Source organism: Ochotona curzoniae, unplaced genomic scaffold, assembly GCF_017591425.1.
Source record: "Ochotona curzoniae isolate NIBS_2020 unplaced genomic scaffold, NIBS_Ocur_1.0 scaffold_3208, whole genome shotgun sequence".
Lineage (NCBI taxonomy): Eukaryota > Metazoa > Chordata > Mammalia > Lagomorpha > Ochotonidae > Ochotona > Ochotona curzoniae.
The window spans coordinates 10139595-10283146 of record NW_024467106.1 but is presented as its reverse complement, the minus strand read 5'-3'; the positions used below and the strand labels follow the sequence as shown (position 1 = coordinate 10283146).

At 45.1% G+C, this 143552-nt stretch overlaps 3 protein-coding genes across 9 annotated transcripts; all 3 read right to left on the bottom strand.

Annotated features, from left to right (window-relative positions):
* Positions 1-24326: 24326 nt before the first annotated feature.
* LOC121144544 (N-acetyllactosaminide alpha-1,3-galactosyltransferase-like 1) lies at positions 24327-34418 on the bottom strand. The gene is made up of 5 exons (XM_040962813.1): positions 34396-34418; positions 33162-33197; positions 29918-29965; positions 26628-26765; positions 24327-25185 (listed from the first exon to the last, which is right to left on the bottom strand). Exons 1-5 carry the CDS (start codon positions 34416-34418, stop codon positions 24513-24515), a joined length of 918 nt encoding a protein of 305 aa, XP_040818747.1. The 3' UTR covers positions 24327-24512.
* A 15749-nt stretch (positions 34419-50167) lies between these two features.
* On the bottom strand, positions 50168-68952 carry LOC121144647 (N-acetyllactosaminide alpha-1,3-galactosyltransferase-like). 4 transcript variants are annotated; one of them, XM_040962995.1, is made up of 5 exons: positions 68882-68952; positions 66573-66605; positions 63508-63558; positions 57205-57339; positions 50168-51386 (listed from the first exon to the last, which is right to left on the bottom strand). In XM_040962995.1, the coding sequence occupies exons 1-5, from the start codon at positions 68926-68928 to the stop codon at positions 50693-50695; spliced, it is 960 nt and encodes a 319-aa protein (XP_040818929.1). In that variant the 5' UTR covers positions 68929-68952; the 3' UTR covers positions 50168-50692. The 4 variants fall into 4 exon arrangements, with proteins under 4 accessions (XP_040818929.1, XP_040818928.1, XP_040818927.1 ...); XM_040962994.1 differs by lacking the exon at positions 68882-68952 and adding an exon at positions 67358-67434; XM_040962993.1 differs by lacking the exons at positions 66573-66605; positions 68882-68952 and having other exon boundaries at positions 63508-64016.
* Positions 62152-142619, bottom strand: GGTA1 (glycoprotein alpha-galactosyltransferase 1 (inactive)). 4 transcript variants are annotated; one of them, XR_005881904.1, is made up of 12 exons: positions 121855-122020; positions 107118-107232; positions 97981-98069; positions 92595-92630; positions 90985-91050; positions 90047-90163; positions 85877-86014; positions 78838-80727; positions 68882-69109; positions 67358-67440; positions 66573-66605; positions 62152-63558 (listed from the first exon to the last, which is right to left on the bottom strand). XR_005881904.1 is itself a non-coding variant. In XM_040962991.1 (9 exons), the coding sequence occupies exons 4-9, from the start codon at positions 98058-98060 to the stop codon at positions 80034-80036; spliced, it is 1131 nt and encodes a 376-aa protein (XP_040818925.1). In that variant the 5' UTR covers positions 98061-98069; positions 107118-107232; positions 121855-121941; positions 142453-142525; the 3' UTR covers positions 78287-80033. The 4 variants fall into 4 exon arrangements, 3 of the variants coding, with proteins under 3 accessions (XP_040818925.1, XP_040818923.1, XP_040818926.1); XM_040962991.1 differs by lacking the exons at positions 62152-63558; positions 66573-66605; positions 67358-67440; positions 68882-69109 and adding an exon at positions 142453-142525 and having other exon boundaries at positions 78287-80727; positions 121855-121941; XM_040962989.1 differs by lacking the exons at positions 62152-63558; positions 66573-66605; positions 67358-67440; positions 68882-69109; positions 121855-122020 and adding an exon at positions 142453-142532 and having other exon boundaries at positions 78287-80727.
* Positions 142620-143552: the final 933 nt, after the last annotated feature.

Below are 143552 nucleotides of genomic sequence, written 5' to 3'. Positions count from 1 at the left end.
CCTCCAGCTGTTACTTAAAGGATATGGTTTGTTGGGCCAGTACAGTAACCTTTTGGTTAAAGTCCTTGCCTTTCATACACTGGGACCCTACATGCACACCAATTCGTGTCCTGGCTGCTCCACTTCCCTTCCAGTTCTCTGCTCATGGCCTGGAAAAACAGTCGAGGATGGCCCAAAGCCTTGGGACCCTGCACTCGTGTGGCAGAGGGAAGTTCCTGGCTCTGGGCTTTGTATCAGCACAGCTCCAGCCATTGTGGCCACTTGGGGGAGTGAACCAGTAGACTAAAGATCTTTCTCCGTTTCTCCTCTCTGTAAATCTGCCTTTCCAATAATCAATCAATAAATAAATAAATAAATTTTGGGCCTGGCGCGATGGCCTAGCGGCTAAAGTCCTCGCCTTGCATGTGCCAAGATCAGCATAGCACTGGCTGTTGCAGTCACTTGGGAAGTGAATCATCAAATGGAAGATCTTCCTCTCTGTCTCTCCTCCTCTCTATATATATCTGACTTTGCAATAAAAATAAATAAATCTTTAAAAAAAATAAGTAGGGCCCGGCGGCGGTGGCGCAAGTGGTTAAAGGTCCTCGCCTTGCACGCCCGGGATCCCATATGGGCGCCGGTTCTAATCCCGGCAGCCCCGCTTCCCTTCCAGCTCTCTGCTTGTGGCCTGGGAAAGCAGTCGAGGACGGCCCAAAGCTTTGGGAACCTGCACCCGCGTGGGAGACCCGAAAGAGGCTCCTAGCTTCGGATTGGCGTAGTATCGACCCGTTGCGCTCACTTGGGGAGTGAGTCATCGGATGGAAGATCTTCCTCTCTGTCTCTCCTCTCTGTATATCCGCCTTTCCAATAACAAAATAATAAAAATAAATCTTTAAAAAAAAAAAAAAGTAAATTTTAGAAGGATATGTTTAGTTAAAATAATAGTATATGTTCTATATAAAGACACTTTTTAAAGTTTGTATGTGTATTAGGAAAATATATGTTATGAAAAAATATTACATGGATTCTTTTATCTTTCCACAAGTTCTTTGGAATATCTCAATCTTTATGTTTTATTTTGTTATTTGGCTAGCACATTTAGGCTACCAAATTATGTGTGACATTAAGACATGGAGATCTGGTTGAAGACAGATATGCATCATGAATCCAAAATTGAATGAATCAGAGGGTAAATTTAGTTAGTGTTCTGCTGAGCCCACAACAGATGCTTTGATAAGCACAACAGGAAAGACCTTAGTTTTTTTTTTTTTCCTTTAGATTGTTAACTCAGATTCTTTTCAATGCCATCAGTGAAGCCAGCGAAATCTTTCGCAGGAACAGCCGTGTCAGCAACTTGCACCTGTTTATGAGATTTTCCCCAGAGTTGGTGCCAATAAATTTGGCCTGTTTCTTCATATAAGATTAATATATCTTACTTCACAGTAAATTTTTATCTTTCTATCTCTTCTTCAGGGAATTACTCCAGGATTTGAATCATCACAAGATTCTTACCAAAACAGTGTGACAGCAGATCAATACTCCATAGCACTTGGTAAGACAGTGGGAATCTAGTTCCTTAGGTCTTATGAGAACGGAAAGCTTTCCTGTTGAAGAAGAATCTGGATGAGCTGATCGTTTATTAGTTTGCGTAGCTAATATCTATTGAACACGTACGTGCCCACCATTGTTCTAGGTTTTAGGGACACCTTGGCGAATACAAAGAGCAAAAAAAAAAATCTGTCCTCCTGGATCTTCTTGTGTTCTTTTCCACATGTATTGGTTTGCTAAGGTTTCCATAGCAAAGACAATAGCAGGTTCTATCAACACTGGTACTTTCTGGATGAGTCTCTGTAACTATAGCACTGTATGAATAAACTTTTCCTCACTACAGCTGAAATGTCTCCAGGGAGCTTGTTAGGAAGGAAGATTTATTTTGGCTTGTAGTTCTGGAGGTTCACAGTCCAAGAGCAATGGCTGTTTTACTTGACATTTGATGAAGGCAGTGGATGGTGAATGTGAAGGGAGGATCACATGTTGAGCCAGGAAGCAGAAGGACACAGTGGTGCAGTTGGGACAGGAGGATGCTACAGGGAGCCCTTTGCTAAGGAGTTCTTCAATAGCGCATGTACAGGTGAATCAGAGACATGCCGACTTGTGATTGTAATACTGTTGTATCCCTGGGCCGCTGTGTTTTGAGAAAATGTACTGTGTGTTACCAAGAACAGAAAATGACAAAGAGTCTTTTTTAGGCGAAGGGAAACTTAAGAGACAAAGTGATGTGCAGAGTTTAAAAAGCAGAGAAGTGATGGCAGGTGCTCAGATTGAAAGAGAAATTCCAACTGTTAGTTGACCCCTTGGGGCACTTAGTGACAGGTCTTAGCAAAGGAAACTGACTGGCAGATGTCAACATTGGCTGAATGGTTGAAAACTAGCTTTTTGATCTACAAATAAGACACATTTCTTCATTTATTCAACTCTTCTGCTCCTTAATGACATGTAATTTGTGATGGTTAACACTGAGATACAATCAAAGACGAAAGTTTATTCCCAATAAAACCATATTCTGTGGAAAGTTAAAATGGTCTAAATATAAGAATTCTTCTAATTTATTAAGGATGTCAGAGTTATGAATGGTGAAAGTTAGTCAAACCTCATATGTAAATTAAATGTGGACTTTCTCAAGGATGATTTAGAAAGGAGGGATCATTAAATTATGGTACTTCCTTCCTTATCGTCTCCAAGAGGCTAATAAACAGAGGGACTGCACAAGTTATACACTACGCCCTGGAATATAAACACTGTTTTCTATGCAAATATACCATTAGAAGTCAACCTATGAGCTCTGAATCAGGCTTTTGTTATACACTAGAACCTCTGCTTTAAAGCGAAGATCATCCTAAGGTCTCTCTGTATGTTAAGATTTATTTTTTTAAAAAAAGATTTTTTTTGAAAGGCAGATTTACAGATGAAAAAAAAGGAAGATCTTCTATCTGCTGGTTCTCTCCCCTGAATGGCTGCAACAGTGGGAGCTGAGCGGATCCAAAGCTAGGAGCCACGGCCTTCTTCCAGCTATCCTACATGGATACAGGGGCCCAAGGACTTGAGCTATCTTCTGCTGATTCCCAGTCATACGCAGGGAGCTGAGTCAGAAAGCAGCTGGGACTAGAATGCTGCCAATAGGGGATGCCCATATGGGATGCCAGTGTTTGCAAGTAGATGATTAGTTTGCAGTACCACTGTACCATCCCTTACCCCAAGATTTCTCTTATATTGATTGAGTATACTCCAGTTTGCATCCAGATATTCCTGAGCAGCATAAGGTATTGGGTGTTACACAACCGGACGTTGAGCAGTGAGAGGAAGTAGAAGTGCACCTTAGGAGCGAGAACTTTGTAGCAAGGGAAGCGCTCTGTGTTCTGTGCCGATTGCATTAATTTATGGGAATGACTGCTTTTTGCTTTCACTTTTATCTTTCTTGTTACAATGTATTTTTCCTACACCCTGGTTTCTTGATGCAGAAAAACATTATTTTTTGCATGTTAGAAAAGATGTTGAAGATTATTGTGGTTTGTTCTGGTGTGATTACTTATTGGCCAAACATCTCTCAACTGAAAGGAAAATAAAAATACAAGCGTAATGGTCTAAAATAGTTTGTAATCTGCATTCCATAAAATCAAGCAGTGGTTTTGTCATACATTTCTTCAAAAAGTTAAAAACAACTTTAATATGCTTAGTATTCATCAGAATAAAATTCAGTATAGTGTAGTATAATATTGAAGTTATGGTTTTGTTATTTTTGTTTTTTTTTTTTAAGATTTATTTTGTTTTTATTGGAAAGGCAGATATACAGAGAGGAAGATGTTCCATCCAATGATTCACTCCCCAGGTGAGTGCAACGGCCGATGCTATGCCGATCCAAAGCCAGGAGCTTCTTCCAGGTCTCCCACGCGGGTGCAGGGTCCCAAAGCTTTGGGCCGTCCTCGACTGCTTTCCCAGGCCACAAGCAGGGAGCTGGATGGGAAGCGGGCCGCCGGGATCAGAACCGGCGCCCATATGGGATCCCGGGCGTGCAAGGCGAGGACCTTGACCACTGTGCCATTGCGCCGGGCCCTGAAGTTATGGTTTTGTAGAGTAGCTATACAGTAATTAGTAGAAAGCCTTTTAATTACATTGGCAATTTTTCTTCCTATAGGTGAAGCTTAAAAATACATTTTTTGCTGTATATGTAGTCATTGGGTCATTCTTATTCTATGCTAAGCAAATTATTCACCAGAGTTGTTTTTTTGTTTGTTTGTTTGTTTGTTTAGAAGTATAATTCTTTCAAGTAGCAGGGGAAAAAATTGAACTGTTATCTCACCAGTACCAGGACAAGCACTGGTTTCCACTCTTGTGACTGTATGAAAAGCAAGCAGGTCGCTGGTGGTACTAATTAGAGTTCATGTTCAAAAGAAATCTCTGAGAAGCACTTCTGTGATCCTTAATTTAAAAATAGGTTAGGGCCCGGCGCAGTGGCGCAAGTGGTTAAGGTCCTCGCCTTGCACGCCCGGGATCCCATATGGGCGCCGGTTCTATCCCGGCAGCCCGCTTCCCTTCCAGCTCCCTGCCTGTGGCCTGGGAAAGCAGTCGAGGATGGCCCAAAGCTTTGGGACCCTGCACCCGCGTGGGAGACCCGGAAGAGTCTCCTGGCTTTGGATCGGCATAGTATCGGTCGTTGCGCTCACTTAGGGAGTGAATCATCGGACGGAAGATCTTCCTCTCTGTCTCTCCTCTCTGTATATCTGTCTTTCCAATAAAAAAAATAAATAAATAAAAATAAATCTTTAAAAAAAATAGGTTAAACACAATACTTACTTGAAGTGCAGAAACTAGAGCAGAAGATGTTTTCTCTGTTTTGAAGTGGTCCTATGCAGTTTTAAAACTAAAAGGTACATTTTATCCTTGACATCCTGCTTTTCTTCTACCTTATAGTGCTTGGTGCTACTTACCTTAATTATCACATTGTCTCAGTCTATCCTAGTTCGTCAAAGCCATCCTTGCTGGGTCGGTGCACATCCCACGTTAGAGTGATCTGGGTGTGACGCCTCCTTCTGACTCCTGACCCTGCCTTCCTGCTAACACATACCCTTGGAAGCAGTGGTAGTGGCCCAAGTAATGAGATTCCTGCCACCCAGATGGGAGATCTGGATCAAGTTCCTGGCCTCAACCCCAGCTGGCATTTGGGGAGAGAAAAGATGAATGGAAGGTCTTCTCTCCTCCGCTCCACTCCCTTCCCCTCTCCTCTCCCCTCCCCTTCTCTCTCCTCTCCTCTCCTCTGCTCTGTTTTACTCTCTCTCCCCTTCCTTCCCTCCCTCTCTGCCTTTCAAATAAATAAATACTTTTTAAAAAGTATATAAAAATGAACAACATGCTTTTTTTTTTAAAGATTTATTTTTATTATTTTTTATTGGAAAGACAGATATACAGAGAGGAGAGACAGAGAGGAAGATCTTCCGTCCGATGATTCACTCCCCAAGTGAGCGCAACGGGCCGATACTATGCCATGCCGATCCAAAGCCAGGATCCAGGAACTTCTTCAGGTCTCCCACGCGGGTGCAGGTTCCCAAAGCTTTGGGCCGTCCTCGACTGCTTTCCCGGGCCACAGGCAGGGAGCTGGAAGGGAAGCGGGGCTGCCGGGATTAGAACCGGCGCCCATATGGGATCCCGGGCGTGCAAGGCAAGGACCTTAACCACTTGCGCCACCGCGCTGGGCCCACAACATGTTTTTTTTAAAAGTTCTTTTGGTTCTGTAATTATCCACATTCCTTCTATAGTCAATCTGTGATTGTAGGGGAAAAAAAAAAATTCATTCAATTATTTTTCTGCAATGAGTACATGATTAATAATCAACCTCTTAGCATTTCCAAAATTTTAAAAATAATACCTAATACTACCTAAGTAACTTAAATTTGGAAGAATTTCTCTCATTATTAGGAAGTTTAAAAACGAAAGCAGTTTTAAGGGAAGGTTTTTTTTTTTTTTTGGATAGGAGTGAAAATGTGGTTAACTTTTGGAAGATCACTTCTGTACTCAACAATTTAAGATGTTGGAGCTTTTTCATAGATTTGCTTTCCTATGCAGGTAAGTCTCTGTCTCTCTCATACTTAAAAAGATTGACTTATTTATTTGAGAGGCACAGTTCACAAAGAGAAGGGAGTGGAAAGACTGAGAGGCAGAGCTTTTCCAACTTCTGCTTCTTTATCAGGAGCCTTAGCAGGAAGCTGGATCAGAAGTAGAGCAGCCAGGACTTGAACCCTTATGGGATGCCAGCATCACATGCAGCAATTTTATGTGTTACACCACAATACCAACCCTGTGTCTATATATTCTTTCAGTCTCAGGTTTTTTTCTCCTTTGATGATGTGTCCTTCGATGATGCTAATCGTCTGTTAATTTCATTTCATGAGTTGTTCAAAAGACAGGTCTTCTATCCTGTTGGTACTAGATATCTCTGTTAACAGGCATAGTTGAGGAGGAAAAACAGATAAAGAAATTTATATTTAAATTTATATTTAAGCATAAATATAAATTTAGTAAGAACTATCGTAGAAACAACTGCTTAGAGGAATTGCTATTGACTTTTTAATCAATTCAGTAAAACATTAATGAGATGCCTACATATGAGCCTGGTATTTCTTAAATGCTGGGGATTTAGTGTTAATGAGGAACTTTTAGTCTGGTGTTTCTAAGAGAGTGGATTGCAGGCAACACATCCTTTGGGAGGAATAGTTATTATATACAAATGAGGAAAAGGATGGAGATTTCATATTATGTGATGAGAAAGCAGCATCCATACCATGAAATGGCAAAATAACTACTCAAGTTGCCTTGTACTGTCATATGGGATCACGTAGCCACTGAGAAGGAAGCTCTGGGGAACGAGCTGTTGCCATAGGCCAATTTAAAAGGGGAACAGCAGTGAGTGAAATCAACGCTCCTGATGTCTTTAATGACAAGGAATAATGTAAAACAAGCAAATCACACTCTGATTGTAAAGCTGCTACGGTAAGTGATGGAAAACCTTTATGGAAAATTAGCATTGTGGTGCAGGCATCCCATCCTGGAACTCCTTTTAAAAGCCTGGCTGTGCTACTTCCCATCCAGCTTGCTGTTGATGCACCTGGGAAGAGGGAGCAAGCACTTAGGCCCTTGGGAGACCTGGGCGAAGTTCCTGGTGCCTGGCTTCTGCCTAATGCAGCAGCAGCCATTGCATTCATGGGCGGGGGAGGCGGGTGAACCAGCAAATGAAGGATCTCTTCCTCTCTGTATTACTCTGCAAACAAAACTAAGCAAAACAAAACTCTTAAAAATTTTTTTTAAATTAAAAATTTTTTAAAAATTAAAAAAAAACTCTTTATGGAACAGTGTTTTTTTTTTGTTTGTTTGTTTTTTTTAAAGATTTATTTTTATTATTTTTTCATTGGAAAGGCGGATATACAGAGAGGAGAGACAGAGAGGAAGATCTTCCATCCGATGATTCACTCCCCAAGTGAGCGCAACGGGCCGATACTATGCCGATCCGAAGCCAGGAGCCTCTTCCGGGTCTCCCACACGGGTGCAGGTTCCCAAAGCTTTGGTCTGTCCTCGACTGCTTTCCCAGGCCACAGGCAGGGAGCTGGAAGGGAAGCGGGGCTGCCGGGATTAGAACCGGCGCCCATATGGGATCCCGGGCGTGCAAGGCGAGGACCTTTAACCACTTGCGCCACCGCGCCGGGCCCTATGGAACAGTGTTTTAAAGAAAATTATGACTGAGATAACAAAACCAAATACACAAACTGATTTTGTGTACAAATGTATGAATTTGCAAATTCTGATTTTTATATGAGTATTAGATTCAGATAGTTTGGGAAGAATGGGGTCTTGACAAATGGGAAAGAGAAATCAAGGTTTGGAAAAACCAAAACTCTTAGATTCATCTAAAGTAGAGTTTTAAGCTGTGACACTAATAACATTTTGTCTAGGATAATTTTTGTGTTGTAGAAATTGTCCTGTGTATTGTAAGCTGTTTAGCAACATCCTTGGCCTCTACGTACGGGATGGCAGTAACATCTCACTGTAAATCATGACAGTAAAAAACTTGCCCAGATATGGCCAAGTGATACTCCAGATGGGGAAATGGGGAAATTCCCCTGTGGTTTGGGAAACACCAGTTTTAAGTAATTTTCTATTGTGTAAACCTTGCTTGACAAAACTCTGGTTCATTGTGAGTGCAAGTAGGAGGCTCTCTCATGCCCCTTCTTTCATTGTTGCGTATCTGGGAAGTCGGATACCAACTTAACATGTTACTCAAAGTGTAAGATCAAAGGAGGGGAAGTGAAATGTTATATAGAACATATATAAGGGAAGCTAAATGTTATATAGAAAATATATAGGCGAAGTTAAATGTTATTTATACAGAAGAAATGTTAGAATTCGTTAATTTATGCTGCAAAATATGGGAATATTTCTAGAATGAATCAGAGAATGTTTGACTCTTAAAATGGAAATGTTATTGGGCCCAGCATGGTAGCCTATTGGATAAAGTCCTCGCCTTACACACCCGGAATCCCATATGGGTGCTGATTTGTATCCCGGGTGCTCCACTCCCCTTCCAGCTTCTTGCTTATGGCCTGGGAAAGCAGTTGAGGACGGCCCAAAGCCTTGGGACTCTGCACCCACATGGGAGAGCTGGGAGAAGCTCTTGGCTCCTGACTTCACATTGTGTCATCTCTGGCTGCTGTAGCCACTGTGGAATGAATCAATGGATGGTAGAATATTCTCTCTCTCTCTCTCTTGCTCTCTCTCCTCCTCTCTATGAATCTGTTTTTCCAATAAAAATAAATAAATCTTTAAAAAAATCTTTTCATATTCCATAGTTTAGAATCAAGTCACTAGTCTTACCCACACTCAAGGGTTGGAATATATATATATATTTACAATTGTATTAATTTATTTGAGAAGGGGATACATAGGGATAAAAAGAAAGAGAAAGAAGAAAAGGAAAGAAAAAGAAAAGAAGGAAGGCAGAAAGGAGGGAATGATCCAAAAAAAGAGAGGTGGTTTTGTTGATGGTTCACTTCTGAATAGTTGCAATGGCCAGGGATGGGCCAGGCTGAAGGCAGGAACTGATAACTCAATCCAGAGCCCCACACAGGTGTTTAATATCTTCATACAGACAAGAAGAGAGATTTGGATGCGTTCTGTGGCCTTGTGCGTTAAGCCTCTGCCTGTGGTGCCAGCATCCCACATGGGCACTGGTTTTAGTCCTGGCTGCTCTACTTCTGATCCGCTCCCTATTCATGTGCCTGGAAATTCATTGAAAGATGGCCCAGGTCCTTGGATCCCTATAAACATGTGGGAGATGTGGAAGAAGCGCCTGGCTCCTGGCTTTCCATTGGGCTAGCTCCAAACATTATGGACATTTGGGAAATAAACTAACAGATGGATCTTTCTTTGTCTCTCTTCTGTAATTCTGCCTTTCAAATGAAATAAATCTTTTTAAAAAATTTTTTTTAATTTATTTTTATTTCAAAGTCAGATATATAGAGAGAGGAGAACAGACAGAGAGGAAGATCTTCTGTCCAATGATTCACTCCCCAAGTGACTGTGACAGTCGGAGCTGCGCCGATCCAAAGCTAGGAGTCAGGAGCTCTTCTGGGTCTTCCACGCGGGTGCAAGGTCCCAAAGCTTTGGACTGTCCTCAACTGCTTTCCTAGGCCACGAGCAGGGAGCTGGATGGAAAGTGGAACAGCCAGGACACAAACCAGCATCCATATGTGACCCTGGCACATGCAAGGTGAGGACTTTAGATGATAGGCCACTGCTCCAGGCCCTCAAATAAAAATAAATCTTAAAGAGAAAGAGAGACTGATAATCTCATTAATTAATGTATTCATCTCCAGTTCCAAATCTGCTGTAAATCCCCGTTCCTATAAAATACACATGTAACTTTTTCTTTAAAAAATATGAATTATGTATTTATTTATTTATTTCGAAAATCAGAGAGAGAGGGAGACACACACACACACACATACACACACACGGAAAGAGAGAGAATTATCTAGCTGCTGGTTCACTTCCTAGCTGGCTGCAAAGGCCAGCACTATGCCAGACTAAAGCCAGTTGCTTCATCCAGCTCTCCCGTGGAGATGGCGGGGGCTGTTTTTCTGAGGCCATTGGCAGGAGCTAGATAGAAGTACAACAGCTGATACATAGCCAGCACCCATATGGGATGGCAGTGTCAAATGTGGCAACTTCATTTACTGTGTCACAATCCTGTTCCCAAGATGTGATGTTTAATGGTCTGGTGCTGCTATATGAAATCAAGGCATCCTCACCAGGCTCCAAAGATTAAAGGGAAAGGGAAAGAGAATAAAGCAGAAGTCATAACTGCAGTTCTGGTTTCTGTAAAAAGAAAAAAAAGGTTGAGCACAGTTGATTTTTATCACTTCCTTTTTCTTCCATGTTTCCTTTGTTTTAGCTAGAAATTTAAAAATAATTTTTATTAGTTGTTTACAATCTTTACATAGTTAATACAATCTTTACATTATAGTTAATCTTTACATAGTTAATTACATAGTAAAAAGGGTCAAGGGCTATAGGAAAGTGGGTAAGACTATTGTTTCCATATTGTCTCCTTCATGTATCTGAGGTAAAGGGGGATATTGAGGGGATACTGCCCCACCCAGTTTCCCACCCACCCCAGGTCCCAGATATGGGGCATGCTCTGTGTTTTTAACTAGAAATTTGACTAGGTTATTTACTATGAAGGTTGTATTGGCTATGAGAGCAACAGAGGCACATTTCACATTTAATCAGATAATTTAATATGAGGAATTGATTTAAAAGTTTTGGGGAGTAGAAAAAGCAAGAAAAGGGGATACTGAATTAACATAATGATAATAACTACTCCTAGGATTAGGAAAGCCAAAGAAAACCTGAAGGGAAAGCACCTTGGGCTTTCCAGGGCAAGGGCACTGCCTAACTGTGGCTGACTTCTTTGCTTATACATGATGAGCTAATCCTAGAAGCAGCCCCCCAAAGCTAGTTGTTACAATAGATATCTGATTGTCAGAAAGAGAATATATCCCTTCTTTCTCCTTCTACTTTCAAGAACTTAATAGGTCAACTGGCAACATGACAATCTAACTCTCTAAGTCAGCCCTTCCCATCACAAAGAATGACTGAAAGACCATGGCTGAATAACTGAATAAACACATTACTTTACCTGCTACATGGCTATATACAACTTTCACTATATATCTGAAATTATCATATGGTAACATCAGACTTCTTCAACAAGCTGAAATTATCCTTTGTAAAAATTGACACTCTTATCCGTCCCCCCCAAAATCCCACATGTCATAGTAATGTCTAGACTGTGTTAATTACTCCTCAAGTCAGTTAAAGTCTGTCCCCATGAATATTCTATAACTCAAAAATTAAATTGTAGTTAGCCATTATCATTAATTATTAAAATTGTGAAGGAGAAGAAAAACTGGCTAATATGCACAAAACTACATAAACACACACATGTACACGTGTACATTAGGCAAGGAAGAAAGTGAAGCTTAGCAGTTAGTTTGTTTTTCTGTCTGTTATTAGCTTGTGGTTGGTATTTGTAACATTCTTGTTCCCTTAATCATTTCATGTTTCCTTGCCAAACCATTGTTCTTGAAGGGTCTGAATTTTTAGATTCCTGAAATGTCTGAATTTTTCTTGGCTATTATTAGTTTTCCATTAACTTTTACTATCAGTAGTAGGATTGCTAAGAGGTACCCCACAGCATTCCCCTAAATAGTTTTCTCTGCCTGGTGGTATAACAGCAACCCAATTTGTTTAGTTATCAAGATCATTTGTGCACCCCTCAATAGCTCACCTGGTAAATTAGGGGACTGCAGAATGGGCGGGAATCAGGATAAACTACCCTACCAGCACAGTAAGTCCTACTTGCTCGTTGGTTTGGTTGCATAAGCAGTCCTAAAGGGCCACATAACTATTGGAAATTCAAGGGAAGCATCCCTCCCTTGGGACTTCAGATCTCTAAACCAGGCAGAAATTCTGTGAGTAGGTATAATAATGAGACAAACCACTTTCTCTTCCACTCCCTGACTATAAACCTATGTATTCTGGCTAAGGGCAAAATGATACTGTTTATTGGTTATTGGTTGCTGTTTTTTGGCTAATGCTAGAAGTCAGTTCAGGAGACCATCCTGTTGTTGTTGCTGTTGCTATTGTTTAGGATTTATTTTACATGAAAAGAAAATCTAGAGAGAGAGGGAAGGAGGACGGGAGAGGAAGAGAGAGAGAGCAAGCAAGCAAAAGAGAGGGAGAGTGCTTCTATTTGCTGGATCACTCCCCAAATGACCGTAATGGCCAGGGCTGTGCCAAGCCGAAGCCAGGAGCCACCAGGAATACCATCTGGACCTCCCACATGGGTACAATTACTTGGGTGTCTTCCTCTGTGTTCTCAGGAAGCATTAGCAGAGAGCTGGAAGTGGAGCAAATAAGACTTACACCTGTGCCCATATTGGATGCTGCTGTTCAACATGTAACCTGCTTTATCAAAACACTGATCCCTATACCTGTGTTTTATCAGTCCAGCTGCTTCCAGATGATGGCATATGTGGTAGGGATAATAATTTGTATGATTTGTACACCTTAGTAACAGTTCTCTTGTAAGATGTGTTTATGATCCCATAACTGTAAGGAATTATGTGGTGCTGACAGAAACACAATGAACAGAAAAGGTCACCTGAGCCAGAATAGGCATCTGTTCCAGTGTAGATCAGTGAACTGCCATGAAGAATGGATGCAGTATAGTCAAACTACCAACTGAGACCAGCAGAACACTCCAAAGAAACTTTGTCTTAGGTGGTCCCAAGACCTAACTTTTGTATGTGCTTGTTAGTATGGAGTCTGGCTCAGTCCACCTACCTCAGCCTATGCACACAGGGGTGGTTGCAGTTACTGGGTCAATACTGTTCCCAGTCCCATCTCTTACACAAACTAATGGCTGCTGTGGCCCAGCCCTACCCTGCCCACCACACACTCAGACCTCATGTATACCAGCAGGAAGTGCAACCTAGTTGGAGCAAACCCCAATAGCTTCCACCAGGCATGCCCCCAGCCCTGGTTATTGTGCATACCAATAAGCGCAATGGATTGGTCCAGTCTGTTCCCCATCCCATTCAGCTTTTGTACACACCAATAGGTGCTACAGCCTAACTCAACCCAACCAACCCCACTTTCCAGCCCACATTCATGCTGACAGATACTATTGCCCATCTAGCCAGACCCACCCCCAGCCCTGGTTCTCATACACATCAGTGGGAGCTACAGCCCGTCAGAGAGGTCCCACAGTTTCTCTATTAGGCCCACTTGCAGTCCCAGATCTTGCATTTTCCAGCTGGCTCTTTAGTCTAGCTTGACAGGACTTGTCCCCAGCCCAAGAACTTGCCAGCTGATGCTGCAGCAAAGCCCAACCAGCCTGTACTTATTCTGGATCATGCATGTATCAGTAGATATAGTCAGTTAGCTCATTCTGGCTTTTCCCCTAAATCTGCTCATATGTAGGCCAACAGGTGTTGTAGCCCTGCCTAACCTAGTCTGCCCCTGTACCAGTTCTCATGCTTACTAGTGGGAGCAGTGGCCCAGTAGGGGAGTCCTAACTGCCCCTTATTGGGCTCGTTCCCCCCACCTGGTCTCATGTGTGCTGGTGGACACTACGGCCCAGTCTGGCATGGCCCCCCTCACCTTGGCATTTGTCAGCTGGTGTTATAGCCCTGTCTGCCCCCAGTTCCATCTTATGCTAATGGGTGATACAGCCTAGCCCAGCCTGGACTGTCCCCAGTCCCAACCATAATGTAAACTGGCTGGTGTTGGGGCCCATCCTGGCTTGTCTTGCACCCTGTCCTGGTTTTCAGATGTGCCAGTGGGTGATATGAACTAGCCCAGTTTGGCCTGCCCAAGACCTGACCCACATGTATGCTGGTGGCTAATTAAACATGGCCTGGCCTGGGCTGCTCTTAACCTTGGTTCTTGCATTCATGAACAGGGACTGTGTCCTAACAGAGGAGTTCCCCAAGCTCCTCTATCAGTTCTCCTACCTGTGGCAGATCTCGTGTCTACTGGTGGATCCTTGGCCCAAACTGATTTGATTTACCTCCTGTCCTGGCAGAAATAGTGGCCTTGCCCAATAGGCCCACACCCATTCCACTTCTTGCCTGGTCCCCATACAGACACAACTCTCGTATGGTTCAATGGGTGCCAAGACCTAGCCAAGCCCATCCTACACCCACCCTGGCTGCTATGAACACTAATGCGAGCTGAAGTCTAGTCCAGTCTTGCACACCCCAGACCCCATCCACACCTATGCCAAGGGATACTGCCATCTTGGCCAGTCCAGATCACTGTCCCCATTCTGACTCTTGTGCTCACCAGTGGGAGCCATAACCTGTCTGGGATGTCCCCTTAGCTCCCCAACCAGGCCTGTTCCCAGATGCAGATTTCATGTACATCAGTGGTTGCTCTGACCCAGGTTGGCATAGCAAACCCCTGTCTTGACAGTTGCCATTGGATGCTGCAGCCTAACCTGTCCCTGCCCGTTCCCAGTCCCATCTCTCGCTGGTAGGTGCTGGAGCCTAACCCTGCTCAGTCTGCTCCCGTCCCTGGCTCACGCAAATCAGTAGGTGTGATATCCTAGCTCAGCATGGCCTGTACTCCATCCTGACTCCTGCACCTGCTAGTGTGATCAGGTTTGTCCTGGTCCTTCCGGTCTGCCTCGCCCCTCCCATCTTCTCCAGAACCAACCCACACACTTGCCAACAAGTAGAGCTGCCTTGCCTGGCCTGACCAACCCAGGCCTGAATCACATGCTCACCAGTGGGAGCTAGGGCCTACCAGGGGAGTTTCCAAACTTCCCCCACCATTCCTACTCCCAGACCCATGTCTCACATGTGCCAACAGGTGCTAGGTCATCGCCCGACATCATCTTTCCCCTGCCTCAGCCTTTGTATAAGCTGGTGAATATTGAGGCCTGGTCCACCGCACATCCTATTCTTGGGTGTACCTGTGGGTGTTGCAGCCTGGACTAGCCTGGCCTATTCCCAACCCCAGTACCCATGAGTGTTGGAGAATTCCATGGTCATGTAGAAGTCAGCCCATCACTACCCCCAGCTCTTGTGCAAACCAGCAGAAATTGCAGTTCCACAGGGGTGAGACCACATATCCCCCACAGAATCTGGCCCCAGACCTAGTTCTCATACAGATTCTTTCATACTGTGTGTTCATTTTGGAAACCTTATCAGTCATCCTTCTTATCAGTCTATGCTTCTTTTCGAGTTCCTGACAAACTGATCAAAGCACTATTCATGTCCATGAGTGAATGTATGCCGATAACACTATCTAAGAGTAAGTATGTATATGCACCTTTCTTTCCTGGCCAAGGAACAGAAAGATATTCTATCCTCTGGGGTGATTTCTTTTTGCCATTCCCCTTTGATTGTGAATATACCAGGACTAACATAATGTGGAGACCCTTCTGTGCAAGAGCTCCAAGTTTTTCTTCCCTCTTCAAAAAATCATATTGCACTCTGATGAAACTGCTAAGTGTGGGTTAAGGAGACCACAGGCAGCAGGAGTAGGAATTGTGGAGATGGAAGGGGAGAGCTGAGCTACCTGCTTGTGCCTTCTGAACTTGGTTTAGTCTGACCTTATATAAACAGTTACAGGCCCTGGATAATGGCTTGTTGCAGAACATATCCAACCTTAAGATTAGGCAGTTCAATAACTTCGCTCATAATTAACAGCTGTTAGAATCCCATGTTTTTAAAAAAAGATTTATTTATTTTTATTGCAAAGTCAGATATACAGAGAGGAGGAGAGATAGAGAGGAAGATCTTCCATCTGATGATTCACTCCCATAGTGAGCGCAATGGCCATCCTCAACTGTTTTCCTAGGTCACAAGCAAGGAGCTGGATGGGAAGTGGGGCTGCTGGGATTAGAACTGGTACCCGCATGGGCTCCTAGTGCATTCAAGGCAAGGACCTTAGCCTCTAGGCCACTGCACTGGGCCCTAGAATCCCATCTTAAACTTTCCTTTTCTACCAGGGCATGGGTGGCAAACTCTAAACTACTTATCTAAAGGCAAAAAAATATCAGCAGATTTCCATATTGTAATTTTTCTGTTGAAACTCGGTGAAGGAGCTGCACAGCATTCTTTTCACTGACACTTTGAATACTGTTTGATAGACTGATATGACAATGTGGCTTGAACCACTGCCTGGACTTGCTGCCGAGCCTTCTGCTTTAGGCATCTCCTAAAAACAGCAGCCTTACAATTTATGTGGTATAAGTGGGCCAGAACAGTGCATGTAAATGTGGTTTGTGTTACCTACTAAATTTATGGTGGTCCAGAGCTGCCACATGGTTGAAGCTGAGCTTGGAAAATAAGGACTGAGGAATATCACCTATTGATATGATGGCCATATGTGACTCTGATCATTTTCTCCTCATATAAGGTAGAACATGAAGGTAGAAAAAGATAAAGTTTTCTTTTTATTTCCTTCTTTCTGTCTTCCCTTCTTTTATTCCTTTATTTATTTATTTTTGTCTACATAATATGCTCTGGGGAAACTTAATTTGGATGCTTGGGATGACCGTAGGAATTACCAGATAGAGGGAACATTCTAAAACATGAGAGCTGCAAAGGCAAAGGCCTAAACAGGCATGGTGGATTTGGGGTGCAGCAGTGAGTTCAGTATGAATGGAAAGTAGCCCCTGGGAGTGAAGAGAAAAGAGAGTCAAGTGGTAGAAGATAAAATTGGAAAGACTGGGTAAGATTCTATGTGAGGAGTTTTATGTACTATATTGAATATGTCAATTAATCCTTCGTTTTAAAGGAAACCAGTGATGAATTTTCCTTTTGGAAGAGCTTGTGATATGATCCAATCAGTATGAATGTTGTTCTGTGCCAATGAGAAGGGAGAATTGGAGGTGGGCAATATTGGGGGTAAGACTATATTTTATAATGCTGGCATATAATGATGAGACTTCATCTAAGTAAGATGGTGAAAATATAAAGAAGAAAATGAATTCAACCAGTTCATAAGAGATAGAATTACAGATTTGGTGAATGGCCACATGTGGAGAGGGAGGTAAGAATAAGAGTTTATATTTGTGAGCACACTCTAGCACTCTCTGAGTGGGATTCAGACAGATGCAGACCTATTGTTGACCAACCAACTGTCTGGTTTGTCCCAGAGCAAGAGATTTCTTGGAACATGAGACTTTCAGCTCTAAAAATGGGAAAGGCTGCAATATACCAGGACAAGTTGATCATTCTAGCCTAATATGAAATGGCAGATAGATTAGTGATAGCACTTGGCAGCCTGAGCATAGATATGCCTCCTACGGTTGCATGACTCAGTAAGAGCCTTCAGTGGTACAAGAAAATAGTGTATGGTTGCTGCAGTTCAAATCCACGACTTCACTGACTCCAATGTGGAGTTCCAGAGATAGAGATTAGAAGAAATACATGAAAGAACTGTTTTGTTAATGTGTCTCACCTCTATCAGTACAACATAGAGGAGATTTATTTCTCACATGGACCACTCCACAACTTTGGGGACTTGAGGACTTCAGTGCACTGACAAATTCAGTTAGGAAGCTGGGGCAATTACAAAGGGTGGAGAGGGTGGGAAAGAGGGAGAAAGAGGAACTTGAGGAGCTGACTGGCCACACAGAGGAATGGACATAATTAGCAGAGCAGAATAGATCTATGTAGCTTGGGCATAAATCAATAATATTTACTCTAAAATGATTGTTGATTCGGTTTAAATCTTAAAATTCCCATTAAAAAAAAATAGATATGACAGACTGGTTACAGCAAGGGTGATATCAGCAGACCTTCCTTGAAACAATTGTCAGGAAGCAGTGTGTTGATTGAGATTACTTTCTTTGTTATATTGTGCCATCTAGTGTTAAATCTTGTGTACTACTTAGAGTTTTAAGAAGGCAGATGAATAAAGAAGTTGAAGACTGTTTCAAAAGTTGTCATTAATTTTTTTGACAAATATTAAGTCTGAATTTGAGTACCACGTATATACCAATGACTTTTCTAGGTGCTGGGGTTACAATTGTGAGCCTAATGGCCAAATTTCTGAACTCACGGAAAGGTGCATTGATGAGAGAAGAGCACATTTCCACTTTTTCTGTATTTACTAAAAAAAATTTTTTTTAGATACCTTTTTGGTAAAGATTCGTTTGAAAGGCAGAGAGAGAGATCATCCATCCACTGGTTCACTCCCCAAATGGCCACAATAGCTGGAGCTAGATTGAACCAAAGCCAGGAGTCATCGTTTGGGTCCTCTATATAGGTGCAGGAGCCCAGTTACTTTTGGACCATCTTCCTAGGTGCATCAGCAGGGCGCGCTATTGGAAGCAGGGCAACCAGGACTTGAACCAGTATCTATAAGAGATGCTGGTGCTACTGGCAGTGGCTTTATGCAATACACCACAGCACTTGGCTCCCTAAGATATCTTGTTTTCTTTGGAACTCTGTAGTTCTATAATTTTCTTCTTTCTTTCTTTCTTTCTTTCTTTCTTTCTTTCTTTCTTTCTTTCTTTCTTTCTTTCTTTCTTTCTTTCTTTCCTTCCTTCCTTCCTTCCTTCCTTCCTTCTTTCCTTCCTTCCTCCTTTCGAAGGAGGGACAGAGCAAAACAGCTTTCATCCACTGATTTATTCCTCAAGTTGCAGTAGCAGTGGAGCTGAGCTGAGCCAATCAGAAACCAGGAGCCAGGAGCTTCTTCCTACACCCACACAGGTGCAGCATCCCAAGGCATTGGCTCATCCTCTATAGCTTTCCCTGGTCACAAGCAGGGTTCTGGATGGGAAGTGGAGCAGCCAGGACAGCAACCAGCTTCATATGGGAACCCGACATGTACAAGGCGAGAATTTAGCCACTGAGCATCATGCTGGGCCCTCAGTCTTCTTTAGCATCTCTCAATAAATATTTTGATAGATTTATAGGTACCTGATTTTTTTAAATGCTATAATAAAAGGCATCTTAAAAATTATTTTCTTACACTTTTTCACTGGTGTCTGGAAATTCTGCTGGTTGCTGGTAATCCTAATGTCTGTCTTTTAAAAAACCTACACAACATATCATCTGCAGATAATTATACCTTTTGTTTGTTTTTCTTACCCCTCATGTGCCAGCTAGAATCCCTAGTTCAACATAGAGTACATGTGGTAATATCAGGCATCTTTAATTATTCCTGGAGAAAGCATTCTATATAAAGCATATTATGAGTCAATGTTTCACAAGTACAACAAAATATATAAAACAAGCTACTTATGAAGGAAGTAAGTTTATTTTGGCTCATGGTTTTACAGATTCACAGTCTGATCCCACCAGCCTCTGGTTTGGCATCTATGGAAACTTTCCTGTTGGCGGAATCTTGAGGTAACGTGTGGAGGAAAAACCACAGGAAGATCCGGGAAGCAGAGGGTGGTGAGGTCCTCTTTAAGAAATACCTTCTGAGGACATGTCCCAATAGCCTAAAGACTTCCAACTGGGCTTACCTCCCAGACCCCATAACCGAATGAAGTGTCCATACTCTTATTACTATTCACTCACAACTTTTGGGGATCAAACATTTGCATGGTTTGGGAAACCAAATTGTATTGAAACCATATAGTCATGAATATTCTTCAGCTTTCTATAGATACGTCTATCAAATGAAGGAACTTACATTCCATTAATTTATTGAAAAAGAAATTATGCAATGTGGCTGAGGTTCTGTCTCTGCCTTCGGTGTCCTACATCGGTGCCAGTTTGAGACCACACTGGTTCACTTCCAGTCCAGTTCCCTGCTAATGGGCACAAGATTGTTCAAGTGCTTGTGCCGCTATACTTACATAGGAGATCCAAAAGAAGCTCCAGATTCCTCGATTTGGCCTGGCCCATCCCTAGACCTTGTGATTTGGGGAGTGAACCACTGGACAGAAAATCACTCTCCTCCCTCTCTTTCTTTGTATGTCTCTTCTTCCTCTCTGTAACAGTCTTTCAAATAAAGAAACCTTTTTTAAAAAGTAAAAAGGAGCTGGTGCATTGGCTCAACTGGCTAATCCTCCACCACCATGCAACAATATCCCACATGGGCACTGGTTCATGTCCCAGCTGCTCAGCTTCCCATCCAGCTTCCAGCTTCCTGCTTATGGCCTGAAAAAGCAATAGAGGATGGCCCAAGTCCATGGGACACTAAAGCTGCATGGAAGATCCAGAAGAAGCTCCTGGCTTGATATCAGCTCAGCTCCGACTGTTGCAGCTATTTAAGGAGTGAGGCAGCAGGTGGAAGAGTTTTCTGTCTCTTTTTCTCTCTGTAAATCTACCTTTCCAATAAAAAGAAACAAATCTTTTTTTAAGTATGTGAAAAAACATGAATGGATGTTAAATTTTATCAAATGCACTCAAAATTTTACATCTACCTAGAAATACCAGAATTTTCCTTCTTTAATCTTTAAATGAGGTAAGTTTCACCTGCTCTTGAATCAGCTTACATTCCTAGGAAAAATGCAACTGGATCATGATTAATTCTCCAGCATTCTAGATGTAGAGCTTGATACTTTTAGTATTTTTGGTATTCATGTTTATGAGATTTTCATATAGTTTTCTTTTCTTTTTCAAGTATAAGTATCAGGGTTTGCTTGTCTCCAAAACTAAACCAAATCTTTTTCTATTAGCCTCCAAGTTTATATAATTTTGACATTATTTATCCTTTGAATTTACTTATTTTTAAAGATTTATTTATTTGAGGCACAGAGTTACAGAGGCAGATCTTCCATCTACCACTGGTTCACTGCCCAAGTTTCTGCAATGACCAGAGCTAGGCTGATTGAAGCCAGGAGCCTGGATCTTATTCCGGGTCTCTGATGCATGTGTAGTGAGTGTCCCATGGATTTGGATCATTCTCCACTGCTTTCCAGGGCATTAGCAGGTAACTAGCTTGAAAATGGAGCAACCGGACTCAAACTAGTTCTCATATAGGATGCTGGCATCACAAAGGTTTGACCTTAAATGCTACCCCAATCTCTTTATTGAGGTCATTCTATAAATGTATTTGTCATATAGTTAGACTCTTGTGAGAATCTATGTTTTATCTTTTTTTTTTAATTGCCAAATTTATTTAAAAGATGAGGAACTCACAGAAACATGTTTAGAGGTGGAGTGGGAAGACAGGGGAAAGGTGGGAGAGTATTTCTATATTTACCTTGTATCCTCCGGGGAAGAGAGGAAACCTGCCTTGCGTATCTTCTCATGATCCTGGGAAGGGGAGTGGTTACATGATACCATCCTCCAGTCCCAGGTGAGGTAGAGCAGAAGCTGGGGAAGGGGGCAGTTGATTGACAAGTAAGCAGATTGTACTATGTAGGGCTGCATTACATAGGGCGAGTCTAAGCTTCCTGTCCCATGTTATCCCCTCCTGAGATTTCCAACCCCTATTCTTGAGGGGTTTGTTGAAGGATATAGTTTAATCTCATCTTCTGTAGCTACTTCCTGCTCATTAGGGGTGCAGGCCTTACATGTGCCAGGTTCAATCTCTTCCTATCTCATCTAATGGCTGAGTCTCATGAGCCATAGAAAGAGTAGCTGGTGTCATTGGCTGTGTCCCCCACATTGTCGTTGCCACTCTGAGAAATCACTGGACTTGTTCTGTCTTTTGAAATGGTATCCAGGGGTCTCAACTGGCTTCCAAGAACAGGTTGACTCATCCTGCTTGTGCCCTTGGGTATGATCCTCTCCCCTGCACAGGAGTCAACATAGGAGGTGGCACAACATGAATAATGTGTTTCGATGACAGGATATGTAATCTGTTCTCTGATCCCTGAGACTGAAGATCCTGTTACATCTTGGAGAGACAGCATATGAAAGCCCTGGTATTTTGGTGATTCAAAGGTCAGTGGTGGGTGCCCCCAACCCTTAGGCCCTATCCTCAGACCCCTGGCCTAGCATAGATGGGACTATCTAGAGCCCACCAGGTCCCTGCCCTGCTTTTCCCATTAGCCACCTCTCTTGCCAAAGGCCCTCAGTGCCTCCCAACCCCAAGGATCCCACTCAAGGTCTTGGCCAAACTCCATAATACACTGCTGGTACAGCCTGCTCCCAGTCTATCCACTCCCAGACCAGCACTTTGGTGTGCCGAAGGTGTGGCTGGCCCAGGACCTGGGGGGCCCTGACCTACCTGTTCACTCCATGCTGGTACTCATTTCTGCAATTTTAAAAATGCTTTATTCATTTATTTTATTTGAAAGACAGTTTTACAGGGAGGAGAGACAGAGAAAGATCTGGTTTACTCCCCAAATGTTTGCAATGACTGTAGCTAAGCCAATCTGAAACCAGGAGCATGGAGCTTCTGGATCTCCCACTTGGTTGTTGAGTCCCAAGGGTTCAGACCAGGCTCTGTTGCCTTCCCAGACCTTAACCAAGGAGCTGGATCAGAAGTTGAGCAACTAGGACACGAACCGGCACCTATATGGGATGCCAACATTTGTACGGGCAGGATTATCCTATTGAACCACCGCGTCAATCCCACCAGTCCTTTGTAAAGAAACATTTATGAAGAATTTTTAAAGATAGATTTGTTTGTTTGTTGGAAAGTCAGATTTACAGAAGGAAGGAGAAAAAGAAAAATCTTCCATCTACTGGCTCACTTCCCAAGTAGCTGCTAGAGCCAGAGTTGAGCTTATCCAAAACCAAGAACCAGGAGCTTCCTCTGGCCTCCCACAGGGGTGCATGGTCCCAAGGCCCTGGGCCACTCTTGACTGCTTTCCCAGGCTGCAGGCAAGGAGCTGGATGGGAAATGGAGCATCTGGGACACAAACTGGTGCCAATGTGGGATCCTGGTGCTTGCAAGCAAGAATTTAGCCACTGAGCCATTGCTCTAGGCCAAAGAATCTACTTTTCTTCCTACACTGTATAAGGACCAATTACATTTTTAATATTTTATTGCTGAGTGACTGCATCCTGAAGAATATACTTACCATGAAGTTCAATAAATATATTTGTTTAAAAAATATTTCTGTTGCATTTAAAATTATGAACTCAACAACCTACCTTGTAACAATAAAAGTAAAATACAAAGGAACTTCAAAAAGTTCATGAAAAATGTATATTGTGACAAAAGTATGCTTGAATTTTTTAAAAATTACATCAAAACAATCACCTATAATTCTACTTTTCCATGAGCTTCTTGAAGTACCTACATATTTGGAAGGGTGCCTTTATTGACCGTAAATTCAATCAGATGCTAGACAGATTGAAAATTGACAACATCAGTCAGAAACAATATCTATCTCAACACTGAAAATCATAGTTTCATGATTTAGATACACTTGGAGTGTGTCCCTAAGGGTTCATGTGTTGGAAGTGTGGTTCCAGTGTGGTGATGTGAGAGGTGGAACCTCTAAGAGGTGGAGGCTAGTGGGAGGTTATGGTTAATAAACACACTGCAGTCAGAAAGGCTTCATGTAGTTCCAGTGTGACCTGCAACAATTGTTTTTAAAAAAAGCAAGATGGGCCTCTGTCCTCTCTCTGGCTTCCTATATGGACATGTAATCATCTCTTTACATTGCCACCTGCTGTGAGTTCCTTACCAGAACTGAACCAATGCCAGCACATGTCCTTGAACTTTCTTATATGTAAAAATTTATCTGTTCTTATTGCCAAGTCAGAAATACAGAGAGGAGGAGAGTCAGAGAGGAAGATCTGTCCGATGATTCACTCCCCCAAATGACCGCAATGGCTGGAACTGAGCCAATCCAAAGACAGGAGCCAGGAGCTTCTTCTGGGTCTCCCACGTGGGTGCAGGGTCCCAAGGCTTTGGGCTATCCGCGACTGCTTTGCCAGACCACAAGCAAGGAGTTGGATGGGAAATGGGGGCTGCTGGGATTAGAACCGGTATCCTTATGGGAGCCCAGGTTGTTCAAGGCAAGGACATTAGCTGCTAGGCCACCACGCCTATTGAACTTTTATTTAAACCTTTCTTGTTTATAAAGTGCCTATCTTCAAGTATTTCATTATAGTAACAGAAAATTGACAAGTACACATGATAAATATCTAATAAGTGAATTGATGAATATTTTTTCCTTACATATATTTATTTGATATTGTGTATACGTGTGTTTGCTCATATAAATTTTTTTCTAAACTTAAGTCTGGATATGTTTCTTAACAAAAAATCATTTCTGTGACTCCAAAATCACTTCTGAATTATGCATAATACATATAAAATATGTTATTTATAATACATAATATAACATCACAAAAAGTTATCATCCATTTATTCTTTATCCAGTGTGAGTAGAAGTAAATGATTCAGAATTGCAAGAAAAATGTTACGCTTTAGAAAATTGTACACTTTTATAAGTTTCTAAGTATTTGAAAAATTTCATGAGTTTTACATCTGGGGTATTATTGTGATTCATTTGTTAATCAGCAAACCTAATTGTATAATGATTAACTGTTTTCTGGTTGCCATGCTATCTTAACTTGCTTAATTTGTGGAGGGGTTTTAAAAGCTGGATCCCAATTGTATTCTGGTGATAGTAGCTTAGTAGGTTTATTTTCAAAAAAATATTTGTTTAGGTATTTTTCATACTCACTATTAAGTTTAGAACTGTTGTCAAGATAAAATCCTCTTTGATATTCTTTAGTGAAGTTTAAAACCTCATGGGGTGTGCCACCCCAAATTGCACTATGGTAATAGAAATCTCCCTCTCCGTAGGGGATGAAAGATGCTGCGTTCTTTCTTCTCTCATAAGGGAAATGTTTAGTATTTTGAAAATACCACCATGAGTGAAGTTGAGCTATGGATCTTCCCAGGGTTTCTACTCCAAAGTCACTCTTGAAGATCTGATTTACAGCCATAATAAAGACATAATTTACTTCAAACTGGATGGCATCTATAACATATGCATTTAAGTTACTCATGAGTGTAAAATGATCAATATCCATTTCCTTTTCCTTGTAAATATTACATGCTTTAAATGTTCGAAGGGGACCTAACTTTAAAGAAAGTGATTGGGTGTTTATTTTATCATCAATTAGAAGGTAAAAAATAACATGATAGCCAACCATAAAGTGCTTTTCAGCAGATTGTAGGAACTGTTTCAGGTATCGATTTGCAAGTCTGTGAAAAAATAAATAAAAGCAGAAGAAAATTACTTTGCTGAAAATTGTCAAGAGAAAACATGCTATTTAAACATGCTGTCTCATACAGCTAGCAATGAGGAGAGTGAAGATGGAATAGGGGATAGGCTGCTGGCCTAACGGTTACGGTGTCCACATCTCCTACAGGAAAACCCAAGTGCCTTTCCAACTCCATTCCTGCTTCTAGCTTTCTGCTAACGTGCAGGTCATGGGAGTCAACAAGTGATGACTCAGGTGACTGATTCCCTGCCACCCAAAATGAAAATCTAGATTGAGTCCTTGGCTCCAGGCTTCAGCTTTGCCGAGTTAGTACCCTTGTGGGCATTTGGAGAGTGATCCAGTACATGAGAGCTCTGTCTTAATTAAAACAAAGAAGAAGACAAGGATAGAGAAACTGGATCTACAGCTGTCATTATATTGACTGGTGAAATAGGCCACAGAAAATTGTAGACCTGGGAATATCATTAAAGTTTCTTGTGGAGAAAGGAAAAGAAAACTTAAGGGATGCTAATGAAGAGAATTTCAACAAGTGTTAAGGACTCAGCAAGGATGGGCAAAAAAAGCCACTATAAATAATTACACAGGACAGCTATAAATGATTAGGGTTAGTTTTAGCAGTTCTACAGATGTAGAAAATCTATAGAGAATCAAACTTTTTTTTTTCCAAAATAAAATAAGCACCAGTGTGTGCGTAGGCTGATGTGGGTGATGGACTGAGCTGGACGCCATACTGCTAAGCACACACAAGAGTCAGGTCTGTGATCGCCTCAGATGAGGTTTCTTTAGGTATTTCCCCAACTGAACTGCTGGACTCAGAACTAGAATCATCAGGAAAATCACAGAATCAGTCGTCTGACTGCGGAGGGCATGTGTCAGAACTGGACCGCCTCGGTGGCTAAGATGGAGCAGTGGACGGCATACCCAGATGCACGTGGGAAATATGGCAGTCCATTGGGTCCTGCAGAGGACATCTAGTTCTATAACAGGAAGGAGGGCAGAACAAACTGAACAACTCTCCCAGCTAAGTGTTGACAGCAAATATCTGGGTGAATGGAGACTCAAGGTTGACTTTGTCAACCAATGGACCTTGGAAAGATTTCCTCATCCTTGGAGCAAATCCACTGCATTTCAGAACTGTCAAAACCACTTCAGCAGTACCCTCAGAGCATGCTCCACATTGGAGACCCTGGGATGACATTGGGTGGCTGTTCCCCATCCCCGGTTACTGATGCAGTTAGGAGGCTGTGTGTGGCTTTTCCCCTTCTCTCCCCTCTTCCCCCGGATACAGGAAACAATTGGTCTCATCCACTTTCCCCTAACACTCAACCTTTTCTATGCTGGTCAACTGTGTAAACATCATCAAAGATAGAAAATAAAATTAAACAAACAAAAACCAAAATGAACGATATTATTAGCACTTACTTTGCAGGAGCATATACAACCAACCCTATGGTAATGTTCAGCCTCTTATAATATTTTTCCAGAATCTGTCTTTTGTAAGTTCCTTCCCATATGATTGTAGCATCCCATTCTGTTGTTGTTATAACATCAGGACGTTTTCTGTTGAATAATTAGAAATAAAGTTAATATTTCTTTATTCTGATTGCAGAGGTTGTTGACCAACTGATAACAGTTAAGTGATTGCTGAGTACTTACTATGGGACAGGCACTGCTTTTGATTACATGACTGCAGTAAACCTTGCAATATTCTATAAAGTATTATTGTTATGACTTATTTATTTGTAAGTAAAAATTACAAAAAGAGAGAGAGAAAAGCTCTTCCATCTTCTGGTTCACTTTCCAAATGACCACAATGGCCAGGGCTAGAACAGGCTGAAGCCAGGAGCCAGAAGCATCAATCTGGGTCTCCCACATGGTTTCAGGAGCTCAGGCATTTGGACGGACCATCTTCTGTTGCTTTACCAAGGACATTAACAAGGAGCTGGATTAGATCCAAATACACATTTTCCTTTTTTTTTTTTTCATTCATTTGAAAGGCAGATTTACAGAGAGAAGGGACGACAGATAAAGAGATGTCTTCCATCCACTGGTTCATTCCCCAAATGGCTGCAATAGCCAGAACTGAGCTACTCTGAAGCCAGGAACCAGGAGCCTCTTGCAGGCCTCCCACATGGGTGCAGAGGCCCAAGGACTTAGACCATCTTCCATTGCTTTCCAGGCCATTAAGCAGAGAGCTGGATCAGAAGTGTAGAAGCAGGGACATGAACTGATGCCCATTTGGGACACTGGTGCCACAGAGGATTAGGGCACCACTACCAGGTCTATATCCAAAGAAAATGAGATAAAGCTGTTGAAGCGACTACACTTTATGTTCATTGTAGCACCAATCATAATAACCAAGAAATAGAGACAATCTAAATTTCCATAAATGATGGATGGTAAAGCAAATGTGATACTTACACATAGTGGAATACTATTCAATCATAACAGTATGCAGCATTTCTGTTTGAGACAATATGACTGGACCTGGAGATTATTGTGTCAAGCAAGATAAGCCAGGTACAGAAAAATAAGTACTACATAATCTCATTTATAGGTGGAATTTAAAAACTAGTTGACATTACAGAAATTGAGAGTAGAATGGTAGTTTCCTGAGGTGGGGAGGGGAAGAAGAGGGAGATGGGAAAGGCTCACTAATGGTTCACTAATGGTACTAAGTTTCACTAAAGGTTCACTAATGGGTTCACTAATGGTGCTAAGTTTCACTAAAGGTTCACTAATGGGTACATCATAGCTAGATGGCTATGATGTTAAGTTACGGTCTTAAGTTGCACCGTAGAATGTCTATAGGTAATAAGGTACTGTGAACATATATTTCAAATTCATAGAAAGGGCTTTGAGCATTTTCAACATAAAGAAATGATAAGTATTTGAAGAGATAGGTATATTTACCCTGCATTTGAACATTATAAAATGTACATGTGTACTGGAACATTACATGTTACCTACAAATAGATATAATTTTTGTATCAGTTGGAAACAAAAAATGTGGCCTGGTACGATGACTCAGGGGTTAAATCCTTGCCTTGCATGCACCAGGATCCCATATGGGAACCATTTCATGTCGTGGTTGCTTCACTTCCCATCCAGCTTCCTGCTTGTGGCCTGGGAAAGCAGTAGCGGATGGCGCAAAACCTTTGGATTCTGCACCCATGTGGGAGAGCCGGAAGAAGCTCTTGGCTCCAAACTCCAGATCCACTCAGCTTTGACCATTCCAGCAACTTGGGGTTGAACTGGTAGATGGAAGATCATTCTCTGTCTCACCTTCTCTCTGTAAATCTGCCTTTCTAACAAAAATAAGTAAATCTTAAAAAGAAGTTTAAAAAGGAAAAATAAATTCAAATTCTATAAGAAATGCAAAGTGAATTGAGATATTGCAACTACTTTACCAATAATAAAATGTTTGGTATTTCTAAGTTAATGTAGAATGAATAAATAAAATATGTAAATATTACTAACATTTTACCTATTATAGTTTAGAAAATAAATAGTGGGCCCGGCATGACAGCGTAATGGTTAAAGTTCTCGCCTTGAATGCACCAGGATCCCATATGGACCCCGGTTCTAATCCCAGCAGCTCCATTTCCCATCCAGCTCTCTGCTTGTGATCTGGGAAAGCAGTGGAGGACGGCCCAAAGCCTTGGGACCCTGCACCCGCGTGGGAGACCTGGAAGAAGCTCATGGCTCCTGTCTTTGGATTGGCTCAGTTCCAGCCATTGTGATCACTTGGGGAGTGAATCATCAGACGGAAGATCTTCCTCTCTGACTCTCCTCCTCTCTGTACATCTGCCTTTCCAATAAAATAAATAAATCTTAAAAACAAAAGAAAATAAATAGTATAATTGTTAAAGGGCAGTTCAGCAGCTTGAATCAATTTAAAGCCTATATCATTGTAACTGATGATTCCACACTAAGGATTTATTCGACAGATACATTCACCTAATGATGTATACATTGAAACCTTTACAATAACCCACAAATTATAAACAAAAGCAACAGGGAATTTGTTTCAAACAAATTGATACATAATGATAAAGAGAATGTCATAAAACCATTGGAAAGAATGAAGTTCTCCCCTGAGTTTTAGTGCTATAATCAAGAGGGGTCACTAGGGGCTAACACTATGGCATAGCATGTAACGCTGCTGCCTGCAAAGCCAGCGGAATTGATTCCTGTCCTGGCTGCTCCACTTTCAATGCAGTTCCCTGCTATTGGCCTGGGAAAAGCAGGGAAGGTGGCCCAAGTTCTTGGATCCCTGCCACCCATGTGGGAGACCTGGAAATGAGAGGCCTGCCCCATTCCTGGCCATTGTGACCATCTGCGGAGTAGATCAGCAGGTGGAAGACCACTGTCTCTCTCTCTCTCTGTAACTCTTTCAAATTAATTTTTTTTAAAGAAAGGTGTTATTAAGAGCATTTTCAGATTGCTTCTCAAGATGTTTTTTTTTTTCTTAACCTGTGATAATACTAGAAATGTTAAACCAGAGTGCTATAGTTATACAACCCTTGGTGCATGGCTCTTGATAAAATAGATAAAATAGACAATGTAACAACCTTAAGTACTAGAAATAGCCCTGAGATGTCTATATTTTGATGATGGAAAAACTTTTGATGATACAAGAACCAAAGATAAGCCTTCAAACTGAGCTTTATTACTGTTATTATTTTGTAAGTAGCATGTTTTATTCTTACTGGGAGTCAAACCAGGTAGAGGGGTGAGGTTCTTTCACTTGATCATTCCTAGATACAAAGAGAAAAATCAAGTTAAAAATAATCTGCTCACTTGACAAGTATCTGTTAAATCCCTGTGGCTATAATATGATGAGCAAAGTTTGCTGCTTGTTCTTGACAAAGGAACATTTAGATTTAGCCCCTGCCTTCTTCTAGGAAGCTTACACACTGTCGGGAAAAACAGTGTTAACTAGACAGCTGCAGTACCAAGTAATAAGTATTGATGGGGAAAGCAAAACTCCCTGGGAGCACATGAGTGTGGGCAGCCAACATACATTTGAGTTTAAGGGAAAAACTCTTGGTGGAGAAACTTGTGAATTGGATTAGAAGACGAAGTGATAGTGCAGGGAATTAATGTATGGTACAGAGGTCATAACCAAAGATAGGAAAGGCAAGAGAAGTACAGTTTTTGGAAGGAGGAAGGTGTATATTTTTTAAAAGCTAATAGAACAGGAAGAAAAAAGACAGAAATACAGATTTAAACAATTTATTTGCCAATCATTGGTATTCTGTGAATAGTGGGTTGGAGTAAGAGTCCAAATATTTTGTCTTCGATTTTCATTGAAAGATAAGATCCCAGCTCAGGGTTTTGTTTTGTTTTTAGTAACCTTAAGCTAATTATTCAACTAAAAATGTTATGAGGCAGCTTTTCCTTCACCAACTTGGGATATTTGGCAAAATGAGAAGAATAACTTCAAACAAGTTGTGCTCTGGAATGATGGAGTAGTCTTAATTTTTCCTGTTTCTTCCACTAAATACAGCTATAAATCCTGGATGTTATATGTTAAAAATACAAGACTCTTATTGGTAAATGGAAGATGATGAGTTAGGGACGTAGTGACCTAAAAGTTGACATCATGGTGCATATCCTGGGTTATTCTTCTGCCATATGTGTTTCAACAAAGGTGTTAAAGAAGCCAGCAATTGGAAATGCCAGTGCCAGAACAGCCCCAAGAAAACCTTGTTCTATATAAAGAGCCAAGAAAAGCACAGCAGAGAAAGATGGGAAAACTAGATGCGAACCGGTCTACACAGCCAGACGCCACAGAAAAACAGTGATCTCTACATCTCCCCCCAGCAGAGGTGAAGTAGAGTCTCAACTTTGACCCCTGCCCTCCTGTAAAAAGTCCCCTCCCCTCTCCATTGATGCGGAGTCAGAGAGAAGAGGTGACTTTGAATTTTAATCACTACTCAGCAATTAAGGCCAGCTCCTAGAGGTGCCAGCAGAGACCGCATAGAGCACCTGAATTCCTGTCTCCACTTATTGATAACAAGGTGTCCTCAGCTTTCAAACCCCCTACTCTTAATATCAGTGGGGCAATGTGGAGAAACAAAGTTGGCCACCTATTGACAGTAGTGAGGCAGTATTATCCCATTTCCCAGCTGAAGCAGCACCAGAGGACACATGAGAAATTTAACTAAGATCTAAAATTTTATCATATGATACCTAAAATATCCAGGATTCAATTTTTAAAAATTTAAAAATCACTAATCATACCAAGAATGCAGGAATACATCATTTGAATGAAAAAAGACAATCTACAGATGCTAATTATAGCACAGATGTTAGAATTGTAGTGAGGCATTTTAAAGCAATTTAAAAATGTTTCAGTTGAGCAATTATGAACACAATTAAAAGTGTGAAAGTCACATCAAAGACATAGAAAACTTACCAAAGGTATAGAAGTACCAAAAGGAAACTTTAAAAGTTAAAAATGCAGTAACTGAAACTAAAACCTTAATACATAGTCTCAACAGAAGATTGGAAAGGACAGAGGAAAGAATTAGTGAGCTTGAAATAGAATAATAGAAATCACTTGATAGAAATGAGAGAGAGAAAAAAAAAAAAAACTACACAAAAACTCCAGAAGGAACACTCTCAGGAGCACGTGGGACTGTAATAAAAGATACAAAACTCATGTGATTGGAGTCAAACAAGAAGAGAAAGAGGGTGGGGCTGGAAAAGTATTTTCAAAAATCATTGCTTGAAAATTTCCCAAACTTGGCAAAAGACAGATTTAAGAAGTTGAGTAGACCTCAGACAAGACTTCTGTGATGGGATAGTTCTTTTCTGTATCTCAGTGACTGTGGAGATTCCACAATCTACAAAGATGACACAATGACATAAGTATGTCCTTTGTGTCCTTTGTCTCAGTGTCAGTTTCCTGAGTTTGATTAATGCCACTATAGTTATGAAAGATGTGACACATAAGGGAAATTGAATGGAGGGCATATATGACCTCTATATGCAACTTCCTACAAATCTGTAATTATTTCAAAATGAAACATAAGGAAAGCCTTTAAGGGTGCCTCCCTCTGTAATGGTTTCATTGGTGTCTTTAACCAAAGGCATTTGTTATAGAATTCTCCTGGATCAATGCTCTTACACAATCCAAATTTCTCAATGCTTAAATTTGCTGAAAATATATTTCAAAGCTGTTCATTCTTTTGAGTTAGTTTCACTAATTTTTGGATCCTACATAATGGTCAAGGGTGAAAAATATAATCGACAATGGGATGCCAGCATGATCTAGAGAAAAACGTTTTCCTTGGTATAAGTATTTGAACTATAGCCAATGTCCAAATCTTATCGAAGGACCTGAATTGCAGGGCATTGGGTTAATTGGTCCCGTGTCTGATGCTGGCATCCCGTATGGAGTACCCGTTCAAGTCCCAGCTGTTTCTCTTCTGATCCAGCTTCCTCCTCATGCCCCTGGGAAGACAGCAGAAGGCAGCCCAAGTTTTTGGAGCACCGCCCCCCCCCCCCCCCCCCGTGAGAAGCAGGGATGCAGATACTGGTTCCTGGTCCCAACCTAGTCCACTTGTGGCTGATATGCTTGTTTGGAGAGTGAACCAGTGCCTGGAAGAGCCCAGTCCCTCCTTCTCTCCTTTTCTTTCTCTGTCATTCTGCTTTTTAAATAAATAAGTACATATTTTTTAAAAAACTTGTCAAGTGTGAGTATGAAATGCATTTAGTGAGTAATATTTGGAGATGTACACATCCGCACATCCATAAAAACTGACACACACACATATATATGCAGGTGCACGTAGTAGTTCTGAACTGATACACAGTAGATTTATCATTGGTTGCCTCCAGGGAACTCGGGCTTATTTTGTATATATATATTTTATCACCATGAGAACCCTTCTGGCTCCAACTGGTGTGGCCTCAACTGTTTGTATTTATAGGACAGATTCTTACCAGCAAATGTGTATCTTCTCTAGGTGATCCTTTATTCTTCAGATAAATGAAAAAAGACATTTTAGTTTCAGATTTGAGCAAAAGTTGATTTCATTTAGAATAACAAAAAATCTAAAATTCAAATTCATTTGTTGACCATATGCTTTTTAAATGCTTACTATATATGCCAAGCCACTGTTTTGGAATACAGAACGAATCCAGGCTTGCCTTTATCTTGTGGTCTCTATCTTCATTTTTGGTTAAGATTGGTCTCAATTACCTTCAAAAAGATGATATTAATACCCTTACAAGTGGTTATAAATGTTTTTCATTAAGGTACAATATAGCCTGGAAGACCAATGATGTGTAGAACTTGATACCAAAATGATAGGGTTAATTTTAAAAGACATTAACTCACATAAAATAGATGATTTTCAACTTATATTCAGTAACGTTTCATTGGTCATAAAGACCATGGAGGTGTAGAAGAAATAAGGTCTTCGTTTTTTTTTTTTTTGTAAGTTCGTACATTTGCTCCACAGGGTAGCCATGTTTCTGTAACAGGTTGCTTTTAGCTTTGTTTGCATTAGATGAATCTTTGATGCAGTTTAAATTTTATGATAAAACTATCCTTTTAATCTTAGCTTATCTCATCATCGTCTGTTCTCTCAACTTAGAATATAAAACTGTGAAAGAACAACAACTCTGGGCCACAACGGTTCTTTCAGCTCCTACAGCAGAGCCTGGCACCAGTAAGTGTTGACTGGAGGTTAATAAAAATGGAATGTTTGGAGCTGACATTGTGGCATAGTGAATTAAGCTGCCACCTGCAATGCCAACATCCAATACAGGTGGCAGTAATATTCTGGGTGTTCCACTTCCTATTCACCTCCCTGTTAACATGCTAAGAAAGCAGTGGATGATAGTCCAAGTGCTTGAACCCCTTCCACCCAAGTGCCTGTTGTGAAAGAAACTCCTGACAACAGCCTGCCCCAGCCCTGGCTGTTGTAGCCATTTGGGTAGTAAACCAGTGGATGGGAAATTTATGTCTCTTCCCTCTCTTGCTGTAACTCTACCTTTCAAATAAATGAATAAATCTTTTAAAATGAAATTATTAATATATCTGTTCTCCCAAAGAAGAGAGGATTTCTGATTAACGTAGGGAGTGCTATTGCTATTCTGTGGCTAAAGCTTAGCATCTCAGATTAAATCTGCCAACCATTAAAAGTAATGATTCATCAATGTTTTATATTACCTGAAATGTCGTTCCATCTGCATCAGGGTTAGAGCAAATAAAATCAGTAATAGGAATTTTCTCTTAGTATGCATTCTCTCCTAGAAAATGAGACGAGAAAGGTTTTTTTTAAGCTAAAAGCTATTTCCTTGCTATTTTAAAACAGCAAATTAATTTGTGAGATTGTGACATCAATCCAAGAATTTGATTCCAGATCACTAAACCTTAGAAAGAAGACACACTTGGGTCAGGGAAGCTGCCTTGAACTGTTTGCAGTGTCTGAAAATCTCCCTTAGGTGTAAAATACCTATGATGTTTCTTTGTATTGCTTTATCAAAATCCACCCTGATTGTATAAAGGAAACTCAATAAAACTCTCCTTCTACTTCACTTCTGTTTTTATGAAAAAAAAATGAGGCAATTCTGAAGATATCTGAATGTGCTGCCTGAAAGTTGATTCACACACACACACACACACACACACACACACACACACATCATTACCGAGATGTTAAGACTAATACTTTACTCAAAAACTGTAAGACTAACAATCTAAAGAATTAGGAGTTCTGCTAAAGGTATATTATTGTAAACAGGGACTGAAAGTATGAATTTAAATCATTAAGTCCTAAAATGAATACGTTGACTCCAGCCAGCACGTTGAGTTGTACTGAAGATGCTAATTATCTGTTTGTTTGTGGGTAAATGTCACGCAAGAGCAGATTTTACCTTCGAATTATGTATTTGATTAAAACAAGGATCTCTGACATTTTTTCTTTTTACATTTTTAATTAATTTATTTATTTATTAATTTATGATACAGTTCCATAGGTCTGGGATTTCCTCTCCCACCCCCATTGATTTTCCTATGTTGTTACAATAGTATGGTCCTTCATAAACAGTCATAAATCCATCATTCTGTTATTTAAGAGTGTCCTGACATTGTAGGTATGGACAATGGTAAAGAGACCAGCTTCCTATCGTCAAGATATATTTGATAGTTTCATTGGGAGTCCATCTTTGATTCGGAAGTAGAGATGCATACTGCATTGTATCCTCACATCTAGATATAATAGTCTCTATTACACAATCATTATACATCCCCTTAAATGAAAAGCCATAAAACAAAATTAACTATAAGAAGGAAAATAGAGAGTTTACAACAACAAGAAGTTAAGTAACATGTTACTGAATGACCAATGTGTCACTGAAGAAATGAAAATCAAAAACCTTCTTGAAGAAATTGATGCTACTGTATGACCTGTGTGTCACTGAAGACTAATAAGAAAAAGACTTTTTTGAAGAAATGAAAATAAAAACAAAACTATCAGGTGTCTGACATTTAATTTTTGAATATTTATCTAATTTGTTTTAAACCTGTCCTTTCCAATATGATGATTATGTGAAACACTGCTAAACAGTGAATTTTGAGGAGTTATTATGAAAAAAAAAGAATTTAAGATTTCTCATTAATCATTTTTTCTATCTATACTACCTCTTGCAATTTCAGATATAGTGTATTAAATAATTTAAAGATTTATTTATGTGAAACGCATCAGAGAGAAAGAGATAGGAAAATAGAGAAAAATAAAGAGCTCTTGCTTCCACTGGTTTACTCCCCAACTGCCTACAACAGCCAACGTGAGCCAGGCTAATGCCAGGCGCCCAGAACTCACCCCATCCAGACCTCTCATGTGGGTGACAGGGGCCCAGGCAGCTGAGCCATCGCTGCCTCCCAGCCATGTTTTCAGGAAGTGGGCTCAGCAGCACAGAACACTTAGGACTCATGCCAGGCCCTGCTATGCAGTTTCACCCACTGTGCCACAATGTCCACCACACACACACACACACACACACACACACACATGCACATCTACTTAATTCCATGGAATTTTTTTTTTACAATGTGACTATAACACTATTTTATAATGATTAATGTGATTTGCATAATGTGCCAATTAAAACGTTCTACAAAGAATACCATCCTGAGAGGGCTGAGACTATTTTCCAGCTAGGCACAATTTTAGTGACCAACAATGTGTTAAATTCAAGATCACTTGACAGACCACATAAATAAGCCTTGATCCTTCAGCCAGATTATTTTCTGACAGTGATATTCTTAAAAGCCAGTAATGCATTAGTGTGTCAGTTATGACTATACTATTTGAGTAATACTGTTATTACTTAAAAGTACATATACTTTTAAGGCCAAGTTGTAGGGATAATCCTTACCTAATGATTTTGCTGTGATCATCCCAACCCCGTTTTAAGAGCTACTTTACCTTTAGATTTGGTGATGTGAAAAACAGTGTTGGAACAAATGTTCCCCAACAATTATACTTCAGGATCTTTGAAAAGAAATCAAATCAAATATTATATGCTACTCTTCTGCTGCTTGACTGTTCTGTTGCTGATGATGTCACTGAACTCTTGGTGATGAAAGCATTAGAAAGTCACTGTCATAATGCATCATTTGGTAGCAAGTTGTTCTCATTGCTACACAGAACTTTATCCCTCGAACAATTGAGGATTTCAAAAAAGGTTCTGCTTATTTTTTTGGTACACTTCCTCATTTCCGATAACTACTTTAAAAAATCTATTAAAATATGTATGAAAATATTAACATATATAAAAATAAGAGAGGTCTTCAAAAAACCCATGGGAAAATGGAATTGAAAAATGACATATGTCTTGCTTGTACCTTTGGGTGACCTTTGGTGTATTTCAAGTGGTGGCTGTGGTTTGTGTGTGTCTATGCAGGACAGAAAAAAACTGGCATCTTTTTCATCTTTTTAGATATATAATTATTCCAGGCAGAGTTAATCCCTTTCTATTCCTTCCGAAAATGTTTCTGAAGTACTTATTTTCATGATTATAGAAATAACAGAGTTTCACATTATGAAATTTGTCAAGTGCCTAAAAGCACAGAGAAGAAAAAAGGTAATCAAATGTAATCACGCTGTCCTAAGATAATCAGTTAATTTCAGATTATAACATGCATCTCTAGTTTTTCTTCCTTTTAAAAAATAACTTTCCTTTTTTCTTATTTAAAAAGTAAGTTGCATACACACACACACACACACACACATGCACAAGATAAAAAAATGCTAATGTAGAAAAGCTGATATCATGCACATGAAGTCTTCTACTTGAGTGCCTGACTTACTAATCCCCAGTAGCAGCCACTCTTTCTTAGTTTCTTGGGTTGTATTCTATAACCGTTCTATGCCGATAGAGGCATATACGTTTTAAAGTCTGTATTTCTCCATTTCAGGCAGCAGTAAGATACGAAACCCAGTATTTTTTCCTTCAATGTCTTATCCATCCAAATGTTTTGAGGTTGATTCCTTCAAGCCTCATACAAATTTGGCTTTTTACCTTTTTATTTCAGAATAGTTTTAAATTTACAAAACAAAAATTGTAGCCTGGTACGAAGAATTTCCGTATATCCTTATCCTGCTTTCCCTGTTAACATCTTAATATATTAGTTACCATTCACAGATCACACCCAGCTTCTCCACAGTTTTTTAATCCAAACTCCTTTTATAGTTTCCAATCTTTAGTAATCAACATTCCATGTGCCTATTGAGTTGTGGTTTTTTTTTTTTTTTAGCTGTGATATACAAGACGTATTTGTCTTCTGAGTTTGACTTGTTTCACTTAACATGATGTTTCATAGTTCAATTTGCTGAAAATTACAGGGCTGTATCCTTTTTTAACGGATGAATAGTTGGATTCATAGTTCACTTACATACATGTCACATTTTGTTTATTCATTCCTCTGATGAGGGACACCTCGGTTGATCACACATCTTAGTTATTTTGAGTAGTGCTGCAATAAACATGACGGAACAGATATCTGTTTGAAACAGGGTTTTTATCTTCTGGATCTTCTGGATTGTTAGGACCGAATGGTACTACTGCTTCTAGTTTCCAAAGAATTCTCCATACAGTTTTTCACAGTGACTGTACTAATTTACATTCCCGCCAACAGCGTGCAAGAATTCCTCTTTCTCCACATCTTTGGCAATATTTCTTACTTTTTGTGTTTTTATGATAGATATTCTAATGAGGGGATATAATTGTGCTTTTGATATACATTTCTCTAATTGCTAATGATAATTGAGCACTTTTCCTTTTAAGGTTTTATTTATTTTTATTTGACAGGCAGATTTTTTTTAAAGATTTGCTTTTATTGGGGCTTGGCACGATAGCGTAGTGGCTAAAATCCTCACCTTGAACGCCAGGGATCCCATATGGTCGCCGGTTCTAATCCCAGCAGCCCTACTTCCCATCCAGCTCCCTGCTTGTGGCCTAGGAAAGCAGTTGAGGAAGGTCCAAAGCCTTGGGACCCTGTACCCGTGTGGCAGACCCGGAAGAGCTCCAGGCTCCTGTCTTTGGATTGGCTCAGCTCCAGCTGTTGTTGCAGCTTGGGCAGTGAACCGTCGAACAGAAGATCTTCCTCTCTGTCTCTCCGCCTCTCTGTGTATCTGCCTTTCAATAAAAATAAATTTAAACATTTTTTTAAATAAAAGATTTATTTGTATTGGAGAGGCAGATTTACAGAGACAAGGAGGGACAGAGAAAGACCTTCCATCCACTGGTTCATTCCCCAAGTAGCCCCAACAATTGGAACTGAGTGGGATATAATGCCAGGAGCCAGAAGCTACTTCGAAGTCTCTCACATGGGGTGCAGGGTCCTAGGGCTTTGGGCTGTCCTCATCTGCTTTCCCAGGCCACAAGCAGGGAGCTAGATGGGAAGTGGAACAGCCGGGACATGAACCGGCGTCCATATAGAATCACAGCACGTGCAAGGGCAGGATTTTAGCCGCTAGGCTACTGCCCCAGGCCCATTGAAAGGCAGAATTTACAGAGAGAGAAGGAGAAAAACACAGAGAGAGGTCTTCCACCTCCTGATTCACTCCCCTAAATGGCCAAAATGGCCGAAGCTGGGCCTATCTAAAGCCAGGAGCTTCTTCTGGATCTCCCACATGGGTACAGGGGCCCAAGAACTTGGGCCATCCTCCACTGCTTTCCCAGGCCACAAGCAGGGAGCTGGATCAGAAGCAGAGCAGATGAGACATGAATCTGTTTCTATATGAGATGCCATCACTTGCAGGCAGAGGGTTACCTTGCTATGCCACCAGACCAGCCCCTGTGGTTCTTTTTTTTTTTTTCTGTTAAGAGCTGTCTATTCAGTTCCTTTGCCTGTTTGTCTATTTGTTGACTGGGTTGGTTGCATTTATTAGTTCTTGATGTAGTATAGATATTAACCTTTGTGACAGAAGTAGCTTGCAAATAGTTTCTCCCATTCTTTTTAAAGATCTTTTTAATTTTTAAAATTATTGTTATCATTTTATGATACAGTTCCATAGGCCATTTCCCCTCCCCCTCCCCAAGTTCTCCCAAAACATTGCAACAACATAGTTTTGCTTCAACAGTCATAAGTCCGTTATTGCGGACATGGACAATGACAGAGTCCAGCATCCAATTGTCAAGACACATCCAGCAGTTACACTGGAAGTCCATGCTCATTCTGGAAGTGGAGATGCACACTGCACCGTATCCTCACATCTGGACGTGTCAGTCTCCACTACACAGTCACTATACATCCCCCCAAGTGAAAAGCCACAAAACAAAATCAACAACAGGAAGAAAACCAGAAATTTATAATACCATGAAGTTAAACAACATGCCACTGGATATGATAGACTCCATGACACAGTCATTATACATCCCCTCAAATAAGAAGCCACAAAACGAAATCAATAACAGGAAGAAAAAATAGAAACTTACGATGCCGTGAAGTTAAACGAGATGATAGTGAATAACTAATGTATCACTGAAGAAATGGAAAAGGAAATCAAGAACCTTCTTGAAGAAAATGATGCTACTGTATGATCTATGAGTCATTGAAGAATTTAATGAGAAAAAAAGTGTCTTGACGAAATGAAACTAAAAACAACAACAAAAAGAAATCCATGAGTTATAGTTTCCACTGATCTTTGTTGGCGAGATGTAACTCCTGTAGGTAACAAATAGATGGATTTTGTGTTTTTAATCCAGTCTACTAATCTGTGATTTTTGGTTGATGAGCAAGCCATCCACATTCAGGGTTAATATAAATAGGTGGTAATTTGTTCCTGCCATTCAGCGATGAGCTGTTCATTGATTTAGCCTCCTATTGTTATTTTACTGGGATAGTCTTCACATTTGCCTTTGGTTTTGGTGGATGCTATTCCTTTTCCTTCAAAAGAACATCTCTAACTATCATTTGTAGGGCAGGCTTGGAAGAGGCGTATTCTCTTAGCATGTTTTTGTTTGTTGGAAAGTAGATATACAGAGAGGAGGAGAGATCGAAAGAAAGATCTTCCATCCACTGGTTCACTCCCCAAGCTGCTGCAAAGGCCAGAGCTGTGTTGATCTGAAGCCAGGAGCCAGGAGCCTCTTCCAGGTCTCCCACGTGGGTGTAGGGTCCCAAGGCTTTGGGCCATCCTCCACTGCTTTTCCAGGCCACGAGCAGGGAGCTGGATAGGAAGTGGGGCTGCTGGGATTAGAACCGGTGCCCATATGGGCTCCTGTTGTGTGCAAGGTGAGGACTTTAGCCACTAGGCTACCATGCCAGGCCCTTCCCAAGTCTTAAAACAGATATGGACATACAGATATAGGAAGCTCGATAGACTTCAACCAAACTCAACCAAAACAGATTTTTTCCAAAGCATATTATGGCCAGATTGTCGAAAACTGAAAAACAAGAAGAGAATTGTAAAAAAAATGAGAGAAAAATGTCAAGTTACATATAAAGGAAAATCATCAGACTGACCACAGACTTCTCAGCAGAAATCTTGCAGATCGGGACAGTGGAATGATATATACAAGGTCTTGAAAGAAAAAGACTCCCGACAAAAGAATATTATATCAGTGAAATTTCCTTATTTATGAGAAAGGCAGAAATGAAGAATTTTCCAAATAAGCAAACCAGAATTCAATACAGTATGGAAATTCCTCAGAATTCAAACAATATGAAGATCCCTGTCTCTTAGAAAATGAAAAATAGATCTGTCATATGACCCAACTATCCCACTCCTGGGAATATAACTGAAGGAAAGGAAATCAGTATTTGAGAGAGGAATCTGCTGCCATGTTTATACAACAGATAAGATATAGAACCACCTAATTATCCATCAGCTGATGACTGGATAAAGAAAATGTGCTATATATACATGATGGGATACTAATTGCTGTAAAAAATTGAAATCCTGACATTCTCAATAAAATGGAGGCAATTGGAGAACATCATGGTAAATGAAATAAAACCCAAAATGACAAATATTACATGTTTTCCTTGTGATAGCTAAAATGGAGTATAAGAATTATATGAATATTATATCATTTAGCATAGTTATAAATAATGCTTCACTGAGTCATACCATATAAATGATAATATACCCTTATTTCATATGCTAAGGCAAAGAAATTGGAGGTGGCATATTAAGCTAATCCTCTGTGTGCAGTGCCGCAATCCCATGTGGGTGCCTGTTCATGTCCTTGTTGCTCCACTTCTGATTCAGCTCCTTGCTCTTGGCCTGGGAAAGCAGTGAGGATGGCCCAAGCCCTTGAGCCCCAGCACCCACAAACCAACCTAGAAGCTCCTGGCTCCCAGCTTCAGACCAGCCCATTCCTGGCTATTGGTGCCATTTGGGAAGTGAACCAGCATATGGAAAATCTTTTTCTTTAACTCTGACTTCCAAATAAAATAATTTTTACTTAAAAATTTATTTTTAATATTGTTTGCATAGTTTTAAGAGGGATGCACACCCATGTAGGCCTCCAGTCAGGGTAGGGGCATGGAGAAAGGTAAGTGGGACAGATGTTTTAGGTTTTTATTATTTTTTTTCTTTGTATTTGCTGTGGGGGGAGCAAGGGGAAGCCACTCCTGTTAAAGGAGCACCTAGGGATGCAGAAGGGTCCTTTGATGATGCCTTGAAGATCCCAATGTAGGGAAGAATGTTTCAATGGTGTCACTTGGATGTTTTGATAGTTCTGAAATATTACCAGCTTTGTTGCACCAGGGTTGAGAAAAATTTTCCAAGGTCTGTTGGCTGACCAAGTCCACTTTAGTGTATCCACAGACCCAGACATTTGCGAAGCTTGGTCAGGAGAGTTGTCCAACCTGTTCTGCTTTCCATACTCTGATGAGGCATTTGCCATCCTCTACTGGCCTAGGTGAGCTGGCTGTCAGTTCCCCCAAGTGCATCTGGGTATGCTGTCTACTGCACAGGCATGACCAGCTGAGAAGGTCCAATCCTGATGCATGCACTCCAAGATTATACCACATATCTTGTGATTTTCTCTAAGGCTGGTATTTGAGTCCAACATTTTAGTTGAGAAGACCCCCAAGAAACTTCATCAGGGTGACCTCAGATTTGACTAGTGTGTGCCAGGTAGTGCACTGTCAGGTTTGGTGTGTCACCTGCAACAGCCAATGCACATACCAGTGGATACAGCTGCCTAGCCAGTTCCACCCCCAACCCCATCTCTCATGTGCACCAATGGGAGCCATGACTTAGGGCAAGCTGCAATTACCCCCACCAGTCCCACTCTCAGCCATGGTTTTTGTGTGTGCTGGCTCATGCTGCAGCCTAGCCGAGCCCATTCCACATGCCATCTGGCTCTCATGCACACCCGTGGGTGCTGCAGCTTAGCTCACTCCAACCTGCCCCCAGACCCAGCTCACACACATGCTGACAGGTGCTGCCACCCTGTTCAGCCTGGCTTGTCCCCAGCCCCAGCTCCCATGCTCATCAGTAGAAGCTGTAGCCTAGCAAAGAAGTGCCCATAATTCTCCTACCAGGTTTATTCCCAGTCCCAGATCTTGTGCTTGCCAGAGGGTACTTCTTCTGTCCAACCTGATGTGACTCACACCCAGCAAGCAGGTGTTGCAGCCCAACCTGGCTAGCTCACACCCATTTTGGCTCTCACACATGCTAACAGGTACAGCAGCCTAGCTTTTGCCTCAGTTGCCCCCAGACCCACATGCCAGCTGGCTGGTTGAATATAATAGTAAATAACTAATTGAGGTTGCCTGTGGGCTCACAGGAATAAAATTTTCATTAAATCCAAGGATTAGGGAATAAGTATGGTTCCTGCCATAAAAATATATTATATGATGATAATGATGATGATGGTAGCTATCACTCATGCAACACTTAACTATGTGCCAAACATTATATATATATATTAATTTATTTAATGAAATAATTTTTTAAAATCAGGCATTAATAGTTGGGTTGAATGGCTACAACGTAAAGCACCAGACAGCTTAAAGGAAAATCTCAAAGTTGAAGTCAAGATCTCCTTTATAAAAATTTTTATTGACTTTTATTTATTTATTTGAAAGTTGGAGTTATAGAGAGAAAAAGAAAGAGATTTTTCCATAGGCTGATTTACTCCCCAGGAGGTTGCAATTACCAGCATTGGACCAGGATGAAGCCAGGATCCAGGAGCTTCATCTGGGTCTCCAACATGAGTGACAGGGGCCCAAGTACTTTAGCCATCTTCTGCTGCCTTTCCCAGGCCAATAGCAGGGAGCTGGATCAGAAAGTGGAGCAGCTGGGATACGAACTGGTGCCCGTGAGGGATGCTAGCATTGTGGGTGGCAGCTCTATTCCCTACCCCACAGCACCAGCCCCTCAAGGTCTCCTCTGTGGGTCTAGCCTCCCTAACAGCTGCATCATTCATGGTGGCAGTGAGTTTCAGGTTCCTGCAGATGGCCCTGGCCTTGGGCTTTCCTGTGAGTCTTCTAGCCCTAGGATTAGTTGCCGCTTCTCAATTTTTTCATTGGTCCACTTAACTTCTTAGCAGTTCTGTCTTCTGTTCACCAGCTCCCATATTAAACCCCCCTCATGTGACATACTCAGGTTATCCTGATTGGACCCTAACTGGTGGAGTTCCTATCCCAGGAGTAATCTGTTAATAGATTTCTGCATAACAAACCTCTCAACCCATTGTGAACTAAAACAATAACACTTTAACTTTATTCATGAGTATGTGGGTCCTTGTGAGATTGTGTTTATCTATATCACAGTGAGGGAGTTTCATGAATCTATAATCATCTGGTGTGTTGGTTGGGGGCTTGCTGATCCACATAGCATTTCTGGCTATTGAACAACTGTCACTGAGGACAATGGAGATGGTTTGGGATACAGAGAAGGGATAATTATGGTCAGTTTTAAAATGATTTGAAAGTCAAAGTGACACACAGAATAAGGGAGAGAGGAGAAAGAGAAAGGTCTTGCATCCACTAGTTTACTCCCTAAGTGACCACTCTATTTGGATCAAGCAAAAATCATGAGCCAGGATCTGCACATGGGTGGTGGGGTTCTAAGCACTTGGACCATCTTCTTGTGCCTTCTCAGGAACATTAGCAAATGCTGGAGCGGAAGTAGAGAAGACAAAATTCAAACTGGTACTCTGATAGGGGATACTGGCATTGAAAGTGGTGGTTTAACTCACTTACTACAGTACTGGCCCCAAATCTGGCAGTTTATGTAAACTATCTACCAGAAGCCCTGAGAAACAGACCTTCATGATGAAATTTTGCAATTGGTTTGATCACCTGTTTGAACTGAGCTACCATGAAAATCCTTGTAAGTAGAATACAGTTACCAGAGATCTTTGGCATGTGAGAATTGTTCAAATTATCTTATCACCTACAATTTCTTGGGAGGATGTGTTCATTAAAGGGAAGATTTTGAGAAACCAAATAGCTCTTTGTTCACTATGGTTGTAATGAGTACAATATCTGTGGGATGGGATTGCTGCTTCTGATAGATCTAGAAAAATTATGTAAGTCAGTCCAGAAATTTGAAATCTCAGTTCAAAGCATGGACACAGAACCATTTGACTTTTATGGTACCACTTGTATGTGTGTGTGTGTGTGTGTGTGTGTGTGTGTGTGTACATAAGATACATGTGACTGAGGACAAAGTGCACATATAAGTATATGGTGTACATAATTAGAATATATGATCAGTATAAAGCATCTCAAAATCTATTGTGTTAAAATTAAAGAATCAGGAAAAGACTGAGAATCTAACATATGGGAGGAAAACATTTGGATAGATTCAGATGAGCCTGAGAACTTGAAATTTTAAATTGCCATAAACTTCCCTTATCATTGAAAATGTCTGTGTGGAGACAAATCTCTTTTAAAGAAAAAGATTTATTTTTATTATAAAGGAAGACTTACAGAGAGAAGAAAGGATAATGAGAAAGCTCTTCCATTCACTGGTTCACTGCCCAAATGGCCACAATGGCTGGATCTGAGCTAATCCAAAGTCAGGAGCCAGGAGCTTCTTCTGGATCTCCCACATAAGGATTTGGGCTATCCTCTTCTGCTTTCCTAGGCACGGAGCTGGATGGGATGTGAATCAGCCATTACATGAACCAGTATCCATATGGAATACAGCACTTGGAGGAGGATGAGCTAACATGCTGGCTTGAGACAAATCTTAGTAATGCTCTAATGAACTCATTCAGGACAACTGATTTGTAAGACAACACTTACTGCTATTAGATCTAACATCTAGAATAAAATCCGCATGGCCTCATGAGAGTATTTTAGGTCAGTTCCAGTAGGAGACAATTTGGCCATGAAAAGAATTCAAGCTACTGTTAGTTTATAGTAGTAAGGAAACACACAAGGGAATGGATTATAAGGATGTTAAACCAAGAATAATGGAATAGAATATTCAATTAAGCAGAAGTTACTTAAACAATTACTCTTTCCTCAAGTTCTGAATTTATTATGTAAGTTCATTGTATCTAAGCATTTTCTTGGTTGTTAAACTAAAACTTTAGTCCAATGGTAGCCTGTAGTTCAGTATAGGTGGTGTAATTTTCCTGACAGAAATTCAGATTTTAGAAGAAATTTTAGAAGAAATTCAAAGGATGAGGAAGGCAAGACTTTGAAGTGAATTTATCCATTCAGTCTATTCACCCTCCTCTGGTGGGAAATGGGACTTAGACTACATTTTCCTTCATCATTATTAGGAAATGACTCCATATGGGGGAGATACCGAAATGGACTATTTGGTTTCAATAAGATGATGAACTCTATTGCTAGAAAAACTAGAGAGAAAAACTGGAAAGCAGAAATGTGACGTGAGATGGCACACTAAGACTGATCTGTCACTGTGTTCCCACACCTCGGTTAGTTTACAAATACTGTAAGACTCTTGATGGAAGCAGAGACTATGTGCCCTTGAAGGAGGAACTGTGGCCATTTACTAGAATGACTGTGTCCTTAGGAGAAAATGTAGAATGGATACTAGCTCTGAGTTGAGAGCAATTTCTGTGGGGTACAGATGCCATGTGGTCTTCTCTGATGGGCTGCAGCTCCCTCCATAGAACATGAGAACCAGGGCTAGGGGTTGGATCTGCTTTCCAGGGGGATTTCTCAGGGCCAGCAGGCCCCGAGATCACCAAGCGGTGAGGTGACGATGTTGTTTCACCAAAGGAACCACCAGGGACGGACTGGCGGGGCATGTCTGTTTATTGTAAAGCAAGCACAAAGTTATATAAACTAGGAAAGGAAAAGACAGAAGTGTATCTCCCGACAGTCGCCCCACCCAACAATGTCACTGTAATTGGCTAGAAGGTTCATCTATCCCTTCAGACCCACCAGTCATGTCACAGGACATGTTCTACACACAAGGCTGGAAGCTGTGCCTCAGGTCATGGGCATGTAGGCCGTGGGTCATGCCCACCAGATAGAAGGCAGAAATCCAGGGGTGATCTCCCACACTGGCTGGACAAGTGGTAGTATCTGCCAGCATAAGTGTGGGCCAGATAATGAGGTTGGTTGAGCTGAGCTAGACTGAAGCACCCATTGGTATGCACAAAAACAGAATGGGATATGGAACCAACTGGACCAAGTCTGCTGCACCATCATGTATGTGTAGGAACCAGAGCTGGCTTAGTGGCGGTTATTGGGGGTTACTGGGCCACAGTACATGGGGGCTGTGTGTCATGGGCAAGGCTGGGCTGAGCCATAGTATCCGTTGGTTTGTGTAAGAGATAGTGCTGGAGACAGAATTGATTCAGCAACTGAAGCCACCAGGGTGTGTGTGTAGGCTGATGTGGGTGACAGACTGAACTAGACCCCATACTGGCTGGCACACACAGGGTTCAGTTCTGGACTCACTTCAGATGAAGTTTCTTTGGAGACCTCCCCTGGCTGAACTGCTAGACTCAGAACTCGAAGCACAAGATCCATGGTCTGACCATGGAGTGCATGTGTCAGAACTGGGCTTCCTCAGTTGCAGAACACAGTGCCGTGAATGGCATGCCCAAATGCATATGGAGAATATGGCAGTCCCTTGGGGCCTGCAGAGGACATCTAGTACCATAACAGGAAGGAGGGCAGAACAAACTGAACAACTCTCCCAGCCAAGCGTTGACAACAGATATCTGGGTGAATGGAGACTCAGGGTCGACTATGTCAGCCAATGGACCTTGGGAAGATTTCCTCATCCTTGGAGCAACAAAATCAGCCGCATTTCAGAACTGTCAAAACCACGTCAGCAGTACCCTCAGAGCATGCTCCACATTGGAGACCCTGGGATGACACTGGGTGGTTGTTCCCCAGCCCCGGTTACTGATGCAGTTAGGAGACTGTGTGTGGCTTTTCCCCCTCTCTCCCTTTTTCCTCTACATACAGAAAGAAAAGAAACTTGCAAACAATGGTCTCATCTATTTTCCCCTAATTTTTGACCCTTCCCACCATGTGGTTCACATGGGCTTACATTCTTCTCAATTATGTAAACATCATCAAAAATAAAATGTTTTTAAATGTGAAAAAAAGAAATGCCATATAGTCTACTGAACAGAATGACAACTTATTTTTGTTATAGTTCCTTAACTCCCGATCAGAATTTTTATTTTCACTTAGTATCTGATAGAGCATTTCCAACACTCAGATATGGGATACCAGCATTACAGGCCATGGCTCTACTCGCTGCATCGCAGACCACAGATCATGGTCCACCAATCAGCACCCAGCACACATACACTTCTGAGGGAGAGAATCTAGGGCAATCTAGCGTTCCTGGACACGACGAGAAATACCATGCCAGTTGGTACTTTATATTCTCCCTTTCAGGGAAAAGAATGATTACCTATATACAAGTTTATTGAATTCTTCCAGGTGGAAACACAGTGATTTGTAGTTAGATGTGGACAGAAGAGTGAGAATAGATGCTTTGTCACAAAATGGATGGCTATAGTAGTCATCTGATGATTTTTTCAAATCTTTCCATTTTTCCTATGGTATGCTCAGTGTAACAGATGCCCACATCATCCAGACTCCCTCACCCTGTGACTTACATAACATCAAGCAGTGAAAAACACTGACAAAAGAGAGCAGCTTTAGGAACAAGAGAGAAGGCGCCAGCATGGTGGTGTAGCAAGTTAAGCCTCTGCCTGCAGTGTCAACATCACAGTTGACTGGCCCAACTCCTGCTGTTGTGGCCATTTGGGGAGTGAAATAGAAGATGGAGGATTTCCTTTGTCTCTCCTCTCTATATAGCTTTGCAATTAAAAAATTTTTTTTTAAGTAGAGGAGAGAAAAACTTATATTTCTATCCTGCAAAACTCTCCCCACCCCCAGCTTGGATGTATACCTGGCAGTGACTGAAACTTCTGTTTCTGTTGTTTTAGCTCACGTCAAGAAACTCCTGCTAGCTTCTGGCTCTTTATGAACATCCTACATTTTTCTCTCCAACCCTTGGAGTACTATTACCTACAAATAAACGTGGAGGGGCTGGTATTGTAGTACAGAAGGTTAAGCCATCACCGGCAATGCTGGCATCCTGTGTGGGCACGAGCTCAAGTTCTGGATGTTTCAATACTAATTAGGTCCTGGGAAAGCAGCAGAAAACGGCCCACGTCCAGGAGCCCCTGCACCCTTCTGGGAGACCTGGATGGAATTCTGCCTGACCCAGAAGCTTAGCTGTGGACTTTTGTGACTATTTGGAGAATGAACCAGTGGATAAATGGAATCTCTCTCTCTCTCTCTTCCTTTCTCTAACTCTGCCCTTTAAGTAAATAAATCTTCTCTAAAACAAAACAAAACAAAAAAATTGCACAGGTTGCCCGTTCTTCCTTTTATTTGCCTCAACTCTTTTATCATCTATAGGTCCAATTCTTTGTATTAAATTCCCATTTTTGGGACATCATTGTGATATAGTGGGTTAACCCATGGCCTGCAGTACCTGCATCCCATATGGACACCAATTCAAGTCGTGGCTGTTCTACTTCTGATCCAGCTCCCTGCTAAGGTGCCTGGGAAAGCACAGAAGAGTGCTTAAATCCCTGCAGCCACGTGGGAGACTGCAGAGAAGCTCCAGGCTCCTGGTGTCAGTCTGGCCTAGCCCCAGCCTTTGCAACCATTTGGGGAGCGAACCAGTAGATGGAAGAACTCTCTCTGTCTCTGTGTCTCCATCTCTCTTTTTCTGTATCTCTGCCTTTCAAATACATTTTTTAAATCCTAGAATATAAATAAATAAATTCCCACTGTTTAACTATTTACCTAGAATATTAGCTTTTGCTTTTCTAACTGGACCCTGACTATTGATAAAATGTGTATGTGTGTGTATTTGTGTATGTGATATGTCAATTTGTACAAAACATTTAAGTGTGCATATTCATATAATATGTATATAGAGAACCATAAAATTAATATGGAGGGATAGGTTTTCAAAAGGAGACTAAAAGAGAAGCTTTCAAATTTCTCCCATTACATTTTTATTTTCTTTTCATTGCTTTTTATAACAGTTTGTACTTGGAAATTATATTGCTCTCCTTTAATGACTCTGAGTTTTCCTAAATAGCTGTAGGCCTGTCTGGTGGTGGTCTTCATATCCTCAAAGTTTGATAGATAGGGCATATTTAGTTTGGTTGCGAGAATCCTTCTTCTCCCATGCCTTCACATAACTCCTTTCCTGAAGTATTATAACAAATTTTGATCCTTTAAAATATTTCTGGCTTCCTCTTCTGGTAGCAGAAGCCATTTTGTTCACTGTAACCTACTGTTTCTTCAACATTGACACAAAATATAAATTATTAAATCTCTAGATGATTTATATAAACTCATTCTGCAACTCTTGTATCCCATGTTACGTGACCAAAAATGATGTTGGTAGGCTTGCCATTTTGTTAGCGATATCTTAGTGGTAAAAGTTGTCAAGTGCTAATTTTCTACGGTATGGGGCAAAACAATGCTCTTAAGTTTGGAACAAGAAGGAAGAGCTATAAAATCATAGTTTCTGTCTAGTAAAATTATAGCTCTTCATATGCCAACCAATTTTGACAACATTAATATCAGAATTCTGTTTGAGCTGAAAATCCCAGCAGTATTCTGGGGATAAGAGTTTTGTGGGTTTATGGAGAAAAAAGTATTTGTTCAAGTGACTTTCATCATGCCATACTGCTTCAATGTTCTTCTTTTTGTCCTTCATTATTCCCTCAAAACACTGCGTGGTAATATCAAGAACCTGTGTGGGAGTGCCACCAAAAACAGCAGCATGGTAATAAAAATCCCCTTTCCCCATGGGTATGTAAGCCTCGGATGACTGATTCCGCTCATAAGGAAATGAGATGGGATTTTTCCGATACCAGTAAGTGTGTAGCTGAGCTACCGACTCTCCCAGAGTCTCCAACCCGTAATTGTTTTGGAAGTACTGATCCACATCCATGCAGAAGAGGAAGTCAACTTCATACTGGATGTGGTCAACAATATGGTCGCTGATGATCTTCATGCGCATCATACTGATATCTTGCCATCGCGGCTCTCGTTTAATTTCAAAAACTTTGAAGGTGCGGAAGCGACTCAGGTATTTCAGCGGCATCCTGGAGAAGTCATCTAGCATCACATAAATTATGACTCTCTGGCCAACCATAAAATACTCATCAGCTGACATCAGAAAGTCAGCCAAATAGTAATCCAAATATCTGTGAAGTAAATAAGAAGTCAGTAAGTTCATCATCTTATATTTTAGTGGGTCATACAATGTTTAAATTAGATTAGCTCGAGCCTATCCAACAATGCTACTAAGCAACAAAATATTAGATATGCTTTTCGAGTTTCATGTAAGTGGTGCAGGAGAGCATGAGATTATCTGTCTTTCCTCTCTTTCATTGGAACAGAACTGGAGTTCCTCACAGGCATGGAACTTGGGGTCCAGAAACTGAGCAGACCCCAATCCAGACTGATAAACAAGAGTTTTTAGTGATCAGAGCAATGGGCACTTGCTCTGTGGGTTGCAAGAAAGATTGTGGATCTTTGCTGGGAGTGTGTGTCGCCTGTGGCTAGTTTTTTAAATAGGAAGTTCTGCATTTGGTATCAGAAGTAACATAATCAGTACTTTACTATTTCTATTGTTTCAAATATTTTGTCTTGTGGCCCTTTTATGGTGCTGGAGTAGTTAGTTCTGAAAAATAAAACTTCCTCATTTCTAGTCTCAGAAGCCAATTAAAGAGTCTTAGAATAATAAACAGCCTCAGGAAACTCCAAAAGGGAATAGGCAGTAACACATGGCTCGGCATCAAATCATGTTTATGTAATCCTTAAGAATTTAAGTTCTGGGGCCCGGCGCAATAGTGTAGTGGTTAAAGTCCTCATCTTGAACACGCCAGGATCCCATATGGTTACTGGTTCTAATCCCGGCAGCCCTGCTTCCCATCCAGCTCCCTGCTTGTGGCCTGGGAAAGCAGTTGAGGACAGCCCAAAGCCTGCATGCACATGGGAGACCCGGAAGAAGCTCCTGGCTTCAAATTGGCTCAGCTCCAGCCGTTGTGGTCACTTGGGGAGTGAACCATTGGACGGAAAATCTTCCTCTCTGTCTCTCCTCCTCTCTGTATATCTGCCTTTCCAATAAAAATAATAAGTAAATCTTTTTTAAAAAAAGAATTGAAGTTCTGGGCCCGGCGCAATAGCATCGGGGAAAGCAGTTGAGGACAGCCCGAAGCCTCGGGATGCTGCACAGGGAAACCTGGAAGAAGCTCCTGGCTCCTGGCTTCACCTCAGCTGAGCTCGGGCCATTGTGCTCACTTGGGAGTGAATCAGTGAAAGGAAGCACCTTCTCTCTGTAAATCTGCCTTTCCAATAAAAAATAAATCTTTTTTGAAAACATCTGAAGTTTTAGGTAAATTATGAAAAATATTACCAAAATATTGTGTTTTGGAGGCTGAGGCTGACAACTCAAACCCAAAGATGTCCAGTTTTTCTATGTTTCTTTTAAGGTAAATGCTTTTGTGTTATGTTTCAGAAATTTTTCGTCATTAAGGTAATGAAAACATTCTATTTTTTTCTTCTATTAGCTTACTGATTCATACTTCATACATTCTTACTTACTGATTTAAACCTGCCATACGTTCAAATCCATTTTATATGGCATAAACTTTTTAATTATTTTAGCTAAATATGTTTATAGGGTACAGTGTGATAAGTCAACATATGGAATTCTGTGTGCGAAGATCAAGACAGGGTAGTTAGCCTTTCCACCTGTTCAAATGTTAAACCTATCTCTTGCTCCATCGTTTTACATCCAGCTCCCTACAGCGCTCCGCGGTTCTGCCCGCACCGCCCGGCACGCCAACAGCCTGCAGCCGACCGCCCCGCCGTGGCCATGAAGGGAAAGGGCACAAGCTAGATGGCAAATTGGTAGACCCGAAAAGGGCCAAAGCTCTAAAAGGGAAAGAGCCCCCTGAGAAGGTTTTTTAGGTGGATTGAGGCCAAACACTTTGGAAGAGCAAATTATAGAATATTTTGGAGCCTTTGGAGAGACTGAAAACGGTAAACTTCCCATGAATACAAAAACAAATCAAAGAGGAGGATTTTGTTTTATCACCATACACAGATGAAAAACCGGTAAAGAAATTATTCGAAAGTAGATATCATCAAATTGGTTCTGGGAAGTGTGAAATCAAAGTGGCACAACCCAGAAAGGTCTAGAAGCAGCAACCAAAAGGAGGAGGAGGAGCTGCGTGGGGTCGTGGCCGAGGTCAAGGCCAAAACTGGAACCAAGGATTTAAAACTATTATGATATTAAGGATATGGAAATTACAATATTGCTTATAGTGGTGCTCAAAACTATAGTGGCTATGGCAGATATGAGTATTCTGGGTGTAACTATGGGACCTATGGATATGGACAGGGATATGCAGGCCACAGTGGCCACCAGAGCAATTAGGGCAAGGTATCTTGAGGGGGTGGCCATCAGCAAAACAATTGCCAACCGTACATACTAAAGGAGGACTGGGGAGGGAACAGGAGATACTAAAGAAACCCATCTTGCAAGAGGACATTGAAGATTGATCTTCTGTTGATCTAAGATGATTATTTTGTACAAGACACAAATGTGTCCAACTGTGAAGAGCCACCAGTTAGCTTCCTTTGCTTTTACTTTGTCTTTTGCTATGTGTTAAGACTCGATATGAATTTGTTTTTATACAGATTTTATTTGTATGATTTCTTGTTAAACATCAAATAAAAGCTTCCTTATGTTATTGTTCTGTAAGATGTACTTTTAAATAAGCAATAACTAAAGCAGTTTATTTTTTGGAGCATATTGGTCTGAAAGGATAAGGAGTCTCAGTGGTCCTTGATGAATAACCCAACCAGCGTCACCCTGCCACCCAGGTTTGTGGGCGCACCCTGTGCTCTCCTGGGCTTTATTTTCCCAATTGTTTGAGGCTTCTACCACACCCTTGAGGAATCTTTAATCTCTGGTTATCTGGAGGTTATACAAGCATTAATAATGGGATTTGCTGTAACCTTTCTAATAGGCCCCGTGTCTTGTAGATTGTGTTTTCCAGGAAATTTTTTTTTTCACAACACAAAACTTGTTGATGTAATGGCTGCTGTTTGCTTTGATTCTATCTCTGGGAAATAGTTTATGATTTTCTAATTACTTAAGAGTTCATTGGCAGTCTGCCTGCAAAAGCTTGCACTAATCGTAATACCCTGACTCTAAGATCTTTTGATTTTAAAAACATCTCCAGATAAGTGCAGGAAATAGTACTGTAAAACCAGCAGGAGCTCTGATTTAATGGAACATTGGAAATAGTGGCAGAACATCTGTGTTCAGTCGGCAAGCTGCAGCTCCCACTTGTTTATGCAAGGGCCGAGTATGTGCTGGGCAGCACCAGGCTGGACTGGAACACCCATTGGTTCCAGTGAAATACAGGGCTGAAAACAGAATCAACCCAGCGATCGCAACCACCAGCTGATTAGGGCCATGGACTGAGCCGGGCCCTGTACTTGGTAGTATATACAAGAATCTGGTCCGAGAACACCTCAGACAAAGTTTCTTTGGAGATTTCCCCAATCAAAATGCTGGACTCAGAACCCTAAGAAAAGAGAGAAGACAGAACAGGTCAACCAACTATCTCAGCTATATCTTAGCAGTGAAATACGGGGCAAACAGAGACTCTATGATGGACTATGTCAACCAGTGGATTCTTCACAGACGTCATACTGCTTTGAGTGGCAAGATTGGCAGCAATTTATAACTGGTGAACTATCAAAACCACTTGAGCAAGAACCTCGGAGCATGCCCTACATGCAGGACCTGGGGAGAGTGGGAAATTGGGTGGGCGTTCTCCCTTCATACCCGCTTTTAAACATGAAGGAAACAATATGGAAATAATAGTCTTACTCACTTTCCTATAGCCCTTGAACCTTTTTACCCCAATTAACTATGTAAGGATTGTCAAAAATATAAAAAAAAAATTTTAAAAACAACAACAAAAATTTGATGCCTGCAACCTTGTTCAATGATGTTTGCATTTGCGGGGCTACGGTGGTCTTGGCCTCGTTTTGTTCCTGTTTGGTGCTCTGACCTTGGGCCTTGGCCAAGTACCACTGTTCTGTTTATGATCTTGACGATTTAGAAGAATCCTGGCCAGGTATTCTATACCATGTCATCTATTTTATTTTTTTCAAAGGTTTGTCAATTTTGTTCTCATTTTTAAAAATCAATTTTTGGTTTCATTATTTTAATTTCTACTTATTTTTGAATCTTTAAAAATATATTTTTTTATTTGAAAGGCAGATTTTTACGAAGAGAGACAGAAAGACCTTCCACTTGCTAGTTCACTCCCCAGATGACTGCAACTGATCTGAAACTAGGAGTTCCTTCTTCCCCCCTGCCCCTGCACATGCGTTCAGGGGCCCAAGGGCTAGGGCAAATCTCTGCTGCTTTCCCAGGCCACAAATGGAGAGCAGGATTGGAAGTGGAGCAGCCAGGACATGAGCCAGCCTGCCAGATTAGCAGGTAATGCCACCACATCAGTGCCTTGAATTTTTTTTTTTAATTGCTTTTTTTTTCTAGTTCCTTTTCTATTTTTTTGTGTTGAAAAAATTTGGTTTGGGGCCTGGCACAGTAGCCTAGTGGCTAAAGTCCTCACCTTGCTTACACCGGGATCCAGTATGGGCATCAGTTCTAATTCCGGCAGCTCCACTTCCCATCCAGCTCCCTGCTTGTGGCCTGGAAAATCAGTAGATGAAGGCTCAAAGCCTTGGGACCTGCACTGGTGTGGGAGACCCGGGAGAGGCTCCTGGCTCCTGGTTTCAGTTTGGCACAGCTCTGGCCATTACTGCCACTTGAGGAGTGAATCAGTGGAATGAAGATCTTCCTCTCTGTCTCTCCTTTCCTCTGTATATCTCACTTTCCAATAAAACTAAAATAAATACTTTTAAAAATTTAGTGTTTTAACAGATGCAATGCAATTTGTAGGTGCAATTATAAAAATGTAATGATATTCCTGTCTTCCTTCTTCCCGCCTTCTAACCCTCTTTCCTTCTCACTTTCTCATTTTTTTCCAGTTTTTGAGATAATATTTTAAATGTATATCACCATAAAAAATGCTTGATACTTCACAAGTCAAGAGCAAGAAGACCTTAGTTTAATGGGAACTCAGTGGCTGTAAACAATATTGAACAAGAAAATGACCATTTCACTCATACAGTAAATTTTAAAATAATCACAGATGATTAAGACTATAGTAATGTAACATTCTTAACCATTAATTTGACAAAGGTTTAAAACGAAGTTTTACAAACCTACATTTGCAGGGCCAGCACAGTGGCTTAGCAAGTTACCCTCCACCTGCAGTGCTGGCCACCTTATGGGTGCCAGTTTGTGTCCCAGATGCTGCACTTATGGTCCAGCTCCCTGCTTACGCAAGGGAAAGTCCATCACCATGGTTTTAATCTTCCATTTGAATTAGGTATGAGCTTTTGTTTTAAAATCACTGGGAGATTTTCTGCATTTGTCTTTTTTTTTTTTTTTGTACAATTATTGATAGAAAACACAGCCTGTTAAGATTATGCTGCGTATTCCTGTGTACACTGAACCACTTGGGAGGGGCCGCTGTGCACCGTGCAGTAAGTTTATATGAAAGCAGTTTATGACATGACGAAAGTACAAAAGGGTGCGACCACTTTTGAGCTATTCCAGGGTAAAGACAATGGAGACTTGCTGGAAGAGACAAAAATGTGTGTAGAAACAAAAGCTATTTAAAATTGTTGCAAGCAGACCCAGGAAAGTGAAACTGGAAGAGGATTATAAAATAGATAAAAGAAGCTGAGATATTGGGAATTTGTTTTTTTGACTGGCTCAACTGGGTGGTGATATTTAGAATGATGTCAGGAATTGATCTTGAGAGCATAAACGTTAAATGAAGTTATGAGATGCCTCGGTAGACTGCCTCCCATTTTCTACAGCCAATAGCTCGAGGGTAAAGGACGTTTGACATCATTACCTACCTTCCCACAGCAAACACAATCAACCCCACAGTAATTTTATGTTCTGCGTAGTAATTTTCCAAGACGGACTCATTGTAAGTGTTATGCCACACAATAGGAGCTGACCATGTGGTCATGGTCATGTTCATGTGTGACCTGAAATAAAGACATAACATTTTTAGGCAAAATATATTACAATGAAGCAGCAGGAGATATTACTAATGCATAAAGTCTGATGTCAGATTGAAGCATTTCCTTACACCTAAGCCAAAATCTTATTAGCTATGTTAAGTTGAAGAGGCAGTACAATAGAAACATCTAGAATATTAAAAAAAAAAAAAAGAATTTGTATCATTTGTATTATGATCGCAGTATATTTGAGGACACAGACTTAAAATTATCCCAAAATCTAGTCCAAATTTCCTGTTCTTGCTTTTCCTGATGATTATTTTCAAAGACCATATTTTTAAAACTGAGTTTCTTGGGGCTGGCATTGTGGCATAATGGGTAGAGCCATGCCTGCGGTACCAACATGCCATATGGGCACTGCTTTGAGTTCTGGCCGCTGCAGTTCTGTTCCAGCTCCCTGCTGATGAGCCAGGAGAGCAGTGGAAGATGAGCCAAGTGCTTGGGCCTCTGCGCTCGGGTTCCAAGCTCTCCTGGCTTTGGCCTGGTCCAGCCCTAGCCACTGCAGCCATTTGAGTGAGTGAACCAGTAGGTAGAAGAGTCTCTCTCTTTCTCTCTTTGTAACTCTGATTTTCAAATAAATGAATCTTTAAAAGAAGAAGAAAAAAAAAACGCACACATATGCCCAGGGCAGGATCCATGCAAAGAAACACGTGAAGGGACGACTAGCTCTCACCTCTAGCTGATATTTACACTCAGTGTAAACAGGAAATTAAGGCAAGGGCAGAGTTGTAAACAGCCAGGCTAAGCATTCAGGGAGGGTCCTGACACAGAACCAGGCTGTGTAGACTCAGAGGATTTCCCTCTCTGCCTCCTCTGTGACTCTCTCATCTGACTCCTCTTCCTCATTTTTCCTTCCTAGCCTCCTTACCCTATCTACCTCCTCCATTATCTTTTTCAGTATCACCTCCCATTCTCAAGAGTTTAATGAAATGTCTCATCAACCACCAGTCATAATTAAAAGGAACAAAAATCTCAGAAATCAAAAAGATAACACAGCCTTCCAAAAAAGAGTTTAGGGTAGCACTATACAAGCAAAACTGGAAATCAACACCTAAAAAATTCTGAGGAGGATAAAGTGTGATTTCTAAAATTTAAAAAAAAAAAATGATTCACAGACTGACCAACTTACACCATTCAAAATGTTTTTCTTAAGATTATTTATTTGAGGGCCCGGCGCAATGGCGTAGTGGCTAAAGTCCTCGCCTTGCACACCTGGGGATCCCATATGGTCACTGGTTCTAATCCCGGCAGCCCTACATCCCATCCAGCTCCTGCTTGTGGCCTGGGAGAGCAGACGAGGATGGCCCAAAGCTTTGGGACCCTGCACCCGTGTGGGAGACCTGGAGGAAGAGCTCCAGGCTCCTGGCTTCAGATTGGCTCAGCTCCAGCCGTTGCAGTTACTTGGGGAGTGAACCATCCTATGGAAGATCTTCCTCTGTCTCTCCTCCTCTCTGAATATCCACCTTTCCAATAAAAATAAATAAATCTTTAAAAAAAAAGATTATTTATTTGAAAGGCAGAATCAGTCTCTCTCTCTCTCTCTCTCTCTCTCTCTCTCTCACACACACACACACACACACACACACACACACACACACACACACACAACAAAAGAGCTCTTTCATAGCCATAATGGTTATGACTGATCCAGGAAAAAGCCCAGGTTTCTCACATGGATTATCTTCTGCTACCTTCCCAGGCACATGAGCGTGGAGCCGGAACCTGTGGCCAGAGCTAGGCTGGTGTGAAGCCAGGAGCTGCTTCCGAGTGTCCCAGGTGGATGCAACAGGAACCCAAGGACATGGACCATCTTTTGCTGCTTTCCTAGGCTATTAGTAGGAAGCTGGGTGGGAAGTGGGGCAGCCAGGACTTGAAATGGCGCCCATGTAGTGAAAGGTTAACCTACTGTGCCTCAGGGCCAACCCCAAATGTTTGCTTGTTTGTTTTTGTTAATAATTAATTAATTAAAAATTTTTGTTTTTTGACAAAAATTGATGAGGCATAAAAAGTATGAGTCATTTACAGAAAAAAAAAAAAATTAACAGAAATTGTCCAAAAGAAGGGACAAGGACTAGATGAGAACTCCAAATAAATTATTTTAAATAACTATAAAGAACTAAATGGAGAATGGAATATATTTGAAACAAAAAATGATAGCTCAACAAATGGAAAATATCAATAAAGAAATGAAAAAGAGTTAAGAAGTCTGACAACTGAAATGAAAACTGACAGAGTTTCAACAGAAGATGTGAACAGGTGGGAAAAATCAGAACCACACACGTGATACAGTCCCAGATACACAGGGGACATTCTGTAGGTTAGATCATTTGCTAGATTATAAAATAAATCTCAATTAACTTTAAGCAGATTGGAAGCTAACAAAATGTCTTCTCCATGATCGCACAATTAGATTAAACACCAACAGCAGAGAACCTGAAAAAGACACAGTGTGTGGGAATTCTTTGCAGTTTTAGGGAACTGGGGTCTTCTTCCTACTTTTAGCTTGTTCAAAGTCATGGTTTGTGGCGAGTGAAGCCTATACATATAGCATGAGTTAAAACTGTGACTCAGCGAAAACATGAAGAGGAAGAGATGTGGTTGGGGAGGAGACAGAGAATGAAGAAAGTGCGGTTGACTTCTTGCAACTGTATTCGTGGAATGCATAAAATCTGCTCTCTTTACAGTAACAAAAAAAAAGTTAAAGAAATCAAATAACTCGTGAGTCAAAGAGAAAATCACAAGAAAATTAGAAAATACACTGAAATGAACGTTAATTGAAAACGCAACATACCAAAAGTTATGATTTACAATGAAAAGTAAACCCCCACATTAAAAAAATGAAGAAAACATAAATTAAAATAATTTTTTAAAGTTTACAAAAAAGCATTCACTAACTGTTAAAGGAAACCACAATGTATTGTCGAGATAAAACACACACATGTAAACATGTCATGTACTGAAACTGTACTCATTGCAGTTTAAGTTGTATTTTTTACAGCAGTTCCATCTATAGTAATTTCATGTACGTGCCCAAGAGAATGGAAAATAGATGTCAAATGAAAACTTTTACATGAATATTTAGCATTATGTGTAAGAGACAAAGAAAATGGAAATGACCTAATGTCCATTCACTGATGAATAGGCGTGTGCAATGTCCATATCATGGAATGTTATTCAGCTATAACAAACAATGGAGTGGAGCTGAAGCCATGGGTCAACATACTAATCCTCCACTTTCAAGCACCAGCATCCCATATAGGCACCAGTTTTGAGTCACAGATGCTTGGAAAGAAGCAGAGCATGGGCTGAGGTCCTTGGGTCCCTGAACCCATGTGTGAGACCCTGAAGAGGCTCCTGGATCTTGGCTTCAGATCAGCTCAGCTTTGGCTGTTGCAGCCATTCAAGGAGTAAACCAGTAGATGGAAGATCTTTCTGTTTCTCCTTCTCTCTGGAAATCTGCCTTTCCAATAAAAATAAGTAAATCTTAAAAAAAAAAAAAAGTAATGAAGTATAAATACATTCCATGCCTGTGTGGACCCTGCAAGTATACTAAGTAAAAGAACCAAACACAAGGGCTAGTGCTACATTCTGTTCATATGAGATGTTCAGAATGAGCAAATTCACAGAGAAACAAAGTAGAGTCATGTTTGTCAGTGGCTGGGCAAAGAGAGGGCTGGGGGTGACTGCTCAATCGTTGTAAGATTCCTTTTTCTTTTTGGTATGGCAATGGTGCTCTAGCCTTAGACTGTGATGATAGTTGCACAAAATTGTAAGCATATTAAAACCCACTTAATTGTATCATTTAAATAGTGAATATGATGTTCTGTGAATTTCATTCCCAATTTTAAAAATGTGAGCTACAAAGAAAACGTACCATAATATATATAGCTGACAATGAAATTGTGCCTTAAACACTCAAAACCTCCTTCAAGTATGTAAGACCAAAAAAAAAAAAAAATCCAATAGAAAATTTTAAAAAGTGATTTGAATTGACACTTACAAAACGGCCACTATTTGGACCCAGCGCGATAGCTTATTGTCCAAGCCTTGCATCGTATACAGGCACCGGTTCCTGTCCTGGCTGCTCCACTTCCCTTCCAGCTCCCTGTTTATGGCCTGGGAAATCAGCAGAGGATTTTCAACGACTTTGGGACCCTGCATCCACATGGGAGACCCAGGAGAAGTCCTGGCTCCTGGCTTTGGATAGGCTCAACTCCAGCTGTTGCAGCCACTTGGGGATTGAACCAGCAGACTGAAGATCTTTCTCTCTGACTCTCCTTTTCTCTGTAAATCTGCCTTCCAATACAAACAAATATATCTTTTAAAAAATTGTGGGGAGGGATATTTTCTTGTGAAAGGTGTTCAGTTTTAAGAAAAAAAAAAAAAAGCAATTAGGAGGGGCCCAACACCATAGCCTAGTGACTAAAGTCCTCACCTTGCACGCGCTGGGATCTCTTATGGGCTCGGTTCTAATCCTGACAGCCCCGCTTCCCATCCAGTTCCTTGCTTGTGGTCTGGGAAAGCAGTCAAGGACGACCCAAAGCTTTGGGACCCTGCATCCTCGTGGGAGACCTGGAAGTGGCTCCTGGCTCCTGACTTCTGATCGGCACAGCACTGGCCGTTGTGGTCACTTGGGGAGTGAATCATTGGACGGAAGATCTTCCTCTCTGTCTCTCCTCCTCTCTGTATATCTGACTTTACAATAAAAGTAAATTAAAAAAAAAAAAAGCAATAGGAATTTAAGTATATCAGTAGCCTATTTGGAATCTATTTAGGTGATTATACGGATTTCTCCTTTGTGCAATTGTGTGAAAAATCGTCACCTTAAGTAAGGGGGATCTGCCCTGCTTGTCCTGTGAGGGAGCGAGCATGTCAGGCTGTTGTCTTCATGAGTAAACCTGCACCCGAGACTGCTGCATCAGCTTGGAGTTGAGACTGCTGCTTCTCCTTTGCCAGCTGGAGCCTTGGCAGGCTATTTCCTCCATGCGAGGACCATTGCAAGGCGGAGGGAAGAGGAAGAAACACTCTTTCCTGTTTTGTGTGGGTTTCTTGTGTGCTTCCTGTGCCGGGAAGTCCTATCTCAGCAACACTTCTTCACCCCCAATACTATCAAATGCCTAGTAGAGCAACAGTTGAAGTCGATTTTCAGTTTTTCTAACGCCCTCAAGACCAGCCTCGTGGTACCCCTCCGTAGAGGTGCTGCTTCCCAGCACGAGCTGCCCGCACAAAGGTTGGAGACAGCAGCACCAGCTGAGCAGCAGCCGACCTCAAGTTCCAGGAGCTTCCTCTCTGGGTTAAATAATTCCAGATTCTTCCTTTTAGCCCTCAGCCCCAGGGGAAATAGTTCCCATAGCTGTTTATCTCCGTGATACCTTAAAGTTCTCTGCAGGCTTCCCTCCCTTGTTGATCACTGTACTGCAGTCACGTGCTATTCACATGAGAGTGGTCTCTTACAATTGCATCCCCTCATGACATCATAGCCATCTGTGTGTAAGCACACTGAGCTGTTCCAACAATGCCAAATCATCCTAATGAGGCGGTTTCCAGAATGCATCCTTGCCACTACACGATGCATAATTGTAATGAATAATTCGTCATGTAAGTGGTGGTCTTTCTGTGCCCTGATTAGTCTCTGACAAAGGTTATGATGTCATGAGAGGATGAGACAGACACCAGCCACGATCTTGAATAATGATCGTAGCCTGAGTGTCTCCTTTCACAGTTTTAATTAGGGAAATGCGTTAACGCCCAGGGCGTGAGGGTAGAAGTTGGGTGGGTAGAGGCAGCAAGTGGAAGTCGAGGGGCCAGAGAAAAGGTGCTGTTAAAAGCATGAAGTACACAGACATCCCAACTGCCCCCTTTGGGCTCCAGCTCTCTCTCACACAAAAACAACCAACCAAACAATCTCAAGTGCACCCTCACATTTTGGACCTGTTGTTATTCTAGAACCTTTGAGCTGATGTGACTTAAACTCTCATGGAAGATGAGTCCAAATGTCTGATCCCATGGGTTAACCACCACCTAATTCTTTTTTAAGGATGTAATCAAAGATCCATCTCTTCTCCAATATTTAGAATGCCAGCTTGGTAGTGTTGCCATCTGTTCACCTCTTACGTGCAAGATTTGGATTCTTACATAGGATAGAACCAGTCCGAAGGCTGTAACTTAGGCTGAGTTTTCAGATACCTAGAAGGAAAATAATGCCAAGAGTTACACCATATCTGCCAGAACCAGAGTTTGAGGTAACTGTCTATAAAATCACTTAATGATTTACATGGTGCATTAAGATGCAGCAAAATGAAAAATGAGAGTGAAACAATAAGAAAAACAATGATGAGCTTTGATGCTGGTGGCATGAAAAAAATCATAATTTGTAATTTTAGCTCAACTCTCTGTGCTGCTGGAAATCTTTATCTCCTTTGTTCTCATTCTTCTAACTCACAGAGAAAATAAACATCAGAGGAAAGCTCCCTCAACTTTGGGCCACCTCATCTGCAGATTTACCCATAGCACTGAACATCGTCTTTTCTTTCACGATGGAAATTTATCCCTACTTTCTCTCTAAGGTTAGCCTTAAATATCCTGTTCTCTTAGGAGCCCAGATTTGACAATTAGCCTCAGATGGGTTTCTCCTAGTTCACAATTTTATCGTTTGATACTTTCCATTGGTACTTTTCTTTAAAATTTTTTTTTAAATTGTAAAGGCAGATCTACAGAGAGAAGGAAAGACAGAAAGATCTTCTATCTGCTGGTTTCCTCCCCAAATGACTGCCACACCTGGGGCTAAGCTGATCCAAAGCCAAGAGCTAGGAGCTTCCTCTGAGCCTCCCACGTGGGTGTGGAGTTCCAAGGCTTTGGGCCATCCTCTAATACCCTCCTCCCAGACCACGTAAGCAGGGAGCTGGATGGGAAATGGGGCAGCCAGGACATAAACAAGACCCTATAAGATCCTGGTGCTTGCAAGGTGAGGATTTAGCCATTGAGCCATCACACCGGGACCCCTCTGGTACTTTTCTGTGATTTCAAATGTTTATATACAATCCAGATTTCTCCCATGAACTCAGACTTAGACACTAAAACTATGTTCTCAAGTCCTCTGCTTGACTATTAAACAGCCAACACAAAATGAAGATGTTGAATGTTAAAGTCATCATCCCTCCTTCTCAGACCTTCATTAGCTCATGGATCTATCTGCACTGACAAGATAAAAACACAGAATCATTCCATACTCAGAGATGTAAGTGGAAAGAAGCAGTTCTGCCTGTATCCTCCTTTTCCTCTTTGCTGTTATGCTCAAATGGCACACTATCTATAAGGCGCTTTTGTGGCTAAATTAATGGAGGAACTGGACAACTACGGAGACTGTCGTTGTCTGTGTGTACACAGGAGTAGCTGCAATGTCAAGGATGTGACTGAAATATGGCATTGGGACAAGCATTTAGCTTAGTAATGATTCAGATGCCTGTTGGAGGCCCATGTCCACATTGCAGCTCATGGAGTCGATGCCTGCCTCCAGTTCCTGCTTCCAGCTTCCTGCTAATGCAGACCTAGAAAGTAGCAGTGCTGACTTGAGCAGTTTAGTTCCCACTGCCATCCGGCTTCCCCTCCCCACCCTGTCTACCCTTCCTGCTGCTGCACATGAAATCTCTCCCTTTTGCTGTTTCTCTCACTCTTTACTTCATCCCTCTCCCTCTCCTGCCTCTCACTATCAATTTTAAAAGTTAATTTTTTTTTAAAGATTTATTTTTATTATTTTTTATTGGAAAGGTGGATATACAGAGAGGAGAGACAGAGAGGAAGATCTTCCGTCCGATGATTCACTCCCCAAGTGAGCGCAACGGGTCGATACTATGCCGATCCGAAGCCAGGAGCCTCTTCCGGGTCTCCCACGCGGGTGCAGGGTCCCAAAGCTTTGGGCCGTCCTCCACTGCCTTCCCGGGCCACGGGCAGGGAGCTGGAAGGGAAGCGGGGCTGCCGGGATTAGAACCAGCGCCCATATGGGATCCCGGGCGTGCAAGGCGAGGACTTAACCACTTGCGCCACCGCGCCGGGCCCTTAAAAGTTAATTTTTTAAAAAAAGAATTTATTTTTATTTGAAAGGCAAATTTTTTTTATATATATAGAGAGAGAAGGAGAGACTAGACAGAGATGTGTTCCATCCAGTGGTTCACTTCCCAAATGGCCTCAATGGCTAGAGCTGAGCTAATCCAAAACTGGAGATCAGGAGTTTCTTCCAGATCTCCAACACAGGTGCCAGGTGCAGGGCCCCAAGGCCTTGGGTTATCCTCTGCTGCTTTTCCAGGTCATAAAGAGCTGGATTAGAAAAGAAGCAAGCTGGGCCCAGCACAATGGCCCAGCGGCTAAATCCTCGCCTTGCATGAGCTGGTATTCCATAGGGGTATCAGTTCATGTCCCAGCTGCTCCACTTCCCATCCAGCTCCCAGCTTGTGGCTTGGGAAAGCATTGGAAGATGGCCTTGCCTATGCCAAAACTCCCTGTTGTGGCCTGGGAAAGCAGTTGAGGGGGCCCACAGCATTGGGACCCTGTATCCACGTGGGAGATCCAGAAGAAGCTCCTGGCTAATGGTTTCAGATTAGCTCAACTCAGGCTGTTGCAGCCACTTGGGGAGTGAACCAGTGGATAGAAGATGTTTCTCTCTACTCCTCTCTGTGAATCTGCCTTTCCAATAAAAATAAATTAGTTTTTTTAAAAAAGGAATGTGAGGATGTTGTGAATGATAGGATCATTGAGATACCAGGTCTCCTGGTCGCAATAAAGATCAGAAAGCAAAGTTGTTCTTCACTGCGTAGGTTCCCATGAGTCTTGCCCTCTCTCTAGGAATGTTTTTCTCCACACGTTGTGATGATGCCGTCTTACAGGTAGCATGTTATGATCACAATCTCCTGAGAATGTTTTAGCCTAGTCCTTATTCCTGTGTGTTTGCCCAGCACTTTAGTTCCCAAAGCTACTGGGGACTGGTTTTGCCTCCTGGTGATGTTTGATCACTTCTCACTCCCTCTATCAGAGCTTGACCTGCTGGTCTGTTCTTTTTTTTTTTTATTCCTAGCATTCTGACCTTAATTATCTTGCTTTGGTTTATTCTTCATGCAGGAATTAAGGACCCATGGGGACTCTAATGCCTACTAACCAGTTGTGTTATCCAAAAAGAGATCATAACATATTTGTAGATAAAGACTTACCAACACTCATACACCCTCTGTAGTTTCTTTGTGCTTAGGACAAATGAAAAATATTATGTTACTTTTAAATGCATATAAAGGGTTTCCACATATAAAATGACAAGAGCCAAGATCCATCAATCCCTTTATTTTGATACCTAATAGTACTAAGTATGTCTGAACATATACTGTGTTACCAGGTTTATTGTTGATTACAAACATACAGTAAGTAGTGAACATGATAAAAAAATAATTACAGCTAAGGACCTCATAAATTACATCTTTTCAGCAACAACATACACAGTCTAATTCTTTGAGGCACAATATACACAATCTAATTCTTTGAGATACAGATCAAAGAGATCACCAAATATCATTAGCATGATAGAAATTTACTAATTGCCAATGAAATATTTCTACTTGTCTCAAAGTTTTGGAGAGAAAATAATTGTGTATGGAACCTGAAGTCACTAGCATTAAAGATGTTTCTTAATGAGATACCAACAAAATGGCGGTTCCTCTGTAACATTTATTAACATTATATTGTCACAGCGACTGATAAGTCAACATTCTCTTCTCACATATGGGCAATAAAAACTGTTTTTAGATTGAATTAGTAACTAAGGACTTAGATGTTGAAGGCTAGTGTTATGCAGTTTTCTTAATATCATTTAAGTATATTTGTTTTTATGGAATTATTTATTATTTATTTATATATTTATCCAGGGGTTGGGTCCATCAGCTTTTAGACATACCAGATCCTTGCCAAAATCAAAATAAAGTACCCATTAAGTTTTCATAGTTACCTGAAATAATACTTCCTATACAAAGCACATAAAGACAATAAAATCAATGATGATAGAATTATTATTTTCAGTCTCATTCTTTCCTGGGAGGAAAAAGAAACAGATGGAATGAAATATTTGCAGAGCAGGCTGAGGCGAACCCTGCCTCACCATGATTTGAACACACTGACTTACAGTTAAGGCACTGCTGCTCCTTGGGTGTCTCTATGCAGTTTTATTTGAGCTAAACTTTACAAGATTTTAGAACATTAGCTGGAGAACATTTTAGGACATTAAATCGTCTTGGCTGACCTTGATGTCAACAATCCTATTACCTTCATTTGTCTTTTTACTCTATAAAGAAATGAACGGGGCCGGCATGATGCTTCAACAGGCTAGTTCTTTAGCTGAAAGCACCAGGCATCCGATATGGGCACCAGTTCTTGATTATGGCCTGGGAAAGCAGCAGAGGATGGCCTAAGGCCTTAGGACCCTGCACGTATGTGAGAGGCTGGGAAGACACTCCTGGCTCCCAGCTTCAGATTAGCTCAGCTCTGGTTGAGGCCCTTTGGGGAAGGAACCAGCAAGTTGAAGATCTTTCTGTATCTCCTTCTCTTTGTAAATCTGCCTTTCCAGTAAAAACAAATAAATTTTTATGAAGCTATGTAAAAATGGTACTTCCAAGCCTAACTTCCAGCAAGAGAGATATTTATAAAAATATTATTGCCTATTTCAATTATGAAGTTGATCATTTCAAGAAAGCTAAGTCTGACAGCAGCATAAAACCTGTGCTCCTTCTTAAAACTATTTGAATGCAAGATTGATTCACTACCTGGAGGATCAACCGTAATGTTAAGGTTATTTGTGCATTGACCTTGGATTTTTAGCCATCAAGATTATGAAACTCCTTTGTGTTATTTAATCTATCTAATAACTAGTTGCCTATTTGCAAAAAAAAAAAATAAATTGGAATAGGCTAAATATGGTTAGTGTTAAGAATAATCTCTACTGGTCCTCCTCAGTGAAAAAGACGAAGTAGGTAGATGGCTGGTCCAGAGCCACATAGAGGATATGGCAGCCCATCGGAGCCTTTAGAAGACATCTGTTACCATAGCAGAGGAAGGAGAACAGAGACATTTGGATAACTACCCCAGCCCAACAGCAAATATCTGGGCATGTGGAGATCCTAACGTGGACTATGTCAGCCAATGGACATTGAGCATGTTCCCTCATCCTTGGATTGGTGAGATCAACAGCATTTCAGAACTATCAAAACCACCTGGGCAGAGCCCTCAGAGCATACGCCACATCAGGACCCTGGATTAATATTGGGTGGCAGTTCCCCCATTCCCAAGTCCTGGGGCGGTTGGGAGGCTGTCTATGGCTTCTCCCCTGTCTTCTCCTCCCCCTCAGATACAAGAAAAAGAAATGGAAACTAGGAAACAATGATCACACTTACTTTTCTCTGACCCTCAATCCTTCCCACCCTGATCAACTACATAAACATCATCTAAAATTAAAATTGTTAAAAAGATAATCTCTTACCTTTGCTTCATAAAATTTTGAGATTCTTCACTGGTGTTTCTTAACATTTATGATACAGTAGTTTGAAAAGATATGTGGAGGAGCCTCAGAGGGCAAACAGTTTTCAAACAAAACATTGTGAGTCCCTTGGAAACTCATGACTCAGCCAGCCAGTATTGGGGCTGTGGCACTCCAGTTTGTGTTGGTTATTTCAGTCTTCTGTGAATTGTGATGTCATCAGTTTCTTTTCTGATGTTGAAGGAATTAGATAGCTGTAATCATAACAATTAAAATGCCAGTAGCGTTTCTTTATCATTACTAGGGAATTAAACGTTGTCTTATTTTAGGAAAATATAAAACTCCTTTAAGCTACTTTTCTGCTTCTCTTTTTTTAATTTACCTGTTTTTATTGGAAAGCCAGATTTACAGAGAGAAGGAGAGACAAAGATTCCACCTACTGCTTCACTTTCAAAGTGGCTGCAACAGTGGCTAAGGTCCTCTCCTTGAATGCATCAGGATCCCATATCGACGCTGATTCTAATCCTGGCAGCCCCGCTTCCCATCCAGCTCCCTGCTTGTGGCCTGGGAAAACAATCGAGGACAGCCCAAAGCCTTGGGACGCTGCACCCACATGGGAGACCTAAAGAGGCTCCTGGCTTTGAATCAGCTCGGCTCCAGCCATTGCAACCACTTGAGGAGTGAATCATCTAACAGAAGATCTTCCTCTCTGTCTCTCCTCCTCTCTGTATATCTGATTTTCCAATAAAAATTTAAAAGTAACAATAAAAAAAAAACATTTCAAGACCCCAGTGACATTCCTTATGCCCACCTGGAGTCGATGCTGTCCCTCCCTCAGAGAAACAGTATAAATTCAGAGACTTGGGAGGACTTCAACGCAGCGATAATAAAAAGTGTTTAAGGATTTAATAAGAATTTTGGCAAAAAGCAAATGAACAGTCAGGAACTCTCAACAAAACAATCAAAGCCACAAAAGCAATGGACATTTTAAAAGTTCTCTAAAAGTTCCCTATTTGAAATAAGAACGCTACCAGCTAGAGTTACCAACAGGTTGCACTCTGCAGAATTGGAAATTCAATGTCGCAACAATAATTCGATCTTAATCGTTCTGTGGGAAAAGTGAAAGTAATTGCTAGAATAAGAAAACCAAACCTCAGTGATGTAAAACATAAAGCAGTATAACATATATGTGATTGGATTCCCCCCAAAATTGGATTCCTCCCCAAAATTATAAATGTACAGATCTATTAATTTTAGAAATCTCAAGTAATAAAGAGAAGAAAAAACCTCACGTAGGAAGTCATAGGGCAGCTTCCTGAATTTTCGGCCAGGGCTCTCTAGTTTTGCTGCATACTAGAATTCTGTGAAAAGCTTTTTAGAAATTCCCCATGCTCTTGGGCCCAACTCCATGGCATAGTGGGCTAAACCTCTGCTGGCAGCGCCAGACCCCATGTAGTCACCGATTCATGCCCTGTTGCTCTGCTTCTGGCCCAGCTCCCTCTCAATGTGCCTGGTAAAGCTGCGAGGATGGCTCCTTGGGCTCCTGCATCTCATGGGAGCACTGTAAGAAGCTCCTGGCTTCAGATCAGCATAGCTCTGACCATTGCAGCCACTTGGGAAGTGAATCAGTGGATGGAAGATCTTTCTATCTTTCCTTCTCTCTGTAAATCTGCCTTTCAAATAATAATAAAATAAATCTTAAAAATAAAACAAAAATACCCCCTCCCTACGTATAGACTGTGCCCTGTGCTAATTGAATTGGAATCCGTAAGTGGGATGCAGGCATGACTGCTAGCTTGCCACATAATTTCAGGGTACTGCCAAACTTAAAAAGCAATGAATTATACTCCCTGCCGCTAAGAGAGGGGCCATAACTCATGAGCGTCTTTGGACTTGGGAAGCAGTACGGCACTCAGCTAGTAAGTGCAAAGGCAACAAACTCCCAATGGGACCCTGAGCGGAAAAAACAAAAGTCTTCAACTGGTCCAATCAACAGGTTAGCCTGCCATTAAACCCTTAGGACCAGTCACGCCTTACACACCTGTGTGGGAGTGAAGTGGACTGGAATGGTGGATGAAGACGTTGATTAGCCTCTACTTGCAGCAGAGACCCACTAAATTCCAGAACACTCTATTTTGTACTCCCACAACACATGCCCACGGTTGGGAACTTTCTAAAGAAAAGGGGTGTGTTTAGTTCGCAGCGCTGAGGCCTGAGAGCCTGGCACCTGTGTCTGTCCAGCTTCCGGTAAAGCCGTTGTGGCAATCAGCTCAGGGGAGGACAGCGGAAAGGGGGACATAAGGGAGGCGCAATGGCTGCCTTATCACAACCCTGTCCCCTGGCAACCAGTCCAATCCCATGGAACAACAGCTCATTCACATGAGAAAAGCTCTAATGCCTGCTACCCACCCCAGTATGAGTGACCAGATCCCAACATGAGTTCTGGTGAGGACAACCGTGTTCAAACCGTAACACCCCTTGAACAAGTAATTATAATCTTCTTCTTTAAAATTGGAGTTTACCTCATTTTTTCTTCACCGTCTCTCTCAATATTGACTGATACGTGTTTGGGTCTGAGCTAAACATACCATTTATTTCGCAGGTTGTGGAACAGTCAGATGAAGTGATCTGGTAAGTAAATAGAGTGAGTCTGGGAAGCCTGGTCCTATGGAATTACCTATGGATTTAGCAATCTGCTCTTAAGAGAAGGGGTATGCTGGAGTAGTGGATTGCATTCAATTTCTGAATTTCTGGGTAAAGGGAGTATTTTAAGATGTGTGGGAGAAGTGATTGACAGCTGGGCAGCCTTAAGTGGAAAGGGGTAGAAGATAGATACCCAATTCACAACAATATTTCTTTAAAACTGCTCCATAATGTAATCATACCTCCCAGTAAAGCCAGCCCAGGGCCTCAGCTGCTGGTGCAGGAGTAGATGCGTGCACTGGATTTTCTTTTCTAGAAATTTGGAGTTTTGAAGGAAGAACCCCTGAGACTGGAGCTTGGAGCTGGGTCGTGTTCATAGCAAGCCTCTAGGGGGAGCTCACAGTCTCAGCCATTGAGGCCCCTTAGTGTCCCAAGTTCTTGCTCATGGTCTGGTTGCAATGATGGCGTAGGATAACTTTGTAAAAAATAATTCTTTAGAGAAAGAGCAAAAAGAAAGGAGTGAAGAGATAGTGGGGCAGGGGAAAGCGAAAGGAAAATAATTCCAATTTCTAGCATTTCCTGGCTTTTCCGTGGTATAAATAGCTCCACTATGGCCTATTTCAAGCCATCACTATGACATCCAGGGAAGGGGACTTAGGGAATATTTCAGATAATTGTCCCTCACAAGCTAGCTTCAGCATACCATTGTCTTCTTAACAACTCTGCCTTGTATGCCATGGTACTCGACGGCAGCCTCTCAAGAAACATTTTTGGGGGTTCAAATAGGTCATGAGTGTTTCTGCTCTTTGCGACAAAAACACACTGAACTAAAATCTCCTCTTATTGCTAAATAATTTCAGCCAGCTCACTAAGTGTCCTAACTTTGCTGAGCTTTTCACAGCTGCATCTTTTAAACATTTATAGTCATTTAAATGTATATGAAAAATTAATGTGTTCCTGCAAATATGCAGAGTCCTCAGCCGTTTCAGAAAAGAATTGTTGGAATCACTACAGTGGCACAGGTTAACATATTTGGAAGTTCCTGCCCTCTGGTATCCAGTATAGGGAGTAACTTCTGTCTCAACAGCAAATGTTAGCAGGAAAATAGGAAATGAGACAGAGTCTTTACAAAATACATGTTTTATATATATATATATATATATGAAAGGCAGAGTTACAGACAGAGAAGGAGTGATCTTCCAACCCTTTTGGCTGTTTCATTTCCCAGATGGAAACCAGGAACCAGGTCTACCATGTGAGTGGTAGGGGCCCAAGTACTTGGCCCATTCTCTGCCACTTTTCTTGGGTCATTAGCAGGGAACTAGATCCGAAGTAGAGGAGCTAGGACATGAATCAGTGCCAGGTGGGATTCTGGCATTTCAGAGGGTGGCTTTATCCACTATGCTGCAATGCCAGCCCCAAGGCAGAGGTCTTTGATGCCTCTCGGGAGCTAATTCCATGACAGAGGAGAATTAGACATATTGGCTCCTCAATATTGGCTTCTTAATGAAGGTCAAGAGCATTTTTATACCAAGATTTCTCAACCTCTATACCAATTTTTAAGCCAGTTGTGGGAGATTTTGTCTTGTGCATTATGGGTTGTTCAGCAGGATCCCTTGCTGATATCACACCTTTCAAAGCCACCCCGCCCCCACAACAAATCCAAAAGTGTCTCCACTCATCACCACTGCCCCTTGTCCCCATGGGTGGATGAGGTGGGGGCCAGTCCCAGGCCTAGAAGCACTGCTCTGTGCTAATGAAGCAGACCCCAGGCACTAATCTCTGACCTTGAAGCAGCACTGAACCGAGTTGATTTTGGCACCAGACTGAAGTCTAATCCTGAAGCTCAGGCTGCAATTCCTGAGTTCTCGTACTGTGCACTAGAGAGCAAATGTTCCAGATGCTTGACATAAAAAGCATCTGCTTTTTAATAAGACACACACCACAGCCCAAACATAGAGTTATTAGAGAAAAACATTTCTTGGGAGGCAAAATGCAGGTGAAGGTCGACATATCCACTCATTTACTAAATGCCCTAAGTAGGGTCTTTGAGATGGGTAATGTTAGTAAGTGCTGGAGCTGATGAAAAGGCAGATTGTGGTGTTGTCTTTAAGGAACTAACAATGACACAGGAGTTCAATGGGGTGATATTATCAGTTATGAGTAACAAAAAATCTAGTTCCAACCACCTTAAACTATAATATGACATTAATGGCTCATTCATTTGAAAAGCCCCCAGGCAGTACAGCCCTTATGTTAAGACTAGAGCAAGTGGCTGAGGGGTGTTACCGATCACTGGATTTCCTTCAGTGTCCCTGGTCTTTCTTTCCTATTGTCGATGTTATCCTAAAGCTAACCTCCCAGCGGATGCACATCAAGGAAAGGCCCAGCATCTGGTTGGGTGCTAGGAGATTCCCACCGCTGCCAGGAGCTACAGAGTTCCTTGCAGCTGTGCGCCTGACTGGGAGCAGGTTGGAGAGGAGACCACTGAGGGTTTATTTAAGGTATATGAAGTGGCTGCTTGGGACTTCCACAGACCAGGCCACTAAGACCTCAGCAGGTGAGAGAGCTGGACTGGGGTGCAGGACAAGGTACCTGGGGGTTTCCCAAGGCAAGGCTACTGCAACAGCCAGCACATGAGAGAAGAAGAACTAATGTTGGTCTGGTAGGGGTTCTGGAGGGTCTTCCTGATCTGGTCCAAGTACCTACTGGTTATCATAAGAACTAGGGTGGCCGTGATATGAGGGGGAGTCTGGGGGAGATAGAGGACAAGGTATACTAGGCTTCAGCACCTGCCAGTACACTTGAGAGCTGGGTCTGGGTTTGGGCTGGGCCAGACTGCAGTACCTGCTAGTACATACAAGAGCCTGTTCTGGGGGCAGCCAGGTAGGGTTTTTTCTGTCTCCCCTCCCAGGCCTTTGCACTTGCTGACGCCAGGATAGGGGATGGCCAGACCAGCTGTTGCACCTTCAGATCTAGAGATGTGCCTGGTTGGGATTTTGGGGGGAGTCTCTCTGACTAGACCAATGTGTACTCTTCCTGTGCTTGCAAGAGCCAGGGTTGTGGGGTGGGCTGGGCTGGGTTGTAGCACCTGCTCGGGGACAAGGACACACCTGGGACACCCTCATGGTCAGGAGTAGGATCCATGAATTTCAGGAGTGCTTTGGACCAACAGGATCATCTCCAATCTTAGGGAATATTCCATAGATGCGTGGTCTAGCTTCGTGACACATGCTGCAAGACTGAGCCACCTTTATCACTGACCCCCATGCAAGGTTGAAAAACATGCCCAGATGCACACAAAACACAAGACAGTCAACTCCCTGATTCCAACAGAAGACCTGGGGTACCTCCTTCAGGATGGGAAGAAAAAAAATTGAACAACTCAACAGACCAAGTTTCATAACAAACATCTGAGTCTTGGACACTCTGTGGTAGATACAGACAACCAAGAGGACTTAGAACTCAGAGAGAACAGATGGAGTTGGTCACCTCTCAGCGAAGCCAACCACCTCTTAGAGTCATCAGGAGGAAGTGGGGGGGACACAGCCACACCCACTGAAGGGGAAGTCTCCAACCAGCAGCAAGAACTCAGAAAATGAGGGGCCAAGATCCGGACAACTGGCCCGCCAGCATAGGACCACAGGCCAGAAAGCACACTTCCCCTGCTCTCTCTGTCAGTCAAGTCATTCCACCACCCAGGCCATCCATCATCAGGATCTCTGAGATGGCAGCAGGAGACGGGCCCCCTCTGTCCCCTGCCATTGCTGTGGTTTGACAGCAAGGAACAGTGCACCCTGTTCCTCCCATCTCCCACCTCAGATCACAGGAGCAAGAGCAGACGCATTTCCTTCGTCAGCTTTCTTCCCCGACCCTCCACCCAGATTGGCAGCCCACATGGGTCCGCAGTCCCTTCCCCTTGTAATTTACACTTAAAAATTTAATGAAAACATAAAGTTAACCCCATTTTTGTCTAGCAGCTCCAGTATTACATATTTCTGAAATTCATTGTGTTTGGGCTAGTTTAGCTCACCTGCTCACTCCTGAATCAACCTTCGCCACCAGAAGCACAGAAAGTATCCATTGGTTGGGGGATTGACATTGTGGCACACTGATTTGAGCTGCCGGCTGCAATGTTAGGACATGGCACCAGTGCAAGTCCTGAAGACTCTTACTTCCAATCCAGCTCCCTGGTAATGTGTTAGGAAAAGCAGTGGAGTTCTAAATGCCTAAATGCTTGGACCCCTGCACCCATGTGTGAGACTTGGCAGAAGTTCCTGGCTTTTGGATTTATCCTGGCCCAGTCCTAATCATTGTAGCCATTTGGGGAGTGAACCAAAGGATGGGAGATTCTCTAATTCCGCCTTTCAAATAAATATTTTTAAAGTACTCACTGGCTTAGCCTAGGTCACTTGCTCTGCCACTGTTCTAACTATGGAACAAGTTTCTACTGTGATAACATAGATTCCCTAAAGGAGTCTAGATTTGCTAGGAAGGGAGAGAGCCACAAATGCTGTACGTGTGATGTGGTCAACCAGCCAGAACCTTCACATGATCTGTCCCATTTCTGTGGGTTTCTGCGAAAGCCTTATTGCAGCCCTCCATCCCCACGGCTGCATCTGCCTCTGGAGCCTCATTCCTTTGGCTCTTCACAGTGACCTCTTCCTGTTTCAAGGCCCAGCCAAGAGGCTAATTCCAGCTCCCAGAGGTCTTTCATTCCTCCATACTTCCCTGGCCCTTGTACTTACTGTATGCACCCTGTGCCTGCTCTGGCTTCATGTTCATGCTTTTCCAGCTATAGACCTACATCCTGCCCTTGAAGCATTGTCAGTTCTACTCAGTTCCCTAGCAAAAGAATTTTGAATGAATTTCAAAGTTTTTTTGTGTGTATGTGTATATATGTAAAGAGAGGGAGGTAGCCCTAGAGCTGTGAAAAGAGCACCAGATTGGGCCCAGCACAGTAGCCTAGAGGCTAAAGTCTTTGCCTTGAACACGCCGGGATCCCATATGGGCAGCGGTTCTAATCCTGGCAGCTCCACTTCCCATCCAGCTCCCTGCTTGCTGTCTGGGAAAGCAGTTGAGGACAGCCCAAGGCGTTGGGTTCCTGCACCCACATGGGAGACCTGAAAGTGGCTCCAGGCTCCTGGCTTCAGATTGGCACACCTCCAGCCACTAGGGTCCCTTGGGTAGTGAATCAGTGGACAGAAGATCTTCCTCTCTGTCTCTCCTCCTCTCTATATATCTGACTCTGCAATAAAAAATAAGTCTTTAAAAAAAAGCCATCACAATCAACAAAGAGAAAATATTTTTAAAAAGAAGAAGAAAACAGCATCAGATTTAGTCAGTCCGGGGTTTGAATCTTAGCTTTGCACTTTCAGATTGCACCAGGCCCCCAAATGCCTCTTACAAATTGGATTTTCGAAGAATGTAGCCCTTGTGTGGATGGTGTCACTACATTTGTCCTTGTGATGTTTGTCCTCAGCTCAGCCACTTAGCAAACGAGTAGCTTGCTTGTTCTTAACCTCACTTTCCTCACTGAAAAAAATGGGGAGAACTCTTTATTATGGGGACTATGCTGTGTTTTAAATCCGGCACCTTTTGCTGGATTTCATATTATTCAAAGGATCTTCAAAAATTTCTTGTAAAATACATATTATGGAAAAACAATGCACAGATTTTATAACTTTTTCAGAACCAAAATAAATTGAACTTAAATTCCATTTTTTTTTCCACCAACTTTTTGAAATACCCTTGTAAATATAACTGCCCAGATTCTCTGGAAACCTAGCCTTTCCCTTTGGCCAGATACATTCCCCAGAGGAAAGGACTAATAGCTCCCAGATAGGGTTATAGCATTGTTTTCTTCCTCTGCTTGGCGCCCCACCCTGGGCTTCAGGGCCAAGCCTGTTCCTCACATTCCTTCCACTGGCAGTTAATTATTTCAGTGCTTCACACTGGAAAGCTCTTTGTAAGCATTTGCTGTCTTAGAAGCCCGTGGGTGTGGCCAGCATTGTGACATACCAGATTAAGCCATAGTCCTATAGTACCAGCATCCCTCATCGGTGCCGGAGCCTCAGCTGCTCCACTTCCAAATCCAGCTCCCAGCTGATGTGCCTTGAAAAGCAGCAAATGATGGCCCCAGGTGCCTAGGTTCCTGCCCTACAGTGAGAGAGCTCGTGGCCTTGGCTTGGCCAGCCCCCGCTGTTGTAGCCATTTGTGGAATGAATCACCAGATGGAGTATCTCTCTCTTACTCCTCTCTTCTGTAACTATTTTTCAAACAAAATAAATATTTAAAAATAAAAGTCTATAGAGCAGACACTTGGCACAGCAAGATACCACTTGTGATCCCTGCATCCCATATCGGAGTGCCTAAGTTCAATTTTCAACTCTGCTTCTGAGTCCAGTTTCCTTCCAGTGTGTACCCGGAGAGGCAGCGGGTGATAACTCAAGTATTTGGATCCCCTGACATCCACTTGGGAGACCCAGAGTGAATTCTGAAATCCTGACTTTTTTCTGCAGGCATTTGGGAAATAAACCAAGGAATGGGAAATCTCTCTCTCTATATATATATATATATAGTTATATATATTATATAACAAAATTTGAAAATGAATCTCATACCTATTCTTTTTGTTTGTGTAATAGTAAGAACATTTTCAGAAGGGTATGGGGGCTTTTCTGAGTTTAAGAAACTAAAATTCTGTAATTGACAATTCTAAACATCTCTAGGAGAAAATGCACAATCCATGACCAGACCAGAATATACTGAGAAAATAATTTATTCAATTGTAAATCAGGAATTTTATTTAAAAAAAAAAAAAACATTTAAAATGATCAATTAAATGAGATATTTAATTTGCCCACTTGGAATAAAAATGAATTTAAAAATCAGAAAATTCTCAAAAAAGTAAACATCAGCCCTACTTTCGAGAGAGCTGACTCTTTGGTTCAAGACTCGAACCTCTGAACTCCCCTAGTCTAGATTGGACCCATGACAATCTGAGTAACAGAGACGCCATGTTTTTAACTGACAGAAGTCACCTCTTCAAGACACAAAATCAGGGTTTTCGCTTTGCTTTGTTTTGTCAGATGTGCGACTTCTCAGCAGGAACTGAAGAGTAGGAGGCACTGACGCAAACAGAGAATGCAGGCTTCCTTTTTTTTTTGTCCAAGAAGCCTATAAGGCATTACGTGTCAAACGAGTCCAGCGGCTCTTCAAATAAGCGGCTTACAAATGGCAACACAGGACTTGAACCGGAGCACAGCCCAAATATAAATACACGTGCATATGTAAATATTGCCCCCCTAGCTTACCTGACATTTGATTCATTCAAATAATATGTAGGATTTCACAGCTTCTCTTAAGAGAAAGGATCTGAATGTGGTTAAGTCAGATGCCTGGGTATCAGTTAACTTGTTTCGTCAAATACTTCTGGTCGTTATACTTCCACGGTGCAAATGAAGCGGGGTGAAACACAAGGATCTTGAGAAGGGTTTTTTCTCCAGGCCACTGGTTGCTGTCAGCTCTCCAAGCTGGTTATCATAAGGCATCCTGAGGTTTAGAACGAGCGGCATGCTAAGGACTGAAAATGTTAACTCCTTGAGGCCATCTGCTTTGGGTCTTCCCCTTCTCCTCACCAAGGAGCGGGAGAGTGCAGCCGACTGCGTGTGACCTGAGCAAGGCAGGAAGCTCCATCCATTCAAGTGCTTGCTGCTGTCTTAGTCACACCATCAAGGAGACTGAACACAACGCTTCCAGTTCAGTGTCTGGATGTGCAACACAGTCCAGTGCCAACCCCATGCTCTGTGTCACTCACGGTGACACTGCCCCACAACGACAAGCCAAGCCCACCTCTATTTCCACTCTCTCTGCTATTCCACGGCAGGCTCAGGTGGGGATGTTCTGTCTTCAGTTCTCACTGACTCCCAAGAACGTGGAACACACACCATGACAAGCACTGGGGACCTCCACTAATCCTTCACAAACAACATCCTGAGGAGGCAAAGGAAGAGGATGCAAATGGCCTAAAACAATCTGCTTTGAAGCTCATTTGAATGACCAAGATGGTGTCCTTACTGCTGAGTTCACCTGCTGTAAAGCAACTCTGTTGCTTACAACTCACCCCAAAACACAAGAAGACACAGAAACCAAGGCGGCCAACCCCTTTAGCCATATCTTGCTGCCAAATACTTCCCTTGGCACACTTTACTCCAGTATCTGATACGTGTAGTCTTTCTGGCTTTTTCTTTGCCTATGATAGATTCCTTTTGATTCACCTGACAGTATTTTCCCCAAACCCAGAACAGATAAGAAACCACTGGGAATTTACACATGATTACCACAGGTTCATTTTCCCCATATGACAAGGCTCAAAGCTACAAGGAGAAATAAGTGTGTGTTTGCTGTGTTGGTGTTCTGTTAGTAGATTTTTAAGTTAAATTGTTACTTTTCTGCAGAAGTAGCCAGAATAATACTCTCAATTTCAGAAACCTACTGGTACACCTTAAAGTCAGACATTATTCCTAACCAAATTATATTGTTTTGTCTGCCAAGATATCTTGACAACTTTAATATCTGAAGGCAGGCCTATGTGATAATCCCAGCAGTATTCTGGGGATAAGATTTTAGTGGGTTTGTTGAGCAGGAAATACTTGTTCAGGTGGCTTTCATCATGCCACTCAGCTTCTATGTCATTTTGCTTGTCCTGGAGGATTCCCTTAAAGCACTCCTTGGTTAGGTTGAGTACCTGAAGGGGTGTTCCTCCAAAAATGGCTGCATGGTAATAAAAATCCCCCTGTCCAAATGGAATGTACGCTGCCGATTCTTTCCGTCTCTCATAGGTAAACTCGTCAGGATCTGCCTTGTACCACCAGGCCTGCAGCTGAGCCACTGACTGGCCTAGGGTTTCCACTCCAAAGTTGCTTTGGAAGACCTGGTCCACATCCATGCAGAAGAGGAAGTCCACCTCTTGTTGGATGTGGGCAGAAATGTGCTCCGCGATTGTCTTCATGCGCATCATGCTGACATCCTGCCACCTCTTCTCCGGCTTGATCTCAAACACTTTGAAGGAACGTAGAGGACCCAGCTCTATCAAAGGCATTCTGGAAACATCGTCCACCATGATGTAAAATATGACCTTGTGGCCAGCCATGAAGTATCGATCAGCAGATGTGATGAACTCCTTCAAGTAATGCTCAATGTATCTGAAACCAAGAACACGAAACAGTGAAGCTCCAGGATTACCGCATGGGACCACACGCTGTTATAACCATCCGGCCTCTATTTTACAGTCAGGGAGATTTCTTTCCACCCCAGATGTGTCCTTTCATGTGCAGGGACATCTGTTAGTGTAACGCTCCTGGCTTCCAGCCACTATTCAGTCACTCAGTCCTTGGGGTGGAATGACTTACTTGATTGCCAATTTTGGAAGAGTAACTGGGCGTGCACAGCCCTGTCCTCTCGCTCTTGGAAGCTGGCCAGTCCAAGAGCGAAAGAAAGCACGTGTTTTCAATTGGTCTGCCTTCCAGTAAGCTTAGCAGTGCAGGCTGTATTCCAACATCTGTCTGGAGGCCTGTGGCTTCTAATGCTGTAGGTGCCTTGGTGCCTCAGTCTTACTACTTGTACAGTGCAGTATGTAGGCAGCGCAGAGCCTGCACCTCAGACACCAGCTTCACCTGTCAGGCAGTTACTACGTCGTGCCTAACCTTCTCCTTTGTCTCAGTTAACAACACATTCAAACTTTGCACAAAGACGTCCTAGTTTTTAAAAACTCCAATATTTACTCCAATATTAATATTGTCAGTCCAGATGAAAGGATGATGTGATCCCCCTGGGTCCACTGAGGCAGGGAACTCGATCTTTAGCACTCTCTCACATGACATAGAGGGCAAGGACACATGGATCTCCATCCATAGTACATGGTCATCCTCTCAACCTCCTTCTAGTTACCCAAAATGCCAATCCATCCCAACACAAATAACCTGTTATTTCACTGTTTTTAAAATTTTTAAACTTTTATGTGAAAGGCAAAGAGAGAATCTCCCATTCTCTGGTTTACTTCTCAAATGGCCACCACAGCCAGAGCTGGGCCAAGGACAAAGCCAGGAGTGGTGGACTCAACCTGGGTCTCTGATATGGATGGCAGGGACCAACTACTTGAGCCATCAGCTGCTCAGCCCAGAGTGCACATTAGCAAGGAGCTAGAATTGAGAGCAGAGCTAAAATTCAAACTCAGGCACTGATAGGGGAGGCAGGTACCATAGGCAGTGTCTAACTCTTATGCCACATGCCTGCCCCCTTCTTTAAAATTAATTATTTAAAAACAATTTCAGGGTCGCAACAAAACTGATCTGAAAGTACTAAGAGTTCCATTATACTTACTGCCCTGCCACATGCCATGCAGTTCCCCCACTATTAATATCCTGGCATCAGAGTAGTATGTGGATTGTAACAGACAAATCTACACTGATAGGCAATCACCACCCTGGGGTGCTAGTCTATAGTAGGGTTGGTTCACTCTTCCTGTGGTAAATTCCATGGGCTTTGGCAAACTACTATTCATTCCCTCCCTTTCCCCAACCTCTTGTAACCACTGATATTTTTACTATCCGTATAGTTTTGCCTTTTCCGCAGTGTCATATAGATGGGTCATACAGTATGTATGTAGCTTTTTCTGGTTTGCTTATTTGCTTAATAATATGCATTTAAGGGAGTCCATGTCTTGGTTTGGCAGTTAATTTCTCTTAAGCACTGGGAGATATTTTATTGTCTGATGCATCACAGTTTGTTTTTCCATGTACCTATTGAGGCAAAACATGATTGCTTCCGAGTTTTGGCCAATTATGAATAAAGTTGGAATAGTAATCTATGTGCAGGTTTCTGTGTGGACATAGTTTTCAACTCATCTGAGTACCAAGGGAGCGCAACTGCTGGTCTGAATGGTAGCAGCATGTTTAGTTTTATAATAAATAACCAATTGCTGGGGCCAGTGCAATGGCTCAACTGGCTAATCCTCTACATTCAAGCACCAGCATCCCATATGGATACCAGTTCCTGTCCCAGTTGCTCCACTTCCCATTCAGCTCCCTACTTATGGCCTGGTAAAGCAGCCAAGGATGGCCCAAAGCCTTGGGACCCTGCACCAATGTGGGAGACCTGGAGGAGGATCCTGGTTCCTGGCTTCGGATCAGCTCAGCTCATGTTGTTGCAGCCATTTGGGGAGTGAACCAGCAGTTGGAAGATCTGTCTCTCCTCTCTGTAAATTTGCCTTTCTAATAAAAATAAATAAATCTTTAAAGTAAATAAATACCCAGCTGTCTTCCAGAGCCACTCCCAACAGTTACAGAGGGTTCCTGCTTCTTCACATCCTTGCTAGTATTTGGTGTTATCACTGTTTTTGATTTGGACCATTTTAATAAGTATTCAGTGGTATTTTTAACTAACTGTTTGTTCATTCACTCAAAAAACACTACATTAATATCTTCTGCAGGCCAAAGCTACAGATCATCTTCAGTCATGCTTTGGAGATCATAGGAAAGAGGAAGAAGAAATTAGATGGCTTAACATACTTCCTCTGAACCCAAGACTCAAGCACATGCATGTGGACTGAATTTAATTTGCTGTAAGTGTTGTGACTGTTACTTCATTTTTGTGTTTATTACATCTTGAATTTCCCTTCTTCGCTAACAAAAGAAACTGTGCTTTTAATGTTGGCCCCCAAAGTCTTCTAGTATTGAGTCTTTTTTTTTCCTTTTTTTAAAGATTTATTTATTTTTATTGCAAAGGCAGGTGTACAGAGAGGAGGAGAGACAGAGAGGAAGATCTTTGTCCAATGATTTGCTCCCTAAGTGGCCGCACAGCTGGTGCTGCACCAATCTGAAACCAGGAGCTAGGAACTTCTTTCCGGGTCTCCCACGCGGGTGCAGGGTCCCAAGGCTTTGGGCCGTCCTTGACTGCTTTCCCAGGCCACAAACAGGGAGCTGGATGGAAAGCAGGCCTGCCGGGATTAGAACCGGCACCCATATGGGATTCTGGCATGTTCAAGGTGAGGACCTTAATCATTACGCTATCATGCCGGGTCCGTATTGATTCTTTAAGTGGAGAAAACCTATCTGAGCAGTACAAAGAGCAATTTTTACAAGGTTCTATGGCTCATGGTCAGGAAATTATTTGGTATGATGGAATGTTCAGAAAAATGTATTGTGTCCTGGAGTTTGGGAAATAATATTGGTGTGGAGGATGGGAGGGGTGAGAGTCACTGTGAGCTTTAATACTAGAGATTAAAGTACTGCACTTGGTTCCAGGCATAATTGTTTTCGAAAAAAAGCAAAACATGACACTTTCTCAAAGTCTGAGCCCACTTCTTTAAGTGAGATTTATTGCTAGTCAGTACAAACTGCCCTCTCGTCTCAGCTGAGAGCACAGCATTTCCCCCGGGGTATGTGGCTTACACTTCAGTTCTGCAGAGTTGCAGTTGGAAGTCGTTGTGGGCCAATGTTCTGTTCTTTTGGGAAACACTAGGATCAACTCAATCTGCAACATGGCTGGCTTGTCCCTCTTTGTGCCAAAGGATCAGGTGACATGAACATTAGCTCTCCTGACCAGCAATGGCGATGCTTCCAGTTAAAATGCCAAAACTCCAGTCAGCCTTCTTTATTACAGATTCCACTTGGCTCCAAAGATCAGCACATTCAATGACATTAGAAATCAATATTGAGGGCCCGGCGGCGTGGCCTAGCGGCTAAAGTCCTCGCCTTGAATGCGCCGGGATCCCATATGGGCACCGGTTCTAATCCCGGCAGCTCCACTTCCCTTCCAGCTCCCTGCCTGTGGCCTGGGAAAGCAGTTGAGGACGGCCCAAAGCTTTGGGACCCTGTACCGGTGTGAAAGACCCAGAAGAAGTTCCTGGATCCTGGCTTCAGACTGGCATAGCATCAGCCGTTGTGCTCACTTGGGAGTGAGTCATTGGATGGAAGATCTTCCTCTCTGTCTCTCCTCCTCTCTGTATATCTGACTTTCCAATAAATAAATAAATCTTAAAAAGAAAAAAAAAATCAGTATTGTAACAATAGTAACAACAATGGCCAGAAGGCTCCAGGTTGCAGAAGGGTATCTCAGATGAACTATCCCATCTTCACAGAGCTTTCCTTTAGGTCCTATCTTGACCAAGGTCAAGTTCAGATCAACCCAAGACTCCAATTCTCTTTGTACATGTGGCTTTTTCAGGAAAGGTATAGAGAGAAAGACCCAGGAGGTAAGATGGGAAAAAAATTTTAAATTCTTGGCTTTTGTTTGTTTAATTATTTGGTTGATAAAAAGGAGAGCGGTGAAATTCTCCAAAACCTCAAAAAATAGAGTGTAAAGAGAGAGGGAAAATAGGACATGGGGAAGGAGGTAGAGAGAGAAAATGAGAAGAGGGGAATTGAGAGATAGAAAGTATTTTTCATCGAGCCCCAAATGGCAGCAAAAGCCAGGATGGGTTAAGCTGAAATCAGAGGCCAGGAATTCCACCTAGGTCTCCCACATGACTATCAGGGCCCAGATCTTCGGGCCATCTGCTGCTTTCCTGGGAGTATTAGTAGTGAACAGGCTAGGAAATGGAGCAGTTAGGACTTCACCTGGCTCTCCTGTTTGGGATGCCAGTGCAGAGAGCGTCAGCTTAACCCCCTCTGCCATAACACCTGCTCCAAAGTATGTCATTTAAAAAACCTATTATTACAGTTAGAACGTTCAAGCCAGAGTTACTGCCCATTTTTCTGCATCAAATGTTTTGAATAAGGAAATAGAAGAGAACTTGCCCAACCTTTGCAAGAACAAGTTGTAGTTAGCCAGTTCTCCCAGGGACAGGTTCCCTAGGCCTGATAAGGCAGAAGTGACCCAAAGAACCCATGGAACAGTGGTCAGCCCTGCTCCAACATAGTGTCTCAGGCCACTGTTCTACACACAGAACTTGCTACAAATCCTTCTGCCTCAGCCTTGAGAGTGCAGAAACTGAAAAAGGACACTCATTCAAGAAATCTCACCAGCCGGCACTACTGGGATCCCCATGGACGCTGTGGAGGCAGTGGGGGAGGTGGTTACAAGTGTGCTGCTCAGTGAGCATGGGAGTATTTCTGCCAAGACCCCACTCTGAGGGGGAAGGGCATGGATTCTCCCATCACGGTTGTGTTCTCAATCTTCGGGGACCTCAGCAAGCAGGAGAATAGAACGGTCTCGCTTGAGCAGCCTTCTCTCCAGTCATTCAGACAACTCCATTCAAAGCAGACTCTGAGTGCCAGGCTCCCCTCACAAAAAACATTTTGATAGTGGAACAAGAGAGAAAAAGTGCAGGATAATGTCATTGGCAACACTTACCTTCCAACAGCAAAAACTGTCAACCCCACAGTGATTTTCTGTTTGGAATAGTAATTTTCCAGGATGGCTCTGTTGTAAGTGCCTTCCCATACGACTGGCGCCTTCCATCCGGTCACTGTCACAACCTCTGGGCGTTTCCTGGTGGAAAAAAAAAAACAACAACACACAGACCCTTGAATCAGGATATCTTTGTAGGATGGGACAGAGACTGTCTGGACTAAAATGTAGCAGGTGCCATCTATAGTGACTGGACTTGAAACTTGACTGCTGCTGGAGTCAGGCAGCTGGCTGGGTCATGTGGCATCTTCAAGGAGCAACCAGCGTCTTTGGGGTAAGGCACTGGTGCCTCGAGAGCTGCCTTGGGGTATCTTCATGGATCTCTTACTTGTATATTTCACACCCCCATTCCTCTCTTCTGCTTTGTTTGTCCTCCTACTACAAAGCCCTCTCCCTTCCTCCCCAGCCCTAAGCTGACAGTGGCATCTTTATGTGATTTGTCCTTGGGGGTACCGTTTGGTTCTGAGAAGACCCCAAGCCCGAATAAGGAGGCTGGGAAGATGCTGTTAGAGCCGAAACAGAACAAGGTGTCCCTGTTCTCCTTTTGCCAGAAGGGTTTTTTTCAGACAGGAATCTGATTATTGGCCAAATAGGACCCCAAATTGAGGGGATTCTGGTATTACCATTTATTGTACAGGAGACAGAGACACCCAGAAATGAAGGAACTTGACAGAAGCCCAACCAACTACAGCTGGGCCACAATGTGATTCTCCCTGAAATCACATTGTCTCCAAGACAAGCACAAAAGGGGCCAGAGGGAGGTGTGTTTCTGCACTCAGGAAGCTTGAAAGGAGCTTGGCAAAGCCAACACAAACACAGGAAGCAACGTCAGAGCAGTGACAAAGCATGCCACTGTGCCAGGAAAAGCCAGACAGGACAGAGCAGCAGCAGGCCCCAAGGGAGGGTGAGCTCCAGGTGGGAGCAGGGGGCAGGTGGCCACTCAGCTCCAAGCCCCCGTTTGCTGAGGAAGTGGCCACATTTCTCCGTGTTAGGAAACAGAAACTAGGGCATCATTGGTGAGGTTGGAACCCTCCTGTGGTATTTGTCTGTGCTCTGCTGGAGGAAGTATCTCAGCTCACCCCTGCAAAAGCAGGTGATCCAAGCAGTCTTGGATCCTGCCAGCTGTGTTCACTTGGCCACGGCGTGGCCGTCATCTAGAGAGGTTAACAAATCATGAGCCAAGGAGAACCTTCTCTGCTTTTCACACTTGCTGATGGACACCTGTTCACAAAGCTGCCCTCAATTTGTCTGCCACACTGGTTCTCCCACAGTAAGGCTGAGAGGAAAGCCAGCTCCTACCTCACAGCAGAAAAAAGAAATCTCAAAAGAGGTTCCCTTTTGTTCCTCTGTCCCTTGGATGTGCACTCCAAATCTTGAACTGACTCTACACTCCTACCCAGTCTCCTAGTTCCCTGACACAGCTGGAATCCACCTGCAGGCTGGTCCAAGTGGCAGAGCAGGGAAACCCACTTCAGGTGCTCTCCTGGCCCACCCTGTCTTGTCTTGAGTCTCCAAGACATGACTTGGTTCTCAGCACTTCAGGTGTCCCTGCTACTTGAAGGCCACAGATGCTCTTGGGATCCTTGGTCACTAAAGAAGCCACCGTGGCCTCTGCACCAACCTGTGCCGCTGCATACGCGCTCTCACTTAGTCTTGTAGTTGTCTTGCAGCGTGTTATACCCAAGTAAGAGAACCAAGATTCTGAGAAGTTAATCTGTCAAGTCCACAAGGCAGATGGCTGATAATGACAGCTGCAAACATGAGTGGCCACTTTTTGCTGGACCAGGCACTGGGCAAGCCCTTTCTGAGGTGGCTGTTATTTTGACTCCCATTTTACCAAGGGGAGGAAAAAAAAAATCAGCACAGAGGCATTTAGTAGCTTGCCTGAGGTCATGCAGCTGGTAAACAGGAAAGCTGGGACTTAAACCCACAGTCTAACTATAGACTCCATGCTGTGAGCCTCCACCCTATATTGTTTCTTAAATGACATTTACTACTGCTGTGCTGAGGGGACTGAGGTTAAAATCCAGGTTTGTCCTGAAATAAAGATAACACTGTTTTCCTTGTGCTTAGCTGAAGCAGATTGAGAAAAGCTGAGCTCTGCTCTTGTTTCTTGCTTGTGTGGGGCTTCAGTCCCACAGTTATTTCTTAGTTGAATGGCAAGACCCCAAACTTAAAAAAAAATATTTGAAAGGCAGAGAGAGCTACACAGAGGAAAGGAGAAAGATATATATATATATTTTTTTCCATTCACTGTTTTAACTCCCCAGATGGCTGTGATGGCTACGGCTGGATCACAATGAAGTCACGTGCCAGGAACTTTATCTCATCTTCTACTTGGGTGTAGGGGCCACATGTACTTGGGCCATCTTCCACCGCTTTCCCAGATACATGAGCACACAGGGTTGAATCAGACAAAAGTGGAGCAACCACAATTTGATCTGGAACCTAATAGGATGACAGTGTCTCAGGCATAAGTTCAACGTGCTAAATCACAACACTGGCCCCTTGATTCTCTTGTTTAATTTCTACATGTACCCTGAGGTGAGTGTTGTCATCATTCCCATTTTAAAAAATAAAGTAAATGGGGATGGGAAAAAGGGACAAAGGAATCAAGTCTTTCGTCAATTAATTTATATAAAGGATCAAACTAGGGCTAGGGATGAGAGAACTGATGACTCAGATCAGACAGCGTTGTACCCCCGGCAGGTCTTCAGCCTGCTTGCTGTACAATCCTTAACTGTATGATCACTCACTGTGTTCCTTTTGGAAAGACCATGTCAGAAAACCAGTGTCCAGTTCGGTTACTTGAAAGAGAGCTCTCTCCAGCAGGAAAAAAAAAAGTAGCAATATTAAAACTTAATGTTAATTAAAAATTAATTGACTATATTTCCCAACTGTTAATTATTCAATTCTACTGACAATTTCAAGCTATCAGCAACTCAAGCCAGGAAACAGCCTAGAATGCAGGCAGAGAGGAGGAGTAGAAAGAGAGAGTTTGAGTTCAGCTTCCGGGATGGGTAAACCTCTGGATCAAGGGGTCTTTATCATCATAACCCACAAGACTCAAACAATCAACTGCAGGCAGGACTCATTCCCCATCTCTATGCTACACTGTGCCTCCTGCCAAGCTCGTGGGCACCCTCTACAGATGCCCCCCACAAGCACCTCAACCCCGACAAGTCCCTAATGGAGCCTATCACCTCTGCTGGCACCTAGGCCCATGTGTCTTCCTCCAGTCCCTTTCCTGATCAGTGGCAACAGCACCCACCAGTGTCTCAGGCCTCACCACAAGCTCCCACCTCACATGCAGTCAGGTCAATTACACCTCTTCCCCAACCTTGGCAAATGCCAGTTTCACATCTGTTGCCACTCTAAGATCATGAGTTTCCTGAATGTGACCCTGTTGAGCTGAGTCCTCTTGTCTGCTAACACAGGAGTCATCCTGTCTGCCTAACACAATGCCTTGCCTGTTTGTGACCATGAAGCATAGTGAGAAATACGTACTACGTCACAAGCAAATGCATGTACACACATGTCTACAGAAACAAAAATTTCCTCGAACAATTATCCTTAGTTCATGTGATACCCATTGATATTCTATCCCACTTTAATTATTTTGAAGTTGGTTTTGAGCCATTAAACTGATTCCTGAACACACTCATAGCTGGTGCCAATCACCAGTTTTTAAAATGCCAGTCAGCGTGTAAGTTTTGATAAACCTTAGTGTATTCTTGTCCAGTGAGTGAATTTCTGGCCCCATGAGATTTGAAATTTTTACAAGAAACTTAGAGAATGTTCTTGTTTCATTCCAGATTCACTGGCCTGGAAGACCTCTCCCATCCCCGTACTTTGTGACTGATGATTCTTCCATTACCATTTAGCTAACTGCTGTTAGAATCATCTGGTTATCTAACCCACTTGATACAAATATCCAGATAGAAGTTATGTGGGTTTTTTTAAAAACCAAAAACCTATTATTAAGGTTTAATCCATGCTAAAACTCTTCTAAACTAGGGATGTTCTGAATGGTTCCACTGTCTACCCAGTCCCCATCCGTCCTGCTGAGCTACGGTTCACTGCACTTCTAGTGATATTTCTATCTTGTCTTACTTTGGATTAAACCATTCCCAGAGCTGAAGCTCTTCTTCGTTATCTTCTGTTCTTTGTTCCTTTTCTCTTCTCTTTTCTTTATCTATGTCGTCTTCTTCTTCTTGATAACTCTGAGTCCTAAATACAAAGGGAAAGCAAGTCAGGAATGGCCAGGAGGGGGACTTATCTGTGATGGGACAGCTGATAAATATCTCATGAAAACATGTTTCAGGGCCAGAGTTGCAGCATAGCACATTAAGCGACACTGGCATTCCATATGGGCTCTGACTTAAGACCCAGCTACTCCACTTCCAGTTTAGCTTCCTGCTTATGTGTCTGGGTAAGCATCAGAGAATGGTCCATGTGGGAGACATGGATGAAGATTCTGACTCTTGGGCTTCAGTCTGGCTCAGCCCTACTCATTATGGCCATCTGGGGAGTCAACCTGCAGGTACAAGATCTCTATTTCTCCCTCTATCTCTGTAAAAACAAAGCTTTAAAAAAGTATTCTGAGAGAATGTGTGCACCAAGTGAACCAGCTAGAAAAAGATGCACATCACTGAACATTCACTCAGAAAGACATACTTTGAAGAAAAGGCGCACTTCCCACCTTTTTACTGCTCTTCCACATCAGCACAGCTAACAATTTAATGACCCAACAACCTCCAGACTATTGCAAGAGGGAGGGTTAGGGGGGTTAGATGGAGGAAACCTGATAAAACAGATATCCTAAGAACTTTGTTCTAGGGTTATCTTTCCTGCCATCTAAACATTAACCCAGGTGTCATCCCTAAGTTAACAGGAAAAACAAAGGCAACTAGTCTTACTTGCCAACCAAGTATCAGTAAGCAAGCAAGGTGAGTGACTGAGAAGCTCCGGGCAAGGGAACCTCTGTATCTGGACTCTCCACAAACACTGAGATGGGGACACACACACACAGCGCCATTCAGCCACCTTACCCATTGTTAAACCAGCTTGGAAACCACCAGCCCTTCGGAGTGTTACTGTCACCAATGTCTGGATTTCTAAGAAATGAAAAAAAAAGGCAAACATTTTTGGAAAATGAGGCAGTCCCAAAACCGGGGGTGGGGGGGTGGGGAGGGGTAGGGGGGGTGGAGAGGGGTGGGGGGGGGGGGGTTCCCAAAGATGTTTAATGGCAGAGATCACTTTGTATGTATAGTTTAAAACCACCAGTTCATAAAGCAAAAGTGAAGTGCTCCAGCTACATGGAGGAGGACACCCCTGAGTCCCTCAGCCTCTGCTTCCTTGGGCTCTTGCTTGGCATTCTACTCATCCAGGGAAACCCGTAGTGAGAGAAGACCTGGATGAGTGTAAGAAGTCAGTGGTAGGGACAGGGGCGAGGGGACAGGGTTTATCCATAAACTGGAGCCTTGGCCCTGCTACTCACTAGTTGCGTGACTGGGATAGGACATTTTCCCTCTCTGCACATTGACTCAATAATGATAAACCTTCCATGAAGACAGTAAATCATACACGGGTAAGGGCTTTCTACTGTAATTAGTTAATAAGCATCCCCTCCTCACAATCACATATTTCCTGGAATGCCCCCTTTTGTTAAACTAGGAGAATTCAAGTTACTATAAAGGTCAGCTTGGGGAAAAAAAAAAAGTTGTCCCATGGTTGGCAGCCTCAGACTGAGAAGAATCGAGAATACTACTGAACATATTCAGGAAACTGATGGAAAGACACTTGAGACATTTTCCAGAGTGCCTAATTGAGAGAGTCTTCTCAACTGGGGACCTTCTGCAGAGGAAGAGAGAGGGGGAAGCCAGGAGATACAACAACCCTCAGTAGGACAGAGGGTGGTGAGGTAATGCATGAACAGGCGCTATAACATGAAGACATCTGTTTTTAAAGTCCTGCTTTCAGGAAGTGTTCCAAATGGCTTCCAGTACAAAGGTATGGTTACGATAAACCGAGAGACAATCCAAGAATAGAAAACACAAGAGGGAACAGAAAGAGAAACAATGAGTTAGTCACCTAGGTATGTGCTTCCCATGAAATTGGATTTCAAAGTTAACTTGTACCTTTACATTCACTTTACAACTGACTTATTGGCTTAGTGGGTCTGTGCAAGTTCCCAAGGTTTCTTGGCAAGCAAGCTTAAAGCCAGGACTTAATACCACTGCATAAATTATTACAGGAATTAAGGCTGGGGCAGATACAAGCAGCTAAGCACAATATTTGCTCTGAGCTCCTTAGTAACCAACCATAGGAAAAGACAAGTTCCTAATTTTTTAAATTATTTCTTTTAAAGATGCACACTAGTTCATTAAGCAACTCGAACGGCTTCCCCTTATTCACCCAATAACAATGTAACAGATCTTCCCAGATTCCTTTTTATCAGCAAGGCAGGGCAATCCAATGACACCACTTAGATTCCCCTGATGAGACCAAGGATGAAACACCCGTCATGGCTCCACAAAATAAGTTGGGTGGAGGATCCAGCTGCTTCCCACCTGCTTTGGCTTGGGTGTCGTCATTACTAGCCACTATGTAAACAGACGTTAGAGAGCGTGAAAGATGTAGGAACATCCAGTTTACTTACTTTGATTGATAAATCCACAAAATAGAGCCTTCTGGGCTAAAAGCAAAGAAGAAATAAAAATATGTTACTTTTAGACTGACAACATCTAATTTGTAACAATTATCAGTGAGTCCTGAGCTGAGCCAAGAGCCTGGATCGTAACAACTTCCAAGTTTCTACCTATCTTTGCAACATAAGCCAGTGATAGCAGGGGGCTGGGAAATGTCCAATCACAGTTTCCCCCAGGTTGTCTAGGGGAAGGAGGCCTCAGCAGAATCTCACTTTACAGTGGTCATTTTTGTTTCTAAGAAGATAGTTCTCCATTTGTCCAGCAATGGTTTCAGAAGGAGAAAGGATCCACAGATGGGCCTTTTCCTGCCAGATACAGATACCAGCAGGGCCGTGGGGCTATTCCTCACCCTGAGGAGACAGCACTAGCCTAAAGCACACTCAGCTCAGAGCAGTCCCAATAAGCATTTCTTCAACTAACGAATACAGAGGGATTGTCTTAAAGCCACCTCGAAAAGCTGGGCTTTGAGTAGCTATGTGAATTCTCTATTCAATCATCCAGTGAATACTCGTCAAGGATAGTGTTGGCCAAGACAATTCTGCAAAAACTATGTTTGCAGAGCATATAATCTATTAGGGAAGTAAAACCCTGTTTAGCTAATGTCACAGCTACATGCCTTCTTACTCCAAGAAGCACCATAAAGGACAAAGCATAAGAAGGAGCAGGTGTTTGGCACAGTGGCAAAGCTACTAACTGGGATGCCCAAATATCAGAGTGGATCCAAGTCCTGGCTTCACTTCTGATTCCAACTTCTGCTAACACACATCCTGGAAGGCACTTGGGTCCCTGATAGCCCCATGGGAGACCCAGACTAAGTTCTAGTCTCCTGGCTTCAGTCTGGTTCGGGCCTGGCTGCTGCAGACATCTGGGGAGTGAATCAACTGAGAGAAGATCTCTCTCTCTCTGTCTTTCAAAAATAGAGGCGTACATTTAAAAAACAACAGCAACCACAACTAATCAGTTAACAAGAAGATCTTGACAGCTTCCAGAAGAGGTGATGATGTTTCAGCTATGTTTTGAAGGATAAGAGTTCACCAGGAAAAAAAGGAAGAGGAAGATGGAAGGATATTCCAGACACAGAAAAAAAAAAAAGTGCTGAAAGAAGGAGGAACTACAAAGATATGAAAAGCAAAGTAACCAGAAGCCAGACCTTGCTGGGACTTGCCTGGGAATTTTGTCCTTGAAGGGCTTTAAGGAGAGATAGCCTCATTTATAACAGGAAAAAGAACTGGAGAATAGACTAAGAAGAGTACAAAAATGGAGGTGAAGTCCAGTTAGGAGGTGATAGAAGTGTTCCGGGCAGCCATGGGCCATAACAGGAAGTGCACGCATTTGAGGGCATTTTGGGGGCAGAAGTGACAGGACTTGCCACTTGATTGCTCCCTGATTCTAAGCTTTCCTAAGCTGATTAGTCCTCCTTATGAATACAAAGGAGCTAGCCTGGCAGAGAGTTCAGGATGTCAGCTGTAACACCTTCCCCAGCCCAGCCTCAGCTACCTCATCTCAGAAATGTATAAACACTCATTGTTTCTGACTCTCCCAAGGCCCATTAATCCCTCCTTGACTTCCCACCCTCACAGCATTCCATATCTCCTAGAAAGAAGATGCATCCCTTGCCACCACCTAATTTCCTCTTTGAACCCCATCCTTGGACCAAGCTCTGAAGTTTCAAGTGTCTATATCCACTTTGTTAGTTCTGATAATATTCATGGTCACTGACACTCAGGCATTGTGCTATGTAACTTATACACAGTGGCCCATGAAATCCTCACAAGTTTTAACAGTGTAGGGACTGGGGAAAGGAAAATGAAGTGATATGCCAAGGCCTTCCTGCCAGTGAGGAGACATAGTACATGAACCTGGGGAGTCTGACACCGCATCCCGCAAGGGGAGGTGGGAATGCAGAGCAGCTGGGGGTTGGGGGGGGCAGGGAGGAGGATCAGCTGCAACACAGCACTCAGAACACCTCCCAGAACTCAGGGCAGCAGTTGCTGATTCGGGTTCACATCACATCTTTAACAAACTTTCCTTCTCACCTGCCTGCTCTACCCCAGAATCCTTCAACCTCGCAGCAGTCACGGCAGTATTCACACCATATTTCAGCACACCCAGCCCTGAGGCACAGCTCAAATGCAGCCTTTTCTGTGCTTCACTAGTGAGATTCTAGCACAGTGCCTGGCATGTAGTAGGTGCCCAATAAATATTTGTGAATACTTGCAAAAACAAACAAAAAACCCTGACTCCCTTCCAAGTCAAACACAATGTGACACACTCTCTCTTTCCTTCTCTCCCTGCTAGCCTTTTAAATAATTTTTAAAATAAAAATCCTTCACTGGAGTAAGGGTTGTGCAGTGGGTAAAAGAATGAGCTGCAATCAGATAGGTGAGAACCTAAATCTCCCTAAAAATGTGACCCTGTGGTATTTCTGAGACTCAATGTCCACTCTAGAAACTTTGGATAAAGATATAGTAGGGTACTATAAGAATGAGGTAATATATAGCTCCTGGCACACACAAATACTCAATAACTGGTAGCTACTATCATCACCATCATCTTCATCATCATAGTTTTGTATAACTTTTAAGGCTTCCTTGAATTCTAAAATTCCAGGTTGTTTTTTGATTGTTTTTGTTTTCAAAATCCTGTTCAAGTCAAATGCTTTGCTGGACAATATTTTTTTTTATCTGGCTACTGTACTAACAAGTTTAATTTATGAATGGTCGATGGGTTTGGTGGAGTTGTTTATAAATCGTTTGTTTGTTGTTTTGTTTAGTGCTGGCCACCTGTCTAAGGGAAGTGTCCTTGGTTCACCTCAAGCCATGACAGAACCAAGTGGTAAAGTGGCAAACGATGTGCTGCCTTCACTTGAAGGGGGTGCCACCCTTCAGAGAATGGGGTGACCAGAGTTCAGAGGCCTAGGAGCAGCAGCAAGAACCCCTGCAGCCACAGTGCAGAGCACGCCCAGCACTCATCTCTGAGAGGCCGGGGCCAACCTGTACATCTCAGCCTTTGGCTCCCACATTCACATTTTGTGTACGAAAACTCTAAAATCTAGAAGTAAGCACAACTTTGGATACAATTCAAAATACCAAAATTATCCAACCAAACCTTCAGAATCAGAGCTTAAAGGTTATTCAAGTAAACGTTCCGGCCCCAGTCAACAGCCCCAACAGACACCTTCTCTTCTGTCAAATTATTCCAACTGCTAAGCCTCTGTCTTCTATTTGCTCAAATACCCTGTCCTGTTCTGCCATCTGGAACAAATGATGATGATGATGATGGAAATGATGACTATTACAGAATAAACATAACAGTCTCCAAAATTCATACACTGATGCTGTGTTCTCGGTGTGACGGGAGTCAGAGGTGGAACCTTTCAGGCACTTGGGTTTAGATGGGGTTACGAGGGACGTCCTATCATGATGGAACTAGTGTACTAAGAAGAGGAAAGTCATAGTTTGTCTTCCGACTGGAAATGTAGAGAAGGTGGCTGTCAGCAAGCCAAGAAAAGAGGCCTCCCTGGGCAAGCAAATCAGCTGGCACTTTGATGCTGACTCCCCAGCTTCTAAATTTGTGAAAAATAGGTGGTGAAGTCACGCGGCGTATGGAATTCTATTAGAGCAGCCTGGGCTGAATAAGACAATGACGGTGTTGTTGAGAAGCATGGTGATGGTGGTGGCAGTTGGCATTCATTGAGTGCTTATTAAGGCCCACACACTGCCCTCCCAAGCGCTTTTTTTATGCAGTCCTCCCAACCATCTTAAGAGGTAAACACTATTGTTTTCTCTATTTTTAAAGACTGGGAAATGGAAGAACAGAGCGATTAAGTTGTCAGGGGTCACAGAGAAGGCAAGTGGCTCAGGACCAGTGCAGGTCTTGCAGCCCCACATTCCAGCCTAGACACTCATCTCTCAAGGGCCTATGATCCCCACGCCCAACTCTGACTCATCTCTTCTTAGGAAAAAAAAAATACTGTTTCCTCAGTGCAAACAACCTGGCTTCCAACCTGGTCAGAAATGCTACCTTTTCACATTTTTTTCCTAAAGTGGGTTTTTTTCAGAATACAGTGAACATTTTAGAAGCAGTTAAATCTGTGAAGCACCCCAAGACTAATAGCTGCCACATTCTGCAGAGTTCTCCTGTTACTGGCGTGCCTGAAGGTACAACGCCTCATCTTAGTAGCCGAGACAGTCCCATTGCACTCATCAAATCTCAGATTTTAAGAATCAAAAAGAGATATTCCAACAGTATTGCAGGTTATCTTTTGAGCTTGGAGGCCACTAAAACACCTCACTAGGAACATAACACAATGGTGCCGAGCAAGAAGTTCTGTCCTCTCCTAATTAGACAGTGGACTTTTTGAACCTGAAGGCTGAACTTGTTCAGTGTACCCAGTCAAAGCATCACGCATTTCCATAGGTGCTTGGGGAGACTTCTTTGTTTCCGAAGCATCTCCAGCTGGAATTTCTAAGACAGTGCTCTTTTAAAACTCGCAATGGCAGCTCATCTGTTTGGGACAAACCCACAGACCAATTTAATAAACGCAGAAAGGTTCAACATTCATTTTGCTTTATAGACCGAGAAAGAGAGACTCAAAAGTTTTAACCAAACACAAATGAATCACCAGCAGCTCAAGTGTGTGTTTTTACAGGAAAACTCAACCCTTGAATGGCTCTTAAAACTCCTGCAAATATCTCAGGATTGCAAAATGCAGGGTGGATTTCTCAAGGAATTCCTGTCTAAAATTTCTTAAGGTCATTTCCATAAATTATGTAGATTTACATTTTGGACTTTGGCCTATGGAGATGGAAGGGGCAGACAAGACAAATGTGAACATGGCAGGAAAGAAGATAATTAATTAGTTAAAAGTTATTTGTTTGTTTATTTGTTTGAGGGACAGAGAGAGATACTACCTGCTGGTTTATTCCCAAAATGCCCACAATGGCTGGAGATGGGCATGTGGCGAAAACCAGGATCCAAGAAAGAGATCTCAGTCTCCCATGCAGACAGCAGGGGGCTCCACCTTGAGCCACCATCACTGCCTCCCAGGTTCTGAATCAGCCGGAAGCTGGAGACAGGAACTGAACCCAGGTGCTTCAATACTGGATGCAGCCATCTTGACACCAGGCTAAATCCTAGCTTCTAAGTCAAAGTTATTCTGGAGATCTGGTGATTTTAAATACAACACAGAGCTCAGGAACAGGAAAAGAGTAGAATCAGTATTTATGACATCAGTTCATCCTAATTGTAGTTCAGGTTAGTAACATGGCTGATACCCATAAAATAGAACCAAAGCAGTATTTTCTTCAACATCATTTTATCTTATTTGATAATTACCTGTTGATATATTCCCAAAACACAACAATCACAGTTGAGGCAACCAGCATTGACAGAATTACTTTTCCTTTGACATTCATTATTTTCTCCTAGGGGTGAAAAAAAGAAGGGAAAACAATAAATAAATTGCAAAGCAAGATATTCAAGAAATGCTGCCACCCACATCCTCTCTAAAAGGTCAAATGTATGAATATTTAACTAGAACTGAGGAATGTGTTCTACCTTAAATGGCCTCAGCCTCCAATGGCAAAATTAGGTCGATCCAGTCAGTTTGACAAGCTAAGAGGACAAGTTACATAATCACCAATTCTTTGTGGGCTCTATAACCTTTATTAACGCAATCAGATAGAGAAAGCATGGAATTTTCATCCCTGATGCTATTATTTGTCATGTTTCCATTTGTAAACATAAAAGCAAGGTTGAACTCGTCATAACCCAACCTCTAGCTTTCAACACAACTACTTACATAACGAATGGTATTCCTGACCCCGAGTGGCAGGGTCTTCCAGGCCACGTATAAGCCTCAGTTTCTGGCTTATTCCTTCAAAATATCGTGATATGGCACATATGGCCTATGGCCCAGGAGGAAAAGAAAAAAAGGTAGGTGGATGCACACGAATCAACCCACTGGCTCCAAGAAGCTGCTTGAAGTCAGCATCAATGGTTCTTGCTCTCACCCATCAGCAAGTGTGTGGGTTGGTTCTGGGGGTGTGGCAGACTGGACAGGGCTGGCCTAAACTTTAGCACACTGGCATGTGCAGGAGACAGGACAGAGTGCAGGCCATTCTGGGTTAGGCTATCACACTTACCATTTGCATGAAACCCAGGGATGGGAGCAGACTGGGCAGGGCTAAGCTGCAGCACCTACCAGCGAGAGCTGGGACTGGGAACGGGCAGGGACAGGTCAGGCTGCAGTATCCAATGGCAAAGGTCAAGACAGGGGATATCCTATGCCAGCCCGGGTCAGAACAGAGCAACCACTGACACGCAAGATCTGCATCTGGGAACAGGCCTGGTTGGGAAGCTAAGAGGATGCCCCAGATGGGTTATGGTTCCCACTGGTGCGCGTAAGGGAGAGAATGGGACTGGTGATCTGGGTTTGGACATGATTGTAGTGTCCCTCATCCCTCAGCATGAGTGTGGACAGGGTGTGTCCACATTGGGCTAGACTCTAGCACCTGCTGGTGCTTGTGAGAGCCGGGGTAGTGTAAGACAGACTGAGCTAGGTCTCGGAACCCACTAAACCATGCAAGAGCTGTGCCTTGGTGTGGACCAGGTGTGATTGGGCCATAGCACCCATTGGTAAGAACCAGAATGAGGGCCCAGCACAATAGCGTAGTGGTTAAAGTCCTCGCCTTGAATGTGCTGGGATCCCATATGGTTACTGGTTCTAATCCCGGCAGCTCCACTTCCCATCAAGCTTCCTGCTTGTGGCCTGGGAAAGCAATCAAGGACAGACCAAAGCCTTGGGACCCTGCACCCGCATGGGAGACCCAGAAGAGCTCCTGGCTCCTGGCTTCAGATTGGCTCAGCTCCAGCCGTTGTAGCCGCTTGGGGAGTGAACCATCAGATGGAAGATCTTTCTCTCCACCTTTCCAATAAAAATAAATAAATCTTAAAAAAAAAAAAAGAACCAGAATGAGTGTGAGCCAGTTGGGTAAGGTCGCTGTTCTTACCGGGACAGGAGGTGGACTAAGTCAGCTTGGGCCAAGAACCCACCAGTCTAAGTGAGATCTGCCACTGGAAAGAGACCTGAGAGAGAAGTCTGGGGAACTCCTCTGTCAGCATGCAGTCTCTACAGGCAAGCACAATAATCAAGGCCACACCAGGCCAGATTACAGTACCCATTGGCATACATGTGGGTCAGGTCTGGTGCAGTCCAGGTTGGACCAATTCATGACATCCAGGGACACGCTGGGTCAGGCCACAACATCAGCCAGCTTTTATTAAGGCCAGGACTGGGGGCAATCCAGGCTGGGCTAAGATGCATCACCCACCAGCATAAGCTGAAACTGGGAGTAGACCAGGCTGTGCCAAGCTGCAACACCTGTCAACCAATGCCAAAGTGAGGTGGGCCATGCCAGACTGGGCCGCAGCACCAACCAGCACACATGAGACCTGAGGGATGGAGTGTGAGCCGGTGGTGGGGTGGGAGCAGCACGAGCTACCCTGCTAGACCTCTGCTTCAACTGGTAAATGTGAAAACTGGGACCAAGTCAGACCAGGCTTGGCAAGACTATAACGCCTATTGGCCTGCATGTGAACTGGGTTAAGGGGAGAGCCAGGTTGGGCTGAATGTATCCACTGTGCAGACATGAACCAGAGTAAGTGTAGGCTGGTTGGGCTTTGTCACAGCATCAGCTGGCAAGTGCTGAGAGGGTGGCAAGCCCTGTCATGCTAGTCTGAAGAACTACCAAGAAACTGCAAGATCCGGGACCGGGAGTGGGCCTGGTAAGGAAACGTGGGCACCTCTCTGATGGGCTGCAACTCCCCCTGGTGAGTATGAGAAACAGGGCTGGGGGTGAGCCTGACTAGACAGGTAGAGGCACCCACTCACACGGTGTGCACTGGAGAGTGGGGTCAGTTGGGTTGATCTAGGCTCCAACATCCACAGATGTGTACGAGAGCTGAATAAGAGTGGGACATATGAGACCAGTCTGTTGCACATACTGGCATGCTCAGGAACTAGAGCTGAGGGTAGGCCTGATGTAGGTTACTGGGGGCTGCTCTGACTAGGTTTCTGTTCCTGCTGGTGTACATGAGGGCTGAGTGCATGATGGATAGGGTTGGGCTGAGCCACAGCATCCACTAGTTTGCATAAGAGATAAGGCTGGAGACAGAACTGACCCAGCAACTGCAACCACGAGTGTGTGTAGGCTGATGTGGGTGATGGATTGAGCTAGACCCTGTACTGACTAGCACACACAAGAGTCAGGTCTGGGGTCACCTCAGACAAGGTTTCTTTGGAGACTTCCCCCAACTTAACCACTGAACTCAGAACTCTAACCATGGGGAGAATCACGGGATCTGTGGTGTGACCATGGGATGCATGTGTCACAACTGGGCTTCCTCAATGGTTAAGACAGTGCAGTGGACAACATGCCTAAATGCACGTGAAAGACATGACAGTCCATTGGGGCTGCAGAGGACATCTTATAGCATAGCACAGGATGGAGGGCAGAACAAATTGGAGAACTTTCCCAGTCAAGCGTTGATAGCAAATATCTGGGTGAATTGGACTATGTCAGCCAATGGGCCTTGGAGGGATTTCCTCATCTTTGGAGCAGCGAGATCAACAGCATTTCAGAATATCGAAATCACTCGAGTGGAACCCTCTGAGCTTGCTCTACATGGGGCATTGTGGGATGACACCAGGTGGCTAGTCCCCTTCCCCTATCCCCAGGTAGAGAAGTGGTTAGGATGCTGGGAACAGCTTCTTCCCATTTACCCTCTTCCCCCAGATACAGGAAGAAGAACAAGAAAAGTTGGAAAGAATAGTCTTATCTACTTTCCCCTAATCCTTGACCCTTTCACACCCTAATCAGTAGTTCACATCGGCATGCATCCTTCTCAACTATGTAAACATCATCAAAAATAAAATTTAATTTAGAAAGAAAGTTGTTGCACTTATGTAAGAACAGTCCTAGGGTTGGGAACAGACAGATTTCAGTTTGAGGCTGTGGCCATCTCTCTCTTCTAGTATCTTCACACCCAGTGATGGATGGATAGTGGTCAGATGTGAGCTTTGGAGCACGGCGGGGAATCGGAGGTCAGACTTTAACACCCAAAACTGGGAAACCCTGAGCATAAGCTGCTCCTCAGGGCCTCATCCACAATGCCAGGACGCTCAGAACACAAAACACCTTTTTGTGATTAAGTCAACATCAAGGCTGTGAGAGACATGAGCCATTTATCATCTTCACACTACTAAGCAAGACTGTTGAATCAATTGCATAAATATTCGTGAACTCGGCTATGCAATATGGCTGCATCGGGCATGCTATACATGACAGACAACATATAACCCACATGCCCCAAACCCTGTATCCTAACCTGTGTGGCTTCAGGATTTCTGATAATGGATTGTGAACCTCCACTGCATCATATTAAATTGATTCCCCTCTCCAAAAACAGTGATAAGGCAAAAGATCATGTTCATGAACTATTTAGCACTGTATCTAGCATAGCATCAATGCCTTAAATGCTAGTTCTTATGACAGGTGTCCATAAAACGAGCTTCTGGGAGGCTCCAATAAGATTAGCACAGGGTGGGATACTTACCAGGTGCTCAAAATATATTTGGAGTAAGAATGTGTTACAAGATGAAGTGCAAACAGGTGCAAATGAGGGACTCTACAGGCTATCCACCCGTTCTGTGCCACAGAGTGATTAAGAGCTACTTGGAACTGGTATATAACTGAATATCTCTGATCAAACCCCAGGCATTGCTACAACACTCCATGGTGCAGAGGAGGCCAACAGCATGCTGGTTATGGTGGCCCTCACTTTATCCTGTCCACCTGCTCAGGATCAAGTGCAAACTGCCTCACAGGTGTGAGGAGTCTTCAACAGAGAAACATAAAAACTCATGACATACCAGAGAAAGCCAAACTCAGAGTTCCCTCTGTACCCCTGCTGAAATACGCAGGTGTTTATTTTTTATTTTATTACTTTTTATTTTCAAAAATTAGCATCAGATTACAATACTAATTTCATTTCTTTTCTGACTTCCTAAATGGCTTGCATCTGCTTAATCTCTGGCCATGGCCGGCGGTTACTCTGGTTTGAGACTTAAAATTGAAAGCTGCCCAAATGAGCCAATTTCACATTCTTTGGCAAATCACTAGACATGGGCATAAACATGTTCCCTGGAATCTAAAATCCAAGTCTCCAGGGAAGGAAGGATTGGCAAGATGGCCAATGGGTCTCTTAAAACATTTTTATTTTTCTCCATGGACAAAAAATGGAGCATTTGGCATCCACTGTGGTCCAAAAGCCTCTCTCCTGTGTATTATTTATCTTTCAGAATTTTCAAAACTGTGTAATTCTAAAGATTGGTGGTTGACACTTAGTCACGACGTGAGAAAAGCAGGTTTGCTTCTAAACTCATTCACGATCAGAGAGGACAGGCTTGGGACTTGCTAAGCATTAACAGCCTGTCTCAAGAGACTGGCACTTTGTAACACTCTGGGCTACTCCTCGCAGGGCTCATGAACCCAGGGAACCCCAGTTCCCCTGCTCCCTGTCATCTCTCAAACCCACTGGCTTAACACTCAAGTCACTTCTCTCCCAATCCAACCTCTCGCTGCATAGGCTGCTCCCAGGTCATTTGTAGAACTCAGCTGCCCAGAACTGGGTGCCTGTGCTACTTTGGGAATTAAGCCACCTGCATCCTGCTAGCCGTACACATGTGCAGATGGTGTTGCGGAGGTGGGGACATTCTATAAGACAGGCTCATGCTGGGAAGTCTGTCATTTCTCTACCTTCCTTGCTCAACCCTTACCCTCCTCTTTCTCTACTGTTCTTTCCCCGAAGCATCATGCTTTTCCATGGGCTCATAAAAGAATTCTGCCTTATCTACCTCCAACCCATCTCACACAAAACCACACACACACACATTCTCAGAGTCTTACAGATCCACCCCAACTAGGCAAAGCCAAGGTATTCCTTCTAAACAAAATTCCTTTCTGAAAGGAATGCTAGTGAGTCCTGTTTTCTCCATCTCACATCAGGGGGAAAGGTGACCCCATGCACTCAGAGGCCCTGGAAAAGCCATTAGCTCAGAGAGCAGGAACTGGACAGGGTGGGAGCCAAAGCTCTCCAGGCTAAAGGGCTCTTCTCTCAGCCCATGCCTTCTCCATCCTGCTCCCCTGGAATGCAGCCCCTTGACCTGGAGGAACTTCTAGGCTTGAGCCTCACTCCCTTTCAAGCAGTGAGTCCAGATTGGCTTAAGCCCTGGCACCCAGCAGGTGCACCCTGGATATCTGTGGAGTGAACAAATGAATAATGACAGTTCCTAGGTGTTCCAGGCCTGCTCTATCTCAGATACGTGAACAAACGTGGAACTCAGGCCCTGGACTTGAAAGTGTATATACTTCAGTGAACAAAACCACCAGGAAGCTTCCAATCCAAGGGGAATCAAGAGACTCAACAGGATAGATCATGTTGTGTTGGGCAGTGACAAGCGTTGCAAAGCACAACAAGACTGGCAAGGGCCTTTAGAAGGAGCAGAGGCTAGCTAGGTGCTCTTCATCCTTGGGCAAAACACCAGCCTTTAGTTCTCCATACACTGAATGACAAGTGAGAGTTTAGATCCAGTATCCCAAGTAATACACAGGCTAGTGCTAAGACTTTACACCCTAAGACGCTACTTTAACCCTCTGAGCCTCTACACAAAATGGAGATTCCAACACCTTCTCCACTAGGCCCTTCAAAGAACACAAAAGCAGATCTTGTTCATGAGGCACACCGTGCACTGCGCTCAGTAAATGGCTGCACCCCACAGAACAGTCAAGGGGAAGCCCACAACGCGAGCCATGTGGCAGTTCTGCCTCCCTGGGAAAGGCGCTTGTCCTTGCAGCCACAACCAGGGCAGCGGCTCCTCACACCTGCCTCCTGCTCAGCACCAACACTGGCCAAAGAAGGAAACCAAGGCCCCACCCCCTGGCAGATCTGCAGCTGAGTCCCAGCACTGCCACAGAGCCTGTCCTTGTAACCAGGATCCCGGGCTGCCATGGCCTCAGTCTCCTTGTCTGTGAGATAAGGACTTTACCAGCAAGCTTTCCTGATTGACAAAGAACATCATTTTTCAAGAGTGTGTGTGTTCACTCGGCCACTTGGAACTCATCTTGTTGAGTACATTTCTAGGTGTGATCTAACACGCACTGCCTGCTTAGGCTGGCTACCAGAAGCTGATGCCGCTGGGACACCAGGGCCTCTCACCTGCACGAGCTCCCTTGCAAGCGTGACGTTGAATTCCATGGCGGTACAGTAGGAAATGCTTCCCAGAGCAGAGAGGGCTGCCTGTCCTGAAGTTGTAAGTGGAGAGGTAAGAGGCTGACCCCACTACTTCTAAGCCCACCACGGTCCCTGTGCCAACCCGCCCCAGGATCTTGTTGAGCAGCTAAATGCCCTCTGTCTGGACAGGACAGGACCCGAACTTGACACTGCTCTGCTCCTGAGTGAGGGTCATGATGATCCAGACCTCTCCAGGACCCAGGCCCAGCAGCACAGCAAGGGTGCGAGAGCTGAGTCTGAGTAATGATCTGGCTGGCACTACCCAAGCAAGGAACATCATCAATAACAGCTTCTGCAGCTGAAAGAAAATCTTCTAAACTCTCAGTAATTAAAAAAAAAAAAAAAGAGCGACCAGTGATGAGCCATGTTGGAGGCATCGCTAATTTATCTTTCTTTTGTCACTATTGAAAATTGTGCTAGGAAATTGTTGTCAGAGACAGGCAAGCAAAGAACACGTAGCTAAAGCATGACTGTTACATCAGGCAGCTAAGTAATACTCTTTTTTTTTTTTTTGGCATTACTTTTCCATTATTTCATTAGCACGCTGTTTTCTGGATTTTGTCATATTTCGAGTATTTGTTAGTTTTAGTTTTCATTATTATGGTATCATGTCTCATATGCTAAACATTTGCTTCCCCAGCTAATGTTGTATTTGCAATTTGCAATTTTACATCCTTTTTTTCTTACGGGGAGCCTGCAAACTGAGTCAGCTTGGAGCCCTGCAGTGCCTGGATCCTCCCAGATTGAGTCAGGCTTAGCCCTGGGCTAAGAGCCTTGGCAGCAGCCACTCAGATGAGCTTCACAGTAATGCCGCTGAGTGACTTTCCCAGTATTTCCATTCTTCAGCTCTGAAAGCGAATCAGGGCTCTCCAGGGTTAGATAACTTGCCCAGTGTCGCCCAGCACAGAGTGGCAGGGCTTGGGATTTGGACCCAGGGAGTCTTTGAACCACACGGTTGGCCGGCCGGGCCAAAGCTGAAGCACTCAGCTCTCCTTGGCGCATCCTCTCATTCTGTCTCCCGTGATTACCACATGGGACTGAGCCAAAGCCAACCAAACCCCAGGGGGACTCCAGCAGGGCCAACTCTTCCTTGTCTGGTTGGCGGGCCTGGACTGGCTCAACTCTGCTGTTCCAGCACCTCCCGTGCCTGGCCCAGGGTATCATCATTTCCATCATCTTTGCCTCTCAAAGAGTCGGGCAGTGGCCTCAGCTTGACTTTTTCAGGAAGACTCTGAGCTTGAGCAAAGGTGGATTTGAAGCAGAGACCCTCTCTGCCTCCAGGCCCAGCTCCCTGTGTCAGAATGGTACCAGGTTAAGGAGGGAGGGTGCTGTGTTACCTTAACACCTGTCTGAATTGGTGTGCAGTACAGACAAATGGTTCTCTCTGGTTAGAAATTGGCTCAGTTGACGAGAGAATGAGGGGGAGTACATGCAAGGTTGTTTCAAGTTCTGGTCTTCATTATAAGGGTCAAAGTAAACACAGACACAGGAAAATAACAGACAGGTCTCAGACTAAATACACGGCGAGATGTCATCCCAGCCATCACAAACAGAATAACCTGTTCTCTGAAGGACATCTCGTAGAGGCTTTTCTTGAATTCCCTTCTGGAAATCTAAGACATCCAGCCAGCTTGCTGTGTTGTCTGGCCCAGAAACCACAGTGCAAGTTTCACCGCCCTCCTCCCCGCAAAAAAAAAAAAAAAAGAAAAGAACCAAAGTAGGCGAGATGGTAGATTCTGTACTGTCCTCCGGGGTCTGCATCTACTCATCACGCCTGTGCCAGGGTTTCTAGATCCACACCCTCCCCCTTCCTCACCCCTGCACTGCCACCCGTGAATCCCACAGAGAAAATTCCAGGCCATAGGCACGCCAGCTACAGGCCTGTGAGGCCCTGCCTAGGAGAGCAAAGTTAAAAACAGAACTTACTGCGCGAGTCCTCAAGCCAACATCCCACCAGCTTCCAGATCCACTGCTGGGGAAAGAAGGGCTTTGTCCTGTTTCTGCACAGGGGACCAGTAGCAAGGATCCCAGGCCAGAGTTAGACCCATGAGGCCAGCCACTCAGAGTCTACCCAGTGACCCAAACGTGGCAGAAGTCAATCATTTCAGCATCTCACGTACCTCATCATCTGCTTCTTTCCCTCCGGAGTAAAAGGCAAAACAACAAAGTCCTATTGAGTCCGTTCAGCAGGAGGAGGCAGGGCTGAGAGGAAGGGAAGGTGCCGCGTTCCAACTCCTGTCAAAAGAATAAGCAGCTGCTGCAGGAAGAAGGGGGGAGACGGGCCCCTGGCAGGCAGGCGCTTTGTTTCTCGCAGGCCCCGGGAAATGGGTCTGTTTATCAGGCCTGTTGGCTCCCCAGCTACGAGCCACGGCAGGAACGCTCCTCTCCAGGCCCATCAACAGCCCAGCCTCCCTTGCCAATGGAAACCACAGGTCCAAACCAGGCCCAGCGTTGGCGGAAGAAAGGCCATCACCATGAGAGACACACAGGCTGCCCACAGCACCCACTCCTGGGCAAAAAATGGGATCCTGTTGGACCCAAGCAAAGTCATGTGACTGCTCCCTGGAGCAGCCAGTGGAAAAGGTGAGAAAACAAAGCAAGGTGGGAGGATGGGAAAAGAACTCCTTTAAAACATTTTTTTTTTTTAATTTGAGCTTCCTCTCTGACGTAGGTGACAAGGGCCCAAGGACTTGGGCTATCCCATCCCATGCTACTCTCCCAGGCGCATTAGCTGGGAGCTAAATTGGAAGCAGAGCAGCTGGGACTTGAACCAGTGCCCAGGTGGGATGCCTGCACTGGCAGCTTTACACACTAAGTTACGGCACAGGGGAAGAGTTCAAAGTTAACAGTTCAAAGTTCACTAGTCCTTCCTCTGCAACCATTAGACTCTGGAAGTTGTTCTGTTGTGTCCAAACAACACATTCTTAAGAAAACAAAAAATGTGAAATTTCTCATCCCGTAAGAACTTCAGATCTCTGAAGCCCCGCCCTGCTCTGAGGCTGACCAATGATTAACACTCCCCACTCCCACCTCCTGTTACCAAAATAGTATCACCCAGCTGCAAAGGGACCTCAGGGAAGGGAATTCACAAATCTCAGAACGGCTAAAACTGTCCCAAAAAGCCAATAAAGTCACTCCCAGAATCTTTGCAGCATGGAACTCCAGGGCATGCAGTGTTGTGGCTGGGAGGGAAAGCAGGAAAGCCCCCTTAGTGCATCCATCCCCAGGGGCTGCACACTTCCAGTGGTACCATCTGGAAACCTTAGACTAAGGAAAGGGGACCCAAGCCAGACAGGAAAGCAGTGAGGGCTGCCCCGCTGCCCAGGGATGAGGGCGTGGAGGCCCAGCAACACCCATCCCAGTTTCTCCCTCCTGGCAGGGAGGGGGCAGTTTCACAACTTCCTTCTCTGAGGGCGCAGGTTAATCAACCACAACCATCCTCATCTGGAGTTCTTCCTAACATCGTGATCTAATCCTTCCAGTCTGAGCAAATACCTCAGGAGCCTATCACTCCGCTCTCGGGTCTAGACCCAAAGAAAGTACACCCATGTCCCCTTTCCATCCCCCAAAGAAACTTGCACTAGAACATTCCAGAGCACACTGCGAGTGGTCACTCTCCACCCCTCCCCCTGCCGAGACCCATCATCAGAACAGGTAAATCGCCAGCTGCTCCCTCGGTGGCATTCTGGCTAAAGTCGGGAGGGTGAACAAGCTACTGCCACTCTTGCCAACAAGGATGGATCTCACACACACGTGGTTCTAACAGAAAGAAGCCAGATGCAAAAGGGCATACACATTGGATGGTTCCCTTTGTGTAAAAGTCCAAAAATGGGCAAACCTAACCGGTTGGCTGTTTCCCTGGGAGTGTAAATGGGGGCCCAGTGAGTTTCTGGCAGGGTCGGTCAGGTAGTGGATACATGAACATGTCCACTTTGTAACAGTAAACCACAAATGTGCCTCTTCCAGTTGTACATTAAAAATGAAAAGCAGGGGGCCCGGCGCGGTGGCGCAAGTGGTTAAGTCCTCGCCTTGCACGCCCGGGATCCCATATGGGCGCCGGTTCTAATCCCGGCAGCCCCGCTTCCCTTCCGGCTCCCTGCCTGTGGCCTGGGAAAGCAGCAGAGGACGGCCCAAAGCTTTGGGACCCTGCACCCGCGTGGGAGACCCGGAAGAGGCTCCTGGCTTCGGATTGGCATAGTATCGACCCGTTGCGGCTCACTTGGGGAGTGAATCATCGGATGGAAGATCTTCCTCTCTGTATCTCCTCTCTGTATATCCACCTTTCCAATAAAAAATAATAAAAATAAATCTTTAAAAAAATAAAAAAATAAAAAAATAAAAATGAAAAGCAGGGCCCTGCATGGTAGCTCAGCAGCTAAAGTTCTTGGCTTCCATGCGCCCGGGATCCCATATGGGCACTGGTTCTAATCCAAGCAGCTATGCTTCCCATCCAGCTCTCTGCTTGTGACCTGGGAAAGCAGTCGAGGATGGCCCAAAACCTTGGGACCCCGCATGGGAGACCTGGAGGAAGTTCCTGTCTCCAGGCTTCGGATTGGCTTGGCTCCGGCCTTTGTGGTCACTTGTGGAGTGAATCATTGAATGGAAGATCTTCCTCTCTGTCCCTCCTCCTCTCTGTATATCTGCCTTTCTAATAAAAATAAACAAATCTTAAAAAAAAAAATGAAAAACAACAGAGCTGTGGACCACCTACCATTCAAGTATTGCTATTCCCATTGTGTAGATGTAGAAGCAGAGAAGTTAACTAAGCTGTCTGGGATTGCACAGCCTAAGACACAGAGCCAGAAATCACCCCCAATTGGCCAGGCCCTACAGCCTTTGCACAGAACCAGACGCTGTATGACCCCTCAACCACCCTGTCAAGTGGCAGCCGTCTCAGGCTCCTGTCTTTTCCCACCTCCTCTCTCTCCAGGACCACAGGACCATAGTCAGGAGCATCCTTCCCCGCTCTTGGGGTTCTCCTTGCTCGGTTCCTAGCACCACAGAAGAACCAAGGAGGGGCTCAGAGAGCACCTGTTGAGCTAAATGATCCAAGAACCTGGACCTGTGGTCCAAGGTGAAGAGAAAGAAAACAGCCCGGGGGGACGGTACATTGGCTCCTCCACCAATACATGCCGGGATCCCATATGGGCACTGCTTCATGTACTAGCAGTTCCATTTCCCATCCAGCTCCCTGCTTAGGACCTGGGAAAGATGTGAGGATGGCCCAAAGCCTTGGGACCCTGCGTCTGGGTGGAGTTCCTGGCTCCTGGCTTCAGATTGGCTCAGTTCCAGCCGTTATGGCCACTTGGGGAGTATACCAGTGGATGGAAGATACTCCCTCTCTCCCTCTCTCTGTAATTTGCCTTTCCAATTAAATAAACAAATAAATATTTTTAAAAATAAAACAAAACTTGGAAGTCTTGGGGGAAGAGCCAAGATAGATGGGGCCTCTGGATGAAGCAGCCCTGCGCTCTCGCAGGTCCCAGGGATCTCCCGTTTGACAAAGCAGTCCGTCTCCCTCCTCAAGAGAACCTCCCACCCCTCACCACAGGGCAGCAAGGCGTCCTTTTCCATCTCATGGATCCACATAGAGAGGCTGCAGGAGTCTCAGTGACTCCTTCAGGGTCATCACTCAGAGCGCTTCCCCTGCCACCCAGGCATCTCCAGGGAACACTCAATGGATTAGCAGCAGAGCAAAGCTCCAGGCTGGTTAAGCACAGCTTGGCAAAGCGCACACAAGTCTGCATGGCAGAAACATCTCCCTTCTAGAGGACTGAAGCAATTCTTCCTCCTTCCCTGACACATTCTCTCCATCAGACTTTCAAAACAAAGACGCACGCACTGTTGGGCATTCCTTAATTGAGAGTCAGAAAACCATAGCAAATGAGCCTCGGGCGACAGAGCCCAGCAGTTCAGCAGAGGCCAGCGCAGTGATGAATGGAATGACGAGTCTCATCATCCCGGCCTAGCAGCCAGCTTTCAGGGACCTGCGCCATCTCCCAGAGCCTGAGTCAGGGCCTCGGCGCTGCCGTTGGGGTAGCTGCGGCCCGGGTACAGGGAGCCCAGGCTCTGCGCCCAGTCCACTTCCCTCTGAGAAACATGATGGCCAAGATGCCCACCCTGCTGCCCCCGCAGAGGTGCAAGGATTAGCTGTTCCTGGCAAAGCACACCTGCAGGTCTTCATGGTTTAATCCTGAACGCGTTTAGAGTGGTCACAGGAGACTTGCTGATGCTTGTTAGTGCCAGAGCAGTTTGGTTGGTTTCCTGCTCTTAGTAATAGGGATAATCACCGTCCCAATTTGCCTGGGTGGCTGAGGGGTTAGAGAGCACGGTGGTCATGAGCAAAGTTGCCAGGGGCCGGCCGTCTGTGTGCGATTTCTGACTCTGCATCACAGCTTACTGCAGTCCCATACAGCTTATAACTTCTCTGATTGCTTCTACATCTGTACAATGGGAGCAGCAGCACTTGGATGGTAGTTGGCACAAGGTAAGAACTGTATACAAGTGACTCGCTACTGCAAGAATTAAAGGAGATGTTCATCAAAGAGGATTCAGCACAGCAACACAAGGTGTTCAACAGTCATCAGTGGGCCCAGGGTGTGATGGCTCAATGGCTAAATCCTTGTCCTGTATGCACTGGGATCCCATATGGGCACCGGTTCATGTCCCAGCTGCTCCACTTCTATCCAGCTCCATGCATGTGGCCTGGGAAAGCAGCAGAGGGATAACCCAAAGCCTTGGGACCCTGCATCTGCGTGGAAGATCTGGAGGAAACTCCTGGCTCCAGGCTTCAGATCGGCTCAGCTCCAGCCGTTGTGGCCACTTGAGGAGTGAACCAGTAAATGGGTCTTTCTGTATCTCCTTCTTTGTGTAAATCTGCTTTTCCAATAATATTTTTAAAAAATCATCAGTTTCTAGTGCTCATTAACTAAATGTTGCTATTCACATGACTTCATATTGTGTAATAGATATATGCTTTGACCACATGGTCCTGAAAGAGGCAGAAGGGAGGAAAGAAGAGATATTTCTAGAACAAGACTTCTATAACCATTATGAATTGCTCTTTGAAGGCTCAGTGGAAGCTGGTCTGACAAACAAGTATGGTCAGAAAAGGTTGCACCTGTAAGTCTGTTTCTCCAAAGGGACCCTCAACCTGGGCCAATGGAGTGAAACCACCAGGACTTCCCAAACAATACACATCAAAGCATCCTGGGATTGGCCTCCATTCCACCCTACTCCAGGGTAGTTGGCACAAAAGCCCCAGTCAAGAACTACCCCCTCTGCAGTCATAAATTTCCATCTGGAGCTTCAGTTGGAATGCACAAACACGCCCCTCCCTGGAGCTAACCGTGTTTCTGAGCTGGCTTTGTTGCTGTCCTGGAGGCCGAGGCTGGCAACCTGAACTTGAGAAGACAGAAGTGGGGACATCCATAAGAAAGGGCTCTCTGATTCTCTCCTGTCCTCCTGGGGCTCCTCCCGCTTCCTTGGGCTGGTGACTCCATACCGAGATGCTAAAGAGGCACTTGGTTGCTCTGATCAAAACCTGATCACGCAGGATGCTTTCAACCTTCTAGAAAATCTAGAGAAACCATGGGGGCCCGATCCTGCCTGCCTCCCAGCAGAACTGTGTCCTAACAGTGGAGCAGCTCAGCCTCTCTCCAGGCAGTAGCTCCACCCTATGGAAAGCCTCTCCTGTCTACCCACGTCTGAGTGACTTTCACAAACTCCGCAAGGTGAACGGGTAAAGATTACATTCCCACATTCTGAAGACACTAGAGATCAGAGAGCCTTGGTTGCCTGGTTTGAGTCACCAACCCTGGTGAATGGGAGACAAATGTCAGGTCCTGACTATCCGTCTTCCACCCCAAGGTGGTGGAGAAGCTGTGACGCTAATGGACGGGTACAAAGCAGGGGCTGGGACAGACACAGGAACCCAGATGGGATGAGCAGCGGGAACCTGACTTGCCTTCCTGTTAGGTTTCCCTACGACAGCATGTGGTAACTGTTAGAATCAATAGGTATTTGGGTTTTGTTTTGTCTTACACGATTTATTTATTTTTATTGGCAAGGCAGATCTACAGAGAGAAGGAGACAGAGAAAGATCCTCTGCCCTCTGGCTCACTCCCCAAGTGGCCGGAGCTGAGCCGGTCTAAAGCCAGGAAACAGGAACTTCCCCCAGGTCTCCTATGCGGTGCAGGGTTCCAAGGTGTTGGGCCATCCTCCCAGGTAACAAACATTGAGCTGGATGGGAAGTGGAGGAGGTGGGACATGAACCGGCACCCATATGGGATCCCGGCGTGTGCAACGCGAACCACTGGACCACCACGCTGGGTCCTAAAGGCATTTGTTTAATGAACATTGAACAGAAACCCACGGGGCCAGGCAGGCAGCAGAAGCGTGTGTGGCTTTGGTCAGATACAAGGTAGTAATGAACGGCATGGTCAATGATAAAATGCGGAGATTTCACCAGATTCAGAATTTTGTTTTAGAGCCTTAAGTCACCTAGAATTAAGATAAAGATCTGAAAAAAATCAGTGAGTTAACATAATCTACTTTGTATATTAGAAAAAGTACATCAGAAAGGAGGAAGGTGCTATTCCAAGTTTAGGCAAATTCTTTCAGAGAGAATATACTGTGGCTCTGGTCTCATTTTAGGAGACCAGAAAAACTTGCAGACTGCTTTCTTTTGTCAATGGTCATCAAAACAAAACAACTGCTTGAGCAGCGCTTTTCTGGCCACACGTGACTCCTCTTTTTGGGAGAAGCCATTCTGCACACAGCCTGTGGCTGCACTGCCGCCGGATGCCTGTAAACCACAGCACTGTGCCCTCCCCTCCAGTGGGGAAGCAGGGACTCGTTCTGACCTGTCTGGGCCTGAGACTGTGGGTCCAGCTCTGAACGGGACTCCCATAGGTGGAGGAACCATCTCACCAAAGTTGACGGAATGGATGGCATGCCTGGACGTTTACACACCGGCTGTCTAAACCCTGCTGCTCCTTCCTTCGGAGCCCTGCCATCTTTGTCAGGACAGGCAGGCTCTCACAGTGTACTTCCTGCTTCTTCCTCGTTCTCTTACTAGAGGCAGGCTGGAGCCCTAAGCCATGCAGACAGCAGGGCAGGTCCACCCTGCAGAATGTGCAACTTTGGTCCCTACAAATCTTGTGCTAATTGCATGAAGAGGGGGAAACGCACTCAGTTCGGTATCTGCAGCTATGCTCTTTATTGGGGTGAATGGATTGGACTCGGTCATGAGGGTGCAGTGTCCATGCTGAAAACTCAGCGGCTCCATCAGAGCCAAGCGCATACTGTGGTATGCCCTGCCCGTCTCTTGCCGCACGCTGAGCTGTGTCATCTTGAAACTGTTGCCATGAACACCGACCATCACTGCAGGCAAATCAGTGAGGTCCCCTCACTGGGGCTGCAGCCATTTGTAGGTCTGAGCAAAGCCAACTTTGGAGCCGCCTCAGGCGATTCACTGTGGCCACTCAGGGACCCTTTCCAGGCTCACCTGAAGAAGGGATCGGCCCCAGCTCTGGCTTTCCACTACCAGCAGGAGCACATGGAGCCCCAGTGAGCCCTCTCCGGGAAAGCCTCATGGCCACCACGAGACAGAAGCAGAAACAAGCAACCAGCCAAGCAAAGACAGGAAACTCAGCTTCCTGAGACAGGGAACCCAGGGGACTCAAGGCCTAGCAAAACCCACAGGGAATTTTCCATTGACTCTGGGTCGGGGGGCAGGCCAGAGTGAGGGGACAGGCAGGGCTTTCCCTCCCACCCACTAACCCTGGGAAGCATTTCTTCCCCATGCAAAAAAAAAAAAGCCTTTGCACAGGGCTGGAGCCCCAGCAGCGTAGCCTAGTGGCTAGAGTCCTCGCCTTGCACCCACCGGGATCCCATATGGGCGCCAGTTCATGTTTTGATGGCCCCGCTTCCCATCCAGCTCCCTGCTTGTGGCCTGGGAAAGCAGTTGAGGACGGCCCATAGCCTTTGGACCCTGCACCCACATGGGAGACCCAGAAGCTTCTGGCTCCTGGCTTCAAATCGGCTCAGCTTGGACTATTGCTGCCAGCTGGGGAGTAAAGCAGTGGAGGGAAGATCTTTGTCTCCTCCTCTCTGTATATCTGACCTTCCAATAAAAATAAATAAATAAATCTTGAAAGAGAAGAGAAGAGAAGAGAAAAGAAAAGAAAATGCAGCTCGGGATGCCTGCTCTGTTTATTCTGATTTCCGATTCCAGCTTCGTGCTCAGGTGCACCCCAGGAGGCGGCACCCACATGGAGTACCTGGTTTGTGTTCCTGGCTTTGGCCTCACCCAGCCCCTGTGGCATTTGAAAGTGATCTCTGTCTCTGCCTGCCTGTCTACGTCTTTGCCTCTTAAATAAAATGAAAAATGAACGAATCTACTAGCACCACTCCACAGGTCGTGTGGTCTTGGGCAAAGTCCCTTTGCCTGTTGGAGCCTCGACAGTTCCCACACGGCACTAGCCAGGTCGAAATCAGCAGAGTACTCCCGGGATCCTCGGGCACTCTATGGGTGTGCAATTTGCAGCATGCCAAGGACTTGGCAGGGACCCGAATGTGCTTGCTTGGTGGCCAGAAAGAGCCTGTTCGCACTTGCTCTGCAAATGTGGCTGATGAATGAGCAGCTTCAAAGCTCAGGAAGAAAAAAAAACTACCTCCCCAGAGATGTGCATTTTGGCCCGATCTAATTCTCCCCTGGATTCTCACGGCCTCTTGAGCAGCGCCATGTGTGTTTCCTCTTGCTCTCCATTCACAAGCTCAGCAGGACAGCAGTGAGGTTCCATGTCCCTGGAGGTTGCTGGAAGCCCTGGGGCAGAGCAGGTGCTGAGCTGGGCAAGTGGCTGTATGGCCAGGTACATGCATGCATGGACAGAAGGTGTATTATTAGTTAGGGCGACCATAACAAGTGACCCTGAACTGGCCTGCTACACACAACAGGTACTCTATTGTCTCACACTTCTGGGCATTAGGAACTCAAAATCAGTGTCCGTGAACTTGGTTCCTTCTTGGCAGCTCATACCTCTTCTGACTACTGGGGTTTCTGGCCGTCCTCAATGTTCCTTACAGCAGCCCAACTCCAGGCATCCTCTGGAGTCACATGGTGTTCTGTCTCCATGTCTTCTCTATATTTGCATCCAAATTCCCCACACCCCTTCTTATAAGGACACTAGTCCCAGAGCTGAAGCTCCCTCTAATCTCATAGCGACGCCCTTCTTAAGGACACTCAAAGAGATGCCATTTCCAAAAAGTCCCATTCTCAGATCCCAAGAATTAATATCTGAACATACCTTTTTGGGGAGACACAATTCTAGCCCCCTAGAAACAGCTACTCAAACAGCTACTGATAAGGCCAGCACCATCCTCTACCTGCTATTCCCCTACCTGCAAGCATCAGCATTCCTTATGGATACCAGTCCTAGTCCTGGCAGCTTCACTTTCCATCCAGCAACCTGCTTATGTCCTGCAAAAGCAGCAGAAAATGGCTCAGGTCTTTGGGCACCTGCAACCACATGGGAGACCCAGAAGCTCCTGGCTCCTGGTTTCAGACCAGCTCAGTTCTGGCCATTGCAGCCAGAGTGAACCAGTGGGTGGACGAGCTTTCTTTCTCTCCTTCACTTTGTAAAATCTGCCTTTTTAATACAATAAATAAATATGTATTTTTTTAAATAAGGTTATTCACTGGGAGCCTGTAAGCCTCTAACAGTGCCTGGCAGCTGTGAGGACTGAGCCTTTGGATACCATGACAGTGACAGAACTGAGAGTAAACAGGAGGAAAGAGGTCGCAATTGAATGGAATTCTCAAAAGACTGAAAAGGGCAGGCCAAGGATCCAAGTGCGAACACGGAAAGCACCATCCCCAGGAGGGGCTCTGTGCTGACTGCCTGCTGAGCTTCAGCAGCTGCTGGGATGGCCAGGAGGGATGCTGCTGGTCTGGGTACTCTTAGCTCCAGGGCACCAAGAGATGAGAGTGGGTGAGTTCACCTGGACCAGGGCAGAGTGTGCATCATCATGGAACTCAAGGGAAACACAAGGGCAGACAGTAGTTTGCAGTCGTTCAGGAAACCAGTGTCAGGTAAGCTTTAGTCAAAGGCCTTTCAAGAAACTTATGGGGTGGAGATAGTGTGAGCCGGACATGCCCTGGAAAAGGAAATGCTCCCAGTGAGCCATGCAGGCAGTGCCAACCTGCGGATGGGGCTGAGCCAGGGAGAGCAAAGAGCCCTGTGCAGAGGACAGTTGTGGAAGAAGTCCCTGCCAGGGCACGTGGGGGTGCTCCAAACATCAACAGAGGGGCATCCAAAGACGTCCAGAAGGCAGACAGGGGAAGGAGACAAGGACGGCTGGCTTGGCAGTGAATTCAGAAGACAAGAAAGGGAACAGAAAGTTGAGAAGGTGTGGTCCATAGCAGGTGTCGCATGCGGGCACTGTGCGTGGGCAGGGAGGAACTCCCCAGCATGCAGTAGCCAGGACTTGGAGCCAGACGCTCTGATAAGGATTCAGGTTAAACCTGCTGCACGAAAGCACCTGTCCCATGCATGTTTTGGAAAAAATAATATTTCAGATAAAATATTTCATTAATGAGACTGGCATTATCAGAAATTAAGAATAATTCCAACATGATTTCTGGGAGAAGACCACGACAGCATCAACATCTTTGCATCTGCAAGCTTATACTACTTTCTGCAGGCTGAGTTGTAGGGTGTCACCATTCAGAAAACAAACCCAATGAGCCCATTTATGAGATTTACAGTGAGAAGAAGTAAAATTCCCAGACAACAGGATGTCCTTTCTTCCCGAAGGTCCTGGAGAATCCTGAGCTGACAGCAGGCCAAGGGCACGCCTCAGCTTTCTCCAAACAGGCCGCGGGGCTGCAGGGCAAGAGCGGGTGTGAGAACGGAGAGCTGCCAGCCAACGTTCAAGTTCAAGAAAGCTGACCCAGTGGAACAAGCTGGAAGATGAGCAAGCCACAGAAACAGGAAAGAAATGAAGGAAGTGATGGGTCATAACTTTGTTTCATGTGTTACATGAAATTAATCCTCTTTACACTTTGCTTAAACTTCACCTTCTCAGTGAGAGCTTTCTTTATTTAAAATTACCCTTTCATCATTACTTATCCTTTCTGTGTCTTTCTGCCTCTCCCAGATATCAGCCTTTGAAGCAGATCCTTTTGTTGTATTTGGCAACTGTGTGAAAAGACCTAGGCACCCCATTAAAGACAGAAGCTGCCAAGACAGAAGCACGGGCCTAGGGAATGGGAAGGCCAGGCTGGACTCTGAGCTAGCCCGCACTCAGGACTCCCAGGGTTCCTCCTGACCCTATTAGAGAGAATAAAGCCACCCACTAGGCAGAGTGGCAGGGTCGCCGCCAATAGCTGGGTATGAGGGTGTATGAGGACTAGGTATCAGGTGGACAGAGGGATGGCATAGATCCTGTGCTGCCCAGGGAAGGCCTCAGGCCATCTGGGAACCAGCTCCGCCTCCAACTCCAGGAGCTCTCAATGTCTGTCTGGTAAATTCTGCACTCCTCCCTGTTGGATGCATTTACATTCCAGGCTGGAGGGTTCACAGCACCTCCAAAGTCCAGCCGCACTTGAGCTGAACCACGGCATGGGAACAGTTGGTACATTCACAGCCATGCACGGCATGATGCAACCCTAGAGCAGAGCAGGGAGAGCAGACCTGGAGCCTTTGGGCGGAAGAGGGCCATTCTGGGCAGGGAGGCAAGCACCAGCTGGGGTGCCTACCCTTAGGCTGTATCTGCCTGCTGCTACAAGACTGCTGGGAGTCAAGTTCCAAAGAAGCCACCTTCCTCCCCCAGCCAAGCTGGGTGAGCCCGGAAGCAGCAAGAGGGTGTTTCACATGAGAAGTGACATTTTGCAAGCAGCCTCCGCCTGCTTCCTGTTCTCCCTCCCTCCCGCAGCTAGCTACCATCCCTCAAGGGGCCAACTCCCAGCCCGAGCTATGGGGCTCACGGGCTGTTCCCCTGGCTGGCTGCTGGCAGGCTCTTCTGGATGTTGTGGAACAAGAAACAAGTCACTGTCACCTGCATGAGGGATTCAAGTTCCTCTGGTCTCCACGATGGTAGTCATCCATCACCCTTCTCGATGTCTTCCAGCCCAGCCTGCCACCCAAGGGTGGTCACTCCGCTTAACGTTATCTAAGCCTCTGCCTGGAACACACCACCTCCCCAGGGAGCCCAGATCCTCACTACCCTCAGCGGCATTCTCCCCATTTCCTAGACAGGAAAACCAAGGACCCGGATGGGATAACAAAGCCAGTCAGCTCCACCGGTCACAGACCTCAAACTGGCTACTCTTTAAGCATCACAGACCTCAAACTGGCTACTCTTTAAGCAAAATGTTTCAGGAAAGGCACTGAGTCCAATCCGAGACCATTTGAGGAGTGTTTGCTCAGGGCCCTGGACCATGCCTGGGAGTGGGGGGCAGGAACAGAAATGAAATAGCCCCACTTTCTGCACTTCTCTGTCTAGTCACACACACACAGTTGTGGTCCCAGGCAGCTACTTCAGGGTCACGAGCTCGGAAACCATGCCTTCCCCATCTATGTGGTCCTTTCTGCACACCTGTGACACACACCTATCATCACCTGGAACCTGAGAGGGGGTGGTATTGCATTGTTATGTAACCATTCCCCCTCACAAGCCCCCCCAAAAGGCCCAGGATAGGAAGGGTTCTCTCTCGGGCCCGGCGCGATGGCGCAAGTGGTTAAAGGTCCTCACCTTGCACGCCCGGGATCCCATATGGGCGCCGGTTCTAATCCCGGCAGCCCCACTTCCCTTCCAGCTCCCTGCCTGTGGCCTGGGAAAGCAGTCGAGGACGGCCCAAAGCTTTGGGAACCTGCACCCGCGTGGGAGACCCGGAAGAGGCTCCTGGCATAGTATCGGCCTGTTGCGCTCACTTGGGGAGTGAATCATCGGACGGGAGATCTTCCTCTCTGTCTCTCCTCTCTCTGTATATCCACCTTTCCAATGAAAAAATAATAAAAATAAATCTTTAAAAAAAAAAAAAAAAAAAGAAGGGTTCTCTCGACTGGTCGCATGCTTCCATCGCTCTTACACTCCAACTCTTGGCCTCCCCAGTACCTGCTTGTTCTCTGGCTTCCTGCAGACAGACTCCGAAGACAGGCGACCCTTGAACATGGCCGTCGTAGGTCTGTACTCCTCACCCTGGGTACACTGCTTGGGCAAGCCAGTGAAGATGCTAAGATGCTTTCTAATAGGTGTACTTTCAAGAGTTCTGGGAGAGGTGAGGCCTAACAGTAATGGAATGTGGGCACAGGAGCCAGAAAAAGGTTAATCTTTGCAGCTTTATCAGTATGTCCAGGTTGTTCACTGCCTATCTCCTAGGGTAATTTATATCGCTGGAGAAACTGGAAAATAGGTATTCAGTCTATCCGATGAACTTTGCTGTAATGACCATTTGTTCTCAGAGTTTCTTTTCCAACTGGATTGTCACGTAGACTTGTCATTTGCTAATTTCTATTCAACCCTGCCATCACAAAGCTTGCTTAATAAAGACTCCTTAATCTATCCTAAACTAGTCTGGCGTGATCTCTCTCACACCCCGCAACAACACACATGGCTGTAGACTGCCTGTGCACACAGGTACCCCAGCAGTGACTGCAGGGGGAAGTTCCTGTCCCTCTCCACCTCAGGACTCATCTCCTGTCTGTCTCGTTGGCTTTCTGCAACCATCTTCCTACTTCTGTTTTTTGGCCCTTCCTTCTTCAGCGGCCAGCTCTCCCTGGTAAATGTATCTGCACAACTCCATCTTACAGGTGTGGGAACTGAGGCTTAGAGGAAAAGCCTATACACATCCAGGGCACCCCACAAACTGCTTTCTCTGGTTTACTCCCGCTGCAGAGCTGTAATAGGTTAATTACTGTGCCCCCCCTTGCATTCTCACGAGGGCAGTGGTTTGAACAAATCTTGGGGTCCACCCTAAGACAAAATAATCAATCAACTCAATGATGTCTTCCCCGAGATCCTGCCAGCCTTGGGCCCATCCAGGGTGCAGGGCTCGATGCTACTGTCTGTTGGTCCCTTGGGACACGCTTCAATGGCATCAGGGCCCCCGTGGTGACTGAGAGGCAAGTGGAAGCCCAGCTTCTGCACTCTTTCCCTTACCAGTCCTTGCACTTCCCCCTGCACTCCAGGCTCTTGCAGTAGTGCTCAGTCCCTCCTGCCTGCCCAGCAAGCTCCACTCTGTTGACTGCCCTCAGGGAGTTTTTTGCTCATCTTGGCTTCTCCCTGACTGATTCATTGCTCACAAATGGAGATAAGGGATGTTGCTGCATGGGAGCAGAGAGAGGGGAGAGGAATTTAAAAATCCAAGAATTTACTGGAAATCCCTGAGGTTGTTCGTCTTGGATATCCACACCCCATACACAACTCCCATTAGATTTTCCTAAGGACTCTTGTAATTAACTTACATGAGCATAAAAAGCCTTCCAAGTATTAATTTCTAATGATGGTGTTCCAGGAAGCCTTAGCAGGATGGTAAAAGAAAAACAAAACAAAACAAAACAAAAAAAACAACTCTTAATTGAACCCACCATTGACTGGGTTCCTCCACCCACCATCAACATGTTCTTGGAAAGAGACAAGCCCCAATTCCAATCTCAGCTCCCTTAATTTATTTTTGCTGTGTCATCCTAAAATAAATGCCTCATCTTCACCTATAAAATAGAGATAATAACACCTTACCCTTTGAATTATTGAAAGGCTCAACCCTAACAGCTATAAAGTTCCTGATAGCCAGAAGGCACTTAGAATTATTATTGCTGCTGCCCAGGAGACATGCATTGTCCCCATCTTCACCTGGGGTCAAAAAGTAGAGTCTGCATTTGAGTGGATGTTGCAAGCATGACCTTTAACAAGTCCATTGCATGACTTGATTTCTGCCACCTGCAAAACAAGAAATGACAGGGTCCAGCATGATGGCCTAGTGGCTAAAGTCCTCGCCTTGAATGTGCCGGGGATCCCATATGGGCGCCGGTTCTAATCCCAGTGGCCCTGCTCCAGGGTCCCAGTGGGACCCTGCACCAGCATGGGAAACCTGGAAGAAGTCCCTGGCTCCTGGCTTCAGACTGGCACAGCACCGGCCATTGCACTCACTTGGGCAGTGAATCATTGGATGGAAGATCTTCCTCTCTGTCTCTCTTCCTCTCTGTATATCTGACTTTGTGATAAAAATAAAATAAATATTCAAAAAACAAACAAACAAACAAAAACACCAAGAAATGACAATGCCTCCGTCTTACCCAAACACTGGTAGATGTAAATTGCTGAGCTTAGGGCCTAAAGCAACCACTCCATAAAGGACAGTTCCTCAAGTCCTAATAATGACCATTCGAGACCTTCCACCTTACAGCTCCACCACTAGCTGCTCTGTGTCCCCAGAGTTCACCTCGTTCCATATCCTAAAACCAAACACTGGGGGTTGCAGTTTCCAGAACATTTTCAGATCTTCCCTCCTGCTAGAGTCTCCAACAGTAAGGAGTTCAGTGGCTTGCCCAAGGTGACTCTCCAGGACATGAGGTTGGGTTAGGCGGAGCCAATGACTTCCTCTCTCCCCATAAGAAGTCTGATAGCCTACTGATTCAAAATAAGGCCATGAGGAGGCAAGTGTTTCCTTGTCTGTGTATTATTAGATAAATATTAGCCATTGCCAATGTCACCATCTACCAGTACTACAATAAGACTTTCCCTTCCTGGAGCTTACTGACTAGTGGAAAGTCAAGCCATCACTCTACCAAATGTATCACTCAGCCAAAGTGAGTGCCCAGGGGTGAGGTGAGGTAAGGTGAGTTGACCACCAAAGACCCCACCTTTGCTTACTGCCACCTTCAGGCCTCCCTTCACTCTGAACTCCATGGCCTTCCGCGGGACTCTGGAGGCAGCCTCACCTGCTGCCTTTCTGTGTGGCTAGGGGAACACCTCTCCCCACCCCGGGGCACTCTCTTTTCAGATGGGACCCTGTCTTCAGAGCCACACAATGTAAAGATGAGGACTCAGGCACCAAAGATGGAGACTGATGCACCCAGAGCCGCCCAGCCATGCAGGAGCTGGCAACCGGGCCCGGAGGCCCAACATCTCTCAGAAGCAGCAGGCTGCAAACCCCCAGCACTGGAAACCAGTGACCTTAGGAAAGGGACTGAGGGCTGCTGTCTTCTTTGTGAATTTCTACCTCTGGGCTGGAGAAAACTCCGGAAAGCTCTGCCAGAGATGACTACATTGCTGCCCTGGCCTTCTGCCTTGCTCTAGAATAATTTTCTCGGGTGTATTGGGTGGGGCTGCTCATTTGGGGTGGAGTAACAACACCGGGGAAAGGTAAACATCACCCTGAAGGAGATGTGCCATAAAGTGAGGCACAGAGTTAAGAAAAAGAACATCCCAGGCCTGGCACTGTGGCAGAGCAGGCTAAGCCACCACCTTTAATACCGGCATCCTATACAGGTGCAGCTTTAAATCCCAGCTACTCCATCTCCCATCCAGCTTTCTGCTAATATGCTTGGGAACACAGTGGAAGACTGCCTGTGTGGCTGGACACCTGGCACGCATGTGGGAGATTCTGATAGAGTATTGAACTCCATGGTCCCAGCCTGGCCCAGCTGTTGCAGCCACTTAGGGGGTGAAACAGCGGATGGAAGTTCTCTCTTTCTGCTGTTTTTCCCTCTGCACACGTCGGCAGTTCTGTGCACCTTTCCAAACCTCCACTCGCCACTGGGGGATGAGAAGTGGTTTAGGGTTTTTCTCCCCCTTGGGTGTGGTTTCCCAGCACACAACCATGGAAAGCCCACAAGTTTCTGTCTGAGCTGACAGCAAGCTAACAGGAAAAAAAAATACATAAATAAAAGGAAACACGCAGGCCGGCACTGCAGCAAAGTGATGAAGCCACCATCTGCATATGAAAGAATCAGTTTGAGCTCCCCGCTGTTCCACCCAGGATCCAGCTCCCTGATAACGTGCCTGGGAAAATAGCAGAAAATGGTGCAAGTATGGAAGTCCCTGCCATCCAGAAGGCAAACCCCATGGAGTTCCTATCTCCTGGCCAGGCACAATCCTGAGCCATTACCGACATCGGGGAAGTGAAGCAGAAGATGGAAGATCTGTCACTCTGCCTTTCAAATAAAAGAAAAAAAGTTTTAAGGGAATCTCCAACCCAGGATGGTTACTGACATTTTACCAGATATCTCCCGCTTAACACCTTCATGATAGGAATTCATTTCCTGGCCTCCCATGGTTGATTAGGAAGCACCATGTGTTTAGGCTGATCAATGAGATGGAAGAAGATTTGAGCATTTCATTACCATACAAGGTCTTTCTCTGGGCCACTGAATATATTCAAGAAGGTGAATGTCCACTCAACCCAGCTCTTGAATGAGGCGTAACAACTCCCAGCTGATCCAAGATACACACGTTGACACAAGTTAAAAAATAAACCCTAGGCGCTACCTGCTACATCGATAGTGACATCCCATCTGGGCGCTGGTTCAAAGCCAGCTGCTCCATTTCTGACCCAGCTTCCTGTTGTTGGCTTGGGAAAAGCAGCAGAAGATGGTCCAAGAGTTTGGGCCCTGCCATTCCCATGGGAGACCTGGCTGGGGATCCTGGCTCCAGGCTCTGGCCAAACCCAGCCCCGGACCTTACTGCCAGCTGCCATCTAGGGAGTTAGCCAGTGGATTCTTGTCAGCCAATTACGAGAGTTTTAGTAGCTCCAACTCCAGCAAATAAACAATTATAGGTGCCTGCTGTGTGCCTGAGGCTCCAGGGGGATTACAGATTCTCTCTCTCTGTCTCTCCCTCTCTCTTTAATAACTGACTTTCAAATAAACAAATCTTTTTAAAATAGGAAAAAAATATTAATAAATCCTGGTGATCTGAGGTGGTCTGTAATTGCAGCCTGATCTCCCTGCCCCAATAGCTACATCACCTGCCCACCTGTTGGAGCAGGGCAGTAGACACCACATTACCTGATTCCCTGGACCGCATTCTCCTCTCCTCTTCAGTGAAGGGGAGGCCAAATCTCTCCAGTGTACCATACTGTGCAGTTCCCAGCATGGGGGAAAGAAGTGAAGGGCAGCCCAAAGTCTTGGGACCCCGAAACTGCGTGGGAGACCCAGAAGAGGCTCCTGGTTCCTGGCTTCAGATCTGCCCAGCCTTAGCCATTGTGGCCATTTGGGGAGTGAACTAGTGGAGGATAGAAGATCTATCTTTCTCTCTCCTTCTTCCCATAAATCTGTTCTGGCTTTCCAATAAAAATAAACAAATATTTAAAAAAAGAGCAATAATGGGCAATAGAACTGTGATCAAGGATGGGAACTAGGGTGGGTGGGTTGAAGGGCTCACAACTTTCCTACCATGTAGATTCTGCTATCATTGCCATTTTATAGAGAAGTAAGCTGAGGTTTGATGAGTCCACCTTTGGTTACTATCATTGATGTGTGTCTTGGCCCGCACTCTAGACTGAGAACTTTTTTAAACACAGGAATCCATCTCACGCACTAGTACTAACAAAGACAAGGATGGTCACAGCATAGTCACAGCGGCAGCAAAGGCTACTAGACAGTGAAGGCTTATGACATGCCAGATCATGTTCTGTGCACACCCTTGCTCGTTAAGCCATTCACTTCCCACCCAATTCTGCAAGGTGCACCCGGCAACCGCCCACTGAGGACACAGATCAATGGACTGTGAAGACATCAATCCAAAAACCGAACCAGTGTACAGTAATACTAGTTTCCTCTAAAATCCTATTTACTATACATTTTGCATCTTAAACCATTCTCAGAAAGGGGGGCTGAAGGTTTTCCCGGATACCAAAGGGACCCAAGGCTCAAGGAAGGGTTGGGAAGCCCTGTTGGAGCAGAGGGGCCAAGCCTGCAGAGGCAGAGGCAGAATTCGGTCCTTCGTTGGCCCCCCGGAATCCAGAGTTCCCACTGGCCCAGGGCAAAAGTTCTCACACAAGGTTAGCAAGGAACTTGGGGCTGCCTGCTTCCAGCCACATGTCCCATAACTATCTTTGACTACAGCCACGTGCACACATGTCAAACCTTCATTATCATCACCAGCAGATTTCTTATTTCCCCAAGTTAAAACCAACCTCTATCATGAAGATGCTATTCGTAAAAGCAACCATTATCTATCAAAAAAACTAGAATAACAGGAAGGCTTGTAGCAGCCCCCTTTGGCTCTAAGGCTGGCTGACCCCTGACCTCAGCCAGACACCCTTGAATACAGGTCGGCTGAACATCCCCCTGACAAGATTTGATTTAGGCAATCAGTACCTACCCAAAAAATTTAGAAATGTATTTGATCAATGATCTAACAATGCATCTCGAGAACTTAGAAATTGGGCCTGGCATGATGGCTCAATGGCTAAATAATCACCTTTCAAGCACCAGCATCCCATATGGGCACGAGTTCATGTCTCAACTCATTCCCTTCCCATTCAGCTCCCTGTTTGTGGCCTGGGAAAGCAATAGAGGTCGGTTCAAATAGAGGTTGGTTCAAATACTTGGGAGCCTGTACCCACACGAAGACCCAGAAGCTCCTGGCTTCCAATTGGCTGAGCTCCAGCTGTTTGAACCATTTAGGGAATGAACCAATGGATGGAAGATCTTTTTCTTTCCACTGTGGATCTGCCTTTCCAGTAAAAAATAAGATAAATCTTAATAAAAATAAATAGAAAAAAAGACTTGATTTCTTAGCATCTGTACACTGACTCAACCTAAGTAGCATACACCATTCCGTGCTATACATGCTCAAGTTTTATAAATTAAATTACAGGCATGCAATAGATACACTGAACCCCAAGCCAGGTTTTTGGAGTTCAGGAACTCACCCCCAACCCAGTGGCTAGGGACAGGCTAGTGGTCCTCAAGATGCTGTACTTGGGAACACTGTTCCCTAATCCCATCCAGCTGCTGTCCACCTAGCTAAATGGCCAATGCCACAACTGAGTCTCAGGCCCCTCAGGTGCCTGGGGGCCGTGTGACTTCTTACTGGCTGTGCCCCCAGCTGAGCTGTCATTTTTTTGTCTTCCAATTAGGAGAGTTATAAAACTCCAACTCTAGGTAACAATTAAAAATACCTACTGGGTGGCAGTGAATGTGTGTGTGTGTGTGTCTAGGCAAAGGATTATGGAGATTATAGGAACCCCGAATCTCCCCACCCAGAAAGCTGACATTTTGGGGGTGCTAAGCCTGGAAATAATGAGCCATTAGGACTGAAAGAAGGAAATGTGTGGCTGTGGAAGAGTTACCAACCCGCATGGGACTGCACAGCAATCTCCGAAGAGGAAGTAGCTACATGTGAGCTGGGCTTCAGAGGAGGGAGAAGGACTCCTGAAGGTGAGCAGGGGCATGGCAGGGCAGGCCCAGTGTGAGCATCAGCCACGGTGAGCGCCACGCAACGAGGCTCCGGAGAGTGTGGCAAACTTTTGCCTTCCGCATCTCTAAGCTACTCAAAGGTCCTACAGTGAGCGAACCCATCGCTTTTATTATCAGTCATTCAGAACAAATCTGGTAGTTTCCTGACACTTGCCACAAACACACTGCTGCTTTTACGTAAATGCAAGCAACACTTTCTGAACTTCATCAACAAAAAAGGAACCCAGTTCAAGGACGTCAACTGAAGCCATATACTAAGCTGCTTGGTCGAAATATGAACAGAAAGAGGAATCCTTCCTGCTAAGTCTAGTTGTTCCAACTATTGGCATTTTATATTTGAATATATTTTAAGCAGAAGCAAAACCAAAATAAATCCTTTGCATGGGCTCCCCTCAGGCTGTCTAGCTCAGAAAAGCTCAGCCAGAAACTGAAGAGAAAAAAAACAGAAGCTCACAGCACGAAGTCGGATGCTCCCGGAGACGCGGCTTCGTCCGTGAATCCGTCCCTTCTGCTTCAGCAACTGCTCTGTGGAGCATGGAATCCAGCATCCAACGATCCAGCAATCCAGAATCCAGAGGCCACCACGGGCAGTCACTGCAAGCCTGTTTCCTCCATCACCAGAGACTCGTCAAATACTCAGCAGATATTGATTTGAAGGTCAGCCAAAGTGCCTGCCTCGTGTCCTCAGTACCAGGTAACATGTGGCCACTTTTCTGGCTCCTGGGACCTCCACTTGCAGCAGGCACAAGCGTGGCCAGCCCAGAACACAGCCTCCAAGGAAGGGTTTAAGAAACGAGCACAACCCAAGAGCCGAAAGGCTGGCATCTCACACAGATGCCAGTTCATATTCTAGCTGCTCATGGCCTGACCTTCGTATCCAGCTGCCTGCTCATGGCCTGGGAAAGCAGTAGAAGTCCCTGCACCCGTGTAGGAAACCCAAAAGCAACTCTCTGTAACTCTGACTTTCAAGTAAATTAAATAAATCTTAGGCCCGGCATGGTGGCCTAATGGCTAAAGTCCTTCCCTCGAACGCACCAGGATCCGATACGGGTGCCAGTTCTAATCCCGGCAGCCCCACTTCCCATCCAGCTCCCTGCTTGTGGCCTGGGAAAGCAGTGAAGGACGGTCCAAAGCCTTGGGGCCCTGCACCTGTGTGAGAGACCCGGGAGAAACTCCGGCCATTGCGGCCTCTTGGGGAGTGAACTAGCAGATGGAAGATCTTTCTCCCTATCTCCCTTTCTCTCTTTAAATCTGACTTTCAAAGAAAAATAAATAAATCTTCAAAAAAAAAAAATCCTGGGAGTGCCCCTCCCCCGGCCTATGTTGACACTGTCCTTAGACAAAGTCCTGCAGAGTTGCAGTGTCTTTTCCCTACTAGGACGTAGGACACCACTTTTGCTGTTCTAAGAAGTGTCATCACAGCATACACTACCTAGCATAGTGTCTGCTGCAACGGCAGGTGCTCACAAGCTTCCCCACTGACATCCTGATGTCTAGTTTACTGTCCCTTTGAATGATGACTTCAGGGGGTGTTTGGCAGGGAAGAGAGTTGCAATGGGTGGTGGATTCCAGGGTCCTAGTGAAGTCTACAGGGTAGAGCAGGCGCTCCCAAGACAGCTCACCCCCGCTTCCACCCCCATTGTTGGACATTCCATCTAGCTCTCGCCTTGATTAGCAAGTGCACGAAGACCTCTGGAAGGTGGCCCCGTGAAATTAGCAGGCAAAGGACTTGGGTTCTGTTGTACACTTGTAAACACAAAAGCTCAGAAGCTTCCGCCGTCCTATTCAAGGTCACAGTTCGGAAACATCAGCCAGCTGTGGGGTTTTCTAAAATTCCCTCAGCATGAGAGGTGAGCAAGTACCAGTATTCCCCTTTGCCACTGATTGTTCAGTTAATCTATTAATCGGTCTCTTTCCTTTTTTAAGAATTTAAGTATTTGAAAGGCAGAGTTACAGATAAAGAAGGAGCTGGAGAAAGACACAGAATCTTCTATTCTCTGCCTCACTCCCCAGATGGCTGCAAGAGCCAGGACTTGGCCAGGCCTAAGCCAGGGACCAGAAACTCCACCCAGGTCCACTCCGCAGACGGAAGGGTTTATCCCCTGCTGCTTTCTCAGGCACCTTAGCAGGGAACAGCACTGATGGTGGAACCGCTAGAGCTCAAACTGGTGCTCACTGGAGAGGCCAGGTGCTGCAAGCCGGAGTTTATGAGCTACAATGCCAGCCCTCTTTTCTTAAATTAAAAAAAATAATAATTTTTTTTTTAAGATGAACATAAAAGCAGAAAGCTTCCTGGAGGCAGGCTTCAGAGTTCTTCTCCACCCCCTGAGTGTGCTGGGAAGGTAGCAGTGTGTGCCCTTTGCTCTCTGAGCTGTCCTCCAGGGTTCAGCTGTTGAGGTCACCAGGTGGAGATCCTGTTGAGCTCACTCTGCTAGGTAGCACCCCAGGGCGCTGATCACCCTCCCAGGATCGCGCATTTGTGATGATGGGATTGAAATACACATCCCGACCCCCGCATTCCCACCACGAAGCATTTCTCAGCAGTCAGCACCTGGCCAGAGAGCCACCTTCAGTGGAGCTGGTGCTTCCCGAGGTCAGCCAGCAGCAGTTCTGGGATCTTAACAAAGTCCCCCACCCTCCTCATCCTCCTTTGCTCAGAGTCTCATCCATGGAATGTTGGGGGTGGGCTTGGGGATAGAGCAGATTTCTGTCCGCATTCTGAGTTCATATTCCAATGTGTTTGATTTCATTGAAGGCGGACAGTAGAGTAATTTGATTTCATGTAAGCAGACGCTCACCAAAAACAAGGAAAAGCAGAGGGAGAGAGAAGGAGGCTGCAACTCAGGTGCCAAAGTGTAGCTGGGGGTGGGGTCTGGCTCTGTGGCTCAACAGACTAATCCTCCATCTGTGGCTCAACAGACTAATCCTCCATCTGTGGCTCTGGCATCCCAAAAGGGTGCTGGTTCATATGCTGGCTGTTCCACCTCTCACCCAGCTCTCTGTTTGCAGCCTGGGAAAGCAGCGGAGGATGGTTCAGTTCCTTGGGCACCTGTACCCATGTGTGAGACCTGACTTTGGACCAGCTCAGCTCTGGCCATTGTGGCCATTTGGGAAGCGAACCAGTGGATAGAAGACGACTCTCTAAATTGCTTCTCAGAAAAAAAATACACAAATCTCGGGCCTGGCGCGATAGCATAGTGGTTAAAGTCCTCACCTTGCACGCACCGGGATCCTATATGGGCACCAGTTCTAATCCCGGCAGCCCCACTTCCCATCCAGCTCCCTGCTTGTGGCCTGGGAAAGCAGTCGAGGACGGCCCAAAGCCTTGGGATCCTGCACCCATGTGGGAGACCTGGAAGAAGTCCCTGGCTCCTGGCTTCGAATTGGCTCAGCTCCAGCTGTTGCGGTCACTTGGGGAGTGAACCATCGGATGGAAGATCTTCCTCTCTGTCTCTCTTCCTCTCTGACTTCCCAATAAAAATAAATAAATCTTTTTTTTTTTTTTAAATACACAAATCTTAAACAAAAGCTCAGATAGGAAGGGCACGTCCCGGGCAGGGTGCTCAGCACAGTCAGCTTCTGTGTGCCTCCGAGGAACTAGGAGAGCAGCGTCATGGTTCTCGACACAAGGAAATGACAAGAAGCTCAAGGAAATCTAAATGCTAAGCACCTTGGTTTGATTAGTACACACTGGGTACATATGTTTTGATATGCTCACATGTGGGGATGGCACTGTGCCCCGGGGGGGTAGCTGCCACCTACGACACAGGCAGTGCATATGAGCAAGACTTTGAATCTTGGTTGCTCTACTTCCCATCTGTTACTGAACTTGGGAAGGTAGCAGAAGATGGCTCGTGCATTAGGCCTCCGCCACGCACGTGGGAGTCCCAGGCAGAGTTCTGGGCTCCTGGCTTCAGGCTGGCCTGGCCCTACTCACTGTGGCCATTTCGGGAGTGAAGCAGCAGGGGGGAAAGATCTCTGTCCCTCCCTCTCCCTGGCAAGTCTACCTTTCAAATAAATAAGTCTTAAAAAAAAAAAATTAAGCAAGATAATAGGCCTTTCTAAAAAAGCTCTTCAAGCTTTGTATCAGCTGAACCCTACTGATGTTGTTTGAAACAGAGAAACGTCTTGCTGCTGATTTACTCCCCAGATGCTCTCAATGCTCAGGCTGGGCCAGGTCAAAGTCAGAAGAGGGAACTCAATCCAGACCTCCCACGTGGGAGAAAGGGCCCCTTCCCTGCCTCCCAGGGCGCACAACTGCAGGCAGCTGGAAGCAGGAGCAGGAACTCCAACCTAGGCACTCTGATATGGGACGCAGGCATTCTAAGCGATGTCTAACCGTCCGCCAAGCACTTGCCCCTTAAGAATGCTTAATAAGACAAGAGCCACCTGTGATTCCAGAGCACTAGTGAACTAGGGCAGACCCCGAGGTTCTCAGCGGCCTCAGGCCCCTCATTCACAAATCAAAGGCTTGGGTACAATCTCCTAGGCTTCTCCCACCTCCAACAACTCTAATTCCAACAAGAAGGACTTCCCTCGCCCAAACTCCACTTGGGGCCAGGCACAAACAGCAGCAGATGGGCAGCTGGCTTCTCTGCGACCTGGGCCAGCTACAGGGTAAGCTCACACTCAGCGAGCCTGACTGTCCCGGATACCAGGTCCTGATGTCCCTATGCCCAGGTACCCGTGCCCAACAGCGTGGGAGGAGGACACTTTGGGGATGGTCCAGCTGGGCCTCTGCTGCCACCCCGCCCCCACCCGATAAGAAAGCCCAGGGCCGTTCCCCCTCCCCCGCGGATGAAGGAGTCGCTGCGAGGGGGCAGAGGGCAGGGATTCCCAGGGTCCCCCTCCGGAGCCCTGTGCGGTAGCCCCCCACCCACCTGTCTGCGGGCTGCTGCTTCGCCCTCTGCTGAGCGAGGGCCTGTTCTTGAGGCAGAGGCAGCCTCCCGCACCTGCACGGCTTGCTGCGGGTCTGGGCTTCCACCCTGGGGCTTCAGAGAAGCTTCGGTCCAGGCCCTCAGTGGTAAAACTGGAAGAGTGACAATCCGCACTCCCTGGGGGTTCTGCTAGATCCGAAAGTGGGGGAGGGGAGCTCCTAGCACACAGTTTAGATGGTTTTTAAAAAAAAGTCCCGGAAACGCAAGCTCTCACTGCCTTAATGTGTTTCTTTTCCCTGGTTTTAGATCAGGTCCATCTCCCTTGCCCATCTACTACAGGAGAAAAACAGAGGCTGGAGAGCCTCGTGGTCCTGTCCAAGCCTCGGCCCTCAGGGAAAGCCAAGGTGAAGAGCACTTTGAGCCAAGCACTGCAGGCGAAGGAAACTGGAGGAGGAAAAAGCCAGCAACTCCATGAGCAGGTGGATTTGGAGGTAGGATGCTCATTTGTTACAGGGGTGCCGGGCACCCAGAGGAGGCCTCCAGTTGTCCCAAGATGAGGGCCAGTCCTTGGTTCAGTCCCATTCTATCCCTAAGAGGAGGGGACTGAGATGCAGCAGAAGATCCTGGGTCCACCTGTGCTCGCGCTCCTGTGCTCAACTGCAAAAGTGCCAGAGCCGAGTGGAGAGCGCACAGATGCCCTCGCCCCTGGGCAACAGGACGTGGGATGGGGCTGCCTCCCTCTGCTCCTCAAAGGGAGCATCTGGAACCCTCCCCAGGTCTCCAGTCTTTCAATCCTGGGGTCTCCCGTGTGTGGTTCCTCCAATACAGGCACTTGGGCCGTCCTCCACTGCTTTCTCAGGCCACAGACAGGGAGCTGGATGGTAGGGGGGCAATCAGAATACAAACTGACACCCATATGTGATGCTGGTGTCACAGGAACAGAACAAGCCAACTGAACCCTAAGTGACATTTCTTTAAAGATTTATGTATTTTTCTTGGAAAAGGCAGATATACAGAAGAAGGAGACACAAAGAGAAAGATCTTTCATCTGTTGATTCACTCCCCAAGTGGCTGCAATGGCCAGAGCTGAGCCAATCCGAAGCCAGGAGCCAGGAGCTTCTTCTGGGTCTCCCGTATGGGTGCAGGGTCCTAAGGCATGGGTACAGGGTCCTAAGGTTTTGGCCATCCTCAACTGCTGTCCCAGGCCACAAGCAGGGAGCTGGATGGGAAGTGGAGCAGCCTAAATACAAACTGGCACCCATATGGGATCCTGATGAGTGCAAGGTGAGGGCTTTAGCCACTAGGCTACAGCATCACACCCCCTAAATGACTTAAGTATAAATACATCTGGGTCTGCCCTCCCAGCATCAGTGAGAAAGAAAGGGGAAGGCAGTGGACAACGTCTCCTCAAGGCCACGGCTCCTCAAGTGTAGCCACCATGTGGAGACTTGTTTGGTCATCCATGCAGAGGTGCAAAAATTGAATCACTGATTTTGACTGTGTTTTATCCAAGTACTGGTCCCCAGAGGTCAAAAAAATAAAGATCTCTTCTAAGGTGTAAATCCTGATGGAGAGAGAGAGAGAAAGGCAGGGTCCCATTCTGTCTCCTAGGGTTGCCCCACTGTGAGGAGTGATTCCACATCTACCCTGAAGGCCCCCGCCATTTTGGATTTGTTACTATTTTAAATATCTGCCTCCCCGCAGGTCGGCTTCCTTAAGATTTGAGCGCCCTTCAGGTTAAAAGTGCGTCTGCCAATCCTTCCTAACCCTGTTCCCACCAATCAGCTGTAATGTCAGGGCGCCGTATGGACAGCCCTCTCCACCAACCCCACGCGAACCCCACCTACCGACCAATCCTCTACAGTTCCTACAATCCTATCCACCAATCCCTCAACACCCCGTAACGCCCACCCCCATCCCAAAACAGGCATGCTCCAGCCAGCGTCTCTCTTGCCTTAATGTGCTGCCGCCTCCTCTGCCCAGACCATCCTCGTGCACAAAAGACTAACATCCACTAGCTCCAGCACCTGCTCTGTGGCCAAGATGAGGTTGGAAACAATGGGCCCTGGCTGAATTTCCTCCTCGGTCCTAGGACACTTCCTCCAGCAGCAAGGCCTACGGGCATGGGAAATGCGGTCTTCACACATCCGGCTGGTTCTCTGTGGGCGGGAACCCCTGACTGGTGGTACCAAAGGGAAGCTGTCTTAAACTCAGTGTTAAGGAAGTGGCCCAAGGAGAGGAGAAGGACTGAATAGTCCTCAACAGCCAGTGTGCTGGCCCCAGCTACTGAAGAGGCCCGGATGAGCAACCATGCGGGACGGACAGCTGCTTCTCACAGCTGGAAGAAACCTCTGCTCAAAGCGTCTTTTTCCACAGAAGAAAGATGCCCCCAGTGGCCGTATCAGGAAGAAAACCCTCTCTCCAATCAGTCAATCAACCCACACCCACTGCAGATCTGTCACGCACAAGCCGGTGCCGATTGGAGAGCACCCGGCACTCATTGGTGAACAAGCCAGTGCCGTTCTCAAAGGGGTCACACTGCAGGCAGTGAACAAACAAACACTGGAGATAGCTTCAGTTTGGCCAGAAGGTTATAGAGCAAATGAAAGATGGCGAAGGGACTGGGGGGCAAGCCGTGACGGAAAACACCATCTAGGAAAGGTCTCTATGTGCTTGTGTCTGCTCTGGGTCCCCTGAGCCAGCAGCATGCTGAGCACGTGGGCGTGTGTAATCCTGTTGTGACAAATTTCCGGACCTGGGCGAGCCAGTTGCTAACCACAGCCATTATATAAAAGTTAAAGGGCATAAACTCAGAATGAAGTGGATTATGTTCAGAACAAAGTGATACTGGAAACAACCCTTCCCCTGCCCAGTGACCGTGCTGCGCTTTCCACGGTGGAGGTCATCTGTGGGATGCAGGCAGGTGGACAAACGCTCATGGCAGTGCATCCTTCCCCGGTTCCTCCCACGACACATTGAAGTTGACAGTGGAGGAAATAATTACACCACGGAAACTGACAAATATCACATCTCACAGATTTCGGTTCTGTAAGAGCTAGTCACGAAATACCAGACGGGCACAGCAGAGCCTGCAGACCATCTGTCTGCCGTAAGTGATATTCTGGTGGGAGGGGAGATAAAAGAGTGAGGTAGTTACACCCTCCCCGGGATGTGATGGGCTGAGGTGCTCCCGTCACTTGAGTGAGAACTTTCTTCTTCCCCTCCCCCCCTTTTTTTAAGCCTTCAGAAGCAAGACTGGCATCTCCAAGTCCATCTGTCTACACCAGCAAACAAATTAGTCTTTACCAGAACAACACAAAGGCCTGCAAGGCAGGACTCGCATTTCCAGGTTGGTTTGGGTACACGAGGGCCTATTTAGAGTATCCAACAGAGGTAACATTTTAAAGGAACTCTGCAGAGAAGCTCTTGGTGTGCACTGATTTTCTCCTGGTTTTCCAGACATTGGATTTTCTTCCCTTATCCAAAGACATCACTGTTTGGAATAGCAACTATTCTATGAGTTACTATTCTATGAATAAGGACAACAGTGGCTGCCATTTAAGAGCATCACACTGCCAGGCATTAGACACCACTTCTCTAAAATCCACACCAGGGGCCATGCCATGGCATAGCTGGCTAAGCCTCCTCCTCTAATGCCAGCATCTATTATGTGGGCATGAGTTTTGAGTTCTGGTTGCTCCACTTTTGAGCCAGCTATCTGCTCATGCACCTGGTGCTTGTGACTCTACAACTCACATGGAAGGCCTGAAAGAAAGAAGTTCCTGGCTCCTGGCTTCAGTCTGGCGTAGCCATGGATGTTGTGGCCACTGGGAGGGGTGAATCAAGGGACAGATCTCTCTCTCTCTCTGCTTGTCTCTCCCTTACTGTGTAATATATGTAAATCCTCCTTCCTCTGTTAAAACATGCAAAAATATTTGCTGCCCCAAACAGCCATGGATGGAGAGCCACAGGTTTGATCAACTGTGTGAAAACCCAGACCCTGACTCTGCTCTTGGGGAGCCAAGTGCCTCTTAGAAGAAACCATGCCCCCGATTTTGAAAGCGTCTTGATTCTCCCCTCAGACACCAGTCAAGTTCCTTCTGGAAGTAGCTGCTCCTCTGCAAGCAGCCACTGTCAACCCCAAGGTCACCACATGGCAGCTAGCCCCTCAACCCTTCCTGGGTGTTTCTGAGACATCTCACCCCTTGGGCCCACTGGATTCTGGAACTGAACCTCTCATCACACCTTCCATTTTGCTTGAAAAACAAAGAGAATGAGAGAGAAGTTTTCCATCCACTGGCTCCCTCCACAAATGGCTGCAACGGAGGAGGCAGGGCCAAGCTGAAGGTATAGGGGTCCAAGGAGCTGGGCCATCTTCCAGTACTTTTCCGGGCATATTAGCAGGGAGCTGGATGGGAAGTGGAACAGCAAGTGCTCGGAATGGCATTCATATATGATGCTGGCATTTCAGGCAACAGCTTTACCTGCTGTGACACAGCACTGGCCACCAAAATACTACTCATTCTCTAAGTCCTACAAGTTCCAAGTGAACCCTTCCCTGGCCAGCTCCTCAGACAGAATCAGGCACTCCTTGCACATGCTCTATACTTCTCTTTCGTGGCTATCACTGTGCAATTAGGTGTTTAAAGGGCCGAATTCCAGCCTACCTCCTCCCCCTAGCACTTAATAGATGCTTGCTAAACCCTGGCTGAATTAAAATGAATGAATGGATTCGTGGCAACTTGCTTAACATTGAATGAATATCCAATTTACAGCAGTCATCTCTGAAACAGGTGCTTCTCCTAGAGCCTTGGTTCCTGGTGCTCAAGTGGGCAAGGAGAAGGGGGATCCAAAACTCTGGGCTCTGTCTGAGGACAAGAGCATCCTCCCTCATGTAAGTGCCTGCTTTGAGTAACCATGACCTGAGGGTTTGGCCCCTTTCCCTGCTTCTTGCTTAACAGCGGGTATTCCTCGCACCCAAGTTTGTCAGACTCATCCCTTGAGTCATTTGGGTCATGGCGAAACAGAGGACGCTCACAGCTTCCACAGCTGGCAGCTGCGGCCCCAGGTGGGATGTGACCACTGACTTCAGTCCAGAACACTAGGCAGTGCCCCACCCCTAAGAAAAGCCACATTTCATGGGCGCCGGTTCTAATCCCGGCAGCCCCGCTTCCCTTCCAGCTCCCTGCCTGTGGCCTGGGAAAGCAGTTGAGGACAGCCCAAAGCTTTGGGAACCTGCACCCGCGTGGGAGACCCAGAAGAGGCTCCTGGCTTCGGATCGGCATAGTATCGGCCCGTTGCGCTCACTTGGGGAGTGAATCATCGGACGGAAGATCTTCCTCTCTGTCTCTCCTCTCTGTATATCCACCTTTCCAATGAAAAATAATAAAAATAAATCTTTAAAAAAAAAAAAAGAAAAGCCACATCTCCTGGACAATTGAAACAAGATTTCTAAAGACGAGCATATCCAGAGGGGGAAAGAATGAAGAAAGATCCAGAAGAACTAACTTAACAATAGACCTGAATACTCTGTCCTGCAACCTCTTCCAGATGCTGCTTCTCACTCCCAGGCCAATTCTGGAATGAGCAGAGCTGACAGGTGCCCACTCTGCGAAGATCGCAGCCAGTGCCCCTCCACCCCACTGATCTTTAATCCTAGGCCTGCACCCACCACAGCTCCCAGTCACACGGCGCAGGGGGTTCAAGACTAAGCTTTCCTCTGTCGGTTCTGGCACTGAATTCTCACAAGGCTGTGGACAAAAGCTGAAAGCCAGCAATAGGCCTCAGTTTCCTCACCTGTAAAAGGGGCAAAAATGACTATGCCTCATGAGGTTCAAATGAGACAAACGCCTAAACTCCCTTCTCAGAATGCTGATCAGCAGACAGCTCAAACCCATAATGCTTCTAGAATGATTTTCAAGTCAACCTACGGTCAGCTGATCTCTACCGGGCTGCCTGTCTTGCCGGTCAACCTTCTCTCTTTCTGCTTCCCATCCCCCGCTCGCTTTGGCTTCTTCTCTGCCTCGGGCCACTCTCCATCTTAGTGGAGCCCTGGCCCGTGGAGTGGCTCCATGCGGTTCCCAGCTGCTCACACCTGCCCAGCACATTTGCCCAGCACACCTGTTTTTGAACAGGGTCTACAGGACACACGCGGCCAGCACCAAGTCAGTGAATGCTCACGTGCGGTTTCCTGCAGGAAGCAATAGCGTGAGCAGCCGCCTCTGCTTGATGTCCGCCTCTGCAGATCAGCTGTACATGTCCAGAGTGCATTTCTACTTCCTGGTTTTGGATCTGTAGGTACTTTCAAGTAAACTGGGTTAAATCCACTACAGGAAGACCTCTTTGCCTTCAGGCTCTGGACCAAATTCTCACCATGCTCTAGCTCCCCAAACCAGTCCAGCTGTCAAGAGTGAGGGGGAAGCTGCCACCAGCCTCTTTTTGGTCCAGGAAAGAGAAGTGAGGTGCCTGGCTCCTGGTTTGGCAGTCACTAAAGGTGCCAGCTCAGGCAGCCAGCCTTCAGGAACCGCATTGCCCAGCACAGTCATCCAGTGCACTGCACTGTGGTCATGTAACCAGCGACTCTGTTGCTGCTGTGGCTCACCACATGTGGCCAAATATAACTAGGAAGAGGACTGCAGGATGTGTAGGGGGCTGGCGGCAGGGACGGGACGCCTGGAGAAACTCACCAAGGAGGATTTTGGGAGAAAGCAGGGAGGGTCTTCCAGGAGAGGGAACAGGATGACGGAGAGGGGATGTGCCAAACACAGCTGGGAGCAGGAGAGTTTGGGAACCTGTAGTGATTCTTTAACCTCTGGGGGCCCACACCTGCGATTTGAGGGTGGCTTTGTACGGACAGGCACTACCCAGGTGAGAGGAACCGTGCAGGTTGAGGGGGGGATCCAGCCTGGCAGGATAAGGGGTTGGGAGCGATGGGAAAGCAACAAAATACGTTTCTCAGAGCTGGAGACATCTACCCTCCTCGCTGCCATCCCCTATTCTGGCTTCTGCTCCTCATTGGCACCTTGCTTCACTTCCACCATCTCTTACCTCCCCTCCCCGAGACTCCAACACCCTTCACTGGTCTCCCCATAGCTCCCTATGACCTCAAACTTGTTCTTCAAGATGACAATCCCCACTGTCTCCATGGCTTCCCCTCTCACCAGCACAGCCTGGAAGGTTTGTCCTGCACGCTACCTGATCTGCTTTCAGCATGTTGTCCAATGCCACTTCCCACCCTCTTCCTGGACTCACTACTCTGTCCCATTCAGCATCGAACTGAACGCATCCTCTCTCCCCACTCCCAAGTGTTTCTGCGTTCCTGCAGCCAGCGATGCAACGGGAAAAGCCATCAGGAGTTCCGTGTGGGGCTGGTTGAGTTTGCAGTGCCTCTGCAGGTGTTAAACATGTGCATGGCAAGCCCAAAATTGCAGACAAGGTGATTCCTAGCAGTGTTGACAGCTGGGACCATGAATGAACCCACCCAGCTTACAGGTTGCAACTAACAGGTCTTGAAATCGCAGTTGATGCATTCAGAACTCTCCTGAACCCAGATACTCCTGTTCCAAGGGCCACTATTTATTTAGCTCCTTCTTTCCCAAGTCCCGCAGGGGACTCCACACCACCATTGAGTCACATTCTGCTCCTGTGCCTTGTGGATGCTTTTAAAACCCAATAATAAAAAAGAGAGAGATAAAAACGACAAGATGGCACCACCCAGTCACTAAAAATGGTTAAAGATAACATCAATACAAGAATAAAAATATAAAAAAATAACATCAACACCAAACACTGTGAAGGATACGGAATAGGCATGGGAATACACAGTGGTCCACCCTAGAACCCAACAATTTTACTCCCAGGTGAAAGCAAATGTTCACATAATAGTCCCAAACTGAAAATAAATGTGTATCAAAAGAGAAGAGTAACAAACTCTGGAGTATCCATTCAATAGGACACAACTCCGCAACAACAAATCACTCATACATGTAACAAAACCACTCTCAAGAATATCACTATGTGAGTGAATTAATCTAAGCACAAGAGATGAAAGAGGATACAGGATTCCATAGATCTGAAATCTAATGGGCAAAATCAATTATCAGTGGAGATTAAAAACAAAACAAAACCACTGGCTAAAAGATAACTGGCAACTCCCTAGGGTGCTATCAAACAGAGCAGGAAACTCATTTGTTTCAGATAAAACAAAGGTTGCAGCGTGAGCACACCTGTGTGAGCCCCCACTCACTGGCATCTGAACTTCGCTTTCAGCCACTCCCCTGCCACCACCACCCCTGTTCATGAGCCACTTTCCAGCCAGACATGGAAGACCGCAGGGCTTAGCACCCAGCAGAACTGCAGTCACATGCTGGCTGCAATTCATCCTAGCTATATCATAATGTAATAATTCAGTTCCATGAGTAAGTTGCAGTGCCTCGTTAAACTTTTAACTGCCCGTTTATTGCCTACCTGGTTAGGCTGGAGAACCCCCAAACCAATTCATACATGCACCAAGACCCACTAAAGGCCTGGGAATGTCCAGAGGAGGAAACAGGCATCTCCCAAATGGGTAAGTGGGTGCTGCCACTCCCCACACCCCAGTGGGCCCTGGAGTGAGAGGCCCAGGCGCTGGGGAGACAGGCCAAAGCAAAGGTCCAGCTCCCCGAAGCACATGGCTTCCAGACCTCCAGACCCGCCTCCACCGCAAGCCACCAGAGCGTTCTGGATCACAAGGACAACTGAGACACAAGGATAACTACCACAAAAGGGATAAAGCAAAACAACTGGTTCAGTGGGAAACCAGGCAGGGAGGGGCGGGAGCCCGGTCCTCCAGCCTCCCCTCCCCCAGGGTGGCCCTGGAGGCAGGATGCTACTCCCAGGGCACCGGTCTGAAATTTGCCAGGTCAGGACCACATCCCGAGGGGCTGTCTCAGTCGGCACCTGTTCCCTGTAATAGAAGACTGCCGCCTCCCATCTGGTGGGAGATGCAAGGTGCCCCCAGGGATAACTCCGAGCAAGGTGGGGGTTGTGTTCAGGGTAGCCCAGGAAGCAACAGAAGCAGCACGGCGTCTCCCTACCGGCCTCAGGGAGCCTCCCCACTCACCAACTCCTTCTCTTTACACGGAGCCCAGGAGCGAGGTCCTAGCAGGATCCGCAATTCCCAGGAAACGAGGGGAAAGAGTCGCCCCTCAGCCTGCGCGCGCCCGGCTCCCCGCCCCGCATCTCCCGCCTCCCCGAGATACCCCGAATCCAGCGAGCGAGGCCTGCTCCAAAGTCCAGAAGGACTGACAAAAACGTCAAGCCTAAAAAAATCACCATAGCCGCGAGCCCGGGGCTCGAGTCCTTCCCGGGCGGCGGGGATCCAGCGGCGCTGACATCTTTGGAGTCTGCCGCCTCGCGCGGCGGGAAGGTGGGGGACTTGTAGTCACTTGTCGCGCCGACAGCTTCTTCCCCTACCCCTTCTGACCCGTTTTTTTGTTGTTGTTGTTGTTTTTTTTTTTTTTTTTTGGACGCGCTTCGGGAGTGTGTGCCATTTTTCACACGCTGGTGGCGCCCCTGCTGAGGGCGAGCGAGGTGCCTCTGATAGCGAAAGGGGCTGCAGCAGGCACTTGCCACGGCCGCGTCTGCAACTTTTCCCCCCGATTCCGGGCTCTGAGCGCGGCTCGCGGACATCTCTCCGCTCTGCCCTCCCGGCTTCGCGTGCCTCTCGCCCCAGCCTGTCCCCCTCCCCCGGCTCCTTCACCCCAGAGGCACCCCCATTCCGCCTTGTCCTGGCAGGAGCCATTCCTCCGTCCTGCCCCGAAGCCGGGGGTTACACCCCTTAACTCTCTTCTACCAGATTTATTCGGTCTGCCCTGGGATCCCGTGTACCCGCGCGCACCCCGCCGACTGCGTGGAGACACCTGGGCCCATGCATGGTCCCTCACGCCCCAGTCTGGGAGCCCCAGACAGAAGCAGTTAGATCTAGACGCAGGAGAAGCGACCAGAACAAAAGCAGGGACAGGAGTTGCAGAGTCAGGAGCAGGGCCAGAGCCATGGCTCGCCCTCTGCTCCACGCCATCCCTGCGCCCCACGCCGAGTCCCCCCCAGCCCAGCTGCCCACTCCCGACTGGCGCTCCTGGGAGACTGGCCCGACGCCCCGCGGGACCCACCTGATCCGCACAACCCGGGCGCCAGAGCCTGCGGGGGCGCGGCGCGCTGCGCTCAGGGCTGACCCGCGCCCAGGCTCCGGCCCCGGCGGCGCCCTCCGCTGCCTGAACAGTCGCCGCACTGCCTCCTCCCGAGCGCTGATCGGGCGTGCCGGGGCGGGGTGTGCCCGCCCGCGCTCCCTCCCGGGCGTCTCCTCCCCGAGGCAGCTGGCAGGACGCGAGGAGGCCGGCGAGCCCCGGGCAGGGGGCGGGCGCGCTCCCCGCGCTCTCTGCCCGGCCGGCGGCTGTTGGTGGCGGAGCCCGTCCCCGCCCCGGGCACGGACCGCTGGGAGGCCGGGCGCCTGAGTGCGAGTGCATGTGTGTCTGGGTGGTTGGGGAGATGGGATGGTGGTGTTTGTTTCATTTTCAACAAGGCAGAAAAAAGCCTGAAAGCAGCAGCAGAAAAAAAAAAAAAAAAGAGTCCCCGTTGAGGATCCCTGTGGGCCTCTTCTGCCTTCGGGGGCCTGCACGTGGTGGCGGTGGTGGCCCTGGCAAAGCAGGGACGCGCGGGCAGAGGGTGGGGTCTGCCGCCTGCAGGCAGGAGCCGGCGCCCTGGAGTGCAGCCAAATCCCCGGGAAGCCGCGAGCCTGGGAGGTCTGGTCCACCATTTGTTTCCCAGAGAATGCAGAAGATAAAGACCCGGCAGCCTCACTAGCTCCAGCCGGAGCCCCCCAAGCCCTCAGCTCCGGAAGTGAGGGGGGCCTGGGGTTAGAGCCTCTCACGGCCCCTGTGAGTTCACAGGATCAAGTCAATGTTGAAGCGCCTGTTCTCAACCGGGACAGTCCTCTAGGGCTCTTTAACCAGAGCCACTTAGAAGGAAACAACAACAAACAAGATGAAGCAAACATGAAAACCCAAACTCTAATACAAAGTTTTCCCCTTGGTTTATCGGCCAGACAATGGTCTGGGGCCTTCGGCGTGTGGGAGAAAAAAAAGTCAAAGCCAGCTACGGCCAGGAGGTTTTCCATCCAGCGCCCCTGAAAAAAAAAAAAAAAACTAAGATGTCAGTGGCTTAGATAATGGAAATCCTGGAAGGATAATGTGACATCACGAGAAGAGGCCAA

Bases quoted from the DNA above. Each gene is read 5' to 3' on its own strand.
- LOC121144544 (XM_040962813.1), bottom strand. From the start codon at position 34,418: ATGCAGATGGAACGACATTTCAG. The intron at 29,966-33,161 runs GTAAGAATCTGT...CTTTGTATCTAG, and splicing joins GAGAAGATACACATTTGCTG to GAATGATCAAGTGAAAGAAC. The intron at 26,766-29,917 runs GTAAGAATAAAA...ATTATTCAACAG, and splicing joins TCTACCTGGTTTGACTCCCA to AAAACGTCCTGATGTTATAA.
- LOC121144647 (XM_040962993.1), bottom strand. From the start codon at position 63,740: ATGATTTTTTTCATGCCACCAGCATCAAAGCTCATCATTGTTTTTCTT. The intron at 57,340-63,507 runs GTAAGAATCCAA...TCTTTATTTCAG, and splicing joins TCGGACTGGTTCTATCCTAT to GTCACACATGAACATGACCA. The intron at 51,387-57,204 runs GTAGGTAATGAT...TTTACTTCACAG, and splicing joins ATTGTGTTTGCTGTGGGAAG to ATATTTGGATTACTATTTGG.
- GGTA1 (XM_040962992.1), bottom strand. From the start codon at position 98,060: ATGAATGTCAAAGGAAAAGTAATTCTGTCAATGCTGGTTGCCTCAACT. The intron at 86,015-90,046 runs GTAAGACAAGAT...TTTTTCCACCAG, and splicing joins TGGGAATGGTTTAATCCAAA to GAAACGCCCAGAGGTTGTGA. The intron at 80,728-85,876 runs GTAAGTGTTGCC...TCTTGGTTTCAG, and splicing joins ACAGTTTTTGCTGTTGGAAG to ATACATTGAGCATTACTTGA.